The following is a 121,896-nucleotide window of genomic DNA, read 5'->3' as shown; positions in this document are numbered from 1 at the left end:
TCAAGAAGCAGTTTTATTAGTCATAGAAACCTAGCAAAAGAAATAATGCCGAAATTCAAAAATACACAAATAAAATAAAACATTATCATATTTCAGGAAAGGCAATTTTGAAACATAGTTTGTGACTAAGATTAACTTATGTCTCATGTATGCTAGCTGAATAATTCTGTGAAAATGGATTAATAGGTAGATTGCTAACTTTTCTTATTTCTAAAATTGAAATAAAAACATGTACATTATTTCAATGGAGAATATTATTAGTGCTAAATAAGATAATGTAAGTATTTAACAACATGTTTGCTACATAAAGCTTAATAGATAGCATCTATTATTATCATCACCAATTATCATCACATGCTAACCTATGGTATATGGGTAACGGATAATAATGAACTCCTATATTTGAGGTTGGGAAGAAATTTTGCTTTATTGAATATTTACATAGGAATGGGATGATGAAAGAGTACATTATTAGCACATTTCCTTTTTTTTAGCTTTTATTTTAGGTTCGGCAGTACATGTGAAAGCTTGTTACATAGATAAACTTATGTCATGGAAATTTGTTGTACAGAATATCTCATTACCCAAGAATTAAGCCCAGTACCCAATAGTTATTTTTTCTGTTATTTTCCCTTCTCCCACCCGCCACCTTCAAGTAAACCCAGGTGTCTGTTGTTTTCTTCTTTGTGTTTGTAAGTTTTCACCATCTAACTCCCACTTACAAGTGAGAACATGTGGTATTTGGTTTTCTCTTCCTGGGACAGTTTGATGAGAATAATAGCCTCCAGCTCCATCCATGTTCCTGAAAAAGACATTATCTCATTCTTTTTTATGGCTGCATAGTATTCCATGGTGTATATGTACCACATTTTCTTTATCCAGTCTGTAATTGATGGGCATTTAGCTTGATTCTATGTCTTTGCTATTGTAAATAATGCTGCATTGAACATTCATGTGGATGTCTTTTTATTGCAGAATGATTTATATTCCTCTGGGTATATACCCAGTAATGGGATTGCTGGGTGAAATGTTAGTTCTGCTTTTAGCATGGGTGAAATGTTAGTTCTGCTTTTAGCACTCTGAAGAACTGCCATACTGCTCTCCACAAGAACATCTCTTTAGGTAGGTATTAATTCGATCATGAGGAATCAGTATGTCGCCTAAAGAATAAATAACACATATGGTTTCCTATAAAAGAATAAAATAGTATTTTGCAGATACTGAAAAGTGGCAGAATTCTTCACATAGTTAGAAAAGAAAGAGTAGCCTAGAGATAAAATTGTGAGCAACAGAAAGTGATATGGTTAAGTGAATTGAGCTCAGATATCATTATGCCATTCTAAGAATGTAGAGTTCATGATTAAGCACTGAAAATGCATCAAATGCTCTTCACATTATCCTACAAATGTTGTCAACATAAAGATTTTATGAAAATGTTAACACACTTTAACAATAATTAGCTGGCTCACATTAAAATGAGTTGTAAGCCTCTGCCTATCATTACTTTTATAGAACTATTTGCTAATGGTCTGGGCATTAGTTCTCCATCACTTCTTAACAAGTTACCCCAAAACTTAGATTCTTCAAACAGCACATATTAATTACCTACTGTTCCTGTGGGTCAGGAATTTTAAAGCAGATTCGCAGCATGGTTCTAGCTCTGTTAGGTTACCATCAAGACACTGTCTAGGGTGCAGTCATTTGAAAACTGAACTGCACTCCTGCCTTCATAGCTTTGTGGATGTTGGTGGGAGGCCTTGGTTTCTTGCTATGTGTATCTCTCCATAGTATTCTTAGAGGGTCCTCATAACACTGCAGCTTGCCTCCACAGAACAAGTGTTCCAAGAGAAAGGAAGATGTATACTGCAATTTTTTTTATAATGTAGTCTTAGAAACCACACACTGCTATTTTTCTCAATACCCTATTAATTACACAAGTCATCCCTATGTGATATGGGAAGAGAATCCACAAAGGTGTCAATACTAGGAAGCAGTAATCAATGAGAGTCATTTTAGAGGCTGGTCACCACTGACTAGAATCATTTAGCAATCATAGTTATGACCAAATGCAATTAATGATCTAATTTTGAACATGTTGCGTTGTATTTTACAGTGGTAGTTCCCCTTGTCTGTGACAGGTAAGTTCCAAGGTCCCCAGTGAATGTCTGAAACTGCAGATAGTACCAAACTCTATATCTACTATGTTTTTTTCCATGCATATATATCGACGATAAAGTTTAATTTATAAAGTAGGCATAGTAAGAGATTAACAACAATGATAACAAAATAAAAACATTCTAACAATATGCCAGCATTACTACTCTTGTGCTTTGGGGCCACTGTTACGTAAAATCAACGTTACTTGAACACAAGCACTGCAATATTGCAACAGTGGATCTGATAACCAAGATGGCTACTAAGTGATTAATGGTTGAAGAGAGTAGACAGTGTGGGGACTGTGGACAAAGGGATGATTCACCTCCAGGAGGGATGGAGCGGAAAGGCCAAAGATTTCATCATGCCCCTCAGAATGACATGCAATTTCAAACTTATAAATTATTTCTGGAATTTTCCATTTAATATTTTTGGACCACGGTTGACCACAGGTAACTGAAACTGCAGAAAGTGAAACTGCAGATAAAGAGGAACTATTATACTAAAATTAACATAAAATCAGATACTGTGAATTCTTTTAAGTAAACAATAGGATAAGTAATGTTTTTATTTCTGCTCATATTTGACAGATTTTGATTTCTCAATATCCCATTCCAGTCTTCATAACTCACTCAATTATCTTCAAAGATGAAAATTAGATCTTTTCACTTCCTCTTTGTAGAAAAGAAAATACCCTTAACAGCTTGGCACTATAAAAAGGAATAATTATGTATTTTTCAACTCTCATCCATACAAATTACTGTGATAATACAGGCAGTAAAGAGGATCCATGCTTTGCATTACACATAACTATGTGTTTACATGCTGGACCATTGGAAGGTACCTGTGGAGAGTTATAGCATGTGGCCATTCTAGCTGACTCAGACCAACTTTCGATTGCAGCTTTAGAGTCAGGAAATCCCTTTGATTCATATCTTTTACTAAGGATATATTTACCTCTAATTGATTTAGAAATAAGTATCTGGCAAGTATAGGATGAGGATGATTTTGAATAAGATTTCCAGCTTTACAACTAGGATAGCTAGCCAGATTCTTGTTCTTTTATTTTTCTTGTCACTCAATATTTCAGGAAGCCAGAATTCAAATTGATTCAGTTTTTTTTTTTCCTAAGAGGCAGTCTGGATGTGACCCCAGCAAACACTTAACAAAATTATAGTTGGTCATAGAGCTTCAAAAAAATCCCACCTAAGTGATCATCACCTTGTCTATTAGGGTGTTCATCCTGATGTTGATTCGAAGTGCATATGTTGCTTGGATACAGCAGTTGCATGAATTATGGGTCTTACACATCTAGGAACAAAATGTGGCTTGCATTTATTTTTGTTGACTTTTTCAATGCAATTTTCTTCAATGACATTTCATCAATACAAAACCATTGCAGAATAATAATAGATATCTAAGAGTTAGGTCTGAGATTATCCTTTTCAAGATCTATAAATATCATAGCACATGCTTCTGGGCACCAGCATTTTTGTTAATTGGCCCAATTTCTTTGAGCTAGTGGTCCTCACTAATACTCTGATGCTACAATGTGTGCAGCATCTGTTACTTCTTATCTGTGGTTAGAAGAATGTATGGATTTTAATTAATCACCTGGAAAAGAGACTATTTATTCACTTAGATGGCAGCTCCTTCATGATTACAAGAAGCACAGCAGGAGAGGCGATGCATTTTTTAGGGAGTGAAACACAAAGCCAGATAAATGACTGACAAATAAGAAGCATGAAGGAAAACATGTAACATCACATCCTAGGGGCCCTTCCAGATGTTCACTTTTGTAATAGCGCCTTAACATAAGAAAATAGAATATTCTCAAAAGACAGTGATATAGTAACTCTGCCACTTTCATTTATAAAGAGATGCTACATATACAACTCTTTAAGGTGTTCTCAGCATTTTAAAAAGTGGCTTTTTTATATAAAAACAGAAAACACTGAAGGTTTGTCCTTGAACTTAACATCACTGCCGATTAACTTCTAGCTACTTCACTCTTATTTAACAGTGTGCTTTTTGAAAGGTTATACATGGACACACACTCACACACACAAAGTTTGTTTGGCTGCTAAAATTTAATTCATTTTAAAATCATAAAATAACCTAACAATAAAATAGGGAAATAAATACAATAGCATTTATTGCCATATTTAAAAAAAACAATTTCTCATCAACGGGACTAATTTCAGCTATGGAAAGATGGTTCTATATTAAAATATCAATTAAAGTAATCAATCACATGAACAGGCTAAAGAAAAAAGTCATAGGATTAGATCAGTAGATGCAGAAAAGTTATTTGATGAAATCCAACACTCATTCATAATGAGAATACTAGAAATAGAGATAATTTCCTCAACTTGATAAGGAACACCTAAAAGAAAACAAAAATCTTACAGTGAACATTATAATTAATTGTACAAAACTAGAAGAAGGAATAAGTAAAAGTAAAACTGTCTTTGTTCGCAGCTGTTATAATTGTCTATGTATGTGGAAAATCCCAAAGAATAAACAAACAAACAAATAAAAACCTCCTGGAACTAATTAGTGTTATAGCAAGATTGCAGACTATGAGGGTAACATACAAAAGATAGTTTCTCTGCCATACACATGCAATGAACAGTAGGAATCTGATTTTTTAAAGCCAGCACTATTCATATTAGCATTCAAAAATAAATACTGATATATAAATCTAAGAGAATATCTGCAAGTTCTATATGAGAAAAACAATGAAATGCTAATGAAAGAAATCAAGGAAAGATCTTAATAAGTGCAGAGCTGTTGCAAATTCATACATAGAAAGACTAAATAGTGTTAAAATATCATCTCTTCCCAACCTGATCTGTAGATTGAATGTAATTTTGGGCAAAATCCCAACAAGGTATTTTGTGGATCTCAGCTGATTCTAAGGTTCCTATAGAAAAGCGAAACACCCAAAATAACCACTGCAATACTGGATTTAAACAAGGAAAATAGTCAGACAGCTGGCATTACCTGATTTCAAGCCTTACTGTAAAGCTACAATAATCACAACAGTCTGGTATTCGATGGGAGAGAATGAAGAGCCCAGAAATGTAGTCAGTGAATCTTTAACAGAGTGACAGTGGCAATTTTATAAAGAAAAGTAGAGTCCTTTCAACAAATACCCTTGGAACAACTGGAAGTCTAGATGCAAAATAATGAATCTAGACAGAGACCTTACATCTTTCACAAAAATCAAATCAAACAGGATCATAGAGCTAAATATATAAATACCAAGCTATAAAACTTTAGAGTATAACATAGAAAAAAATCTAGATGATCTCGGGTTTTGCAATTACTTTTCATATTTATATGAAAGTATAATCCATTTTAAAGTTGACAGATTTGACTTTGTTTTAAAAATTCTTCCAATTTGCAGAAGTCACTGTTAAGAAAATTAATGAAAAAAAAGCCAAAGACTGGTATTAGAATCTTTGCAAAACACACATCTAATAAAGGCCTTGTATTAAAAAAAATAGAGACAACTCTTAAAACTTTACAATAAGAGAAAAGAAACAAAAATGGTTTAAAAAACACACTCCCAAAAAGATATATAGATTGCTAAGAAGCATATGGAAAAAAAATGTTACACATCATATTTCATTATGGAATTACAAATTAAAATAACAGTGAGATACAACAATAAACATGTTAGAATTGCTAAAATCCCAAATAGAGGCAACCTCAAATGCAGTCAAAGATGTGAAGCAACATGATGTCTCTTTCACTGCCTTGGGAATGCACACTAGTAGAGTTACTTTGGCAGACATTTTGGCAGCTTCTTAGAGAGCTACACATAGTCTTACTGTATGATCCAGCAATTGCACTTCTAGATGTTTACCCATATGATGTAAAACCTCATGTCCACACAAAAACCTGCACATGGATGTTTATAGCAGCTTTATTCACAATACACACATATCACTTCTGTAAAAGATGACTGTCATTTCCATCTGAAAGAACGTGACCAAAACAACAGACGTAGAACCTAAAATGCAAACAGTATTGCATTGAGTATATACTCATAGTTTTCATTGCAAGAGGTATAAAGCAGGAGGCACCAACTCTTTCCATTTCTGAATTGCCAAAATTTGGAAGCAACCAAGATGTTCTTAAATAGGTAAATGGATAAACTGTGATACATCCATGCAATAAAATATTATTCAGCAATAAAAATAAACTATCAAGCCACAAAGAGACATGGAGGAATCTTAAACGCATATCACCAAGTGAAAAAGGGCAGTCTGAAAAGACTACATACCATTTAAAGACAAATACATGCTAATCTAAAAAAAAGTTAAGAGTATAAAGACAGTAAAAATATCAGTGGTGACAGGTGGTTAAGGAGAAAAGAGATAGATAAATAGATGGAAAGTAGGGCATTTTTAAGGCAGTGAAATTTTATATTGTAGTGGTAGATGCAAGAAATAATGCATTTGTCAAAACAAAAAATCTGTACAATACAGAGTATTTGTACTGTACAAATACACTAATATAAATGATGAACTTCAGTTAAACTAATGTATTGATATTGGTTCATCAATTGTAATAAATATATTACACTGAGAAAGAATGTTAAAATAGGGCAAACGGTGTGGGGTAGGAGTTCCAGCCTATGGAAACTCTGCATTTTCTGCCATTTTTTTTGGTAAATCTAAACCTTTTCCAAGAAAGACTCTGTTAAAAACATTTATTCCTCTCTGATATTCCTAACAAATTGAGGTCCTGAATAATTGCAAAGGATACTTGACTCTATAATTTATCCTCATATTTTGTCATCAACAAAATTCCTTCAATAAGAAGAAAAGTGTTATGGCTTCTATATAGCCATAACAATATTAAAGTTCTTTAACACTTTCTAGATAACCTTGTTATAACCTTGGTTTTTAATACTCTCATTTTAAGAATATGGCCAGTTTTATGGAGTGCAAATAGGTTTATTTCTCAAAATTTGCTAATGTCAGACTTTAGTCATGTTAATTAAAGGTAAAATGTACTGGATTAAGAAAATGTTTTTAATGCCATATGAAAACTCTAGATTTTATTTTGGGAATCCATAGTATTCATAGAACATTAAAAATAAGCTGAATAAAAACATAATATCACCCAACTTCGGGTTAATAACAGTATTGGAAGGATATGTTGATAGAGAGACAGCTATTTATTTGCTCTAACTTGAATTTAGGGAAGTCATCGAATTCATGTATTTAAATTCTAGTAATCCTTAAGAGGAACATAAGTTTGCACCTGTGCAGTGCTGTAGAAAGATAAAAGAATATCTGGAAAAGGAGTCATCAAAACTTCCAAGAAAGTCATGTAAATTTAGATGATAAAGCATACAAGCTTTAAAGTAATAAACACAATTCAATCTTTAGACCATCACCTGGGAAATGACAAAGATGTAGACACAATGAGAGAAGATAAATACTATTAAAAGCAAAATAAGGAGACATGAAAAGTTTGTTTTATCTTTACAGGACCAAAAGTTACAAATACCACATCAAAAAGATGAATGACTGTCTGACAATATAAAATAGAAATCAAGAACAATTAAATTATAAAAGGGCTGTGTTGTTTATTAACTGCTCTATTTGACTACATGTCAAAAAGAATAACTACTTAATGTAAGTTAAAAATTTGTATCTACCTAACCCCAAAAGCCGTCCCTTCCCCATTCCCCAGAAACCAAATTATGCATTTAGCATAAGCAGAAAATACATTATTTTCTGCAGAGGTTCAGGTTAAGCAGTTACAGCTGTCTGGACAGATTCAGAGAAAGACACAAATCATAAAGCCATCAGATGAGCAAGGTAAATATTAGCAAATATAATGGAAATCCGTCTTACTCCATTTCCCTTTTAGGGTTTTTATCACTTGAATAAATGAAATGTTAAGAGAATACAGGTGGTATGATCTGACATTTGAGCAGTAAAACAGCTTAATAAGAGTCCATTGAGAGGTACTGAGGAATAAAGCACACAGCATAGTATTAATCACAGACATTAAAAGAGAAGACTGTTGCATTGTTTGGAGCATGAATGCAATTTTGTTTTGTTATTGTTTTTGTTTCATGAATAGAATAAGATTTGTCAAAATAAATGAAGTTTGTTAGTAGTTTCAATCTCCCTCCCTACCCAAACTCAGATATTCAGTTTCATTTTTCTAATGCTCCAAAATTGTCTTCATTCTTTCCATTCATGGTATTACTATAGTATTCAAATTTTTAAAAACACTCAATTGTTGAATCTTTTCAGTGTCAATATGTTAAAATTAGGCACAAACAAGCATTAATTAAATTTTTAAATGATGAAATTGAAACTAAGAATACTCAAGAAACTTAATTTTGGGCAACTTAAGCCAGAAACAAAAGGACAGGTGTTCAAATCCATGTCAGCCTGGGCCCGAGGTTCACACTCCTCACCATCCCTCTAAATAATCTCTTGTTCCTCTCTCAACCTGTCCATGCATCCTTCAATGTTACTTTCTTCTCTAGCCTTGATAAAAATATAAAAGTACTGATTCCTATATAATATTAATTTATAGTGCATACTATTCCTTTATATGAAAAGAATGTGAATTAAAAGTAATATTTAAAGAAAGAAGGTTATTGTGAATAAACTAAAAACAAAAAGGCATATACTATGTTGAATGTGGTAAGATTCAATATTTTGTTTCCTTACAATCACGAGATCAAAGAAGCTAAGCTCCTTGCCAGGAACTTCCCTGTATATGCTAAGGAAACTCTTGGTGACTTTTGGTATAGAATAATCTTGAAAGCCCCAGGGCTATTATTATTCTAAAGTGAGAGAAAATAAAAATATGGCATATATTGAGTGGGCCCCAAACTTGAGCCCCCTATAATCCTTGACACGAATGTCTTAAAAGCTTCTTGATACACAGCTAGGTCGTTAGTTATTATTTATTGAATTCATTGAACCAAGGTTTAGGATTACTAGCCAGGCTTCCTCCTGCTTATTTCAAGGATATGCCTGTACCAAATTGCTAAATCCTCATTCCAATCCCAAACTTATACATATCCCAGAAATCTTATTACCATCTTATACAGTATGTGCCTTTTAAAGGCTTGGTATTAGGTTAGAGCACCTTAACTCTCATTTCTCTTTTGCTTTTAAGTTTATAATGATAGAAAATTTCCTCAACTACTTCATTCTACAAATCATAATTGGTAAAATGAAGTGTTTAAGGCACTGAATCAAACTTTTTCTTTTTCATATGTTTTCCTTTTACTGCGAATTCATACCTGTAGAATGAAGACTGGGCCTTTTTCACGTTAAAGTAGCAATTTCTCTTTAGCAGCAGAGAAGGTTGGACAAAATCTGTATGGCATCTCAAATTACTAGAGATTTACCTAGTGTACTTTTCCTTTTTGTAAAGTTCCATTATTATGAGTTCTCATTGTGAGATGGATGGAGGTGATTTATAGGCTACAGAATACCAAACAAGCACAGGCATAATAAGAGAAGGATAAACCATTGACAAAATAAAGTCAAACAAGCCTCACCTGTTTTATTGTTGGTTTTATTAGTGAAGGGTACGCAAAATGTTTATTAATCTGTAACTCTGTTTTCTGTTTTAGGTTCTGAAATAAAAGCCTTTGCAGATGAGTATTTTAAAGGTCTATAATAGCTATTTTCTTATAAGGAAAATAAGTACATTATAGCACAAAATAAAATTTAATGTATTTCTCAGGCTACACTCACATCAGCAAATATCTAAATGCTAAAATGGTAAATTATCCTATAAATGTACAGCCAAATTGGTTTCATAAAATAATCACCAAATTGTGCCAATTGTCAAAAAGACTAAATACAAGCCACACTAATAAAGTTCACAGTAAACTGCAAAGTGAATAAAATCAAGTTTCTTACAATAATGAATCATTGAAGTAACAGCATTTCTTTTGCAGTAGCAGGATATATAATCAAGCCATAGAAATTTATTCTGATCAACATCTATTAATAAAGTTCAGAAATTAAAAAAACATACATTTACTCTCTAATTTTAATAATTACAAAAATGGATGTGATGGAGAGTTCCAAAATAGTGGTGATTGTGTTACCATTAAAGTTTTCAAGAAAATGGTTAAGAAATTGAAAAAGATAGTCTGTCATTATGGAAACATTTCATGCCACTGTATAGGGATATTAATTTTTCCAAAAGATATCATGTGCATAATTCTTAACAACATTAAAAAATGAAGTGTGTGGTAAGATCATACTAATGTCTAACAAGAAAATAACACAAAATTATTCCATTAACTGAAGATAAAATTCTAGAAACTCAGTTTGACTCACCATGATCCTGAAAATTGATATCACATTAATGATGGAGATTGGATCTTCACTTACACAAAGTCAATCTGCCGTATAAATTCCAACTCAATTTAACTTCTATAACTTTGAGTTATTCAATCTGTCAAATAAATTTCAACTTTTAATTTTTTCTAAAGTTCAAACTACTTAATAATGGTCAGCTTCTTCACTCTTGTGACTTCTATGCCATGTGAGAACAATTCTTCCAGATATATTTAATATAAGTGCATTCTGTAAAATAGTATTGGAATAGACATTTGATATACAGACCAATGTGTGTCAAATTTTTAACCACTCTGGGTGAAAAATTATAAACCTCTAAGAAACAGGGAACAGAGAAATGGCTTTAATGCCTCTCAAATGTAATGACCTAAACAATATTAGATACTGAATGTATGACCTCCAGGCCTTTGCAAGAAGGTACTATCCACTGATCATGTAAAAGACTCCAATCACTCAAGCTGGTATTGCTAACTAAATCAATGGGAAACAGAGGGCAAAAATAACTCCCTGCCATGTACACCACAACTCAGTGAAAAGTATTGAGCAACTATTTCAGCAAGAAAAGAAGTGTCATTTTTGGACTGTTGCTGCACCTATGTACTATTGCTTTTTGTCTCACCAGTCAAATAAGTAAATAAGAGACCTCAGTGATATATCTATGCAAATATATATTAAATGTATAAATTGCACTTATATAAATGTGTATATTTGTAATAATTTATAAATTTACATATAAATTTATAAGACATGCATATATATAAACAGAATAAGCATATAAGATTCTTAAAGAAGGTATCTTTTAAGTTGAAAAATGTAGACATTTTTCCTTCTCTCTGATGTAGTGATATCTTTCAGAAAAAAAATCATGGATATTGAGGTAATAGTTTAGGAAACATGATTATCAACTATTACACCCATCTGCTTCTATGTGAAGAAAAAATATTCATTATGTTAGATTGTAGGTATCTCAGCAACAACTTCAGGATTTTTCTGTCACTGATTGAGAAAGGACAGTGTTTTTAATATTATTGCAATATTTTGATGACAATACCTGTGATTTTTGCACAAACAAAAATCATCTAAAATATGGAGACCTTAAAAATATAAATGATGACTAACACATATTTATGAGTAAACAATATATTTGGAAAATATATATAATTGTTAAATATAGCATATATAATAAAAAATGAAGTAATTTATTTTCAATATGAATTTGTGGCTATTAACAAATCATGGAGGTTTTTTGTTTGTTTTTTTAGAGATCTCACTCTTGTTAATAGGGCTGGAGTACATATCATAGCTCACTGCAGCCTCCAACTCCCGGGCTCAAGTGATCCTCCCACTTCAGCCTCCTGAGTAGCAATGATTACAGGCACATGTGCCACCACACCTGGTTAATCTTTTAAATTTTTTGTAGAGATAGGGTCTTGCTTGTTGCCCAGGCTGGTCTGGAACTCCTGGCCTCAAGCAATCCTCCTGTCACAGCTTCCCAAAGTGCTGGGATTATAGGCATGAACCACTGTGCCAGCCAGATCATGTATTAAATCTGTAATTGATCAAACAACTAAGTAGATGTAAGAGCTCATAAAGTTTGTTGCCTAGGAAAATAATAAGCCATGCACAAACTAATTAGGGTACAACTATGGTGGAAGTAGCTGGAAGGCAAACTGCTTTAAGTACAGAATACAGCTAAATTCGTTATAACTAATGGGGAAACTAGATAGACTTCGAGAATAATTAATGCGGTTGGTGAAAACTGAAGTGTAGCAGAACATCAACTGTGGAAATTTTGTGAAAGAGCATTATGAATAAGAAAAATAGAGCAGCATAAACAAAGTAAGCAGGCTTAAGAAGGAGAAATGGAATTGTCCTAATGAAGAGTTAAAGTATTGGTAAGATACAAGGCTGCAAAAATAATTGTGTCTGAACTGTTTCCATTTGTTCATTTATTTAGCAAATAGTAATTGAACATCCTTTAATACAATCATAGGCTAAGCTAAATGCACAGTCATGAACAAAACAAATTGTCACTGTTGCAAAACAAATATTAAATAAATTATAAGAAAATTAATTCATTGCCACTGTGATTGGACTACAAGATACAGGGTGTTATGTGATGACCTAACAGGGAATCTCTAACCTTATGGCACAATGACTATCTTGTCCTAGTTTACTTTCTTCCCCACTCCTTAAGACGCGCATTGTATATCTTCCTTTCTTTTCATCCCTCCAACAACTTACAAGCTTACACTTGATGAATGACCTACATGTTTGTTTCACCGAGAAGTCTCAAAGATGTGTAAAGCCTTTGAGGCTGGAAGGAGCTTGATGCTTTCAAGGGTCTGAGAAGGCTCTAAGACTAGAGTGTGTAGAGCAAAGGGTGACTGGTGTGTGATGGAAGACCTTGCAGCGAGGGGCCAGGGGCAGATTTTGCAGGGGTTTTCACTCATTTATTATTCAACATATATTTACTGATCATCTACAATAGACCATGCACTGTTCTGATGCTGGGGACATAATGATGAGAAAGATGGGACAGATTCCTGCTGATATGGGTCTTAAATTTTACTTGCAGAGTAAGAAAGTAAATGAATAAACTTCTTAAAAATGAAATAAAATGCATGAAGATATTTTCCTAGTGCTATAATCGCTAACGGAAAAAAAAAAAAAACAGAAAATGTGTTAGCAAGTGACCAAATTAGGGTGTGGAACAGGAAATAGCTGTTAACTGATGAGGTGCGTGAAGGCTTCTCTGTGACGATATCACTTATAATTTAAGTGATGATAAAAATGATGTGGCTAATAAAAACATTTCAGAAGAGCAGTAAGAACAATTCCCTTTTCTATAGTAACACTGGCATATCTAAGAGAGAGAGAAAAGTCAAATGTGTCTGAGTTATTGTGAACCCTGAAGAGTTAGGTAAGAGACAGAGCAAGTAAGAGCCACATGATAATTATATACGGGAAAGAGTTTGAAAAAGTTCAAAGAAGAGTCACTGGATGATTGTCTGTATTAAATGATGCTTAATTACCATTTGCTAAATAAACAAACAAATGGAAACTGCTCAGACACAATTACTTTTGAAGCCTTGTATCTTACCAATACTTGATACTTCATTAGAGAGTTTTCTATTCTGATAATAGTTTTAAAAAGACCACTTGGAAAGTTTTTGTGGCACCCTTGGCAAGAAAACATATTGGATTATATTATGGAGGTAGGAATGGTGATAGAAGAAATGGTGGGTTTGGAATGTATTTTTGGATACAGCTAAATGACATTGTTTATTAAAAAAGAAAGTGGGAACTGAAAAAAAGAAAAATCAAGCATGGAGTGCTGTTTTGCAGAGAAAGATCAGCATGATCTTATTTATATGAGTTAAACTTAGGAGATGTTTTGCTTTTTATTTCATTTATTTATTTTTTGAGATAGAGTCTCACTCTGTTGCCCAGGCTGGAGTGCAATCGTGTAATCTCGCCTCACTGCAGCCTCAAGCAATCCTCCTGCCACACTGTGGCTTCAGGAGCTGGAAACATTCACCCCTAGGTGCTTCTGTAGGGTCGGAGCCCATGCTCCCAAAGACCTGTTCATCTACCTGCCCCTCCTAGGGGTTTTAAGCAGCAGGGCACTGAATAAGCGAGCCGCACCCCCATCTCACGCCCTGCCAGCCGGACAAGGGAACTTTTCCCGTTTCAGGTAGACTTAATGACACTTTTTCCCCCTCGTATAGCCCTCATAAGCAAATCATATTCTTTTTCTACAACACTTCACATATTTCAGGGCCTGAAGAAGGTGTAGGCATACTATACCTAGCCACAGTGTAGTTAACAGTGTAGGCATATTACACCTAGCCACAGTGGGCATGTTACAGTGGCCCTTTTAGTTGTATCATCTGTAGGCAGCTTTTGTTAATCAGCCAAGACCCTAGAGGGCACACACACAAGTGGCCGGGTGTCGAGAGGAACACACCGGCAGAAGAGCACACAGGCAGCTGGATGTCCAGAGGAGCGGAAGAGGAGACCCACAGGCACTGGCAGAAGCCAGCAGGCCATCAACCGGCAGAACAACATGGACGCCAAGGGGAATTTGGCTGGAGTGGTTGCAGGAGAGTCTGGCCACTGAGGGGTAGGACTCCAGTAAAAAAACACCTTCCCACTCCATACCCCTTCTGGCTCCCCATCTATCTGCTGAGGGCTACTTCCATCATTCAAGGAAACCTTGCATTCATTCTCCAAGCCCACGTGTGATCTGATTTTTCCGGTACACCAACGCAAGAACCCCAGGATACAGAAAGCCCCCTGTCCTCTCAGATGTTGCTGTCTTTTACTGGTCCACTAAAATGCATAATTAAAATATTAATTATTTTCAACTATTAAATAACGATATATCTTGAAATTACCCAATATATACATAAATCTTTATTCACAGCCAATGGCTAAAAGCCTAAAATATAAAATGTCCAATTTTATCAGATTTTGTTTTCAGCCCAGACTTACATAAGATATATTTAAGAAATAAATTAAAATACATTATAGAAGTCATTTTGTAACTATTGGCAAATCCTTCTTGATACACTGCTGAGAAATCAAGAAAGTGAACTATTCTAGTGAATAGGTAATAAGTCCTTTGCAATTTTGTTTAATGGTAGCTAACATAAGTCGGCACTTGATGAGCTGAGAGAATGAAATATTAACCCACAGATATATGGACAGACTGAAAATCAAAGTCTGCATCCACTCTGCTTTAGATACACTTCCAATGAACTGATCCCAGAAAACTATTCAAAAAACTTTAATTTTATCTTATACATACTATTTTCAGGTGTATATGGTACAGTGATCAATATAAGACTTGCAAACATTCAAATAATATTACATTAGGATAACAGTCTGCAAGAAAATTGGAATGGAAATATAATTTAAAATATAAAATGTGACTATGTAAAATTTTTACTATTTTAGATGTGTTTGTTCAGATACTTTTTAAGGAATGTAAGAGCATGTGTAGGTACCAAGTTATTTAACATTTGGATTCCAATTTAAAAATAACATTATAGATTAGTTTTACACATTTAGTAGTACATTTGTAGGTAAAATTGAGTAATTTTATTTTCTATTAAGTAAACATAAATATTTAAAATATTGAAATGCAGTTTAAAAATGTAGAAGGAAGTATTGTTAATTTTAAAAATTAGGAAACATATTACTAAAATTTTTTGAACATTATTGGTAGAAGCAACTGTAAAGATTTTAGGCTCATAATGAAAGCAATTGAAAATTTTGCAAGGGTACAAATAGAAGAGTCATGATCATTGTCATTTAATAAATGTTGTGCAAATGAACTCATTTTAATTTCATAGGCACCAACAAGATATGATAAAATATGTGCTTTAAGTAATTTAATTTTGGAAACTATGCTTTAGTCAACAACTTATAACTACAATCATGCAAACTACTTGACATGATGCAAAGAAAACAGCATACTTTTTGAATGGTTAAAGCAAGCTTTTGTGATGTGAATGTGTGTACGTGTGTGTATCCCTTTTATTTTTTATTTTAACAGACATAATTTACATGATTATAGAGATATTATAGATATAGATGTATCTCTAAATATAGAGATAATTACAGAGATAGTTAGCAGTATAAATTTGCCCAATGAGTATAAAACAAAAATATGATTTCGTCTATAACCCCACCTGTGACTCTTACTCGTTACCTATATTCCAAAAGTTCAAGGTTAACTTAAGTTTAGAATTGCCAGAAAAATCCAGAAAGAATAGAAGTCTGAACCTAGTTCCAGAAGATCAAGCATCAGTAAAAACCTCAGAGGCATAACTTGATTACACTATAGCATGGATGTTCATAATAATAACCTCGAGTCATCATATAAAGCTTAAATTATGTTCCTTGTTCTCTTTTGAAGATGGCAATTCATTAAAAAATATGCTGTGAAAAAATAATCAAAAGGATTGTTTTTAAAATCTTCCTTGCTCAAAGTCTTAAATTTTCATTTGCTGAAAAGTTGCTATTTTGTTATACAGTACTGTCCAACGATATCAAACAAAGCAGTCATTACTAGTTCCAGGCTACACGAAGCTCATTACACCTAAAAATATTTGAATGGACATTTTAATTTCAAATTCATTTGAAGAAAATTACAAGTTTCAGGAGTTTTCTAGAATTTCCTGCCAAGTATTTGACATGTATAGCATAAGATAATTTTATGCACAGAGATGTTCATTTTCTGATGTTTCCAAGATTGCACATTTTCTGAATTAACCAGTCCATTTGATGTGGAGTAAAGAATAGTGTACACATATATTAGATATTTAATGGTATACAGCTAAGATAACTTTATGCTATTAGATTGGGCTGTTACAATCAGTAATGGGTAATTTTCTCTCTGGCATTTTATAGATATCATTTATATTTTCTTTATTTCTCAGAATGCAACATCAAAGCATTCTATGTATCATAATACAACATAAAAAACCTCTTACATTTTTTATTAATCAATTGTATCTGATATATGTTGAGGCAACCTACTGAATCACAACAATTTAACCAATAAACTCTATTACAACTTGATAAATTGATAATCAACAATACAAAACTAAATGTAAAAATGATTATATTGAGCATGAAATGGAATAGACATCAGACATTTTCCAATTTGTCATTGTTACCTTACTTAATATTAAAAGTAGATTCGCTTTTAGGTAATCTCTTTGGAGATTAAAGAACAAAATTGAAGTCTTATTTTTATTATATTTAAAGAAAATTCAATCTAGAGTAAATAAAATCTTTTTTGTTTGTTTGTTTTTGTTTTTGTTTTTGAGATGGAGTCTCGCTCTGTCGCCCAGGCTGGAGTGCAGTGGCACAATCTTGGCTCACTGCAAGCTCCGCTTCCCGGGTTCAGGCCATTCTCCTGCCTCAGCCTCCCGAGTAGCTGGGACTACAGGCGCCTGCAACCACGCCCGACTAATTTTTTGTATTTTTAGTAGAGATGGGGTTTCACCGTGTTAGCCAGGACCGTCTCGATCTCCTGACCTCGTGATCCGCCCGCCTCGGCCTCCCAAAGTGCTGGGATTACAGGCGTGAGCCACAGTGCCCGGCCATAAAACCTATCTTGACCTTAATTATACAAAGTATTTTAAATGGCTTAGTGTACACTCTCTAGAAGTAGCTACACATTTTGTAAAGTGGTTTATAAGACACAAAACGAGAAACAGAAACAAAAGTTTCCATTAAATAAACATTCAGTTCCTCAAGTGACACTCTAAAAAGAGACATCAGAAAAATCTGACCCATCAATCACTATAAAATCTTACAGAAATGTGTCTTTACCAACATATTTAATATAACCATAGTAACAATTTTTGTATGGTTGTTGCCCATAATGTCTTTGATTGAAAGCCAATGGCATAACCAATTTTGTCAAAGCAATTCTTAAAACAGTCCAAACAGCATTGTTAACACTACTGTCAGAGTGCCTGATCATCATAGGGCATTATGTAAGTAATCTAGAGTAATGGTTTACACTGTATACCCTTCAAAAATCCCTTCAAAATGACTGTTTCTTGCAGTAAAACTTTAGATAAGAATTAGGCAGCACAGACTTAAGGGTTATGTTATCTGATAACAATCTGAACTACAAATGTGATGCAGACTGATGTTAAGTTCATATGCTTTCCCAATTAATGAAGCAGAGTGTATAAAAATATCAGTGCATAAACTGAGCACAAGGTGGGCCAAACAAAGATTTGTGGATGAGGCTAAGACATTCTTGAAGAATGGAGTCCTTCAAGTTCTATGCCATAAATCAAGACAACAATAAACACGACATATCAAAGAGGTGTTCACATTTACAAAGAAAATGTCATAAATTGTTTGCCATGGCAGTAGCCAATCTCGTTGAAGCTCTTATAACAAATTCATGTGAAGTACATTTGATTTTTTAAGTTTTTAATAATTGGTGAATATACAGCTAAAGAAATAGATGAGTTATTTTCTTATGAAAAATGTTAGCTGTAAGAACGTTAATTGTTGGAGAACATCTGCCAAAAATGTAAATGATTTTTATTTGAGAATAATAATCCCAAATGCATTCTTTCAGTAATTTCCTGGTAGGATTACTTGATTTTTCAAATCACTCCCAAATCGAAACAATAAAGTGATGTGGTTAGAATGTTGCCTATTGTCTCTTCCTGCAGAGAATAAGCCAGGTTATTCTAGATGTTATGAAATAATGTACAAAAAAAGGAGACTCAGATTTATTTCAATTTTATACCTAAAGAATTTTTTCAGAATGTGTATTCTGCCAAAATCATAGGTGTTTGTATGAGTTTGGTTTAATTTTTTTAGGACCACTAACCAGGGTCCAAATACGAGGAAAAATACAAGCTGATTCATTTCCAGTTCTTAATTGCAATAGTGAAGTTCAAGAAAATATCAATTAAAACCTAAAGTGTAAAATTATATATAGATCTCCAGTATTATCTATACATGGTGTACCAGCAGAATATTAATGGTAATTACAACCTAGAATTCACCTGTCCTTATGTAGAACATTTACCTTACAAACAGAATTACAGTTTTACAAATAAAATGTGTTTTATATAGTGACTATTAACATATGGCTTATAGTAATTTGTCATTTAAAAAATAAGGTGAAATTCATTATGTGTCAAATTGAACATATCATCAACCTTGTATTCATAAAAACTTCTAGAAGTGCTTTTTTTGCTCACATTTAGACAAAAGAGCCAAAATCGTTTTAAAAGTTTATTTTGAGCTTTGTCATCAACAATAATATATGAGAAATATTTTCTAGATCCTAGATAAATTAAATCTTGGATTAAAACATTTAGATCATTTGACTTTCACACATAAAGCAGAGAGTAATAAGTCCTCCAGGAACCAATCTGCATTTTGGCTTCTATGAGCTCAACAAACATAAGTCACAGAAAAGATCCCTATATTTTCTCATAAATTATTACTGCCAGCCAATATCATAAAGACTCATCCTTAACTTGACCTGGAAATGAGAATTTTCTAATAAAATTAAATTTGGTTTTGAAAATCCAAGTAGTTATTTATTCTTTAGCTAAATTTTATTTTTGTATCTTGGATATTTTTTCTCTAATATAAAGTGGTGTGTGTGTGTGTGTGTACAAGTTTTTCTGAAACTACCACAAAATTCCTGTCGACACGGGTACAAGAAAAATGAGCCCAAGGTTTTCACAGACACAGATGTGATGAAATTAGCCACTTTACCAACAATGTGTTGATAAGAGTAGCAAAGCAGATATCATCCCTAAGGCATTCAAAATATTGTTTTAACCCTACCCCATTATGCATTCATTACATTTTTGTAGAAAGATATTTATGCCATTAAAAAAATGATATAATAGAAACTGAAAAAGTCATCTCACAAACCAGTTTATCCATGATGGCTATCATTTCAAAATGGTTATATCTAAACAGTATCTGGAACGTGATAAACTAAAATTAGAAAAGTGATTATTTCTGGTTGGTTAAATAACAAGTGTTTTTTCTCTTTTATTTCATATTTTGTATTTTCTAAACTATACCTAATAAAAATTTATTAATGATAATAAAAGAGGCAATAAATCAACGTGAAGATTTTAAACATCATCAGTAGTTAGAATTTATTTTACTTTATATATCCTGCATCTCATGTGTATTGATAAGTATAAATGACCACTAAGATATCTCTCAGGAGGCCAGGTGCGGTGGCTCACGCCTATAATTCCAGCACTTTGGGAGGCCTAGGCAGGCAGATCATTTGAGGTCAGAAGTTCGAGACCAGCCTGGCCAACATGGTGAAACCAGTCTCTACCAAAAATACAAAAATCAGCAGGGTGTGGTGGTGGGCACCTGTAATCCCAGCTGCTTAAGAGGCTGAGGCAGGAGAATAGCTTGAACCCTGGAGGCAGAGGTTGCAGTGAGCCAAGATCACACCACTACACTCCAGCCAAGGCAACAAAGCAAGACTGTCTCAAAAACTAATAATAAAAAAGATATCTCTCAGGGCTGGCTGGGTGCAGTGGCTCATGCCTATAATTCCAGCACTTTGGGAGGCCAAGACAGGAGGATCACTTGAACCCAGGAGTTTGAGGCTGCAGTGAGCCAGGATTGTGCCACTGCACTCCAGCCTGAGCAACAGAGTGAGACCTTGTAATGGAAAATGGGTAATTGTAATTTAGGCTATGAGTCTACAAGATAGATATAAGAATATTATGTATTCCAGTTTTGTACCATATGGTGCAACTCTTCATTATAAGATTTTGTGTATAAATAAATATGGTGAAATTCAATCTGATTTAGATTAAGACTAAAGAATGTGGAGTCTCCTGACTCATCTTGAATCAAAATTCTGCCTTTTACTAGTTTTGTGATCCTAGTAAATCATTTAACATCTCATTCTCACACCTCAATTTCTCATTTATAAAATGGGAAGAATGACAAGGTTGTTACAAGGATTATGTGAGTGAATACAAGGAAATCCTTCAGGACAGTGACCGGCAGATTGTGAGTACACAATTTACATTAGCTACTATGTTTTATTTTTTGTTGTTGCTGTTGCTTTTTTATTCATTCCTAGTGGAATTAACCAAGGAAATATACTCTTTTCTTTTCTTGAGTATTTGAGTATTCAGGGTGAAGATTCTTTCCAATTAGGATGTTCAAATTCCCAAATTAATAAATTATGGTGTGAGGGTAACAAGAAGAATGAAATCAAGTAATGCTATTGTAAGATTAATTATTCACCCAATAAGACAGTATTGCTCTAAATTCAAAGGGAATAATAAATACAGGTATATTTTGGATCAGTTTATGTTTAATTCATTTATGTGAGAATTAGATCAATATCTGAAAAAAATCCTTTTATTACAATTGGAGACCTAAGCAAATTGTATCCTAGGTTTTTAAAGCTTGTCATCAGAAATCACATATATCTGAAAAACATTGTATAATAAAAATCCAAAATATATTTTCTTCCTAAAGAGCAGATATGCTACCAGTAAAATAAAGTTGGTATAAAATATAGAAGAGAACTTTAATGATCTGTCCCTTAAAAATAGGATTTCATTACAAGGTAATTATATCAGTCATTAGAATGCTAGTTTTCCTGCTATGAGGTGGGATGAGGTAAGATAGTTACAAGACACAACACATTGATTCATTTGTCTTTCATTAGGTTCCCAACATCTTCCTAAAAGTAGAAGACTTGTATGGGGTCACAGTATTACGGAAACACCAAAGATTTGGTCTGCTGCTTGCTCCACAGAAAGCCAATCACTGAGACAATGATTATTGCCAAGAAAGAAGGCTTTAATCAGGGGCTGCAGCCAAGGAGATGGAAGACCAGTCTCAAATCCATCTCCCTGATAGGCTAAAATTAGGGGTTTATATAGCAGGGAAAAAAATGTAACAATGTATAGGATAACAGGAGCTCCCAATGCCTAAGGAAGCAATCATAATGAATGAGGGGACTGGTGTCTCACTGTCTGTAGGTGGTGATCTGGTGAGTTTCTTTGATACTTTTTGAGAGGCCTGGGGGTCCTTTACTGAGGAAGGAACTCAGATAAGACAAATGTAAGCTTCAAGCTTTAAGACCAGAAGGGTCAATTTCTGTGTGTATGCAAGACTGTACACAGACACACACACACACTCACATCCCAAGCAAACAAAACACAAAAATCAGCTATGCTGATTGGAGTCAACTTAAGTATTCTTCACAAGAGGAATAAAATAAATCACTGGACATACATTCTATGCAGTTACTCTGAAATAACTAAAGAATAAAGTCTGTATATATGACATAAATATATGTGATATATCATTGATTAAAATACTGTATTACTGTGTGAAATAAATTTAACTTGACTGGGCGCCATGGCTCACGCCTGTAATCCCACCACCTTGGGAGGCCAAGGCAGGCAGATCATGAGGTCAGGAGTTCGAGACCAGCCTGAACAACATGGTGAAATCCCGTCTCTACTAAAAATACAAAAATTAGCTGGGCTTGGTGGCGCGCCTCTGTAATCCCAGCTACTCAGGAGGCTGAGGCAGGAGAATCACTTGAACCTGGGAGGTGGAATCTGCAGTAAGCCGAGATCACATCACTGCATTCCAGCCTGGGTGACAGAGCGAGACTCCGTCCCCCCTCCCCCCAAAAAAACAAATTAACTTAAAAAACACATGTATACACCAAAAGTATCTAGAAGAATACAAGTTGTTAAGCTTGGTAATGACTTTAGGGTGTATTTTATATAGGAAAGGGCAAGAGAAAGGGTGGTAAAGATTGGACTTTCTTTTTATACTTACAAAGAACATGCATTATGAAGAACTTAAAAGGATGTCATTTTATTTATCACATTATATTATTATATTTACTTATATTGTTAAAGCATACACTTCTATATGGCTTTGCTCATAGAATCAACAGAGGATCAAAATTGAAAAGAACCATCTGTAATTCAACTCTATTAATACTTTCAAGTTGCCAGGTAACCTCATCAAAGTGAACAAGAAGTAGTATAAGCTATGTCAGACTAGTTATAAAAGTGCAAAGTACTCATCACTCCTTTATAGTAATAGCCATGTCTGAGAGTAAAACCAAGATTGTATTTTAGATTAGCAATAGTCAAATGATGGGATAAAGGTACAACAACGTTTAGATGTGTGTTTATGGAATAAAAAACTCTTGAAGGACTTAACTGTGTTTATATGTATGTATTAGTATTCTTCTGTTGACATTTGTTGGGAGCTAAGGTAACAATGTGATATTACTAACTTACTTGTAAGAAAGCCCTTTATCCTCATATTTATTTATTTATTTATTTATTTATTTATTTATTTATTTATTTAGACGGAGTTTCGCTCTTGTTGCCCAGGCTGGAGTGCAGTGGCGCGATCTCGGATCACTGTAACCTCCGCCTCCTGGGTTCAAGCAATTCTCCTTTCTCAGCCTCCTGAGTAGCTGGGATTACAGGCACCCACCACTATGCCTAGCTAATTTTTGGTATTTTTAGTAGAGAATGGGTTTCACCATGTTGGCCAGGCTGGTCTCAAATTCCTGCCCTCAGGTGATCCACCCGCCTTGGCCTCCAAAGTGCTGGGATTACAGGCGTGAGCCACCGCGCCTGGCCCTTTCCATATTTTTTATAATAGCTTCAAATTCATGAGATGTTGGGCAATCTCATGACCTGTAATCCTGTTTTTTTCAGTAATTTAGATTTTTATTATGCAGGTAATAAATTCATTAGTATTAAAATAAAGAGAAGAGGTTTAAAGTTGCTGTTGTTTCCCAGATGCTGTATAAAGTGACTGTAAAGCATTTTTCAGCATAATAAGGTTGAATAACTATTTTCATCATAGCCATTTTCCTCAGGTCACCTGACACATCATGGAACAAATCAATATTCCCATTCAACTTCATTTTCATTTTCACACAAGCCAAATGCATACATAAATGCATATATTTCAATTTACTCAAAACCAAATCATACTGGTTACCTAATATTTTGTACCCTCATTCAGAAAAGTAATCATACTATTTATTTGCCACTATGTTTCCTTGGCAAGGAACTGCCATGAATGTTTTACCAGTTTCGTTTTATGACATAATTTTCGGTGAAATAGTAAATAATTCTTAGGTGTATTCAACCTGATCTAATTGTTTCTAATGTAAGTGTTGTTTTTGTTCATTGGCTTCTCTGTTTTGAACCTCAAAATTTGAGTTAATACTTAAAAAAATATTTATCAATCAAATGACTTATTAAATGTGATTTTATGCAAAGGGATACTCATACAGGTTTTATCATGACACAGGTTGTATCATGTGTATCAGAATACATATGATACAAAACCTACATTAATTTTTAAAGGCATACATACCCAAAATGTTTGTGATATACTTTCAATCTCTATTTTTAATTTCGATTGTCTATTCAGTGTTGTTAATGTCAGAGAGTTTTTTTCAAATAGCAAAATGTTGCTAAAATTGCTTGGTTTATAAATATTTGTTTTAATTACATTTGAAATTTATAAACCTTTCTTATTACCTCAATTTTAACTTAAATATGCTTATAGAAAAGCTTATTTTTTTGTAATCACCAAATAATGCTGTTTATTATCCAATTGTAATTTTCAGACTAATAGTATTAAAAAGAAATTCAAATTGCTTGTTCCTCCAAAGTTGCTAAACTCAAGATTAACATTATATTCCCTTAAGCAATAAATAAGGAGTATAAATTATATGTAACATTTATAAGCATAGAATAGAACAGTAATTTTTAAATCAATTCTGCATGGAATATTGACACACGATTTAGCTTTTTTTTAACGAAAATCTGAAGTAACTAAACGTTTTGACATTGAAATCACTAAGCTAAGCTTGCTCATCATAATATCCAAAATGCAAGATCTTCAAATAATTACAGGCAATTTACATAATAAACATATTATCCAAATGATTATTAAGCTTTGCCTAAAGTTCGCCACAAATCAATATGATAAACAAACACGTGAATTTGGGAGAGTATTTCAAGATTTAGATCTCCCACTGGGGCCTGAATGCTGGTACCAACTGCATTACCTGTATGCTCTGACATGAAAATAGAGCACAGGAAATGAGGTGATCATTTACTATGTTAATTAATTAAACATGAAGATTAAATACTTGTAATGGATAATATTGAAAGTCAACTTGATTGGAATGAAGGATGCAAAGTATCCTTCCTGGTCTGTGAGGGTGTTGCCAAAGGAGATCAACATTTGAGTCAGTGGACTGGGAGGGGCAGATCCATCCTCAATGTGGGTGGGTGCCATCTAATCATCTGCCAGCACAGCTAGAATAAAGCAGGCAAGAGAGGATGGAAGACCAGACTTGCGGAGTCTTCTGGCCTTCATCTTTCTCCTGTGTTGGATGCTTCCTACCATCCAACATCGGACTCCAAGTTCTTCAGCTTTTGGACTCTTGGACTTAAACTAGTGATTTGCCAGGGGTTCTTGGGCCTTTGGCCACAGACTGAAGGCTGCACTATCAGCTTCCCTACTTTTAAGGTTTTTGGACTTGACTGGCTTCCTTGCTCCTCAGCTTGCAGATGACCTATCGTAGGATTTCACCTTGTCATCATGTGAGTCCATTCTCCTAATAAACTCCCTTTCATATATACATAAATCCTATTGGTTCTGCCCTTCTAGAGAACATTGACTAATACAATACTTAATCAAATACTTATTGTATAGGTTAATTTTATGCATCAACTTGGATAGGTAATGGTGCCCAGTTGTTTGGTCAAACACCAGTCTGATGTTTCTGTGATGATATTTTTTAATGTGATTACAATTTAAATCAATAGACTAAGTAAAGCAGCCTACTCTTCATCATGTGTGTGGGCCTTATTTCATCAGTTGAAGGCCTCCAGAGCCAAGGCTATGTATGGTTTACCATAGAAGAAGCAATTATGCCTCAAGACTACAACACAGTAACCCTACCTGAGTTTCCAGCCCTCAGATTTCAGACTCAAGATTGCATCATTATTTCTTCCTTCAGTTTCCAGCCTGCTAGCCTTCTCTGGAGATCATAAACTTGTCATCTGCCATAATTGTGTGAACCAATTCATTACAGTCTTTTTTATCTCTTTCTTTCATGATATATATATTTAAATGCCTTTCCTTCTTAGAATAAAAGCTGACGTATTTACTGTGGCTTACCAAGACACAGGATCTCCATTCAAACTCAATTGTATATATACAAAAAGGATGAAGTGAATATATATATATACACACACACACACATATATCTATATGTGTGTATACATATATACGTGTGTATATATGTTTTTTACATAATTAGTTCTGTTTCTTTGAAGAATCCTCATTGACTGACTTACATGTGCCAGGCACTGAGCGTGGAGTAGTGAATATGATAAAAGTACCTTTGCTCGTGAATCTAGTAGGGGCAAATGACAATAAGCATTGCATATCATGATAAGTCCTGTAACTTTTAAGAAAGTAAGGGGTAACAGAATAAAAGTAAATTGGAGGTGATGGTTAGAGAAATCTTCTCTTAAGTGATAACAGAAATACGGATAAAGTGAAAAATACAAATAATACGTAGATTTGGAAGAAGAGTTTTGTGCACAGACGTAAGAGAAAACAGCAGTAGAAAACTTGGAGCATTCTTTCTGAGGAACTATAAGAAGGATAATGTGGCTGAAGAAATGAGTTAAGAGAAAAACTCTGAGATACAGTTTCAGAGAGACATTCAGAGGCCAAACAGGCCTATAGCCATATGTTATGGTCGAAATGTTTGTGTCCCCTCAAACTTACATGTTGAAACCTAATCACCTTTGTGGTTGTGTTAGGAGGTAGGGTGTCATTAGGTCATGAAGGTACAGCCCTCATGAATGAGGTTAGTGTCCTTATTTTAAAGGCCCCAAACAACTGCCTTCCTCTTTTCATCCTTTGAGAACGCAGCAAGGCGGCACAATCTATGAACCAGAAGAGTAGAGCCCTCACCAAACATAAAATCTGCTGGCACCTTGATCTTGGATTTTTCAGCTTCCCAAACAGTGAGAAATCAAGTTCTGTTGTTTATAAGCTATTCAACTTGTAGTATTTTGTTCTAGCAATTCAATACACTAACTCACCATATTATTACTACACCATTGTTAGAAGTTTGTTGTTGTCATTGTTTTTAGTCTTGTCTTTTGGATTCTGTTGAATACAGAAATTATTTGATCTTAAAAACATCAATTAATTGTCTCAGTATAGAAAAATCCCAGTGTGCCAGCTAAGTACAAATTCAAATAGCAACTAATTAGCCCACTACATGATAAAACTGATAGTGTGGTGAGTGGTGGTAAATAGAGAGGAGGATGAAATAATATCTATGAAAAACAATGACTCCATCATAAAGAGAGGACATTCCACTGCCTTTACCTTATCTCAGAACTTCAAGCTAGTGAATACTGCCAAACCTGGTAAATTTATTTAGCAGAAACCCAAACTCAAAATATTGATTACCTATCAATATTCAGATGTTACTTTATGAGACTGCTCATGTCTTTTTAATAAACACACACACAAAAAGGTATACTCGAAGTTTGATTTTACTTATGAATAAATGGTACAATGGGGCCATTTTTGCAGATAAAAAAATCTATGTCACTCCAATCTGTTCCAACGGATATGTCAGAATGCACACATTTCCTTTACTGCTTCATTTAGGCCAATGAGCACAAGAATTTTATTTAGTTTACTGCTTTGACTGTTGCTTCTGCTACTAAGATTCTGCCTCCTCTCTATTCCATCTTCTAAGCTCCATATCATTGATGGAAAATCTATTTTCACCTTTTTCTAAGACTGATCTGAGTAATAACTCTGTAGTAATGGCATGGATTACAATAGAGAGAGATAAATTGGAAAAAAAGAAAATTAAATTTCCTTTACTATGCTATCTCCTGTCAACACGTTCTCTCGCCCATGGCTTTCTTCTTTCTAACCTGCACTTTCTGCTCTTTTCCAACCCCTCTGAATAATCCGTTTTGTCGCCCAACTCAGAATTTTAATGCAATATCCATGGTACATGCCCAAGAGCCATCGTTTTTAAAGGAAAATGAGGGGGAAAAAAATGGAAGGCTTGAATCGTTTTATGAAATACAGATTATTCTGCGATCTAAGAGACCAAAATAGACACCACTGTATAACTAAGATGGACCCTAAGGCTAAGGAAACAAAGTTTTCTACAGGTCCAGGGTTCAGGGCTGCGCTGGCAAATCTAAATTCTTATTGCTCTAAATTCCTTAACTATAGGAGCTATTAGAGCTCTCCTAAATCTGTTTTACAACCCAGACCGCTTCAACTCTGACTGGACAGAGGAGCAGCCTTACAAACTTTCTTACCTGATAAGCTACTGCAGACCGTAAGTCAGTTTCATCCAGCTTATAGAGACTGTGCACAAACTGTCTGTTCTGTAGTTCACTTTTTGATGTAAAGAGCCAAATTCCACTTCATTTTAATGCTAAAACCTCACCCCAAAGGGAACACAGGATGGATAGATGTTATATGTAGGTTTACCCATTGTGTATGTGCTCAGCTTCCTTCATACATATGTATAGCTTTTCCCCCAAATCTGATGAATATATATGACTCTGTTGTGTAATATGGACCGCTGTAAGATGTAAACATGATCTGTCCCTCCCCTCCACAAATGGCAGACTTTCTTTTCCTGACTTGCAAAGTGCTATCACCAATACAGCTCTCTTTTCTACCTTATTCACCCTAAATTAGCCATCCTTGTGGTCTTTTGGACAATAATTCTTAATTTAGTTCTTCACATATAAAAATGCCAGTTATGTTTATCTGCACAATATTTTAGAGGTATTGGGTCTACATGGCTGTCTCAGGTTGGGTTCTACTGGCAGCTGACTCAGAGACACGATTATTAGGAAGTGCTTCTGCAGAAGTTTAATTAGGAAGGACCCTGGGTATCAACACCTATGGCAGGGAAGGAATAGAAGCAGGCTTGGATAGAGGGAGAAGTTCAGATGTGATGCAATCTCAGCCATGACCTTGGCTGACCTCTTAGGGGTCTCTGGAAAGGAATGACACTTCAGAGTTATGATTTTCATCTAGATGGCCTGGCCTTTATATGCACATTGGTCAATCATTGGTTGTGGGCTACTCTGGGAAGGGGGACTTGGGAGACAGCTCTTTTTAGCTGAGACATTTCAGAAGAGAACTGGAAACTGAAGATAACTTAGTGACAACATTTTGGGCAGTTGAGACAACAAGATCTTCCTTCCTGAAAAGAAATCTGAGCATTCCCTCATGGCATCCAACACAGAGAGGGGAAAAGACACCAATAATAAGGTGTAGGGTTACCTATCCAGGGAAATAATGACCCAGAATCCTAGGAAGAAAAATAGTTTAAGGGGCACTGAATGAATAATGATGTGAAAGAAACTGTATTCATTGAATTCAAATGAAATCAAAGGCAGTTTTTATTATGAGACTTTAAAAAATTTATTCTTTTTTGTTTTTGTTCTCACTTCCTGGCCTTTTCCAAAATAATTGGCTCTAACAGACAACATACAAAAACCACAGAAGGGCTGCATGCTTGCCTTAGGGACAGGTGAGAAAAGAGGAAAGTATGGAATGTTAATTTTTGTGTGTGTGCTTGGACCTGGAGAGAAGAAAGACTGATGGCAACAGAGGAGATGAAAGGGAATTAATTCCCCAGGTTCAGAAGTAAAGTCAGTGAATTACTGTGAAGCCTCTCTGAACACATATAATATCCCCAGGAGGTTTGCATTGTCAGAATATGAAGTTTTATACATTCCCATTACCAGAGTTTCTGTTTCTTCTCCAATCTGCTGATCAACTGAAAATGTGCAGGAATGATATATAACGATATATATAGATATAGATATATATACACATATCATTCCTGCACATTTATATATATATATATATCTGAAGCCTAACCTGCCTAATTAATGATTTGGGGACAGCATCCACTATCCTGCCAGATATTTTTCACATCCTAAATTAAAACTATGGGGGAAAAAAAGCAACTTTTACAGTAGAAACTATTAGTGTTTCAGAATTACAGAGTACAAAGAAAGGAATCAGAGATCCTGAATAGTCAATACAGAAAAGACATAAGCTGTTAAAAGGTGTTAAAACATAATTAACAAAACTGTTTACACTGTTGGTGGGACTGTAAACTAGTTCAACCCTTGTGGAAGTCAGTGTGGTGATTCCTCAGGGATCTAGAACTAGAAATACCATTTGACCCAGCAATCCCATTACTGGGTATATACCCAAAGGATTACAAATCATGCTGCTATAAAGACACATGCACACTTATGTTTATTGTGGCACTATTCACAATAGCAAAGACTTGGAACCAACCCAAATGTCCAACAATAATAGACTGGATTAAGAAAATGTGGCACATATACACCATGGAATACTATGCAGCCATAAAAAATGATGAGTTCATGTCCTTTGTAGGGACATGGATGAAGCTGCAAACCATCATTCTCAGCAAACTATCACAAGGACAAAAAACCAAACACCACATGTTCTCACTCATAGGTGGAAATTGAACAATGAGAACACATGGACACAGGAAGGGGAACATCACACACCAGGGACTGGTGTGGGGTGAGGAGAGGGGGGAGGGATAGCATTAGGGGATATACCTAATGCTAAATGACGAGTTAATGGGTACAGCACACCAACATGGCACATGTATACATATGTAACAAGCCTGCATGTTGTGCACATGTACCCTAAAACTTAAAGTATAAAAATAATAAAATTTAAAAAAAGAAGGTCAAATTATAAAGCTCACATTAATTGGATGTATATTGCATATTTTAACACATTAACTGAGAACACAGCATAATGTTTTTGCTGGTTCAAACAGCATTTGAGAAGCTAAAATACTTGTAACAAGAAAAAATTGCTGGGTTTTCTAAAAAGCAACTGCCTAATGTCTATGGAACTATAAACTACTATCTCCAGAGTTATTTGCTCAACTAGGTGCAAATTATTTGCATCTCTACTAGACACAAATCTACATGTTAGCCTGTGACTTCTCTGAGTCATTTAATCCATAGTGAATAGGAAACTGGAAGAAAGAATAACTTGAATATTAACTCGTATTTTACTTCCTTTTCACACATTCAATTCTATCCCTTTATTCAGATATCCCCTCATATTATTTCTCCAGCAAAAATCCTTTACAGGACGTGTCATCTGTCAGGCCTCTGAGCCCAAGCTAAGCCATTGTATCCCCTGAGACCTGCACACATATACGTCCAGATGGCCCAAAGCAAGTGAAGAATCACAAAAGAAGTGAAAATAGCCAGTCCCTGCCTTAACTGATGACATTATCTTGTGAAATTCCTTCTCCTGGCTCATCCTGGCTCAAAAGCTCCCCCACTGAGCAACGTGTGACCCCCCCACCCCTGCCCGCCAGAGAACAACCCCCTTTGACTGTAATTTTCCTTTACCTACCCAAATCTTATAAAACGGCCCCACCCCTATCTCCCTTTGCTGACTCCCTTTTCGGACTCAGCCTGCCTGCACCCAGGTGAAATAAACAGCTTTGTTGCTCACACAAAGCCTGTTTGGTGGTCTCTTCACACGGACGCGAGTGAAATCATCGGACGCGAGTGAAATCATCCAAGAATAACTTTTATATTTCATAAAGTAATAGATGAAGTGGTTTTGCCTTTCATCATTCATTCATAAACTTTGATATGTTTAATTGTTGTTTTAAGCTCATTCCTACCATCCTAAAATATATTTCAAGCCCTTTGAGTTAAGGAATTGTATAGTTTTCTATGTATTTTGAGACATGAACAAAATTTAGAAGAACAATTGTTGTTTAAATATTTTTTTATGTTGCTAATGTAGTTGCAATGAGAGAGAGAGTGCCTGAGTGTAAGTTGTAGAGAAGAATTGGAATAGAACAGGGAAATAAGGCCAGAATCTTCATGTAGGAACAAAAGAATTCCAAACTAAAAATATCTCCAAAGAAAATCAGCAATACTGACTCCTAAATTGCATCACTCATTTTTACTTATGCTTTATTCTGAATCTGACTCTATTTTTTCCAAAAAAAAATATAACATACTTTTAAAATCAGCAAATAGTCACTTACACAAATGTTGCTCTTTTCATCTTAAGAGACAAAATATTCAGTACTGTATCAAGGATTATTTCACGTGACCTGGCAAGATGAATAAAAAAGATTCAGAATTTCCCAACATTTATACTATGAAAAAGAAAAAAAAAAACTGATCTAAATAATCTAATTTTAAAATGACAAGACACATTACAAACTGGAGACAGTAGCAAATTAAAACATTCAATTTTCAGTGTACTCTGTATTTTCTGACCACATAGCATTCCTTTTTCACAAATTTTTACTGACTTGTCTGAAAATAAATTTCATTAAAGGAAGATTCTAAACCAACTTTTCCTAGTGTCCAGCTTTTTTGTCTTTAGACAAAGCTTATTCATGTAGATTTAGATTTTTACCACTTTATCTCTACTAATAGATTTTACTTTTGAGTGCATTTGATGTAATAAAAGATAATAGCTTTTCGTGTTTTTTTACATTTGCCTTGCAATAATCGTATGAAAAATGTTTAATAAATTCTGTTTTACAGATATCTTCATAGAACCAAGAACACAAGTACCTTCATAGACCCACCATTCACCTAGTTACTTAGGACAAAAATCATTTTTGAATCCTCCCTTTTATTTAGACCTCATCTGCTCTTAAACCTCATTTGTTGCTTTAATGGCCAAACAGTACCCCAAATTTATCCCATTAATTTTTACTTTTCCCCGGAACCTCTTCCCTCTTTACGTGGGAGTCCAGGTCAGCATTATTATTTACTCTTGATCATAGAAATGGACTCAAGTCTGTTTATTTAAACTCTGACTTCTCTGTACACACTACTGTGGCAACCAGATTGGGCTCTTTGTAAAATAAATTGTATCAGACATTCCATTGAGCAGAATACAACAACAGCTTTCTTTACAAGTAGACTAATGCCAGCTCCTTCCCATGGACTACAAAGACCTACATGATCTGCTCTCTGATTAATTCTTCATATATATATTATTTATACTTCGTATATATTATATATGTGTGTGTATCTAATTTCATGCCAAATCAGTTTCTTGTATATGCTAAGCTAATTTTTACCTCAGAGATTTTGAATATAGTTTAATTTGACTAGAATATTCTTCCGCCAACTTTCTCATAGTATTTTTTCACGAGCATTTTCATGATTCTGGTTAAAGGTCTCATTCTGAAAGAGTATATCCTGAATACTTGTCTAAAGCAGTCCTCCAAAAGTCCACCACAAAATTCTTCTTCCCTTGTCATAATCTGATGCTACTTAATTTTTCCCTGAAAATGTATTATTTCCAGAAATAGACACATATATATACCCCTCAAAACAGACTAACCAAAAATCTCGAATCCAGAGGTTTTCCATTGAAGCTATCACTCGGTGGGCTTCTGCAAATTCCAGGACCATAAAATCAAAAGAATTTTGCATATTTACGTGGTCGGGGGCAGGAAAGGGACACAGGATCAAAAGACTTTTTACGCAGCTGAGAATAATAAAGGAAAGCTTGTTAACTTTTGTAATACCTACAATGATTCTTCCAGCCTGGCCTAATGGTACTGGGCTGTAAAAATTTTACGGTTTATGACTAAGCATATTATCAGCCCATGAAGGGTTCTATAAGCCACTAATAATATCTGAGATCCTTAAATTTATCTATAACAAATCCTGATTTGCCTTATGTTGATTTCTCAGTGTCTCTACATATTTTTCTTTAATTACAGGCACTAAATAAATTCTTGAATTTGGCAAGCAAATTAGGAAATCACTAACAATCACTTAACATATTTAAAATAAGCCTATGTAGATTAAAGTGCTTGAGAGCCTGCCTACATTTAAAAGTATCATTTGCAACCTAAATTGTCTATCAGTCTGTATAATCAATGGTAAAATAAAACTCTGGTACAGTGTTGCTTTAAAAAACTTTTGAGGATTCTGCATTATTTAAAATTTTTCTCACAAAATATCCATTCATTGATTTAAATAACATTTAACATAAAACAAACTGTTCTTTTCTCTCCTGAATTATGCACATCCATATCTATACCTATATCTCATTTTTCCTTAGATTTTAGTTTAAAACAAACATAAAGTGAGAAGATTTTTAAATTATAGCCACAAAAAATTGATAAAGTTTAGAAAAAAAATTAAGATCTTTTTTTAAAATTATTTTTCCTCTCAGGCTACATTTTTGGGAGAAGAAAGGGCTAATTGATTTCTATTATCCCCCTCATTTGGAAAAGAAATTTTATTTTAGTAAAGAAAAATAGTACCAGAATATTAGTAAATGTATATCAAATTATTGTAAGAGTAAGATTTGTCAATAACGCCTATTACCTTCTCTCTCTCTCTTTCTTAATCTTTCCCTATCTCACTTTATCAAAATAGATGTAGCGTGATTACAAAAGTCAGTGGCTGATTGTATTAATTGTTGTTGTTGTTGATGATTTTTTATTTTTTTCTAGGTGAAACAAGACACCTTGTTTCCTCATGAATTTATTGCATGATTTTGAAAAGCCTTCTCTTCTATGCATTTTGTACATACTAAAAGTAGAATAGCAATTCAGGATTTTTAATGTACCTAATATTATTTACATAAAAGGTTAAATCTTAAAAGCTTAACTGAGTTTGAAAGAGAGAGGAATACATAATAATTTACAATCACTTTTAATTATTCTAGTTAGCCAAATTGACCTATTTAGCATTAAATATCAGACTGATAATGCTAACAATACATAATTATTTCATATTTTATAATGGTTAAATGAACAAAAGAGACAAATTGAAGAAAACTTTTGGCTAAAATCAAAAGTTGTTATACTATTATAAAATTCACAAATAATATATGTAACATTTTGTTATTACTACCAACTTTTAATGTTGCAGAAAATAAATGATAATGTGTGTAATTGGAAAGAAACTTTATTCTAGTTTAAACATGTTCAGTGATCTTTAAAAATACATTAGGAAAGGTGACTCTTGACCCAAAGCACTCATTAACTATTAGTGATTGTCAAAGAAGCATCGATGTATTCCCAGATATCAGAATACTGAATCATTGTTACATAGCATAATATATGAGAAATCAAGTAAAATAAATAATTTAAAAGAACGGACAAAATGACTAAATGTAATTAAATAGCCAAGATAATTCTAAATATGGAAGTTTTTACAAAGGAACCAGCAATCTGAAACCCAGATGTTAAGAGAGGTAATTCAAGTTTATTGAACGTCTGAGAGAATGTGCTAAAGACTTTTTCTTTTATCATTTAATCGGTCTACCATTATCAGAGGTCATTACTCTCACTTACAGAGTAGTTAACCAAATACTTAACCATGACTTCCATGGAAAATGGAAGTCAACCTTCTCTGACCTGTGGGAAGAGCCAGGCTCAAACCCGGCTCTCTCTAAAGATTTGAGGCCTGTATTAAGCGCTAAATTCTTGCCCTGAGAGCTCATCTGTCCACACTCGATGGTTCACACACCCATGGACATGCCTTATACACAGTTACATAGTTTTAACATTTGCTGAGGTAGTCATGCGTTACTTAATGGGGGTGGAGGATGTGTCGGGGTTGTGGGGGGACACTTCTGGGAAATGCGTCATTAGGCAATTTCTTTGCTGTTGGAACATCATAGAATGTACTTTCACAAACTTCCATGGTATTGCCTCCTACACACCTAGGCTATATGGTATCGCCTACAGCTTCTAGGCTACAAACCTGTACAGCAAGTTACTGTACTGAATACTGTAGGCAATTATAACATGGTATTTGTGTATATAAACATATCTAAACATAGAAAAGATACAGTAAAAATACGGTATAAAAGATTAAAAAAATACAACTATGTAGGGTACATACCATAAATGAAGCTTGCAGGGCTGGAAGTTGCTCTGGGTGAGTCAGTAAGTGGTGAGTGAATGTGAATGCCTAGGGCATAATAAATTAACCTTAGCTTATTGTAACTTTTTTCTTTATGAATTTTTTTAAACTTTTGACTCTACGATGGTAAGAACATATTAATACTTTAAAACACAAACATCGTACAGCTGTAGAAAAATATTTTCTTTCTTTATATTCTTACTCTGTATGCTTTTTTCTATTTTTAAGGTTTTTTTCTTTATTTTAATCTTTTTTTTTCTATTTTTTTTTTTCTTTTCTTTTCAGGGGATACATGTGTAAGTTTGTTACGTGGATATATTGTGTGATGCTGAGGCTTGGAGTACCAAACTGATCCTGTCACCCAGGAAGTGAGCATAGTACCCAATAGGTCGTTTTTCAGCCCTTACTCCCTCCCACCCTCTCCCCTCCAGTAGTACTCAGGGTCTATTGCTCCCATCTTTATGTTCATACATACCTAGTGTTTTTCTCCCACTATTAAGTGAGAACATGTGGTATTTGCATTGAAGGAATTTTCCTTAGTTCAGCTAAAGACAGGGTCTTTGTCCATCACACAGCCATGAAAATTTAGGCTTGCAGATGGTTGGGGAGGGTGAGTAAAGCAGGGTTTTACTGGGTGAAAAAGAAGTGAGAAACAGAAACTGTCTGCAAGTCCAGGGTTGCCCACTAGAGTGTTTCCTGCCCATGGTTTAAATCCCAGGTTCCACATAGGAAGAGGAGGGGCTAGGTTTCTCCCCTCTGCAAAAGGCTTGAACTTCTGTGTCTCCACCCCAGTAAGGTCAGTTTGAGTATTTCTGGGGATCCCCTCCCACCTGGCTGTCTCATTTGGTTTTCTCTTTCTGCATTAATTTGCTTAGAGTAATGGCCTCCAGATACATTCATGTTGCTGAAAAGGAAATGATTTTTCTGATGGCTGCATAGTATTTCATGCTGTACATGTACCACATTTTCTTTATCCAGTCCAGTGTTGGGGAGCATCTCGATTGATTCCATGTCTTTGCTATTGTGTACAGTGCTGTGATGAACACACGAGTATATGTGTCTTTTTGGTAGAATGATTTATTTTATCTGGGATATTTTATTAGTCCATTCTCACACTGCTAATACATACATACCCTGGACTAGGTAATTTTTAAAGGAAAGAGGTTTAATTGACTCACAGTTCAGCATGGCGGGGGAGGGCTAAGAAGACTTACAATCACAATCGGGGCAGAAGGGGAAGCAAACACATCATTCACGGGGCAGCAGGAAGGAGAAGTGCCAAGCAAAAGGGGGAAAAGCCCCTTATAAAACCATCAGCTCTCATGAGAACTCACTCACTATTCTTAGAAAAGAAAAGCATGATGGTACCCACCCCTATGATTAAATTACCTCCCACTGGGTCCCTCCCATGACACATGGGGATTGTGGGAACTATAATTCAAGATGAGATTTGGGTGGGGACACAACTAAACCGTATCAGTTATATACCCAGGAATTGGATTGCTTCGTTGAATGATAGTCCTAAATTCTTTGAGGAACCTCCAAACTGCTTTCTTTAGTGGCTGAACTAATTTACATTTCTGTCAACAATGTATAAACATTTCCTTTTCTCCACAACCTCGTTAAGATCTGGTATTGTTTGACATTTTAATAATAGCCATTCTGACTGGTGGTGAGATGGTTTCTCGTTGCAGTTTTGGTTAGCATTTCTCTGATGATTAGTGATGTTGAGCATTTTTTCATGTTTGCTGGCTACCGGTATGTCTTCCAAGTGTCTGTTTATGTCCTTTGCCCACTTTTTAATATGGTTATTTGTTTTTTGCTTGTTGAGTTGCCTAAGTTCTTCATAAATTCTGGATATTAGACCTTTGTCAGATGCAAAGTGGGCAAATATTTTCTTCCATTCTATAGGTTATCTCTTTATACTGCTGGTAGGTATTTTGTTTTGGTTTTTTGTTTTTGGCTGTGCAGAAACTCTTTAGTTTAATTGGGTCACATTTGTTAATTTTTGTTTTTTTTGCAATTGCTTTTGAGGACTTAGTCAAATTATTTCCCAAGGCCAGTGTCCAGAATGATATTTCCTAGGCTTTCCTCTAGGATTTTTATAGTTTTAGGTATTACATTTTGTCTTTAATCCATCTTAATTTTTGTATATGGTGAGTTTTGTTCTTCTGCATATGACTAGCCAATTATCCCAGCACTGTTTTTTGAATACAGAGTCCTTTCCCCATGGTTTGTTTTTGTTGACTTTGTCAAAGATCAGATGGTTGTAGGTATAAGGCTTTATTTCTGGGTTCTCTATGCTGTTCCATTGTTCTATGTGTCTGTTTTTATACTAGCACCATGCTGTTTTGGTTACTATAGCCCTGTACTATAAAGTCAGCTAATGTGATGCCTCCAGCTTTCTTTTGCTTAGGACTGCTTTGGATATTCCGGCACTTTTAAAATTCTACATGAATTTTAAAATAGCTTTTTTTTCTATTTCTGTGAAAAATTACATTGGTAGTTTGATAGGGATAATAGTGAATCTGTATATTACTTTGCACAACATGGTCATTTTAAGGATATTGATTCTTCCAATCCATGAGTATGCAATGCTTTCCCATCATTTCTTTCCTGTGATTTCTTTCAGCAGTACTTTTAAAAATTTTCTCAAAAACTAGGACACAAATTAGGCCTGCACAGAGTCAAGAGCATCAATGTCACCGTCTTCTACCTGTACATTTTGTCCCACAGGAAGGCATTCTGGGGCAGTAACATGCATAGAGTTATCTTCTTCTAGAATAACAATGCCTTCTCCTGGAATATCTCCGTAAAGGTCTTGTCTGAAACTGCTTTACAGTTAACTTTTATGTAAGTAGGAGAAGGACACTAAAATAATGATAAAAATATATAATAGAGTAAATATATAAACCAGTAACATAGTGCCTTATTATTATCAAGCATTATGTACTGTATGTAATTATTTGTGCTATACTTTTATACAATTGGCAGCCACAGTAAGTTGGTTTATACCAGCATACCACAAACATGAGTTATGCATTGTGCTAGTGCTTTACAATGGTTATAAAGTCATTAGGCCAATAGCAATTTTTCAGCTCCACCATAATCTTACAGGCCCACCATCTTATATGCAAACCATAGTTGACCAAAACATCATTATGTGGTACATGACTTTATTCCAAAAAACCTCATAGTGAAAGTAGGTCAGTTTCTATGGTATCTGTGGTGGAAAGATAAACAAGTTAAAACAACAGCAATAAAACAATTTGTGGAGAAGGACCCTGCTTCTCCACAAATGTCTTTTGCTTTATTACATGAAATCATTAATTTTTGTATCCTGACTTCATTGGAAACAGATTAATTAGGATTCCTAATGTTTTCAAAAAGTAAAAGTAAAAATAACAAAATAATCTCAAGTCTTTATAAATTTTTAACTCTGAATCAGGAAGAAACTGAAAGCCGATGTGCCTCAGCACACTGTCAATTAACAATCAAAAAGATAAAAAGATCTTAAAAAGTAACAGCATGATGATTAGGTACTGAGCAATTAGTTGTGTCTAAAAAAATTATGGACAGCAAAATAAAATATTATTCAAAACAAACCACCCAGGAATCCTGGCTAAAATGATTGCATGAATTTGTTATGGATAGTTTTATAACTGATATGAGTATCCACATAAGGCAATGATCAGTAATAACAATCTGTTTGTGTAAAATAATAGGGGCTAGAGATTGATATTCTACAACTAAATTAAATATTTGAAACTTGAAATTTAAGTTCTCCCTGTGATTTTGTTAATATGTTAAACATTTACCATATTACAACTAGAAGTTTTCACAATGAATCCAAAATGCTTTTTCCAGAGTACCTATAATTAATTTTCACCTTAAATTAATTACTTTGCATTAAATGTGACTGTGGAAATACATTTGGCATATTTTTCTTATCTCTGGACAAGTCATGAATTAATTTGCAAAGGAAAAAAATCCATTCTATTCTGGTTTTTTTAGCTATCAACTGTCAACAATATATTATCTAAAATATCAAGATGCCAATGAAAAAATTAATACGGGGTGATTTCGGGCAGATTTTGATGGGTATTGTTTAATTTCACACGTTTTATCTGATTTATGTTTTCTAAAATAACTATAAATATATCCAAGTTATATTTTATATTTATTCAATAATAAAACTATATCTAAGTTACTTATTACAGTGTGCCAAGAAAAGACAACTTCTGTGTAGCACACACCCCTACATAGAAATTACACTATTTTCTCAAGTATTGTAGCCTTCTCTAATGGCTTAGTTCATTCAGGCTGCTATAACACAATATCATAGACTGAGTGACTTACAAAAAAACAGCAATGTATTTCTCACAGTTCTGGAGGATAGGAAGTCTAAGATCAAGGATTCTGCAGACAAAGTGTCTGATGAAGACCTGCTTCCAGGTTCATGGACAACTGTCTTCTTCCTGTGTCCTCACATGGTGGAGGGATAAAGCAATTCTCTGGGCCTCTTTTATAAGAGCAATAATTACACTCATGAGGACTGCACCCTTGTGACCTAATCACCCCACTAAAGCCCCATCTCCTAATGTCAGCACATTTGGATTTAGGATTTCAACATATAAATTTTTGGGAACTACTTTGAGTATATAGCATCTAATTAGACAGAAATTGCAATAATGGGAGGTTGGCTGTCATAAATCTTTGGAAGAAATTATTTTCAATATTTACCATCATTCAGCCTGATAAAACAAACAAACAAACAAAAAACATGGCATGTATTCATGTTTTTCAACATATGTAGAGTTTGAAGAAATAATCTTGGAGACAAAAAATTGAAAGAATAAAAATTTGATTTGCTATTTGAATGCTGCTACAGAAACAAATAACATTTTTAGAGACACGTAATTGTGTCTCTAAAAATGTCTCAAATGTAACTTTTTTATTAACTGTCTTTCAGTATTTGGAATATAAAAACTAAACATAGATAGAGTGTGGGCCATTCTACTCCAATAGTATTCTATTTTTATCTCTAGGACCAGTAAGCCCACGGGCAGTTTTTATGAGAAATAAAAATCTGAAATCTCAAAACTAAAGGCCCAGGAAAAGACTTCTCTAAGTCTTGGAAAGATGGTGCTTTCCCAAATCCATTCTAGCCTAGAAGAAGCAGCGAAGAAAATTGGTTTGGAGATTGCAGTACCTGCTTCTAAATCTCAGCAGCACTTCCTGACTTGCAAGCCAAAGCCCTACAAGCATTTTAGAATAGAAGGCATTTATTTGTCAACAAGTCAGCAGCTCCTAACAAACATCCACCTATGCACGCAGCCTTTAGGCTACATCTAAAGTATTCATGAGTTTCCTAACTTGCTGATAGCAAAGCTTCTCTGTTCCCAGGTTTCCAGTATGCACACATTCAACTGCTCCTTGAGAGTGAGTCTTTTTAATTGCCTCCAATACTTCATCAATAGACAATGTTTTTCAAAAGCCAGGAAAAAAGAAGAAAGAAAATAACTTCACACAATCTTTGTGAGATGTATAACAAAGCCTGATAGATTAATTTTTCTAAACAAGATACAGAGCTGGTTACAAATTTCATTTCTGGCTATAAAATTTTAGAAATAATCATTTGAAAATAATAAAATTACATACTTTAAAGTGATACAATGCAAATTTTACACAGACTGGGCAACAGATCTCATTTTGGGGAATCATAATAATTAATATTTTCTTAAATATATTGTCTTAATAAAGGAAATTATATGTTATTCTAGTGTTCTAGATGCAGTATTGGTATTATTTTGTCATGCAGCCAGTTAGCTATAGGCATATGACCAATTACCTACAAACCCAGTGACTTTTGACAGGTTTTTAAATACATAATATGCCCAAAAAAAGGGTTAGATGATAGACTGTCCCAAATTATCACATTATTTTGCATGAGTCCAGGAGTGGAGGAAACGGAAAAAAAAAATCGTTTCCTAGATATTTGTTGCATTTTCTCTGCTGCAAGGTTTCCCAAGTTTTGCATTATAGACCATTTCAGTCTCATCATTATTTGCTGTGTTGAACTATCCTATGTTTCACTGGATGTTTCCCATAAATCCGTGGCCTCAATTCATCGGAGGCCAGTATCACTCTTCCTAAGATGATGACAACCAAAAACATCTCAAATATTTCCAGAGGGTGCCAGATGTCACCAGGTAAGAGTGGAGAGTCAAAATCATCCCAAATTGAGAAACACTGTTCTAGTGAGTAGACACCTAAGGGCCAAAGTAGATCAAAGTAGAAAAAAAAACCCATAGTTCTGTGTACTTAAATTGCAGAGCATATTGATTCTGCAATCTACTGAATAACAAACTAGTACTTGAAATTATTTAATTATTTTTATAGTCAAGGTATATAATGTACATCATGAAATTAAAACCAATTACAAGACTTTGTGCCAACTCTTAAATAAGCAGGAATCATATATGGAGATGAACTACAAAAATTATCTCTTAATTTTATTTCTGTAATTTTAGATCAATTACTGCCAAATCATTATAATTGGATCTCCGTTATATTTCCTAGTTCACTTTCTTACTGAGGTGCTTATGAATGTCACAGTCCCAAGAAAAGACTAAATAGGAAAAGCCAGGGCAAATCTTAGAGTCAGTCCTTAGTCAATGAATAGCAGGAAGCTGCTTGTGCTTTGGTAAATTTCCATGAATTACATACACATATATTTGAGCAAATGTAGATCAAAAATCCAGTTAACTGGTTGCCTAACAAGTTGAATTTATATACTGATTGATAATTCAGAAGATAATTTTTCTCTAACCTACTTATTTTTAGAAGATAAAACCTCTCTAACAATATCTAAAGACAGTATTCTTAAAATATATTCCATGATCCCAAAGGCAACTATAGTAGGGTATAAAGAAATCTGAATTTACATATGAGTCAGTATATTACATAAATGTTTTGTGGGTTTATGCAGAAGTCACTTATATGTGATGAGGATAAAGAATGGGAAAAGTTCTTTTTGTTACATTCTCTAAGAAATATGTCATTCCCAAATTCATAAACCCCTACCGCTGTGCTAATTATGTTTTTAATATAAGATCAAAACAAATATGGTAATATAGCAGAGCAGTGCAGAAACATTTCAATCTGTCATTTTGCTTTTATGTGATTAAAAACAACAAAAGTACAAAAAGAAAAAATTAAAGTTAATAATTTGGATGTTTTCAACTAGTTTCAAATACCTGATCATTTAGATTAAGTAGATTCTGCCTGTTATATTTGAGTATTTTAAACATAACTTCATACAAAATCTATTTCTAAAACGTAATAAATTAACAAATATATTAAAATATGGTATACTCTTTTTAGCATTTCTGCACAATATGGATTTAACTTAATCTAGTTTTATTTGGACTTAAGATATTTAAGAGTCTTGTTCCCTAAGTCCTACTCTTTTTACTACTATAAAACAAAACAAAAAAAATCCTTTGCAAACAACCTCCTTCTAACTTTTTAAATGACATACTATTCTACAGCTAGTAGCCTAGAATATTTACTTGAAATATGCAATTGCTTGTATGTTGCTCATTTTTCACTCTTTCCTTTTAGCAGAATGACAATTTCTTATACCCATCATTTAAATCTAATGTGTTGATCTCTTTGTTCACATTCTTCTTTTGTACCTATATGTTATATAATAAAATTGTCAAAAGTACCTGCCATCATATTCATCTCTAACCAATTTTTATAATCTTATTTCCTGCCATTTACTATCACACTGTCCTTGAATAGCTGTAAGTTTTAATTTTCTGAGTCTTTGCACATATTATTTCTTCTGGAAAACATCCATTTCTCAAGGATAATATTAAGTGCCATCTTCTTACTGTGCAGAGAGAGAGTTGGTCCTTGCTGATATCCCCACGGCCTCATCAAGCTGCTTCCATTACATCTATCAGTGAATGGATTTTCTCATTAACCTCTTTAGATACCTTATCCAAACGATTTTTCTATGCTTAGTAGGTAAAACACAACCTGGCATATACATTGTGATCACTAAATCTTAATAACAGAATGAATAAATAACCATGGAAGTGGCTAATAAAATCACATACAGCCTTGATAATTACTGGGTCTTTAACTTACTTCCAAGAGTAATATGAAATCATTACAAATTATTAACAATATAAGTTAAAACATTTACCTGTGTAATTTGGAAGGCAATTACCAGGAAATTGAAGTCTGACTGAGAGAGAAAAGTTAAATTGGAGGGTTTGGCAAAAATCTAGGCAAAATGTAATAAAAGATAGGATTAGGTCAATGTTAGTAGCCGTGAGAACAACAGAATAGAGAAACAGTGTGTTTTTGTCCTATAATAATCTGGGAAGTGCAGTGTACACTTAGTACATATTAGTATATATAAATAGTATACATATTACATACTATTATATACACTATATACTATATATTAATATGGTATACTATATGCTATATATTAGTATAGTACACTATATACTATATATTACTATGGTATACTATATATTAGTATATACTATACTATATATTAGCATGGTATACTATATACTAATATATAGTATACTATATATTATATACTAATGTAATTATATATTACATTATATATACTAATATAATATAATTATATATTATATTTTATATACTAATACGATTATATATTATATACTAATATATAGTATACTATACTAATATATAGTAAACTAATATACTAATATACACTATACTATATACTAATACACACTATATAGTATACTATACTATTACAAAGTATATAGTATATTATATTAATATATAGTATACTAATATATACTAATTATATATACTAATATACTATATACTAATATATACCATATATTACTATGTATTTATATAGTACCATATATAATATATATTATATACATATAATATATATAATATACATATAATATATAATATACTTATAATAAATGATATACATATAATATATATGATATACAGATAATATATATAATATAAAACATATTACTATATATCATGTATATATTACTATGTGTTTACATATACTAATATACACTATATACTAATATATAGTATATTAATATATACTAATAGTTATAGTACACTTACATATAGTATACTATATATAATTATACTATATATAGTATACTATACTAGTATATAGTATACTATACTAATATATAGTATGCTAATATATTAATATATACTATACTATATACTATATATAGTATATTAATATATATTAGTACACTATATACTATATATAGTATACTACATATATTGGTATATAGTATATAGTATCTATAGTATATGTATACTATATATATAAGTGTACTATATATAGTATATCTAATATATATAGTATACATATACTATATCTAATATATATAGCATATATACTATATCTAATATATAGTATATATAGTATACTAATATATTAGTATACTATATATTAGCATACTATACTAATATATAGTATACTATACTAATATATAGTAAATATACACTTATATATTGTACTATATATAGCATAGTATATAGTATATTATATATAGTATATATTATATATAATATATACTATATATTATATGCAATATATACTATATATTATATATAATATATATATTATATATTATATAATATAACATATATTATATATAATTACATATACTATATTTATATATATTTATATATATAATTATATATACTATTATATATAATAGTATATATATATACTATATATATACTATATATATAGTATATATAGTATATAATATATACAATATATATAATATATACTATATATATTATATATAATATATAGTATATATACAATATATACTATATATTATATATAATATATACTATATATTATATGTAATATATACTATATATTATATGTAATATATACTATATATTATATGTAATATATACTATTATATATATACTATTATATATAATATATACTATATATTATATGTAATATGTACTATTATATATAATAGTATATATAATTATATATATAAATATATATATAAATATAGTATATGTAATTATATATAATATATGTAATATTATATATAATATATGTTATATATATTATATAGCATATATTATATATGTTATATATAATATAGCATATATATAAGTATATATACTATATATTACATAGTATATATATTATATATATTATATATCATATAGTATATATATTATATGTCATATATATTATATATATCATATATAATATCATATATTATATATCTAATATATAGTATATATACTATATATTATATATCTAATATATAGTATATATTAAATTATATATAACATATAGTATATATAATATATTATATATTATATATCATATACCATATATTATATATAATATATACTATATGTTATATATAATTTAAATATACTATATTATATATAATTTAATATATACTATATATTATATATAATTTAATATAGTATATATAGTAAAATACTATATATAGTATAAAAATAGTATAGTACTATATATGCTATATATACTATATAATATAGTATATATTACATACCATATAATGTAGTATATAATATATACTATATTATGTAGTATATATTATATACTATATTATGTAGTATATATTATATACTATATTATGTAGTATATATTATATACTACATAATATAGTATATATTATATACTACATAATATAGTATATATTATATACTATATAATATAGTATATAATATATACTATATTATATAATATGTATTATATATACTATATAGTACATATGTACTATATAGTACATATATCATATATATACTATATAGTAGTATGGTATACTTACATATACACTTATATATAGTATATATGATATACTAATATATAGTATACTAATATATATTATTATACTATACATTAGTATACTATACTAATATATAGTATACTACACTAATACATACTATACTATACTAATATATAGTATACGAATATACTAATATATCCTATACTGTATACTATGTATATTATACTATATATTAGTATACTATACTAATATATAGTATACTAATACACTATATATACTATACTATATATAGTATAATATATAGTATATATAGTATATATAATATGTAGTACATATAATATATATATTATATTATATATAAGATAATATAATATATATAATACAATATATAATTTATATATATTATATATAATATATAAATTTTATGTATTATATATAATAGATAGTATATATAATATATACTATATAGTACAGTATATATTAGTATATACAATACTATATATTTGTATATTAGTGTATATTATATACTAATGTATAGTATAGTATACTAATATATAGTATAGCATACTATGTACCATATATTAGTATAGTATGCTATGTACCATATATTAGTATAGTATACTATGTACCATATATTAGTATAATATAGTATGTACCATGTATTAGTATAGTATACTATGTACCATATATTAATATAGTATACTATATACCAGATATTAGTATAGTATACGATATTAATTAGTATAATTATTAATATATAATGAATATAGTATATGTTAATAGTATATAGTATATATTAATAGCCATTTAATATCTATAATTATTGATAGTGGTGATTAAGAATTATAATTATGTATATAACATAATGTTTAACAGGAGCCAGATACTAAATTAAATGGCCTGCATACTTTAATTTTAAGCAGTTTTGTGCAGTAAGCATCAATAATCTTATTTTATAAATTAAACCAATTATTATAGGTCAGTAGTTAATGTTAGAACTAAAATCAATTGCAAGTCTATCTCTTGATCTGAAATATCTGTTGTGAGACACTTACTAAGTTTAATGAAAGCAAATTAGATTTTGATTAGGTATGGATAATATATAGAAGACAGATAATTTCCTAAATTTTAATCCAGTATTATAGAATGTCTACTTTAAGCTATTCTCTCAGCCACATCATATATTTTTAAGCTCCAGTGTTTCTGATAATTTTTTAACTTGCTGTTTTCACTCTATTGGGAAATCCTAGCTCATTTACAGTAAAATATTTACAGTAACTAAGCATAGTGAATAAGCAAAGTAATATTCCTTAAATGATAAGTCAGTGAGTCATAGATGTTGGGAATTTGGAAAGAACAAGAAATATACTGTATGACAATTAGAAACCTTAAAGATCAGGATGCTAAATTGCTGCACTTCATCCCACAAGATGAAATATATGAAGGACTTTGCATATATAAAAGATAATGATAGGAATTAAAGGTATTGCAAGTGAGAAATCATTAACTGAACATATGTTAAATATTAAGTAAACAGTCGGAGGCAACTATCAAATGTAAGGCTGAGAATATTGTAAACCTATATCTCAGTGTGTGGAGGACAGTTCCTTTTATGCCTGTTGTACTAGTGCTTTATTCAGATCAAACTTTGTTGAAGATTTTTTAGTTTCTAAGGAAATGCTATTATTAGTAGTTTTATTGATATAAGCCAGATGTGTTTAAGAACTTCCACTTTGACTTCCAGTTTCTGCTATGATCTCATTTTGTGAGGAGCATGTGTTTATTTTTGTATGTTCTTAAATTTAAAATGTATCACAAAATAACTCATTTTTTTTTCCCTGCTGCCTTCCAGATATGATGTACTTAACACTTCCCATTTGAGGACAGTCTTCAGGGTGCTTGCTACTAAGAGAAATGTTCTTAGATAGGAGCAGTAAGGAAAACTAACTCATTCTGGTTAAAATGTTAGTGGGAGCAGGTTTAAATATTGCTGCCAGTTATGCCATGGTCCAAGTTGCAGAATGTGAGTTGCATGAAGCAATCAGTCCACAGTAAACAGGTTAGCTGGGAAACAGGGTAAAGTATAGGTTTAGTGTGTATAAAATTTTTATGGGAAATAGAAGCTTCTATGCAGAGACAAATCCGAATGCTTTTTTAAAATTTATTTATTTGTTATATGTTGTTAATCTATACTTATTTTTATAGTAATGCAATTATTTTTATTTTATAATAAAATATTTTGACAGCATATCAATAAACTAAAAAATGAAAGTGCATGTCTCATGAAAAATTACTATCCAAATTTCTATTTCTCAAAGTTGATGACATGTATCTTACACATTTTGGGGATCTACAAATATCACGGATTACATGAAAAACAGACATCTGAAGTTGTTTCAGCATCTACTTCAAAATGTGTTACTTATATTAAAAATAATATATAAATGGCAATAATTTAACATGCACACTTGAAAAATGTGCATTTATATATAGCCCTGTGAAGCATGACTTTTCATTTAGATCAAACAATTTATTTTTCAATTTTCACTTAGTTTTACTTTAGGATATGTGAGTGAGTATGAGTGCTTATAAAAGTTTAAAAGAAAATAGTAGATGTTGATGTTAATGTGCTTGCTGCTTTAAAAGAAAAACAATGGCTGGGCGTGGTGGCTCACGCCTGTAACCCCAGCACTTTGGGAGGCTGAGGCGGGCAGAACGCAAGGTCAGGAGATCGAGACCATCCTGGCTAACATGGTGAAACCCCGTCTCTACTAAAAATACAAAAATTTAGCCTAGTGTGGTGGCATGCACCTGTAGTCTCAGCTCCTTGGGAGGCTGAAGCACGAGAATCGCTTGAACCCGGGAGGCGGAGGTTGCAGTGAGCTGAGGTTGTGCCACTGCACTCCAGCCTGGGTGACTGAGCAAGACTCTATCTCAAAAAAACAAAACAAAACAAAAAAAAACAAAACATTTTGAAGTTAAATTATACCATATCCACATCAATGTATATATATTCATGCATCATAAAACAACTTTATGCATACCTAAATGGGACATATTTAGAACATACATCTAGAATAGCATAAAGCAGGTCAGTATATATTACCCTTAAATCTACCATTTTATTTGTAGGAAGAGTATATGATTCCCACAGGGAACATAATGACAGTTATTCTTTAAATATAGCTGGCACATATTCAGTGTTCTGCATTCAAACTCAGGTAAAATTACATTTAAAAAACATTGGTGATATTAAAAAATATATTTTTAAGCCACTGGCTAATTGTGTCTGGGTCTCAATTCTTCAATTGCATTGGGTAAATAAATCACAAATAATCAGGTATATCACAACAAATGATTTTGGTAAATAACCCATAGGATGAAATATAAAATTTTAGAGTTGATTTTTAAAAATTATGAACTGTAATTGACTATATACACTTAATATATTTTTGAATATAATCAACTATAGATATCTTTAGATGAATTGAATAATTGATATGCTGTCATATATGATTTTTTTGGAATAACAAAAAAGTTCCTATGCAAAATTATATATTTATTATATTTGTTTACAAATCTTTAAGTTTAATATTTAATAGTCAAGTTCTTAAATCAAGTGCAATTTAAATATTAAAGTTTTAAATCAAAGGATAAAGTTAATTTCTAAGAAAATATATAGTTATGAATTTCAGCTTTCACTAATTAAATATATATAAATATAAAATGAGTTGCATTTATTCGAAGTATTGAAGGTTTAACAAAAGCAAAGATATGTTTAATGTCTTTCAAAACAGTTAGGATTGCTTAAGTCATTTTCCATGATAATAAAGCCCTGATTTTCTAAAAATAATTGTTTCTATTGTCTCAGAATGACAAGCCAATTAGACAGAAGGTGATATATCCACTGTCTCACATGAGTGTTTCCATCACCAATACCTATTCATAATACCACTCAATGAATTAACCTTTCAAATATGCAAATATATTTTCTGCAAAATGTTCCCAAATAATGAAAAAATGTAAAACTTCACTGGCCTTTGTTACTGGCTTTCATAAGGATAAAACTTTTCTTAGCTTCTATTAGTTTTGAGTATAGCACAGAATCACCAAGGAAAAAAATTTATTGAAATCCAATTATAATCATTTCACAGTTTCAATCCAAATTCATAACTAAAACAACAAGAAAAATATTGACTCATCTTCAAGATGTTCTTCTATCCAAATAAAAGATTATAATGGCCTGGAAATGTGAATTGTGTGTTTCAAGCTTCATGTAGTCTACCTAGGTCCTATACTGAGCGTGATGGGTTTTGTACTTGGAGATCAGTAAGAAAAGAAGGCATTGTTGATTTGAGTACACTTAATCGAAGAGAGTCATTTTTACCAGGAGTGTTTAAAAACCATTTCTGTGGAGAAGTAACTATTCTTGCTCAGTGTGAAGAAAACATATAACATCGGATTTTTGACAGAATTTAATTCTTGCCATAAACATTGGCTTCCAATCCATATTAACATACATAATATTAATTCATAGCCCTCTAGCTAAATTCATATTGTAAACTATTTTGCGTTGGTATGTTTTTAAAGAAAATCTTTTATTTACTGTATATCGTAGATTTGGATGGAATTGTTTTATTCAAAATATATTAAAATTTTTGACAAATGCAAGTTTTCTTTTCACAAGCCAATGTTATACCTGAGGAGATAAGGATTATAAGTATTTAGCTATTTTCTATTAACTTGTGTTGACGTTTCTCAGAAACACAATTAGACAATTTATAATTGGCCTCATTTTCCCGTAGGCTTTGATATTATACTTGGTAATTTATTAAGAACTAGAGAGATCATGCTCAATATAAATTTTACCTGTCTACACAAAAATTTCCTAGTTCTGATATAAAATTATTGAGGATCATAAGTTGATTTAAACAGGAGAATGCATGAAAATCTTTGTGCCTTTCAAATACATGATTTATTAGGTCATTTGGTTAGAGGGGGAAAGGTAAAAATGATAACCTAATTCTGAAATTAGAAACTCAATGCTACTTCCTATTGTCTGTCTGTTTTGGGAGCCAGGTCACTCACATGTGTCATCCACCAAGGTCCCGTATCTTCCTTCAGTGAATTCTGTTGCTGGGTAGGATTAAATTTCATTAGTATTATGCAGAGCTGCAAGGTGTCACCAGCTGGTACAAATGACCAGTTTCAACTTTTGAATCACATTTACAATAAATATTTAACAATGCAGAAAGTACATTTTCACAAATTAGTTATAAATTACCTATTTGGAATTTTTTAAAATTTTTTTTCCTGAAACTCAACCACTACTCACCAAACCCCATATACAGTGGAATAATGATATGTTCTCCAGCAAGAACAGGTCGTAATATTATTTTTAGTGTCGGAAACTCTTCATAATATCCAGTAGAAATAAACAGAGGTATACTGTTCTATACTTTTCAAATTATTCACTTTTGTGTGATCAGAGTACATGACTTAATTTATAAAGAGTAAACTAGAGTGTTTGCTTATGTGACCAATTTGAAGTAAAGTGTATTATGTAATTGGGTACAGGCAATTGGAGTCATGAAATTTGACAACCGTTTTGTTATAAAAATTTTGTGTAAATACAGATCATTCTAAAACAAGATTCCTAACGTTTGAAAAATAAAAAGTACAGGATGTTTATATTACTTGCACTTACTAAAGGCATATACCACTTCTGGCAAATGTGACCATAAGCAGATGGTCTTGATGTTCTTTCACTTAGCCTAATGTCAAAAGAAACTAAAGTGTAAACTATGTGAACCATTAGCTTTTGAAGACCTGATTTTCAAAAAGAGAACAAATCTTAGAACAAATCTAAATAGGTAATTAGATTAAGAAAAAATAAACATAATAATTGGATTCGTAATAATTTTATGTCTAGTTTGTCTTTCAGGTAAAACCGCAGAGATGGCGGCCACCCATTCCCCTGGGAACTCAGTTCATCTCAAGCAGTCTCCAGCCTGCTGCCACCGGCTGGCTGGAATTCCAAGCCAGTGGGTCTTAACTTGTGACGTACCATGGGAGTGGGGCCCACAGAATGAGGCTGCTTGGCTCCCTGGATTCAGCCCCATTCCTAGGCGAATGCATAGATAAATCTCCTGCCTCACTAGAATTCCCAGGGCCGAGTGGTCACTTCCCCAAGTGTCTGCGCAGCTATCTGCTTCGGACCCAAGGCCCTGGTGGTGTGGACTCACGAAGGTATCTTGTGATCTGCAGGTTGCAAATATCCAGGGGAAAAGTGTGGTTTCCTCGGTGGGGCCGCACACTCACTCACCGCTTCCGCTGGCTGGGAGTGAGGGGTCCCCATGGGTCAAGCCATCTGCTTAGTAAGTCCCAATGCGGAACCTGGATATTTCAGTTGAAGGTGCAGATTTCACTTGCCATTTTCATTCATCTCCATGAGAGCCAGGGACCACAGCTGCTTCTAATCGGCCATCTTGGCCCCCTCCCTCCAATAGTTTTAATGAATTTAGGATTCCTCACGGTATTCATTAGTTATAGCTCACAAATCATGTAGCAATGGGAGTGAAAAAGATGAACAATCATGAGGACACGAAAAAGAGGGGCAAATCATGCTATTTAACTTATATAAAATAATTTTTGGCATATAATAAAAATGTAAAAGATTTTAAATAAAATCTAATGTCAGCCACCGGTATCAATTGTGGAGAAAGGAGATGGGGCTTCTGCTTTAAAAGCAGAAAACGAAAACTTTCACTTTTGACATAACATTTACATGCCGTATTAAATTCAGTGAGTTAATCAATCTATGGGGCCTCTGTTCATTTACTGTAAAAAGTGCATTTTGATGCAAACCTTTTCAGGGCTATTAAATAAAAGAAGATACACAAAATACCTGGTTCACAGTTATTACTGAATAAACAATACATGTGAAAGGACTGGTAAATGATTATTTTGTTTGTTTGCTTGATTTTTATGATTGTACAAGACAGAATAGATGAAAGTACCTGGGAGGTCTGGTACTTGACATGAGAGATATTTGAGTAGATATTTTTAAAATATTAATTTCCAGTTCATTTGCAGATGAAAGGAATTTATTCTTGGTCTACAGATACTCAGCATCTTTATTTGCAATAAAGTTATATGTTTCAATCAGATTCCTAACAACACAGCATCAAGTTGATCAATGTGGAAATTAGTAGCCCTGACCTATAGTGTCCTGTGCAACTGTATTTTTTTTTAAATTTGTTTGGTAAATGGTTTTCCCTAGACTACAATTGGAACTTGTAAAGTGGACTCATCCAACTGATGGTGTGAGAATTATTTGCCACATTTTTTTCTTTAACAGAATCTAGTTAAGTTTTTAGCCTATCTCAGAGACCCAGATTTATTATTTGCTTCAAAGTAAGTGTTTAAACAGAGGAGAAGGACAAAAGCATGTGCTTTTTGCACAGTGGTGGTTTTTTGTGGGTGATGTGCCTTTTTACTTGGTTTCATCTCTATTATAAAAGTAGAAACTAGGGAAATAACTTCCTCTCAGTCATGAGATGCAGTACATTTGTAAATCTTTATCTCAGATCAGCTATGAAAACAAGTACATCTTTTAGGGGAATGCAATTAAATCTTACCCTTAAAAATATGTATCTCAAAGCCATAGGGGAAAAGTTTTGCTATGCAACTTATTTTGGAATTTTTTTTACTTTTAAAAACTGACCAAGTATAAATATAAATTTTAAAGGAGCATACCAAAATATAATAAATCTGGAAACTGTGAGTAACATAGCTATCAATTTTGTCTATTTTTACCTAGAATTTCCCTTTTTGGTTCTACTGTTAATGGGCTGTCTTCTGTTACTTAATAAATGACATTAGCTGTACCTAAGTCCACCCATAATACTGAATCTTTTCTTATGAATATAGTTCCAGTATATGCATACTACTTTTAAATTTCCCCTTATTTCTATGACAAAATGTTTATTTGGAGTAAGTCTCAGCACTGTAATTAATTTTTAATCATTTAATTTTGGTAAAAAATAAGTTTCATAAGCAGCCATCACATTTATGTCAGTGATAACAAATAACATTCTTATGGCATTTGCATAGTCATTAATGGACTAATATTTGGTTGAAAATAGAGCATGTTTAAGAAAAAATGGTTATTTTCTCAAAGATATTTGAAGTAGAAAGGCAAGCATCACAAAAGGACAAAACAAATGAATGAACTGCCTGTTCAATCTTGTCTTTGGAAAAATGTAATTTTCAAAGGGCTTCCTGAAACACTGAATATCTGAATATTTTAATGTTGTGTTTGGAAACTGATGCTAAAACCAAAGATTCAAGTGGTATTTTAGAAAAAAATAATTTGATGCCAGAGGACAAGAAAGATTGTTTGTTGATAAAGAAACTAGTTAGGAGGCCTTAACATCCTTGAAGGGTAAAGGCACAGGTTAGCAAAAGCTTGAGCGAAGGTGATTCTGTATAAATGGAAATTAAAAGATGGATATCAAAAATAAGCCTCATCAGGCTTGTGGAATAAAGAGATACTGTTTCAAAGCTGTTAGAAATCTTAAAGCTTAAATTGGGTATTTTAATCTTGCTGAGTAGAACAGTTGTGGTAATATTAACAGAAGTAGAGCAGTCAGAGAGATAGCTAGTTTTCAAACTGGTGAATGGGTTTTAAGATTCATAAATTAGGAACCAAACAATATTGGTTGTAAAGTGATTAAATTACTACTGTAATTTACTAATACAAGTATTGTAAATTACTAATAACAGATTGATCAAGCTGATTTAGGAGCAAAGGTATACAGGATTTATTCATATTACATACTCAATGCCATGATGTTCTAGGATTATAGATTCATTTTGTTTTTCACTTCAGACCTTTACCAGTTTTGCTAAAAGGAGTTGTGAATTCTTCTCTGGGTGCCTCACTACACAGAACCAGGATACTGATTGCAGCCAAGAGAACATGATTTACAGATAGAGTGGATTTACACAAAGAGCTATCAAGTCAGAAAAAAAAAAAAAAAGTAAGCCATTTTAACTGTGTTTTAAAAGTAAGGCAGCCAGCCAAAATTTTGTAAAGTGTATTGGAGGGAAACAAAGAATCTCATAGAGGACAACTGATAAAGAATCAATGAACTTTGTGCAGGTGCAAAGGAAATTATGATTTTTTCTTATTAGAAATAAAAGCTTTGAAGCAAGGAGTGGACATCCCAGCATGGTTGAGTTAGACAAAAGAAGAATAGGACCTGAATAAAGAGATTCACACTGATTCACATTAGGGTGGACACATACAGAATTTTGAACCAGATCGTTTAGTATCTTGGCTTCCAGTTTCTAACAGAAATAACAAAAAATTTGACTTGATGTTGCAACTTGCTTACAAATATTCTCCTTAGGATGTTATGCCCTGTGCTAAGAGCTATTGTATTCAGTCACTGATAATATATAAAAAATGTAATCATGCCTGGTACATGAAAGCAGGCGTCCAAGCGCAGTGAGTCTTTTAGAAACATTCTGCCTAGAAAGTGGTTATTAGAGACATTAGTGGCCATGTTAAGTCATATCCATTGGGAAGACAGCACTCCATATGACACTCAAAGTAAAGAGTGAAGCAAACGGCTGGGTGTGGTGGCTCACACCTGTAATCCCAGCACTTTGAGAGGCTGAGGTGGGTGGACCATGAGGTCAAGAGATCAAGACCATCCTGGCCAACAGGGTGAAACCCCATCTCTACTAAAAATACAAAAGTTAGCCGGGCATGGTGGTACACGCCTGTAGTCCCAGCTACTTGGGAGGCTGGGGCAGGAGACTCGCTTGAACCTGGGAAGCATAGGTTGCAGTGAGCTCAGATCGCACCACAGCACTCACTCCAGCCTGGCGTCAAAGCGAGACTCCGTCTCAAAAACAAAATAAAAAAAAATTAAAATAAATACATGTGAAGCAAACCTGGGGACTTGAGGAAATAATATTTAAAACATCTAATAATTATTAATCACTTTATGAATACAACAAACGTTCAAATCACCTATTTATAATATTGAATTTAAACCTAACAGCAAATAGATGTGGATCTTGTTATAACGTTTGCTTTACAGATAAAAAAAGAGACGTGAAAATGCGTGATATGTTCAAGTTCCCAAAGAAAAAATAAGGTGAAGCAGGATTGAACTCACTTGTATCAAATCTAAAATCTTACAGAATAAATTAATAAATTTTCTCACAAGGTGAGGTTTTCTCTAGGTTATTACAAGTTCTTTGCATATGTCTTCACAGATATATCTGTATTAAATGTTATTATTTATTGAGTTGCTAAGAGTTCATCAGGATTCACAATAACAACTCTATTACATAATAATATAATTCAATTATATTATATATAAATCCTAGATTCCATAAAATTAAAAACAATCAATGCTCTAATGAAAATAAATATTTGGGCATAATTGATTTCAGAATCTCTTTTTTCCTTTTCTTTTGATAAAGTTAGCCCTGAGATTGATGATAAAGAAGTTTTGAGGTTGAGAGATGGAAATCATAGCATAATTTTAATAGAGAAAACATGGTATGAAATTCATACTAGCCACTACTATTTACATCTATTGTTGAAATACTCTATAACTCATATTATAAATGCTCTTATTCATGGCCCTTAATTTGAATGCATACCCTTTTAAAATTTTACTGTAAATTTTACTATAAAGAGCAATTTCTTCTAACTAATGGAAGATGCATAAAGGGACATACGGTTTATGGAATCTTTTTCTCCAACATTACAATTCACCCAAATTCACATTATTAACAAGAATTGTTCAACACTATTTCTCTGAAGTATTCTGCACACTAAGCAGTTATTGTCACAGTTTAAAACTTGTGATTGCTGCAAAAGAGATGGGGAAAAAAATCCCTTGGCTTTACTTGACAGATAAAAGTAAATAAGGGCAAAATTCTAAAATAACCAGCTATCAAATCATCTGGGTCTGGGAATTTCAATGAACTGGACACAGAACAAGTCACCTCAGTGATAATGGTGAGAAAATACCTGGGGGAATTCACAAAAAGGGGTTTCAATTACAGATTCGTTCTGCATAATAATAGTGAATGATTCTTAGCCTTTGTCATAGAAAATAGGTTGGTTTCCAGATTACCTAAGGATGTAACAGAGAACTCCAGAGGACAGATGGGGATCCTGAAGAAAAATAGAAAGGAAAAGAAACAAAAAAAGAAACTGTACAGTCTCATGGACATTTCGGTGATACCTTTCATAATATGAATAGAGGCTTAGTGAGACAATGAATAGGCTAACAGAAATTCTAACCATTTCCAGTTGTCCAGAAGTGGCAAATTTCCAAGAGGTCTCTTAAGATAAACACTAAAGTGCATGAAGAGTAGACAAACCTAGGCTACCTTAACACTGCAGCTTGGGGCATTCTTTATTTTACACATATTGCACAACATTCCAGGCTGTTCGATATCAATAGTAGTAATTTAGTACCTATAAATGTATTTATCATTTATTATATGATTTTCTTGTTTGCATTTTCAACAAGGAAGGCCGCACAGCTAAATTCTTTACTTGCAATACAGTCTAACAATTTAAATTTGTATGTAATAAAAATTTATTATGTTATGTTGTCTTGAGTGTGTATATGCTGTTACTGGTAATAGATGAAAAACTTCTATGAATCTACGTTTTTATAAATCATTGATTTAGCAAATATTTATTATGTACCCATTATATTTGAGGCACATACCAGGAAAATATGAGATTTTAAATATGACATGATTGCTCACTTCTTTCTAATCCTTATGATTTCTATGGTAATATCTTTAATATTTTAATATTTAATAACTTGCAAATCCACCTTCTTCTACCAAAACACATATATGTTCCATGTGTTTTATGTGGGTATAAGCCTACTATATTAAGCTCTATAAGTATTTTAAAAATGAAAATTATGTGTTGTAATTTTACATTAATAATTTGTATCTAAAACAATATTTTATCCTTGGAATGCATCTAACACTCTGATAATGTCTGTAAATTATCTGATAATTAGTTTTAAAAGGTAATTTCTCCATATTGTCTCTTCCTTTCCTGATTCTTATCATTGTTAAACCTTTATGGAATATGTAAGGTTTTTTTTGTTTCATATACTTCCTTTTAGCCACATGGAAAATAAATGCTCCTGTATGAGTGAAGGATAAATGCTATTATCCAAGAGGATGCAGTTCCTGAGGACATACATGATGGATTAAAAAATTAACACGATTTGGTAGCAACACTCCCACTGCAGCTCACTGAAGCATCTTCTTGCTCTTGTTTGTAATTTGAATCACTTTTTGCTTAATAAAGTCTATCCAGTAATACGGGTTTGGAGGTGGCTCCCACTGGAAAAGACGGCCTCATGCTCAAATAATAGAACAAAGTGGCAACTAAAATATAGGAGGGACGGAGTGGCTGTGTTCAACATCCTTCTTTTATCTTTCAGCAAATAAAGTGATTTTTCCCCTTGGTGTGTGCGTGTGTGTGTGTGTGTGTGTCTGTGTGTGTGTGCGCGCGCAGCTTTTAGTCTATAGCCGTCTTCAACATCAGCTCAGTAGCAATCGGAAGGCTAACAGAAGAATGCAGCCTAGATTTGCACATAGGCCAAAATGACTTTTTCCCCATATTGATAGTCTAAGTTATTATACTTTAGAGGACATGTGGATTGTCTTGCTTAAAACTCTTTCAACCTCCTTTCTAGTTTGTTTTTCTCCAATGCAAAACTGACTGGAACACTAAAATAGTCATTTCCCAGAGGCCCTTGAAATAAACCTTTTTGTGATTTAGATTTTGCCAAATTACTGCTGTCACTGAAAACTTAAATTAAAACTGCGTTTTATTTGGGAAATAGATGGAGCGGAAGATAAATGTATCCAATATATGGATCAGCTAAGAAAGAAAAGGCAAAGATCTAGAGTTAGATGCTGAAGAGGCAGCTTCTAGTCACCCTGCAATTGTTTGGCCTTAGCAGGAGCAGTGGCATTTTTGGCATCATGGCAGATACTGAGACATTGGGGTTTGTTCCTGAAGTCCAGGCTAACATCTCTCTCTCCATCTCTCCAAATTATTCAGTATTTTTGTAAGTCTATATTAAATTCCTTTACAATCAAACTATCTAGAGTATACTTCATTCTCAGCAACTAGACCATGATTTGTACTTACAGCATCATGATCCCATAATTGTGTGGGATCATAGTCATACTGTGATAATATAAAAGAAATACCATATCCTTGTCTATAGATCTACACAGCATTTTTTTGGTGGGGTTTTGGGGGTGAATATGGTTCTTGTAACCAGGATTAATAGCTAAATACTGGGTCAAGTAAATAATAAGCCCAAAATAAGTATCCCTGATTTATTATTCTGTATCTTATATGCATGAGACTTTTAGGCACATATAAGAGCCCAGGACGTGGTTCTGTTTTTTGCTTTTGTAACTCACACAACTTGAAGTGTATTATTCTTAGTAAGAGTATACTGACTTTTTTTTTTAGTAGAGTGTATGCTCCTTCAATGAATTTCAAAAAAAAGCACTCCCTTTTCTACTGTACTGACAGATGTAAAAAACTTGGTAAATTTGAACCTGGTGCACTTAGTCTATTTGCTAAAATAATATTTCTAGCAACTATTTCATTTGCTAATAACACATTTACTACATTATTTGTAAGACTTGTATTATGAACTAATATTAAAGACATACAATTCTTGTAATGTTTTTAGAAATTATAAGCTAAGATTACAAACAATTTTTCTGAGCGTTTTCACATTTAGCTCTGCCAAAACTTTTTCTGGACAACAATCTATTTGGCTTGTTAACCTACTTGGACATTCCCAAAGTCGACACAATATGATACAGTTGCCCAAATTAAGAAAAGGAGCATTTGGTCATTAAGTACAAAGTCTTTTTAATTATTATTATTTTTTTTTAGAAAAGTAAGCCTTATTGCAGTATTTGTTTCTGGGCTCACTATTGCTAATTGAATATTTAAAGCATTTGTGGTATGATCCTAATATTTTGCACCTTTATCTCAGCTGCCTGCATAGCCAATTCTGTGGAAAAAGCATAATGATACTATTTAAGATCAAATTGCATTAGACCAAATATTTACAGGTGTGCTTTGCCCAAACAGTATAAACAGTAACTATGGCTTTATGTAACTTTTAGCATTATCATCAACATGCAATCAAAATTATCACCCAGTTTTGTTTGAACTGTGAGGCTCTGTATATAGTAATTATCTGGTATCAAATTTTTCCCTGGATCCTTTGGGAGAAAATAAGTAGGTTGAGTATGTACAGAGTAAACTCTGCCAGATGAAGGTATCTGAAAGAAAGGACTCATACAAATGGTACCAGTTAATCTTAGCCATTTGACATTTTTTTCTGTTTGATGGTGATCAATCCCTCTGGACACATTATAGGAACTTAAACTGTTGTGAAATAATTTACCTTGTGATTTACATTTCTCAAGTAGCTAATCCTACTGTCTGTTAATTCTATCAATAACCCTCCCCCACTATGTTTCTATGCTCAGTTTTTAAATTTTACCTTTTTTTTTTTTTGCCTGTTTGACATATTCTGCAGAACATTGTTTGTCTGTGTGTTTAAAAATTGTGTTGTTGAGATAATTTTCACCTTCCTCTGATTTGGAAGAGATGGCCTATGACATATTCTCCAACCAAATGTGTAATAAATGTCTGATTTGGATGCTCATGTTGACTAGACACAAAAATGTAAAAAGCTAACTGCCTATCTTCTCATTAAGCAGGACAGGATCTAGACTGACACAGAAACTAAGTTACTGTTTTCATACATTTTCCTTTCTGAGCCATTAATGACCTCATTTAATTCTCTACTAACAGAGATATATCCAGCAAAAGAAGGTACACCAGACCTGGTTTATTACCACAGATGACCACAGAGGACATTGATGATTCCTTTCTACCATTGGTGAAAATGTTCTTGCTGCATGCTCTTCGACTCCAGTATAGGTTAAAGACTGGGTCAAGGATATTTTTATATTACTCTTATGTAGTGCCTTTGCTGTAAGCTAGGGGAGATTAGATATTTGGTTGCCATTTTTGTAAACTTGAGCATGGTTCATACACTCAACAGTCAACATCTCTATAGAAATGGTCTGAGCCATTTTTGCTTATCAATATTTCTTGAGACTTTTAAAAAATCACTTCTAGTGAAGTTTTATAAGATACTACTTCATAGAAAACCTATAAAAAGACCATTTAGACATAGGGAAGAAGTGTCCAACTTTTCAATGTTGATAGTTCAAAGGACTTAAAGAAGCATTTAAATGACCCAGCTTTAAAAATATATATAGATAGATAGATAAATGATGGTGACAAAGTGTAAATAATTTATTTACAGGCATGCTATTAGTTGGATCCAACCAGCATTCCAGTCTATAGCTACTAGGCTTAAATTGAGCTATTTGCCACTTCTAAATTCATTTTAATCATTTTCTCTATAATATGAATATTTTACAGTATTTATAAGCCATTAAAACAGCACATTCTACAATGGGCAAAAATATAATATGTTCAATTATGTTCAACGATATCACTCTTTGTTCCTTTAAGGGTGTTACTTTAAGTCAATTTATCAAAATTCAATTTTATTAGTTCTCATAAAAATCATAGGCACATTTACATTTTATAATAAATTATCCTTCAAATTATCAACTTTATCATGTTAGAGATTGTTTCCATATATAAAAGCCTCTATTACAATTTGTAAAACTTCTAAAGGACTATTTCATGTATCATAAAATATTTTTACTGAAATAACTATAGAGTAATGCCTTCCCTGATTTTCAGAATTCTGGTAATAGATTGAAGTTCAAATGATTTACAGCAATATGTTCTAATTTATAGTTATCCATCAACAGAACCAAATAAAATATAAATTACTAAGATATTCTATCAAATATAATGCACTTATATTTAAGCACACTTATATTTAATATTCAATGAATCATCACTTGGTGTAATTTATCTGAAATGCTAAATTTGAATACAAAAATATAAACAAGTATTAATAAATTTATTGCCACTGATTTACACTGTAAAATCCATAGTTATACTCATAAAAAGTTATTTTATTATTTTCAATGCTTGAGTAATAAGAGGTTTTTATCAGATTTACTTTTTCCCCCATGAATATGTCCAGAAAGTAAAGGATACAATTAGTCAATAGGAAATATCACCTGTTTGTGCCAGGAAACACATGTATGTATTTTATTAATTACAACAATTCTGCTAACTAGTACAGTATTTTAAATCCCATTTCATAGATGGGAAAACTGAGGCTTAAAGAAATGACATTTCCAATGTCAAACTCCTACTAATTTTCAATTTGACACTAATTTTACTCTAACACATGCGTTCTTTTTCACTAGTAATTTCTGTCTTTTCACCTTTTAAATTTAAAAGAATGTAAAATAGTCATACATAAATATTACAGATATTGAAGATGATTAAGATATATAACACAAAAGAACAGTTTTTAAAATGTGGCAAATAGAAGAAATATATTATTTAGCAGCCATCAAAAATTGAGATCCCATGACACAAAGTCAAGATTTAACTTTGAAATAATCATGACAGGCAAGTAGTTAGGGATATAGAGGACACAAGATTCACCATATGCTTAATAACTACCGAAGCTGAGCAATGAGTACCTTAGGTTCATTAAATTAATCTGTTTTTATATATGTTTGTAATCCCCTATCATTAGAAAACATGAGATAATTTGGGATTACCAAGAACACTTATCGATACAGGAAAATCCTATATTACTAAAGGAAAAGTTATGATTGGTTTATCTCTTTTTGAATCTATTTTAGGAAGGAAGCATACCAAAAGATGTCTTATATCTGTGGCATGATATAATAGAACACATATTTTCTTTGTTTTTTTTCTATTGCTTGTATTACCCTGCACATACCTTATTGCTTTTTTACTCTGAAAAATAAGCATAATTAAAAGCACCAATTATTGCAATTTTTATTTCAAAGTTTTTAAATCTTGAAAAAGAAATTGAGTAAAATACAAAATTTGCCAAGATGAGCTTATTAACTGATTAAGAATAAAAACCCCAAACTATTTTATAATTATCATACATTCAAGACAATCAGTTTGTTTGAACCTTAAAGGTTATTCTTGAATAAATTGTCTCAAGTTTGGAGTGTGTATGTTTAACATATGATATTCAAGTTGTTGACTTTATCTAAGTTAATCTTATTTTCTGAGTACAAATAAAAACTTGTTGAAATGGTATTAAAAAGAAAATATTGGCCAGGTGTGGTGGCTCATGCCTGTAATCCCTGTGCTTTGGGAGGCTGAGGCAGGCAGATCGCTTGAGCCCAGGAGTTCAAGACCAGCCTGGGCAACATAGCGAAACTCTGTCTCTACCAAAAAAAAAAAAAAAAAATCTGGGCGTGGTGGCACACATCCATAGTCCTAGCTACTTGGGAGGCTAAAGTGGGAGGGTCTTTTGAGCCTTGGAGTCAGAGGTTGCAGTGAGCCGAGATCACACCACTGCACTCCAGCCCAAATGTCAGATAAGACCCTGTCTCCAAAAAAAATTAAAATTCATTTAATAATTCACGTGAGGCTCAAAAATCTACAAGAAAATTATGCATTGTTATCAAAATTATGGAGAGAAACAATACAAAGATGGTTCATCAATATTGTATGAACATTTGTTCACTGCATACCTGAACTTGTGTAAGTAAAAACAATGCTACTTTAAAGAAAGACAAATTACTTTGTCCAGGTAAAACTACTAGTTAAAAGAATGTGAACAGATTGCTTCATGATATGAAAGGAAAATACTGTTTTAAAAATAATCTCTGCATTTGCATCTGGGGAGAGTTTATAACTACTAATGTTTACTTTCAGCTAAAACATAATAAGTGATGGAACTGTCATTAATGCTCTCCAATGGTTTATTACTATTATTGGCCATTCTTCCTTCCCTTTTTAATACCTTACTCTCTTGGGTGGGTCAAATTAAGCTTCTTCAAACTCCATCTTTCCCTTTGTGTTGTGTCCAACACTAAACAACATCTTGATTTTCCCATGGTTCTCAGGGACCACTCTAGACAGTTTGCTTTAATATAAATTGGACCTTTCTTCAATGTCACATGAAAAACGTAGCTGCATAATTTCCATGGTTCAGGGCTCTAGTCTTTATACTGAGAGGTATAAAAGCATCTTATTTTAGATTTTACTCCGTGTTTTAGAAGAATCGATGCTAACTTACCATCTTATGCTGTGAAATGTATAATTTATAAATAATTGATTGTACTTATTCATGGATGTGGGGATCTTAAAGTATTGTCCTTTCCTTGAAATTGAACAGGACATTCCTTAAAATTTAGTGTTTAGGTAAAGGAGAAAAGGAATTATACTGTAGTAAAGAATTTCATGCAAATATGAACCTTGAAAGGGCACAAACATTTCTTTAACCCAAATATATGCTAGATTTTGATAGGATGGTTTTGCTTGGGAAAAAATTGTATCTGGTTGACCATCTTCCAGACTCTGCACAAATGCTGCTATGAATGATAATCATGGTTGTTGCCAAGGTCACCTAAAAAATGATTTATAGTCCCCTTTCCCCAAAAAATGTATCAGCTGCTTACTTAGAAAATTAGGTTTATATTCAGTTATAGCACTAAATCACTTCTGCATGATTCTTCTATTTTTCCTGTACACCAGAACTTGGAAAATGTATATTTCTGCAAATGTTTATCCCCTTCTAAATAGGAAGGATTCAAAATAATAAAAGTATTTTATAATAAAATAATTTATGCATACTGGCCTCAATATTTTTATTATCATTATTTGATTTGAGATTAAAAAAAAACAGAAAAGTTTTTTTCTGTTGCCCAGGCTGGAGTGCAGTATGTGATTATAGCTCACCGCAGCCTCAAACTCCTGGGTACAAGTGATCCTACTTCCTCAGCCTCCACAGTAGTTAGGACTGCAGGCATGTCACTGCAGCCAGCTCATTTTTTTTTTTTTTTTTTAAAGACGGGTCTCATTTTGTTACCCAGACTGGTCTGGAACTCCTGACATCAAGCAATCCTCCTGCCTCAGCCTCTCAAAGTTCTAGGATTACTTGTCTGAGCCACCATGAAAAGTCAATGTTTTTATTTATAGAAGGAGAAGGTTAGGCTATGAAACCTCAAATATTTCTTCCAGCAATAATTTTTTTAAATTTCAGACTGAGGAAAAGGGAACTTTTACCAATAGTCTCTGCTATTTGCTTTTTTATAGTTCAAGATATTAAAGCTACTGACTAAAGTATTCCTACTGCCTTGATATTCCCATTTGAGGCTATTCTAGCAGGAAATTAAATATTTCCTTGCAAATGCGTATTTGCTTTTTCTTTTTATTATAGCTATAAAAAAACTATAAACAGATGAAAAACCTACTCTGATACACAGAAAATTAGATGCTTAAATATAAAATCAGATCTAGATGATCATTATTAGTTAACAGATACAGTTGTACAGCATAGTTCTATTTTTGGCATTGGAGAACAATATAACCTGGTTTTGAAACAAAGATAACTTTGTACCTATACTCTAACAGGTTACTAAATTAACGTTATTCCATAATTAATTGATAAGGAGAAGAAGTTTGGTGATATTGGAAACACTGGATTGAAGCCCATCACATTTGTGGCACCTTTTTATTTCTTTTAATATGGCTGTGGTTGACATAGTGAAAGCACAAAGGCAAAGTAAAAGAAAACCCTTGTTGGGTTATTTTTAAAAAAATAGTTCTCAGCAGGTAAAAATACCATTTAAGAATCAACATTGCTTTTTATTTAAATTCAAAAGGGATGAGGGATAGCTTCTAATTTTTTTTTCCATCTGTGCACCACAAATGTAGATGTCATGTTGGTAATTTCTTTAGGGTTATATGGAAATTTAAAATTGCTGACATAACCGCATTTATTAATATTTACTGCTGTGGGTTGAATATGTCCCCTTCAAAATTCAGGTGTTAAAACTCAATGGCCAATATGATAGAATTAAGAAGTATGGTAGTTGCTGGGTGCGGTGGCTCATGCCTGTAATGCCAGCACTTTGGGAGGCCGAGGCGGGCAGATCACTTGAGGTCAGGAGTTTGAGGCCAGTCTGGCCAACATGGTAAAATCCTGTCTTTACTAAAAATAAAAAAATTAGCCAGGCATAGTAGTACTTGCCTGTAGTTCTAGCTACTCAGGGATGCTGAGGCAGGATAATCACTTGAACCTGGGAGGTGGAGGCTGCAGTGAGCCAAGATGGTGACACTGCATTCCAGCCCAGGTGACAGAGGGAGACATTGTCTCAAAAAAAAAAAAAAAGTGTGGTAGTTAAGATGTGACTAGGTCATGGGGGATTTTTCCCTTGAGAATGAGATTAAGGCCCTTCTAAAAGAAGTTTCATGCAGATCAGCTCCTTTGCCCCTCTGCCTTCTCCCAAGTGAGGACATTGAGTCCATAGCAACAACACACCATCTTGAAAGCAGAGAAAGCAGCCCTAACTGGACATCACACTTGCTGGTGACCTGATCTCCCACTTCCCAGCCTCTAGAACTGTGAGAAAATCAATTTCTGTTCTTATAAACTACCCAGTTTGTACAATTATTTTAGAGCAGCACAAAGGAACTAAGACATTTACTTTCCGATGAATTTCACCCCATCTGAATCAATTTCTTTTCAGAGTCCTATTCCTTGTCATTCTGCCTTAGGAATTACAAGCACTTAACGTAAGGTGATGTTTGAATTGAGGTTGCCACAGGTAATGTCAATAGCCTGAGGAGATATGATTTTATTGTTTGGTATAGCCATGCCAGTTTATATTCAATTTTGTCATTTTTTTTTATGTTCAGACTAACTGATTTCAAAAGGAAAACAATTAATAATATAATCCTTATTTTCATTGTTAAAATTAAATTAAGTTTGACTTCTTAGAAGCATAGCTAGACAGCAGGCAAAGTTATTTGCTTAATTGAAGGCCCAGTTAAAATTGTTTAATGGACTAATAGTTTTATTGACTGCCCAAATTTTACCTAATAAATGATATCATAGGAAATTATTCCAAATTACAAAATTAGATTAATAAGCAGTTAGAAATTTGGGGAAGAATTTAAAATGTACATATAGGAAAATGATTTCAGTGTACTAAAAATTTGAATTGTTGCCTTTGATAAAAAATTGCTGAGACCAGAGAAATACTTCAGCACTGCACTAGAATTTGACCTGAAATAGTTCTTATTTGGCTGTTACAGATCAGAATCCATACTTGAAGAAAAAAAAAAGCTCTTCTGTAATTCAATTTTCAAGCAAACTTATATTTAGCTCTGCTAGCAAATAGCTGAACAAACACAATTTCCTGAAATACAAAAATTAAACACGATGAAACAGATAGCAGGAATTTCATTTTCTACTTGTTGTAATAACAGAAAAAGCAATGTTTGGAAGATGTTGCATGATGAAATTGTAGTACCTTTGAATGAAATATTTGATGAAAGTTTATTTCGTTCTGGCAGCATGAGTGAGGAGAACCAGATTAGATGTCACTGCTTCCTATTAGCTGTTGACTCCCATGCAAGTGAAAAATAATGCTCCAGTTTTGCATTCTCAGGAAACATTTATGAACTAGGTTTCACAGTTAACCTGAGTTTACTCTTTCAATAAAATATTGTGGGCTGAAAATGTGTATAACTTTTTCTTTGAAGAATTTCATTGAAAGAAGGCCGGGCACGGTGGCTTATGCCTATAATCCCAGCACTTTGGGAGGCCGAGGCGGGTGGATCACTTGAGGTCAGGAGTTCCAGACCACGCTGGCCAACATGGCGAAACCCCGTCTCTACTAAAAATACAAAAATTAGCCAGGCATGGTGGTGGGCGCCTGTGGTCCCAGCTACTAGGGAGACTGAGACAGGAGAATTACTTGAACAGGGGAGGCGGAGGTTGCAGTGAGCCAAGATCATTCCACTGCACTCCAGCCTCGGCGAAAGAGCGAGGCTCCATCTCAATCAATCAATCAATCAATCAATCAATAAAACTTCATTGAAAGAAAAGCTCATTTTTCTCTAAAGAACAGAAAGAGACAAACCTGTATGGAACACCTATTATGTGTTAGACACTGCTGTTTTCATTGTGGCGAGGTAGAATTCTTCGGGGCTATAGGCTCTAGCAGTGCTGTCCACTAACACTTTCAAAGAAGCTAGAAATATTCTGTCCGCACCGCCCACTATAGTAGTCACTAGCTACTTGTGATATGAAGTATTTGAAAGATGGGTAGCTTGACTAAAGAATTGAACATTTAATTTTATTTAACGTTAGTTATTTCAAATCTATATAGCAATATGTGATAGTGTTAAGTGACACTACATATTGGACATCACAACTCTAAAGCCAGACTTAACTTCCCTCCGTTTTGTTGTTGTTTTTTGTTTTTGAGACGGAGTCTCACTCTGCCTCGCAGGCCAGAGTGCAGTGGCACGATCTCGGCTCACTGCAACCTCTGCCTCCTGGGTTCAAGGGATTCTCCTGCCTCAACCTCCCGTTAACTTCCCTCAGTTTTCTATGTGTCGTATAACTTCTAAAGGTCTCCATGTTCTTATCTATAAATGGGAATAAGATATATACCATCTCTCTAGTGGATGTATGGATTAAATACATTTTTGAATGATGGATCCATCTAGTAATCACTAAATGCGTTTGCTATCAATTCTCGCAAGAGACTAGCTTTCTTAGCCACCATGCTCCAAGATGTAAAACTATCACCCTTAATGAAAATAGAAGAACATTTACTTTTCCCTTGGGTAAGGAAATTAGGTAAGGCCTAATTGAGTAGGGTAAAGCCAATTATTAAACACAGATGACCTACAATTTCCCAACTCCAGCACTTAATGTCTCCTGCCCTTTGCTTCAGCAGAGCTGAGTGTCCAAACGTCGTCTATATTCTCTCTTGCCTATTGCTGAAAACAGTACTGGAATAAAACCAACATCTATTTGTTCATTTTGTCCGGTGCAATCTTTTCTTTAATATTAAAATACATGATATTTTATAAGAAAGCATTTATCTTTAAAAAACTGCAAACATGAAGAATGTATTTTAGTGGCTAGTCAAGTTACATTTTTTCTTCACCATAGTGAAGACAATTTCTTAATTTCCTTTTAGCCAACTTTCCACTTTTAACAAAAATCAGCTATGCCTCTCTGCTTTCTCTTTTGTCTTCTTTCCACAAATATTTCACTTGGAAACCACCCAGCTTTGGAACAGCTTCCTGAATTTATCTGGAATATCTGTCATTAGCATATTCTATTAATCAACACAAGAGTTACATAAATCTAGTAATTACTTACAGTACTCCCTGGCAAGTAATTCTAATTGTTAATTATTTTAATACTATAAAATACCTATGATGAAAATAATTATCTAATATAATTATCTAATATAATTATCTAATATAAATCAAATTATTTTTAAAACACAGAAATAAAATTACAAACTAAAATATATCTGCAATATTACCTATGTTTGATTCATTATGCATACTTTTTAGGTATCATTTTAAAACTACCTTTATCAAAAATAAAGTTCTTCTGGCACTATTTTAATTATATGTGTTAAATGCATATTTGAGAACACTAAAACTAACAAACAATGAAAACATCATTTGGATATAACATTTTGGTGAATTATAAATATTTTTCTAAAATATTTATATTATTCAAAGTTCTATTCTCTACCCTTTTCTCTCTTTATATCTTAGACCATTTATGTTGCTATAATAGAATATCTGTGACTGGGTAATTTACTAAGAACCGAAATTTATTTTCTCACATTTCTGGAACCTGAGGAGTCCAAGATATAAAGTGCTGGTGTCTAGTGAGGCCCTTCTTACTGTGTCCTCACATGGCAGAAGGTGGAAAGGCAAATAGGGACCAACTTCCCCTATCAAGCCCCATTATAAGAAGACCTAATCCCATTCACAAAAAAAGAAGCTCTCATGCGCCTATCACCTACCTCTTAAATACTATTAAGATTGACCTCTCAATACTATAATATTGGTAAAATCTAAATTTTGGGGGGAGTACATTCAAACCACAGCATCCTGTATCTCTGACTGGTATTATTATGCATAATGGACTCAACTACAAGTGACTTTATGCTGAAGATTTCAAATAATATATCTCTTGGAAACATTTTCTTAGCTCCAAAGAACAAGATAAAAGCACAAGAAATGTATTTGACATTCCCAACTGGGAATCCTGCAAGCGCTTGTTTTATTCTTGGTCCTCTAACACAGGTTTCATATAAAAGGATTGTGTTAGGGAAAATGCCCATGACAGAAATGTGGAGGAAACCAGAAAAGGCTAGGAAAACTTTCAAAATTTGATGCTAGTCTTACTCTGCTTCACAGAGGTAGGTCAGGAGCAAGCCACATAGGCCATCAACAACACTGAGGAAACTTAGGGAAGACCAAAGCAGAATCTAGGAGTCAGCCATCAGAGGAGTCCTGAGACTTTCAGAAATAAACTGTTGTATTATCCTTGTCATTTTCATCACTGGCTGGGAGCATCTTCTGGGTACTGTGGCCTCATAGGCTCAGAGAAAACTCAACCATTTGATTTCTGAGAACAGCACTAGTGCCCTTGATCAATTACACTCCCTGAAGTTGGAGTCTTCAAGGGAATATATTCTCATGTTTAACACATACCTCATTCACATCCACCCACTTATTCTAGCTAGTGATTTCTTTTAGAACCTTTAGCTAAAACACATCATAAAGAGCTAAGGACTATTCACTTTGCCTCCTCATACATCTTCAGGGATTAAGAAACTAATTAAGATAGTAAACATTTTCTGCTTTGAAGGCCAGACAGTCTCTGTTGCTGCTATTTTAACACAAAAGCAGCCATTGATAATGCATAAACAAATGGCATGACCATGTTCCAATACAACTTTATTTACAAAACAGGTGTCCCACAAGATTTGAGCTATGGTATGTTTGCCAACCCTTGCTCTAAACTCTCACCAAAGTTTACTAGACAATACAATAATGATAATGTTATTAGTTTCACTGCCTGCAGGTTTTCCTTATCCCACTCTTTACTCAACATAGGAAACCTATTTCACCAGTTAAAGCATCTACGTAACTGACTTTCCCCAAACAGAGCAACTTTCTTACTATGGGGTGTGTTTAGATATAGTACCTTAATTTGGCCTAGCTACTGCAACAGGAACTTAAAAATGGAGTAAGTTTTTTAAAGATTAGGCTCATTTCTAACCATTAAAAGTAAGGATACTGTGAAATTTTATGTGACATCACAGTGGGCCTGAGGAAGAAACTGAAATCACATTTTTTTTTTATAGTCCTTCAAAATGAAATGATTAAAAAAGTCTATAAGAGATTTAGTTCCAGGACTTGGGCTTAATTATATGGACAGTTTCTCAAAGATATATATGGTATTTGTTTATGCCTATAGCAAATCAAATTTGTTGAAAGAATAAACATATTTATGTGAGCGTGAACCATTAAACTAGGGCATAAAGCAATTGAAATATAGAAAATAAAAAATAGGTCAATTCGGGAGGCCAGTGCAAAAAGAAAGTTAAAGAATGTGGCTCAGGATAAAAAAATTATATCTAGCCATAAAACTACAGGATTCTCATCTTAAAAACTGTGTCAAAATAAATAAATGAATAAATAAAATGGGGCATTTAAAACAGGACATAATGGTCACACGTTTTTCTCTGCACATTCCAATAAGTAAATAAAGAAAAACATTTATTTTTTCTTATAAACCAGAAGATTTATAGGCTATTGAAATTAACATAAAATTGGAATCTAAACCTATTTTAAAGGAGAGATGCCAACAAAGTTAATAATTCCCTCTTTAGAACCCTGCCCCAAATGCTGAGTAATTGGAGACACACGATACCTGTAATGCACACACATGCAGAAGGTGTATCTAATATGGAAGAACTGATGAAAAGGACCCAGAAATGTTGTTGCCCAGGCCTTACTCTAGGCCACTAACTCTTCTCCCTTCTAGCCAAGGGTGAGAGATGCATTCTATGGGAAGTTGAAACAAAACAAATTATAGTCACCAATCCTAGCTGAGAGCAGCAATAATTGCCTTATTAAAGGACAGTCAATTGAGGATGAAAACCATTGTCAACTGCTTCCCCTAAGCTCTCAAAACAACAGGCAGGATTTTACCTTCCAGATTGAAAATTGGTATATTGTTCCTTGGAGAATCTAGCTACCCAAAATGATTATACAGATACTTATATTTGCAGATCCTTCAAAGAAGTGTGTGTGTACTTGCCCAAAAATCATGTAAGGACAGCCACTGTTTCAGTCCATTTCTGGCTGCTGTAACAAAATACCATAAACTAAGTGGATTATAAACAGAAATTTTTTTCACCATTCTGGGGGCTGGATACCCCAGGATCAAGGTACCATCAAATTCCTTGTTTGGCGAAGATTCATTTTCTGATTTGTAGATAGCATCATCTCACTGTGTTTTCACATGTACAAGAGGCCAGCTACGACTCTGAGATCTCTTTTATAAGAATCCTATAATCCTATTCACAAGATCTGTGCCCTCATATGCTAAACACCTATCAAAAGCACTGCTTCCTAATACCATCACCTTGGATTTCAATATACAAATTTGGGGGCAGTAAGGGAGACACAAACATTCAGGTCATAGCTTCCACCAGTCGGAAGCCCTGTCAAGACTTATAAGAGCTTTATTTCAACCTTTGATGTCTTATTGATTAACAGAAGCCATTAATCACCAAACATTCAAGGAAAAGTTCTAACATGAAAAATATGAGTGAGAACAAATAAACTTGAGAAAGGAAATTGTAGGGAATAGAATCAATGTAGACAGTCAAAACTGCCAAAATAAATGGAAGTTAAAGAAATAGAAGAACTGAACCAAAAGACAGAAAACAGAAAAAGATTTCTTAAAAATATCATAAAAGTATGTTTTAGGAAATATAAAACCCAAACATTCTAAATAAATATATAGTAAATCTAGAAGTATATATCGAGCTACTTATAAATGAAGAGGGCATAAAAAACATCATTTGACAAGCTACTTCCTCAAATTTTCACATCTTATGCTCCTTTTCCAAGAAAATTATCAGAAAAAAAAGTAAATAATCCAAACAAAAAACCTCAAGTAAAACAAATTTCATGTATGGAATATTTTTCTTGTGTTTGTATTAAGTCCTTTGGACATTCAGTGCCCACATATCAAATCTAAAATTTTTTTTTGCTCTAAAAATAAGCAAAATAAAGAAAAAATAGTTCTGGGAAAGCTAGAGAGCCAGTAAAATTGATAAATAAGTGCTTACCATAAGAAAGCATTAAAAATTACAATCCAATACTGGAATAATATGAAAAATCAGAGATATCAATAAAATAAGGTTTTATTTCTTTCTTGGTTCTCCTCAAGAATCTGGTTCCAAGATCAATCATTTGCCCACAAAACCTATTTCTGTTCTGACTGGCACTCAACACTCACGTGCCTGGAAATTATTATAACTAAATGAGTACATAATTGACACTGTACATACTTGGTGGCACATTTTTTGGGCTCCATAATTTAATTCTAGGGTGAGACTGAGCAAAACCTTAAACAAAAAAGCGATTTCAGATTATTGCACATATAGATATCCAATGAATATTTGCTGCAAAAAACATTTACTTTAGATATTATGACTTCTGTAGATTTCCCTGACTTACCTGTTGCCTTGTAGAAGTATTGAAAAAACTGGGACTATATAGTTTTTATAATTTTATATCTATGTGTGTGTGTCCATCAATCCTATGATATTAAAGTAAAATATCTTATTATAACTATTATACAGATGTAAAGTTGCCTTAGGAGAAGCATGATAACTGGAATACTGGAGAAGTTACCTGATGAAATTCGTAGATTCTGTACAATACTCATGTTCTAACTCCTGAGGTATCATGTAATAGTTTTTATATCCAAGAGTCAGCAAATTGTCATTATGAATTTATTTCAAGCAAAAGTTGTTCCAGTTGAAATTGTTTTTGCTTCAGCACAATGGAGAAGAAAATAAACCAGTTTTTTAAAAATGTAGAACAAAAGTAATTGGTGAAATAAATGTAGCAATTAAATACTGATGAACATATATAACTGAAACTTTTTGCTGTCTTAGTAATTCTTGAAAGGTGTCAGAAACAGTGGCTATCAGAAAAAGGGGAAAAGGCTCAAAAACTTTACAACTGCAATTTCCACTCACAGCTCCTTGGCTAGTTGCATGGCTATAACTTAATTGCAAGGGGGACTGGAAAGTTTGCCCATATTCCCAGAAATAAGAGGATAAACAGATCTGGTGATCACCAGCTATCTCAACCACAATCTCTTTCCATCTTATCCTTCCTTCCAAGCCAGGCAGGAGTCCTAAGCAGAATAGCATGTGCCAGTATCCCATACATTTCAATGTTGAGGGAAATATGCAGGAAGCTGAATTCTAGAGAGAGATTATTTTAAAGTCTGAACAACTACTAAATAAGTGGTAATTTACTAGAAAATACTTCAATGTGGACTTGCAAAAAGATGAACATGTGTAAGTTCTCATCTTCTCTGCCAGAGGTGGAGATACATCCAAAACAGCAATGCATACATTGAGAATGTCAGTCAAAAGTTTGCACTTCAGAGATATCTTGAGATATCATTTTCTCTGACTACCACTGGAGGCATAACAAATGTGAGAAATGTGCTTTCATTGGCAACATTACTGGCATCCAAATAAATAGGCTGATTAAAATATTCTAGGAAGACAGAGCTTTAACATTTTGATGAACAAGCTTTGAAAAGTTAGTAATCTCTTCTTTTGTATCTTTCCTTAAATAGTGCATGGTAACTGACATGTTTGGGGAATTTAGATTGCCCGATGCTGAATGTATAATTACAATATTTCATAGATATAATATTCAATATTATAATGAATGCTGCCACTGGAATATTGTTAGTTTTGTTTTTAGTTAGGGTCAGAGAAACAGATCCTAAAAAAAAAAAAAAAAAAAGAGAGAGAGAGAGATCTGGAAAGTCACCGAGATCACAGAAAAGCAATTTTGTGCTGCTACTAAGTGATATTTAAGAAACGATAGTATTTATGGTGGCCTCCTGTCTGAGACTTGATTTTATCACACCATGGTAGCAAAGTTGTGGTAGAAGAGACCTATTCTCACTATCTGCTACATTTATGCCAAAATCACTACCAAAAATATCTTAATAATTGTGTATGTTCAATTGCTTGGTCACTTTGTATAATAACAAAGATCATACAAAGGAATCAAAGAGTTGGCGAGCAGAGTAAGTCAGGTGGGAAGACTCTGATACAGCCTAGGTGAACTTGAGGTCGGTTGGAAAGAAAGCCTAAGTAAGAGTGAGAGAAACTATTTCTGAGTAAGGGAGACCGTGGCTGCAGTCTGTTTTATTTTTATTGCATCTTCATGGCCTTGGGCTTGAATGGATGGAAGCCATTTGTCTGGAAATTTGATTAGGCAATACCTTCAGGCTATTGTAAGATCCCCTGTATATACGGTATATACAGTAGTCACGCTTATTCATGGTTTCAATTTCCAAGGTTTCAGTTACCTGTGGTCAACCACAGCATGAAAATAAATGAGTACAGCACAATAAGATATTTGAGAGAAAAAAAGAAAGAGAGAGAGAGAACACATTCGCATAACTTTTGTTAAAGTATATTGTTATAGTTGATCTTTTATTATTATTTATTGCTGTTATTCTCTCACTGTGTCTAATTTATAAATTAACTTTATCTTAACTATGTATGCATAGGAAAAACATAGTGTTTAAGATTCAGTACTATTCATGGTTTCAGGCATCCACGGGGGTTCACGGAACATATTCCCCAAGGATAAGGAGGCACTGTTGGATATAGCAAATGCGTTTGTCAACAAATATTTCCTAGACAAGAAAAAAAGCAGAAAAATTAGAAAAAGATAAATTATGGGAATATCAAAAGGTATGAAGAAAATAAAACCATGACCTGCTAAAAAAGTTGTAATTTTGGCTGGGCACGGTAGCTCATGACTGTAATCCCAGCACTTTGAGAGACCAAGGTGGGCGGATCACAAGGTCAGGAGATTGAGACCATACTGACTAACATGGTGAAATCCCATCTCTACTAAAAATACAAAAACAAAATTAGCCAGGTGTGGTGGCAGGCACCCGTAGTCCCAGCTACTCAGGAGGCTGAGGCGTGAACCCAGGAGGCAGAGCTTGCAGTGAGCCGAGATTGTGCCACTGAATTCCAGCCTGGCAGCCTGGGTGACAGAGCAAGACTATCTTAAAAAAAAAAAAGTTATTTTAATTCTGAGAGGTGAAGCCAGCTGGGCTTCTGGGTCGGGTGGGGACTTGGAGAACTTTTCTGTCTAGCTAGAGGATTGTAAATGCACCAATCAGCGCTATGTGTCTAGCTAAAGGATTGTAAATGCACCAATCAGCAGTCTGTGTCTAGCTAAAGGATTGTAAACACACCAATCAGCACTCTGTAAAAAGACACCAATCAGCACTCTGTGTCTAGCTAAAGGATTGTAAACACACCAATCAGCACTCTGTAAAAATACATCAATCCGCACTCTGTGTCTAGCTAAAGGATTGTAAATGCACCAATCAGCACTCTGTGTCTAGCTAAAGGATTCTAAATGCACCAATCAGTGCTCTGTGTCTAGCTAAAAGATTGCAAACACACTAAGCAGCACTCTGTAAAAATGCACCAATCAATGCTCTGTGTCTAGCTAAAGGATTGTAAATGCACCAATCAGCACTCTGTAAAAATGCACCAATCAGCACTCTGTGTCTTGCTAAAGGATTGTAAACACACCAATCAGCACTCTGTAAAATGGACCAATCAGCGCTCCACAAAATGAAGCAATCAGCAGTATGCGGGCGGGGCCAAATAAGGGACTAATAGCTGGCCACCCAAGCCAGTAGCAGCAACCTGCTCAGGTGCCCTTCTATGCTGTGGAAGCTTTGTTCTTTTGCTCTTCACAATAAATCTTGCTGCTGCTCACTCTTTGGGTCCACACTACCTTTATGAGCTATAACACTCACCACGAGGATCTGTGGCTTCATTACTGAAGTCAGCGAGACCATGAACCCACTGGGAGGAACAAACAACTCCGGACGAGCCACCTTTAAGAGTTGTAACACTCACTGCAAAGGTCTGTGGCTTCACTCTTGAAGTCAGCAAGACCACGAACCCACCAGAAGGAAGAAACTCTGGACACATCTGAACATCTGAAGGAACAAACTCTGGACACATCATCTTTAAGAACTGTTACACTCATTGCGAGGGTCCACGGCTTCATTCTTGAAGTCAGCGAGACCAAGAACCCACCAGAAGGAACCAATTCTGGACAGAATTCTAAAGAAAAAATACTAAACTGTTAATGTGGATGTTTTGTGTATAGGATATATTTAATATATCATGTTTCTATTTCAACTTTCAGTAATTGCTTTCATTTTTAAACTAAGACAGCTTTACATGTGAGGAAGGTAGCAATTAAGAAGTTATATTATCATAAGCACTGTTAAAATTTAAGAACTTAAAAACCTTTAATTATAGCATGTTATAAAACTGTTTACTGCTCAGCCCATAATGTTGTATTAAATAAGACATTATTGAAACATATGTTTATTTTCTCTAGGTATAAGGGCTGCTGCTTACCAAACCAACTGGACACATTCTGATTTGAAGATATAAGTAAAGCATCACCAGCCCTGAATTGTCAAAAATCTATGTTTTAGGTGAGTTTTAAGAGTCAGTTACTCCTTAATCTCCTAGAGGTTTCAAATCAAGCAACTCTCCTCTCACCCCTGTTGTTTACATTAAGTTTGTGCTTTTAACTGCTATTTCTGCCCATGATTAATGACATTCTTAAACATTTCTCTTTTTTTGCCACAAAAAAAAAGTAAATGTTACTCTGTGTTCCAATTCCTTTTCTCATCTTTTAGCTTTCCCCAAAACTATACTAAAAGTGTTATATCTAGACCTCCCTTTCTGCCATCTCTTTCAGACTGACTACTCTTTAGGAGGGCTTGTCCAGCAAAAATACTAATTTTTTAAGAAAACCACATTGTGAATCACTTCCTCAGCTTCGTTTATAGCAGCCTGAAGAACAATAGTAATTCTCTAATTCCTCACCCCTAAGTCTCACTGTTTTAGTGCATGTGGGCTGCTGTAACAAAATACCTTAGATTGGGTCATTTATAAAAAACAGAAATGTATTCTTCTTAGTTCTGGCTGGCTGGGAAGTATAAGGTCAAGGTGCCAGCAGATGTGGTGTTTGGTGAGGGCACTCTGCTGTATATAGAACCTTCTATATGTCTTCACATGGTGGAAAAAACAAGCATGCTCCATCAGGCCTCTTTGATGAGTGTGCTAATCCCATTCATAAGGGTGGAGTTCTTATCACTCAATCACCTCCAAAAAGTTGCACTTGTTAATATCTTCACCTTGTAGGTTAGGCTTCAAAATATAAATGTTGAGGGGAAACAAACATTCAGGCCACAACATTTTGCTTTTGGCCTCTCAAAACTCATGTCCTTCTCACCTATAAAATATATTCATTCCATCCCAATACCCCCAAAGATTTAACTTGTCCCAGCATCAACTCAACTCAACAGTCTAAAACCCAGAGTCTCATCCAAACCAGATATGGGTGAGACTCAAGGTATAATATATATCCTGAGGCAAATTGCTTTCCAGCCATGAATCCATGAAATCCAACAAGTTATTTGCTTTCAACATATAATGGTGGAACAGACACAAGATAAACATTCCCATTTTAAAAGGGAAAAATAGAAAAGAAGAAAGGAGTAACTGGTCCCAAATAAGTTCAAATCCCAAAAAGCAATTAACATTAAATCTTAAGGCTTGAGAAAAATATTTTTTGACTTAGTGTTCTGCCATTTGGACACACTGGGATTAGATTTGGTCCCCAAGGCTTCAAGCTACCCACAGTGCAGCTTTTGTGGGTTAGATTACATGCCTGTGGCTCTCTGTTGTACACTGTTGACTCTACTGGTCTGGGTCTTGGAGGTGGCCTCACCCCCATAGTTCCACTGGCCATTGATCTACTTAGGGCCATGATGGCCCCACAGAGTGATCCGGTGAATATTGCCCTATAGAAGGCCTCTTCAAAAGGAAATTTGACACATAGGATCTAATTTAACTAAAGAGCTTCTGCACAGCAAAAGAAACTATCATCAGAGTGAACAGGCAACCTACAGAATGGGAGAAAATTTTTGCAATCTATACATCTGACAAAGGGCTAATATACAGAATCTACAAAGAACTTAAACAAATTTACAAGAAAAAAACCACCACTTCCAAAAGTGGGTGAAGTATATGAACAGACACTTCTCAAAAGAAGACATTTATGCAGCTAACAAACAAATTTTAAAAAGCTCATCATCACTGGTCATTAGCGAAATGCAAATCAAAATTACAATGAGATACCACCTCATACCAGTTAGAATGGCAATCATTAAAAAGTCAGGAAACAACAGATGCTGGAGAGGATGTGGAGAAATAGGAACGGTTTTACACTGTTGGTGGGAGTGTAAATTAGTTCAACCATTGTGGAAGACAGCGTGGCAATTCCTCAAGGATCTAGAACCAGAAATACCACTTGACCCAGCAATCCCAGTACTGGGTATATACCCAAAGGATTTTAAATCATTCTACTATAAAGACACGCGCACACGTATGTTTATTGCAGCACTGTTCACAATAGCAAAGACTTGGAACCAACCCAAATGTCCATCAATGATAGACTGGATAAAGAAAATGTGACACATATACATCATGGAATACTATGCAGCCATAAAAAAGGATGAGTTTATGTCCTTTGAAGGGACATGGATGTAGCTGGAAACGATCATTCTCAGCAAACTAATACAAGAACAGAAAACGAAACACCACGTGTTCTCACTCATAAGTGTGGGTTGAACAATGAGAACACATGGACAGAGGGAGGGGAACATCACACACTGAGGCCGTCAGGGGGTGGGGGTTAGAGGAGGGATAGCATTAGGAGAAATACCCAATGTAGATGACAGGTTGATGATTGCAGCAAACCACCATGGTACATGTATACCTATGTAACAAACCTGAACTTTCTGTACAAGTACCCCAGAACTTAAAGTATAATTAAAAATAAATTAAATGCAAAAATAAAAAAAAGAAGGCCTCTTTTGGTGGCCATGCTTACAGTAGGTGAGAATTGATCTTCCTTACTGTATTATTCCATTCTAATGCTGCTACAAAGAACTGTCTGAGACTGGGTAATTTATAAAGGAAAGAGGTTTAATTGACTCACAGTTCTGCAGGCTGGGGAGGCTTCAGGAAACGTACAATCCTGGCAGAAGGGGAAGCAAACACATCCTTCTTCACATGATGGCAGGAAGGAGAAGTGCTGAGCAAAGAGGAAAAATTTCTTATAAAACCATCAAATCTCATGAGAATTCACTCACTATCATGAGAACAGCAACATAGGGGTAACCGCCCCTATGATTTAATTACTTCCCATCAGGTCCCTCCCACAACCTGTGGGGATTGTGGGAACTATAATTTAAGATGAGATTTGGGTGGGGACACAGCCAAACCACATCACTTAAGTCAGCCCATGATTCAAATGCCAATCTCTTCTAGAAACACCTTCACGGACATACCCAGAAATAATTATTTGCCAACAATCTGAGTATCCCTTAACCCAGTTAAGCTGATACCTAAAATTAACCATCACGCTCACCCCATACCCAGTACATCAAACTTCATAAAGACTCATTGGAAATCAGATATTAGCACCCGAATTGGGTAGTAAGAGGGTTGGAAACTTACAGCTAAAATAAGAAAAAGAGATATTTTCTAATTACAACAGTTTCTTAGACTTTGACACCACTTATGGCTGCACTAAAAACCAAAGAATTATCATTACCTGTCCTTAAAGAGACTTTTTATAATTTAAATGGAAATCTTTAAGTGACAATTTTGGAGATATGCGTTAGACTTTTAGTAAAGAAATTGGTAAATGCATTAGACTTTTACTAAAGAAATCAGTAATGCATAATTTGTATCATCTGTCAGAATGTTTGCATTGTCCTTAATATCTTAGTTGATTTATTTTTGTATCATCCTTTTAGTTGTGCTATTTTATTTTTGATATATTGGACATCTTAAATTGCACAGTTTGAAGTATTGTTTCTTTTTGACAATGACTTTCTGAGGGAGCTAGATCTGTATATTAAAACGTGGGAAATGAAATGTCTGAGAGAAAATATGCTGGCATAGGCAACTCACATTTAGGCAGAGGAACAAAAGTATGAGTCAGGAGATTAGGCAAATTTTATTAAGTAACTTAAAACTAGGAAATGAAGGTATAGCAATATAAAGCATAGCCTTGTTCAACATTTAAATACGGAAAAAAATATGTGTTCCAAAATACCTTTTAAAGACAATAGGATGGGCGGCCAAAATAAAGGGAAAATTGAAAACAGACAATGTGGTTTTCATACAATTTCCTTGTCTTTTATCATGGATGATCACAGGAAAAGATCGTTTTAGAGAACTTCTGGATTTACTATAAACTTTCTGTTAAAGACATCACTTATACCTTTGATTTACTGCTGCTTGTATAAGATCATATGCACCTGAAAAGTTACTATAAGCAAAAATGGTGCCTTTTTTGAATCAAAAATACTGTTTTTTATGAGATAATAAGAATTCTATAGACTTTCTTACTTCATCAGACGTCTGTTGTTTGCTCTGCTTGCCAGACGTTTAGAGTTTACAGTGTTAGAAATGAGATTAGCCCTTAAGTTGGTAAAAATATGTTCCTTCCTAACTTGAATTTTGCAATCTCTATTTTAACATCTTTAGTGTTTACAGTTTTTTAGTTAAAATTTTTCTTGTGTCATATGAGGAAAGGTGTGGATCACAAATAATTAAATATTGATGTATTACTTTTTTAGGCTGCAAGAATCAGACTCACATAAAAGTTGTTTCGGTTGACAAGGATTTATTATCAGAGCATAACAAAAAAGAGAACATGGCTTTGACTGTCTCACGTTGAAATTTGAAGGAAGTCAGGATTATCATCTGGATACAAAGCAGCTCTCAAGTTGCAGCAGTAACTTCTGGGGCCACTGGATGATCTGGCCATCCTCTTGTTTCCTCAGCAGGCAGAGCACATTGCTTCCTGCTCCAGCAACCTTACTTCTGCTGTTATGGTGACTCAGAAGTCCTGTCTGCTTGTCACCGTAACTGCTCCTTCTGATACAGTAAATCTCTCTCCTTCTCTGTCTCTGGTTCTGTGCAGCTTTCTCTTTGGCATGGCTGCTGCTCAACATCTCTTGCTTGCGTATCTGCCAGTTTTGGGCTCCTTCGTTCACTTGTGTCCCATTCTCTGTGATCACCTCACATAGGCAAGAAGGATCTGACTGTGTTCCGGTCAGGAGCCAAGATGGTACAGTGCTATCAAGCAGAACTCTTCTGTGGCAGTGCCTAGGCCATTGCTATGCCTGTAAACAATGGCCCTACAATTTTCTCTGATTTGCTCTTTTGTGGCCAGGGTGGTGGTGGTGTGTACTAAAAGATTATTGACATCTAACAGCCCTTCGGTCTTCACTATTCTTAGAATATCAGAAAATTTAGAATTGTAAATCATCTTCAATTCCCAATAACTATATTGACACCTGATGTAAGGAGAAAAATAAATGATGTTTTCATAGTTTATTTTAAAAGTGCTAGATATATTCTTTTGTATTACAATTGTTACACTGTAGTATATTAATTTATTTTATATATTTTATTCTGTATCAAGTTGCATTTTCATTTTTTAATGTTTTAAGATAAATATGAATGGTCCTATGTGCAAATTTCCCAGAGTAGTACAGTTTTATAATAGGATATTTAAAGTAACTAATAAAATATGAATATAATAAAAATTGTTTCCAAAACACGTAAAAATTTTTAATTTTGCTTAAGTAACAATGTTTAAGAGTGAAAATTTACTTTATGAATATATTTAATTGTTCAAATTATTCATTAGGTAAATATGTAAATATATATTAACTTATATATAATATACATACTATATACTTAATATATAAAATATATATCAATAAATATATAATTATTAAGTAAATATATTTATAATTTACTTAATTATTCAAATTGTTATTTGTCTGAAGGAGAGCACAAATCTTGCAATTACATCATACTCTTATGGGGTGGAACTCATGTGCTATGAATGTATTATGTAATTGGTGTTTGTCAAAAGTCTATTCAAGCATCTTTTAGGAAAATCTCTTGTAAAATATATAGTACACTAATACACTTTACAATATTGTAAAAAATGAAGTTTCTCCAAAATCGGTTTATAAACGCTACTATCCAAAGAACCCAAATGTACATTTAAAGAGAAATTACACTTGGAAGAAACAAATGTGTGTATGTTTATGTGTGTGTATGTCATAAGCCTTTCTATCACCATCATTTTTTCAGTGTTTCCAAATAAGTTATCCAGAATTAAACCAATAAGCCTTTTTTTCTTTCTTTCTTTATTATTATTATACTTTAAAGTTTTAGGGTACATGTGCACAATGTGCAGGTTAGTTACATATGTATACATGTGCCATGCTGGTGCACTGCACCCACTAACTCGTCATCTAGCATTAGGTATATCTCCCAATGCTATCCCTCCCCCCTCCCCCCACCCCACAACAGGCCCCAGAGTGTGATGTTCCCCTTCCTGTGTCCATGTGTTCTCATTGTTCAGTTCCCACCTATGAGTGAGAATATGCGGTGGTTTTTTGTTCTTGCGATAGTTTACTGAGAATGATGATTTCCAATTTCATCCATGTCCCTACAAAGGACATGAACTCATCATTTTTTATGGCTGCATAGTATTCCATGGTGTATATGTGCCACATTTTCTTAATCCAGTCTATCATTGTTGGACATTTGGGTTGGTTCCAAGTCTTTGCTATTGTGAATAGTGCCACAATAAACATACGTGTGCATGTGTCTTTATATTTAAGGCTGAAAATTTTCTGAGCTTTTCTTCTCTAACCTATACCTATCATTTTCTCTCACCATTTCAGGCACTATCTTCTGGACTATCAAGGATTTTCTTCTTTTCAAGTCATTTTTTCTCATAATTATGGTCATATAACCCCAAGTTTCAGATTCATTTATAATCCATATTTTTCAATCTGTTGTGTCCCTTATTAGAGATCACTTAAAGATCTCAATTTGCTCAGTGTCATATCCATATTGCTTATTCCTTAACTTTTGTCTTTACTATAAATCAGTAAGATTACTAGCCTTTTCATTACCAGCAGTCAAACATTTAAGTTTCTTCCTTGCTCTCCTTTGCCTGTTTCCAGATTTTAAATAGCAACTTCAAGATCCCTTATTTAACTGGAACTGTGTGCTAATGTATGCTGACTCGTTCCCTATTTAAATCAGAGGAGTTGTGAAAACTGTCCTAAGATCCATCCTTTTCTGATCTTATCTACTGAGCAGTACTTCTGAATATGCATTACCTGCTTACAGAATAGAACTGCCTGTCAAATAGTATTCTGTTTCATCATCCATCCTTCCCTGAAATGCTAAATACTTGTTTAGATTATTTTCTGGTCTCTTTTACATTCTCTTTAGATTTCTTCCTTTTTGTTAGCTGAGATTATTCCATATAGAACCTGCATCACTTCAACATTACTTGAGCTTTGGTTTAATTAAATCAATTAAGAATTTCAAGAATAGGTTGCTAAGGTAGGTGCCCTCTATTTTAATAGGTATTGTTGGCGGTCTACACGCAAAATATTCCATCACTTTTATTGATAACAACCAGCATAGTTCCTTAGATCCATAGGTCAACAAGTGTTCATATCTCCATCACAATAATAAATTTAAATTAGTCTAAATCAAATCATTCTCATTGCTCTGAAAAATGATAAATTTCGAATAATCTGTTGACACATTTTCTGCCAAATAAATGTGTGGAGATGTTTGTGGAGATAGAGGGTTGGGGTGCAACGTGTGGTTACCTAATACTTATAAAATAGACAAAAATAAGTTACATTGTATTTTTTTCTGGATGTGGTCATAGTTGATTATAATATCTAAAATTACAATCTTTGTCTACTGACCGTTAGAAGGATAATCAAAGATGGATACCAACCAACTGAGAAAGAAGATGGGAAAGGAAGGTATAACCTGGGGAGAAAGAAGCTGAAACTAAATGTAAATAAAAAATAGATATGTGATTTTAAAGACATACTCTAGCAATCAAAAACCCTAGACAAATTATTTATGAAAAGAAATGTTATGGAATATCTCAGGGTTTCTATTTATTTTATCTGCTATTTAGAAACAGTAAACAAAATTCAGCATTAATACATGCATTAAAAGTGAGGTCGGTTGACCTTAGTTCTTTTACATTTTAGCATCTAAAAATGTACTGCTACTCCCTGATTCTAAAATTATATTATACTGTTGTATAGAAAAAAAACTCTAAAATTATTTATGTAATAACCAGCTGTGGAATTTTCCTGCACATTTTAGATTTAACAGAAACCCCTTTATATAAAATAATTGGGAATGATTCTTGCTTGGTTAATCAATACCATTTATCAAGGTGAGAATTATAAAATGTCACATAAGTATGTAATATTTTAATTGAACATAAATATAAAAAGCAATTTGACAATCATTTAATACAGGGCTCTAATATTTTCTTTTTCTCTGATTATGATAATCTGCACCATTAAATATATTGTCTACAAATTTCAGTTTCAATTTCCTTCATTAGCAATAAGAATGTAATGTTATCCTCTTAAATATTATTCTCACCTATCCCAATTTTGACTTTGTTCATAGCTAATAAACTGATTTGTTGATATTATTCTTAAAACTACTTGCCTTATCAACCTATCTCCAATTGGACTCTTGTTTAGTTTAGTTTTGTTTTTATAGTGAGTTGTGATAGTGATAGTGATAAAGTTTTATAGTGATAGTGATAAAAGTGAGTTGTCAGTATGTCAAGGGCTTTAGTCTGTATGTTTTCAGGGGAAACTGTGGTATGGCAATTATTCTGGTGAGTTTATTAAATGGATGCTAGTTCAGAAGATTTACTGTAGTTGTTTTTATTTTATGTACACTTTATATGAGCAAAATGCAAATGAATGGATTATCTAGAATTGTTAAAGTAACTTGCCATTAAAGATATTTAAATACCATTTTTCTAATGGTTAAATATTACCTATGTTTTCTTCCAAATTTATATAGAAATAATTTGGGGTTTCTTGGCTAAAAAGAGCACACTTTTTATTTACACAGAATATAATAAAGATACAATTTTGATTTACAAACATTACATGAATATTATAAAATTAAGATGTGAGAGTTCAATATAAAAACTGAAAACATTCCAATGCTACCATTATTAGATGGGATTAAAGTTGTTGTTACTGTGAGTTACTTTTTGTCGTAGTATTTATACATTTGCAGATTTCTTACGTTTTTCCTTCTCTTTCCTTTTTCTCTTTCTTTTAATGCCAATTTATAGAATGCAATGTTCAGTTCATTATTTTGATTTTGCCTGCTGTTATAAGATTAATTTCAAAAAACTATAAATGTATATATTGTAGGGACAAGAATATGGGTAATGAAAAATAAAATTAAATAAAACTGTTGAATGCTTTATTCTTTCTTTAGGCTGCTATGTTCCAGAACTTTCCAAGTATTGAGTTGACACACATAATTATTTCATTTAATTTTTAACTTCATATTTTTTCAAAAAGTAGCCTATGGCTATGAAGTATTTTACTATGTGCTAGATACAGTTTCAAGGAGCTTGAATATATTAAAAATTTAATAGTTTCAACATTGACAGGTCATTTGGGTATTATTTTTATCTTTATTTTACAGATATGCAAACTTAGGCAAAGAGGGGTTGACCTACTTGGTCAAGCAGCAAAAAAAAAAAAAAAAAAAAAATGGTGGAGTCATGGCTCATTCTCAGCTAGCCTGTCTTTAGAATCTGTACTGAGTCACTACACTAAGTATTAAAAATATATACGAAAATAAAAGGAATCAATATAATTTTGATATATTATAAATTAAAATAGTTTTGAAGTTTAATTCCATTTTTATATTTGCATGCATAGGTGAAGAAAATATCAATACTTCCAAGTTTATCTTCCTCCCTCTTCCATTGTCTCCCTCAAACTGCTATGCAAAAAGAATTCATGGGACGAGAAAAAGAATTATAAAAAATAATGGTAAGTTACTGTTACAATCTTTAAATTTCAGGAAATGTAAGATAGAAAAAGAAAGCCTTAAAAACCCATGTCGTTTTACTTAGAAATTGTACTGAATGAACAGAATTTATCAGAGCAGGAATTCAAAGAATACTCCTAAAAGTAGAAAAACAAACAAAAATATTCTAATAGTCTCAAAGTAGGCCTACATTTTTGACAACTATAAAATCGTCAAACTCTGGTTGAGTACATACAGTGCACTCTCAGATATGACCTGCTGAGTACAATATTTAGATGTTTATGGCTAACTTCACAAAAAAATTTAGTTATGTCTTTGTCTCCTCAGCAGAAGAACTATTTGGAAAATTGCACTTAAACATCAGCAATATATTATTGAACACTATTAATCAGGTAAATTTCAGTTATCCTAAATTTTAGTAATAAAAATCTTCCATTGATTAGAAATTTGCCATACCTCTTAAGAGAAACAAAAATAAAGCAAGACAATAACCTCATAGTAGTACAGTTTTAGCTTAAAACTGAAATTCAACAAGATTATGTTGATAGTGAACAAAGGCATACAAATCATAAGCCCTCTGTGATTGTCCTGGTATTATTATTTGGGAGTGGCTTTTTTACATTTGAGCTTACAGATTCCTCATCCATAATGTGTGGATATTCATACAGAGATAAATTATTTCCCAACATTTTTAAATGTGTAAAAAATATTAAACATATTCATAGAGCCTTATTATTAAAAAACAATTACATTTGTTTCTAAAATGTTCTAATTAAATGAAAAATACAGAAATGTGAATTCCATAGTAAAATTTTAACTGACTGTCCTATTGTCAATAAACACATATTTGTATAAAACTTTGTAAATATTGGTCAAATATTTTCAACGAATGAAGTATTAAATCAAATAATTTAAACATACAAATCAATTATGAAAACATCAACTTCCACTACTCCTGTTAATCAGTATTTTGCTTAATCCTTAACATTAAATAATTTCTCATTATAAGAAATATTTCAATTTAATTCATGTAATTAATTATATTGACAAGGCATAAGGCAAATCAGCACTTTGATCATCACTCTACTTAATTAACAATTATATGTTCAATTTATTGATTGTGTCAGAAGGAAATTAGAAGCATAGGAGAGATTTGGTAACTTCTCAATAGAGGAAGAAATGGCATCAAATATTTTCCGAATATATTGGACATTCTTCTAAGTACCAGGATATGGCGAAAACAGAATTATAGAACTAGTGAAAATCTTAATATTCATAAAAATCTGAATATTCATTACGGGAGTCAGTCACTTCAAATTCAATCTGATTTCATCAATCACATAAATGAATGTTTAACCTTGCAATATTAACAGGATTTTGTGGCTCAGAACAATGGAGATAATAGCACTTTTCTGTTTTGTGTGGGTTAGACTATACTTGTGTTGTCTTTTGTTGTCATTGTCTTACTTTAAGATGAGTAATGATAAACTAAAGCATGCTTAGAGAGAGCAACTATGTTAGTGTGGGACACGAATTTACACCACCATATATGATGGACACACTCATATGGGAAAAAGATCATATTTACTTTCTATGTGGCGCCAGATAAATGTCAGACAAAGGAGCAGAAGTTTAAGAAAGAATATTCTCTGATCAGTTCCATCTTGAGCTCAGCTTTGTCCATCAAAGAAGTGCAGTAATTCTGTGAGCAAATAGACTTTATGTGCCCCTATATTTGCTCACAGAATGATGGGAGAAGGAGTGTCTTCTCTCTCGCAGTAGAAAAGAGGGAGCATACTCAGTGGAATATAAGGAAAATAGAGAAGTACTAGGTCAAGTATGTATTTCTTGACATGTTTTCATGTATAAAGCACACAGTAACATGCCCAAGCAGCATCAGGGAGCAGCAGACACTATTGTATATAATGGAAGAGTGGCACAGGTACCAAATAGATTCAGCTGAAATTGATATAGTCAGAGTTGGGAGAACTGAAAACAGGAACCTTTTCTGTAGGTACCAGTGGAGTACCCCTTGGGAAATTCCAGAGTCTTTGAGTTGGTATGTATTAGTTTCTCATTGCTGCTATACCAAATTGCCACAAATGTGGTGGCTTAAAACATTTATTATCTTACAGTTTTAGAGGTCAGACATCTAAACTGGATTGCTATGGCTTTACTCCTGGAGGTTCTAGGGAAGTGTTCATTTCCATGCATTTTCTTCTTCTAGAACCTGCAGACATTATTTGTTTTGTGGCCTTTCCACACTCAGATCTCTGCTTCCATTGTCATATCTCTCATGTGACACTCCAGCCTTCCTCTTTCATTTATATGACCCTTGTGATACACTGAGACCTTGGATAACCCAGGATAATCTCACAATCTTTCTCTCTCTCTCTTTCCCTCTCTCCCTCTGAAGATCCTTAACTACATTTGTAAATTCTCTTTACTATGTAAGGTAGGATATTCACAGGTATCCAGGATCAGGACATGGACATCATTGGGCTACCATGTTTTTTCCTACCATAAGGGATACACATTTTAGAGATATTCAGATGCATTTCCTTATTAGTAGAAGCAGGAAAATCATATGATTTTGAATTCTTAAGTAAAAGATCATTTCAACAGCAAAACAAAAAAGTACAGAAATATTCTGTAAAAAATCCAACAATATAAAACTTGCACAATGGCCAGGCACAGTGGCTGTAGCCTGTAATCCAGCACTTTGGGAGGCCAAGGAGAGGGGATTACTTGATGTCAGGAGTTCGAGCCCAGCCTGGCCAACATGGTGAAACCCTGTCTCTACTAAAAATACAAAAATTAGCCCAGCGTGGTGGCACATGCCTGTAATCCCAGCTACTTGGGAGGCTGAGATGGGAGATTGCTTGAACCCGGGAGGTGGAGGTTATAGTGAGCTGAGATCCCACCATTGCATTCTAACCTGGGCAATGGAGTGAGACTCCATCTCAAAACAAAACAACAAAACCAATGAAAAAACCTTGCACAAACATATTTGCAAAATGAATACATTAATTTAGTTGATTTCTTTGAGTTAATTGTATTTCTCTTCTGAAAATAATTACAATATAATTTGCTAATTTTTGCTTGAGCTATTTTTTAAACCTACCATAACATATATATCTTGGTGAAATTAAGTTGCTGACACTTTAAATAGGATCTTAGGTTCTACTTTTAGTCAATCCATTCTCTATGTATGCAGGTCAGAGCTGGACTATGTAAAGGAAAGTTAAGTATAAAGAAGAAAAAAAGATAAAGATAAAACCACGTTTCCATACTTGAGAGAAATCCACAGCAATGAGGGAAAAAATGAATTGTTTACAAGGTAACTTGTGAGAATGACTTTCACAAGGGACATCTTATACTTTTTAAAGAAAAAACCAGTTACTTATCTGTTGTCGTTGAACTGAGTTTATGTAGTGGAAACAACCATATAAAATCCAACACTGATGTCAGCTACTAAACTCCATCACGGGCTTCCAGATGATGTTATAGGACCTACCTATTCATCTCTTGGCTCACAAAAACTCATTTTGGAAAGAAATAAACTAGGGGCATATGGATTTGAACAACAGATTCTTAATAAAAAAGCACATGAGCTTGAGGAAATAGTTTGCTTGAGCCAGCTGTTTTGTGAAAGGAAGCCGAAATTCTGAGCCAAAGCATTTAATGACTACATAAATGATAGAGCTGAAAATGTCTGTTAAGCCAAAACTTCAACCAAGAAACAGGGTGTAGAAAAATGTATGATGCTTTCCACTACTGTTAAGCAAAGCCCTGTTCAGTCAACCTTTCCATTTGCCCCCTCATTAAAAAACCACTGTGTTAGGTCAGTTTCAATCCAATTATACTGAAGTGTTTGAGTTTAGGTTGATGCTAATTGGTAAGAATGGAGAGGGGATGCAGCACTTGTCTATATGCCAGTGGTTTCATTTTTTAAATTTCAAATCATGTGAAACAAATTCATTAAATACATAATAAACTGCTTCATAGACTTTAAGAGACATGTTTTAAGAATGAAATAGGTACTTGTGTCATTTTTATGCACCACTTCAAAATCCTCTGTCCTCACCTTTTGCTTCAGCCACTGATAAAACCATTAGTTTCACACAGCCTTTGCAGACAAAAGTAAATAGCACCTCTGTTAAGGCCAACACTGCCTTAAGACTTTTGTGATCTTGACATGTTCTTGAGAACTTTTCTACACTTGATCTGATGCAACCTAGAAATGACCCAGCAATTAATTCTGCAGGGTTATCCTTGAGAAGGTGAAAATGAGCCAATGATAAATGTGTTTCCCCTCCATTCTAGACAGCCTACTCTAAGACACATTTTATACAATTCCCCAGAAATTCGCCAAGGATCCAGCATCAGTCATTCATTTTAGGGGTCAACTAAAATGGTGTATCCTTGCATTGACTTTCTTCTTCCCTAGACCCTTTCTCCCCCAAATTTTGTCCAATATTATTTACTTATATGAAAGTCTTTGTCTCATGCTCTGTTTCAGGGAACTAAGGCTAAATAAGACAATATCTTTTTACTGAGATGGTTTAGCTAGAATGGATTAAAGCAAATAGCATAAATTACTGCCAAACTTGAGTATCAGGTTAAGTTCTGACAGTTTATGACTTTGGTTTTACTATGTTCATATGTGGAATAGACTCAATCATATGTGCCTTATAGGTAACACATGTAAGAGAGCTGAAAAGAAGCCAGACAGATAACATATGGTAAGCAGTGTATAAAAAAGACATGGATAACAATAAAAGACACCTATAATTCTGAATTTCTGAGGTATTTATGCTTAAAGAAAAAAATAATTTGCCATTGAAACTACAGATACCTCATTCAGGGTTTTATGCAAACTACTTTATACTCTTAGAAATTAATATCACAACATTGATATCCCCACTTTCAATGGTAGATCCAGCTCCAGACCGTTTGCCTGAGTATCACCAGTGGAGGCTCAGTTGGAAATGCAGAAATCCCCCACCTTCTGCACTGATTTCGCTGGGAGCTGCATACTGGAACTGTTCCTATTCGGCCATCTTGCCAGCCACCAATCATCTATATTATTATTTTTTTGTTGTTGAGACAGGGTCTCACTATGTCGCTCAGGCTGGAATGCAACAGCACAACCTTGGCTCACTGCAACCTCAGCTTCCCACCCTCAGGAAATCCTCCCATCTCAACCTCTCAAGTAACTGGGAAGATAGGCACATGCCATGGTGCCTAGCTAATTTTTGTATTTTTTGTAGCGACGGAGATTTGCCATGTTGCCCAGGCTGGTCTCAAACTCCTGGGCTCAAGCAATCTACCCATTTCAGCCTCCCAAAGTAGTAGGATTACAGGTTATAGTCTTACTCTGTGCAAAACTTTTGAGACAGCTTAAAGCAAAAGTAGATTCAATTAATATAAATAGAAGTGGCAAATCAGAAAAATAGAAGTTACCATGTCTGATTTTCACACTTGTCTTTGATCTTCTTAGAAGAAAAAATAAAAAGGAATCCTATCATTTATAGGTTTCATTTGATCATAAAAGAGGGAGAAGTCTAGTGTTAAGAAGTACAATGCTTTTTTAAGAACTTCAAAATACTGTAAAATAAAAATGTCACCGACATTTTACATAGTAATCATTGAATGAAATAATGAATATCTTCTAAAACAGCTTTACAATAATTGAAGTGATACACATTGAATTCCCATCTATTATAATATCCCTTAACTGAGAGAATTAAACACATCTCAATCCAGGTGAAATTGTGATGAATTAAATGAATGCAGCCAAATGTTCCATGCACATATTGTAATTAAACACATACGTACAAATGAGATATATGTCACAGATTTTTGTTGTTGTTGTTTGAGACGGAGTGTTGCTCTTTTGCCCAGGCCAGACTGCAGTGGCACTCTCTCGGCTCACTGCAAGCTCTGCCTCTCGGGTTCATGCCATTCTCCTGCCTCAGCCTCCCAAGAAGCTGGGACTACAGGCGCCTGCCACCACGCCCGGCTAATTTTTTGTATTTTTAGTAGAGACAGGGTTTCACTGTGTTAGCCAAGATGGTATCGATCTCTTGACCTCATGATCCGCCCGCCTCGGTCGCCCAAAGTGCTGGGATTATAGGCGTGAGCCACCGCGCCCGGCCTATGTCACAGATTTTAGCTGCTTTGTTCAAGAGCATGTTGGAAATAATTTAGGTACATACTTTGTATTCTCGTTCTTTATAATATTTTAAATATTGTGAGTCTCTTAGGTAATCGTATTCATTCTCATTCAGATTTGGTCAGGAATAGGGTATCTGGCAATTCCAGGTAATGCCTGGAGTGTTATTTTGTGTTTTTGATAGGGGTATACACATGCTTTGGAAACCAGATGGGCAAATGACAATGTTGGCATTAGAAGCCCACGCAGGACTCTCAACCAAATGAGAAACTACTGCACTTTGTCCAGAACAGTAGCTCCAGAGTGAAACAAACAAACAAACAAAAAAAACAAAAAACAAAACTTTTTTTTTTTTCAAGGGACTCCTTTGGATCTACTCAAACAGGAAAACTTGCATTCTCCTCATAATTCTTCTATCATGAAAAAAATAATTTCATCTCAGAAAATGTCAAAGGGGAGCATCCAATTCAGCAAATATATGTCTTACTTTCTACAGCACACTGTACTCAGTGCTTAGAAAGCTCAGGGTTTGGAGGCAACATGCAGACAGCCATAGCAACAGTACAGACTGTAATGTTAGAAAATGCAGAAGGCTGTGATGGCACAAATGAAAGAAGACAAATTTAATGTCTCCATGAATGTCTTAAATATTTATATGCTTTATAAGAGTGTAAGAAATTAACATAAACAAGAAAAACAAGTATAAACAACTAAAATAACATTCTATAATACTGTCTAACAGTCTTTTTCAGGATATAACACACACGGACTTTATAATATAACCATTAGAATCATTTATTCCCTTACTACCAATAAAAGGAAGACAAAGTGAGATCATTTCTTCACCTCCTGCATAACTAATTCACTTCTCTGAGGTATTTGCTCAAAATGTGTTTTCTGAGGAGTCTTTCCTGACTACAACACACCCTTGCACTCCTTGTCCAGCCTCATCCCATTCATCTTTCGTGATTACTTATAGCAATAATCACCCATCAGACATTATATTACACACCTGTTTATTCTCTATTATACCATCTACAAGATAAGCTCAAAAAGCAGAGAGTTTGTTTCCAATGCTCAAAGAGTGTCTGGCATTTATTAGTTGCTCAATAAGAATTTAGTCAATGAATAAATTAATACACTATCTGACCTCCTAATTTTGTCTTAGATTGCTTTTGGAAAATAAAACTAATACTCATTATATAACAAAATTTTATAAGTAAACATATATTCCACTATGTAAAGAAATAATATATAGAAATAATCATAAATTCACCAGAATTTAACATCGTGAATTAAGTCTATATGTTGAAATAAAGTCACAAATTAAGATAGAATAAACACATTTTTACTAGAGTTAACTATACTATTTTTATGAAGGCATGACTTGATAAAAGATATTACAACTTGAAGGACTTGAGTCTTGATAGGACAATGAGAATTTAAGAGATGACCAGATTTGTCAAAGAGTTGCTTAGGCAGATAAATTTAGATAAGAACATCCAACAGATCCTTCAGTCAGTGAGGGCTTAGATGAGGCATAGCTTTGTTAGTTGCTGAGAACTATATCAGGTAAATCAGAAAATCTCCTTGTCCTTAAAGTAGAGCATTATATTAGAGTTAATATAATTTTAATGTTCATTCCTCAAGCATAAACAGTATAAAGTTAAATCTAATATATGAGACAAGCTGTAATTAAAGCCTTTTCAGAGTACCCAGACTGGTAGTCAATTAATATTTGAAAGTTATTATGACAAATGTTGTAAGACATGATGATATCCGAAGTGAAGACAGTAGCGGTAGAAATGGAGCCTAACCAGACATAAGTGAAAGACAATTCTGAGCAATTGGCATAGGTGACCAACTTGTTGCTAACAAGAGAAAAAGCAGCTCTTTTGACTTCAAGAGCTCTTTGACAACTAAATGGGTAGTGTGATGCTACTAATATAAATATGAACTCAAAATAGAATATACAGTGGAAGTAGGTAGTTTCATCTTCCTTTTACTGAGGTTAAGGCACTGTTTTCAATTGGGGATATGTATTGGATTGACTTTAAAAATTCGTGTTCAAATTTAGTACAGAAGGAGTTCATAGAAATATATACTCCCTTGGGATTTTTATTTTTTATGATGAAATACAATCATTCAAAATCATACAAGTGAAGCTGAAATGGAGAGGACAAAAATTGCATTCCAAACGATGGCCCAACTTTTGGTGCCTCATTCCTGGTATCCAACTTTATTTCAATGCTACTAAATGAAACAAATAGACAATACTGATAAAACTTAAGAGGCCAGATGGAATTTCTGTTAGTTACTGTATCAAATTCCACTTATAAAAAACATTTTAAAAAATTAGTTCAATTTTTCACACATAAGATATCTGCTACACCTCAATAGTACCTAATTTTCACTACTGATTCCTATCAATGTCATGAAAAAAGTATAGTGAATAATTGAGAATTGGTGAAGATGTACCTCAAGCAGATTTGGTAAACAGATATTGGTTAGAGGTCGAAACAGTAACAGTTGAAGAGGAGACACAAACTCAAATGTAAATATTTTTGTAGCAAATTTATGTAAGTTTTTTTGTGGGAGAGGGGAGCAAGTCTATTTTTCTGTTGAGGTCATTGTGACTGGACTTAGGTAATTGTTTTATTTAAACTTGACATTGATTTACACGAATTCATGTATTTAATTGTATTGCAGATGTTATAACTTCTTTTGTTAGGAACCATGATTGAAAGATATAACAAGGAATTTAAAATAATCCATGTAATTTTAATTCCCTAAAGTTTAAATATTAAAATAAAAATAAAATAAATTTGCTTTAAATTTTATATTTATTTTTGAGATGGAGTTTTGCTCTTGTTGCACAGGCTGGAGTGCAATGGCGCAATCTTGGCTCACTGCAACCTCTGCCTCCCAGGTTTAAGTGATTCTCCTAATTCAGCCTCCCAAGTAGCTGGGATTATACAGGCACCTGCCACCATGCCTGGTTAATACATAAGTTTGCAACATTAGAGATACATGTCATTAATCTACATTGTACATTTTAACCAAACAGAATAGTAAGATGTTCACTGCAATTGATCTCTTGGCAAAAAGAATTGTTTATATTTTTATAGACATCAAATAAATGGCCAACATGATATATTTTGTGTTCAAGTGAGACTGTCTCATTCTCTGCTTATGAATACTGCTGGTGTTCTTCCCATGTTTGCTTCAGCCAGATGCCAACATGAAGCTCTCACACTTTGTAGTTCTCCTAAGTATGTCATTTTTTAGCAAATTTGTTCTTTAAAAAAAAAACAGTAAGTTACCATTTTAAGGTCTACTTTTTACATGTAAAGGATGGAAAATTCTGATAAATGGAGGTCTTTATTGAGAACGATAAACAATGAACAGGAAAATTCTATCCTTCCACACAACTATATCCATAGGTGTCCCTAAACAAGTTGGCTGTAGGTTGCTTCAAAGTACTGATGATTAAAAGAGAGCTTTCACATCATGTGAAATTGTTTTGATCAACTTTCTTGGTCATAAATATAATTTATATTACACCATAAAATATCTAGATAGTATATCTGTTTAATAGTATAAATCAGCTATGAAGAATGATATAAGATTTTTAGCTGGGCATGGTGATGGGCTTATGTAATCCCAGCTACTCGGGAGGCTGGGGAAGGAGAACCCTCCACTTGAACCCGGGGGGCGGAAGTTGCTGTGAGCAAAGATCACACTGCTGCACTCCAGCCTGGGGGACAAAGTGAGCCTCCATCTCCAAAACAAAACAAAACAAAACAAACAAACAAAAAAGTAAGATTTTATTAGAGAACACCTCTTTCCTTGGATTGATACAGATTAATTATCTCATACTTTGGTGAATTTTTTCTATAATTTGAAACTATAAAACTAAACCACAAATCTTTCTATGACACCACGACACCTATAAAAATAGTTTTCAAAATTAAGATTTTTTTGAAAAAGTTTGAGAAATATCAGTATTTGAGAGAATACTGAAAGACACTATCTTCTTATTCCTCAATTATGACAAATGTTTTAAAACCTGGAAGATTATAATATAAACACAAATATGAGATTATATTGGAAGAAATTGGCTCTGAAAAATTTTTTTTTGCCTTGATTCTTCCATAGTTTTAGAAATCAAGTTACTAACGGAAAAAAAATCAATATTTTAAGATGATTCTTTTTATTAAATAGCCATGAATAAAAGAAAAAATATATAAATATTGGTTTTCAATAAGGAGTAAAAATATTTAATCTAAAACATATGTGAATAACAAATTCACAGAATTAAACATTAGTAGAAATAGCCAATTATACATATTCCCTTTAAATTATAGGGATCTGAGGTCCAGAATGATTTATTTTTTTTTTGGAAATGTATCACAAAGTTTATTAGAACAGGATTGGGGATTATATTGTCTCACTCAAATTATGATGAAATATCTACCATTAAATTTATCATATGTAATAATGCTGAAAACTGTAGGGATCGATAATCTTGGAAACTGTAACCTTCTATCATTTTCTTCTGGAAAATAACAGTGGGAACTCATCTTCTATGGCTTCTGCCAGTGAAACATACTTTCAGAATTGTTTTGTGAGGACTGTTGATGGTTACTCCCATTAGCAAAAAAAAAAAATCATTCCTTCAACATTCCCATGAGCTTTTTTGTTGTTATTGTTCTTGCATATTTGAATGCGTTTTGGTTTTGGAGTGTGTCTACATTATCATGGAATTGGGAAATTTACTTGGACAAGATGAAGAATAATGCTAATCAATTTAGTAATTACAGGAGGAAATAAAAACAAGAAGAGATGAGTCAATATATAGTTACAGATTTGTGTTTATAAGAAATAAATCACTAAAAGGTACAAATAAACTTCATTAATATTTTAAATAGAGTCTATCTTCATGTTTGGGATAAGTTTGGGTTTTGCAGATCTTTAGGTCAATTTTCTATCTTAAGCGCAAGTTTAACAAATTATACATTCAGAGTAAAAAGACATTCTTCTTCCTCCCCTTCACTGGAATAGCCAGGTTTCAACATTCAGGTGGATCATGGCTAGACGCCGTGGCTCACACCTGTAATCCCAGCACTTTGGGAGGCCGAGGCAGGCAGATCACGAGGTCAGGAGATAGCGACCATCCTGGCTAACACAGTGAAACCCTGTCTCTACTAAAAAATACAAAAAATTAGCCGGGAGTGGTGGCGGGAACCTGTAGTCCCAGCTACTCGGGAGGCTGAGGCAGGAGAATGGCATGAACCCAAGAGGCGGAGCTTGCAGTGAGCCGAGATAGTGCCACTGCACTCCAGCCTGGGCGACACAGAGAGACTCTGTCTCAAAAAAGAAAAGAATTCAGGTGGATGACTCTCTGTAGCTGGGCATGCTGCTCTGTGGGGTTTGGAGCCTTCACAAATGCTTTGTGGGAGAAAAGGACATGAAAATAGTTTGCTTTCATTTGCTCATCTCTATACATTTCTCTTAGACTATAATATCTCCTCAAATATTTATCTACTATGTTCTTGACTGATATGTCTACATATTTCTCTATTTCTGAAACCACCTTTGCAGAATTGTAACTGAGAAAATTATGACAGTGAAAGAGATCTGCCCTAACCAACTCCATCTTGCTTTTAGCTTCCAAGCTGTCCTTGCCCAATCAAAGGCCAAACTAACTAACTTTGGGTGAAACTTATAGTTTAACTTTGAAACAAAGACAATGACAGCCGTTTCTCAAAAAACAAAAACAAATGAACAAACAAAAAACTTCTTGCCTGAGGACTAAACTGCCTTCGTAGGGCTAAGAAATTAGACACAATATTAGAAATTATGGTTTAGGAGTCATACAGCTGGAGGCTACATGATTCTGACCCTCCCCAAATTATTACTGAGGATAAGGTCAATATTGTAAAACCTAAGGTCAGCAGTTGAGATTTGTTGCAGGCCCTGCACTTGATGGGTTAGCTGGCACCACCCAGATCAATAAACTGGCTTGCCTTGTGGCCCCCACCCAGGAGTTGACTCGGTGGAAGAGGACAGTTTCAACTTGCTATGATTTCATTTCCAAGCCAACCAACAAGCACTCCTGACTCACTGGCCCCCCCACCCATCAAATAATGCTTAAAAACCCTAATCCTTGAGTTTTCAGGGAGACTGACTGAGTAATAACAAGTCTTGAGTAATAAGTCTCCCATTCAGTCTCTAGTCTCTGCGTGGTGTGAATTAACCTCTTTATAGCAATTCCCCTGTCTTGATAAATCAGCTCTGTCTAGGCAATGCTCAAGTTGAACCTGTTGGGTCGTTACATTTCCTCAAATATTTATCTACTGTGTTCTTGACTAAAATGTCTATATATATTTTTTAAAATATATGTGTGTAAAATTACGAAAAACATACTTTAGGAAAGATGATTTTTGAAGAGCAATACTTACCTTTATCATGTTCTTGCCTATGCCCTGCCTTCTGAAGGATGATGTCATAGAAAAGCAGGAAGTAAGACTTCTGCATCTGGATACCTATGTCACCGGAGGAAAAAAAAATGCTCATGTGTGAAGATAATCTTTCATTGGAATTAAATCAATACAAGGATGTTTACATTGCATGATTGTTGTCACCATTGTATAAAATATGGCTTGTTATGCAGCAATTATACCACAGTGCCTGGTACCTTGTCTATTACAAGGCATTCCAGTTTTTACTCTGCTCTCTTTCACTTCATCTCATTCCTATAAGCAGAAGAGTAAAATGAACAATAAGAGTGTGGCAGCTTACAAAAGGAAGCTTCATGTTTTGGGACACTTCCAGGGTAGGAAGAAACTGGCCAGTGTCACATCAGCTTAATCTATGTGTGACAGTATCTCAGTGATCAATCCTATTAGAGTATAAGTACACATATTGTTTCAAATAGAGGTAGGGTATGCATGGCTTGATGTAATACTGTTTAAGGAATAATAAAGTTCCCTTTTAAAATCAGGAACTTAACAGAAAAAGGAGCTTGAATTTGAAAATCAGGAGGAAGCAAGGACATTCTGGCAGACACAAAAGACAGACTACAAAAATTCACCACGGAATTGCTATGAAATAAAAATAGAAAGATTTTATTGTCCTTATTTTACAGAGATTTTTGGGCTATAGTTTGATGAAGCAAATCAATAGAGTTGGTCCCACCATGATGCATGCCATGTGACTTTTGGGGTCACTCAAACTGTTTTACTTTTTCATTGTGGAAGACAAATGTAAGTAGTTTTGTTATAGGAAAAACAGGTTCATTTTCCTGCTGTGCGGCAACAGACTGATTATACTGAGACAGCAGGGTTTGCAGCTGAGAAAGAGTTCAATGATCACAACACTGTGAGTGAGGAGATGAAAAGAGACTCTCGCTGCAGTCTTTAAAGGGATTAGAGAGGGCAAAAAGCTGGAAGATTGAGACAGTTGATTGGTCAGGGTCAAGGGGATAAAATCATCAGGAGTGTGGAAACTATTTTTTGGCGAGTCAGCCTCTTGCGGAGTGTTCAGATCTGCTGATGTCAGTGGGGTCTGTCAGGCCAGCTGACCTCAGTGGGGTTCCACAGACCCGCTGAGTCAGTAATTTTATCAGTATGCAAGACCTAAAGAAATAGCTCAAAGGGAAAACAATGTTTTATCAGGTTGGTGCAAAAGTAGTTGTGGTTTTTGCTAAGGGTGATTGGAAAAACCACAGTTTTGCACCAACCTAATGTTTACACTATCTGTCAAAGAATTAAGGGGAACTATGATCTTGTAACAGGGTCTACATGATTCTAAGACAATAGATACCAAACAGCTGAGAGAAAGCAGGTGAGAGAGTAAGCTGATTTAATCATTAATACTGAATGTACTGTAGCTTTATTTTTTCTCTCCCTGTCTCTTCCCTGATTAATTCTATAAAATTTGTAGGAGTGGTTTCAGTTTTCTTCTTGTAAATACAAGAAGTTGGGTTTGGAATATTGGGAATATGCCTGATATGGCCAGGATAACATGTCGAATTTTACACAATATATACCAACAGGAAATCAGTTTATGTGCTAGATGGAAAAATAAGATACAGTCTGAATAATAGCTATCAAAATACTATTATTTAAGAATATTAACACAATTTCTGATAATTATTCTCAAATACATTATTTTCTTTTCTTGTGAAAGCATATTTTTGTGGTGATTGTTATTCTGGCCAACTTGGTAAAATATTTTATTTCTAATAGTTTGCATATTGGTTTTTAACAGTTGTTCCAATATTTTTAGGTACATACATAAAGATTTATGTCTTCACTTTTCAATCTTTGGACATTTTTTATCTTGTTTACCTTAGTTTGATGAGTACTTAGAGAAAGTATTTCTTAAACATGATTATTCTATTTATATTTTGAATAAAAATGCATATATTTCCATCTTTATACTATTATCTCTAGAGTATGCATAATAGATATTTCTTTGTGACTCATTTGGTCAGTTTTAAAACTTATTTGGTTGCTTTAAAATCTCTTATTTTCACCGAATTATATTACAAAAAAAAACTATGATATGGTTGACTTTGATTATGTAATAAAATTGGAATTTCAAATGCACAATTGTATCTCACTGAATGACAAATATACAGGGGTATGTTTTAAACATTCTAAAACACATTCTTACTATCCTTATAATTGGGATTTTCTTCTTAATTGGAAGATACTAATTTACACCACCGTCTCGTAAGTTAAAGGTTGTGTTTTTTATATTTTTATGTAATTGTCTTTATTGACAAATAATGATAAATAAATAACATTTATGGAGTACATTTTGATGTATTAATTTATGTGTACATTGTAGAAAGACTCAATCAAGCCATCAACATGTCTACCACCTCAACTTATCACTTTTTTGTGGTAAGAATGAAAACAATTCATTGTTTTAGCAATTTTGAAATACACATTATTGTTAACTGTGATGACAATGCAGTCAATGGATTGCTAAAAATTGTTCCTGCAGTCTAACCGAAACTATATTATTTGATCAACATTTCCCCTTGCTCCATCCCTCTCTCCCTTCTCCACCAGCCTCTGGTAACCACCATTCCATTCTCTGCTCCTATGAGGTTGACTATTTTATATTCCACATATAAGTGAAATAGTGTGGTATTTGTTTTTCTGTGCCTGGCATATTTCACTTGTCATAACGTCCCCCAGTTCCATGTTGTCTTGAATGACAGAATTTCCTTCTTTTAAGGCTGTATAGTATTCCATTGTGTATAGCTAATATTCTTTATCAATTTTTTCATTGAGAGACACTTAGGTTGGTTCCATATCTTGGTTACTGTGAATAATGCTGAAGTGAACATAAGACTTTAATGTACTGATTTCAATTTCCTTTGGCTACATATCCAGAAGTAAGATTGCTGAATCATATAGTAATTACATATTTAGTTTTGAGGAAACTCCACACTCTTTTCCAAAATGGCTGTACTAATCTAAATTCCCGTCAACAATGTATGAAGTTTCTGTTTTCTCCATACCCTTACCAACACTGGTTATCTTTCATCTTTTTGATAACAGCCATTCTAACAGGTAGGAGGTGGTATTTCATTGTGGCTTTAACTTGCATTTTCTCAATGATGAAGCCCAACTTTAACAATATACTTTTTGAAAAAATAATTTTAAAGTGAAAGTGTAAATGATTTTAAGTAAACATTATTCTTTTTCAATTAGTAAGTATATTAACCATGAAAATGTTTATTATTATATATAATTAGAATAATACTGTTTTGTTTCTAATACATTTGTGTGAATTAGACCTTTTAAGAAATTTTCACTTCCCTAAAAGAATTACATTGCTAACACAACAAAAACTTATGTAAAACCTCTGAATAAACTCACGTGCTTGCCAGTGATTCAATATAAAAACTATATTAATGCCATATATAGTCAGATAGCCAAAAACAAAATCTTTCATGTCCTTTAAATCTATTTTGGTTGTATAAATTCAAGTGGAATCATGGTTGTTGTTTGATTCCCCTCCAGTTTCAAAACAACTCACACTATCCACTGTTTTCCTTATGTAAAAGAGAAATGAGGATTCCAGAAGTATGGCAATGAAAATCTCATTCACATGTTCCATATGAAAAGGCAAATAATTTCCAGAAGTTATGACAACCATGTTTTCATTTTAATATCAAAATGATCTAAAAATGCTTCTTTCAATTGTGAAAGTTTATATTAAATCCATGTATTACTACTAGATATAAAGTTCTAGATCATTTGATATCTCACTGTTAAAAGAATAACCATGTAGTAATTCTTTGACATAATACAAATGTGCAAATATATATTTTCACAAGAGGCATATAAGATGACATATGCCATGTCATATAACCCATGTCATCTTATATGCCATTTATGCAAATATATAAATGTCACACAGCAACAAATGCAATATTTTCTTTATGGTTCTCTTTTGGGGACAGTGTCTCACTCTGTCACCCAGGATAGAGTACAGTGGTGCAATCATAGCTCACTGCAGCTTTGAACTCCTGGTCTCAAACTATCCTGCCTCAGCCTCCTGAGTAGTTGGAACTACAGGCAGGTGCACACCACCACACCCAGCTAATTTTTAAAAACATTTTTTGTAGAGAGGAAGTCTTGCTATGTAGCTCAGGCTGGTCTCGAATCCCTGGCCTCGAGAAATCCTCCTGCTTTGGCCTCCCTACATGGTAGGATTACAGACATGAGCTGCTGCACCCAGCCCTCTCTGGTTCTTGAAAATAAACATCTGTGTGTTAATGTAGGAATTTTCTTTATTTCAATATATTTGGGTTTTTCTCCTATAGTTATGAATTGTCAGCATGAAACAACTGATTTTCAGTCATGTGAACAAAGATCTTACGAATGATCAAGTGGAATCTGTGTAAAATGCATGCACACACAAATATACTCTTCATGAACATAGGCACCAATACAGAGTTAATTGATAATATTTGGAATACACATATGTGTGATTCGCTTTGGCTTTTATTTTTGCATATACACTTTCATGTAGGTATACATATGTATGTGTGACAAGTAAATATACTCCTTGGGTTAATAATGGAGTTATATCTCAACAAAACCATCCTAAATTAAAAATATCTTAAATCAAAATAGCATTAATATACCTAGTCTATTGTACATTATAGCTCAGCTTAACTCAGAACACCTGTATTACTACAGTTGGGCAAAATCACCTAAACAAGGCCTATTTAATATCAAAGTGTTGAATATCCCATGTAATTAATTGAACACTACACTGAAGTTAAAAACAGAATGGTTATATAGGTTCTCAAAGTATGGTTTCTACTGAATGTACATTGCTTTTACATCATTGTAAAATTAAAAAAATCTTTAAGTCTAATCATGGCAAACTGGGGACCTTTTTAAAATAAACGGATTATCTTCAATTGCATACACTTTCTCACTTCTCCACAAACAGCAAACATATCTTATCACTACTCCAGGCTGACTTTGCTTCTCATTTCTCTGAGAAAAGGAAGCAAGCTGTCACCACATTGTGACTTTTCTTCAGTTACTAAGAAACCCCTGTCCTGGTTTCTTCGAAATGCCAAAATGTCCACATGTGGACTGGATCAATACCATTTTTCCTAATTCATTTTTATCTTCCATTTCCCACTTTCTTCTATTTTCTCAAATGGATTACACATATGCTAGTGTTCCTATTAAACACAAAACCATCAGCCAGGTGATAAAGGTTCGCGATCAGGTGATCAGCATTCACATCAACATTGATAGGTGAGATGGATAGTATGCATTCTTGATCTGATAGGATGACAATATTGCTTTATATCTGTGGTCCTCCTCTGAAAACTCATAACTTAAAACTGATCATGAGGAAAGACAACAGACAAATACCAGTTGAGGTACATTCTACAAAACACTTAATCATGACTTGAAACTACCCAGGTTACCAAAAACAAGGCACTTTAAAAAGCTCAACCAAGAGGACCCCAAGGAGATGTAAAAACTAAATGTAATATAATCTGCTGCAACAGAAAAATGTCCTTAGGTCAAAATCTAACAACATCTGAATAAAGTATAGATTTTAGTTAATAATTTATTAATATCTGTTCATTAATGGTGACAAACATACCATAGTGATGTAAGATATTAACTTGGGAAACTGGATGTGGAGTATATGGGAATTGCTCTACTGTCTTTCCAATTTTTATGTAAATCAAAAATTGTTCTAAAATTTTTAAATATCAACGATAAATTCAATGTTACAAAATAAAAAACAAAACAAATTACATCTCTTGCTATGGAGAAGACCACTGTGAACTACACCAAATCTCTTAATCCACTCCATCCTCCTCCCAGGGACACAGACTGCATTTCCCAGTGTCTGTAGTTGTATAAGGGACCACGTGCTTAGTTGTCACCAATGTGAACAGAAATGTGCCCATTTTTTTCATAAAAGTTTAAAGGCCGGGTGCAGTGGCTCACACCTGTAATCCCAGCACTTCAGGAGGCTGAGGTAGGAGGACTGCTTGAGCCCAGGAGTTTGAGACCAACCTGGGCAAAATAGCAAGATCCCCATCTCTACAAAAAATAAAATATAAATTAGCTGGGCATGGTGGCACATGCCCATAATCCACGCTACTTGGGAGGCTGAGGCAGGAGGATCAATTGAGCCTGGGAGGTCGAGGCCGAGGCTGCAGTAAGCCATGATTATGCCATTGCACTCCAGCCTGTGCAACAAAGTGAGACATGGTCTCCCGGGGAAAAAAAAAATTAAGAAGCAGGATGCCTCCTGCATACTATCTTTCCCCATCTGTCATCTGGGATCAGAGTTTCCAAATGAGGACACAGCCACTCAGTGAAAGTGAGTAGATCTCTATGTGACTATGAGGAGGGCTACAACCAGGTATTATCCTTTGGGTTTTAGAAAAATGAGAAATAAACCTGTACTAAGATATGTATATATTAGGGTTACAACAGCAGGGATACCTACGTGCAATAAGGCTGGATCCTACGTTCTACTTCAGATGCTGATTCATTTATGTTCATTCAGTTCATATTCCTGTTTCTATTCTATTTTTTCTAATTCTCTCTTGACCTTAGGCCATGTTATCTTTTGGCCTCACCTCTAACACAATACTTCTTTATAAAACACATCAATGGAGTCCATTTTTAACCATACTAACTTCATATTAAACTAATAATTTCTCAGTCCTCACCTTACAGCCTGGGTGCCAGCATTTGGTATGATTCACTACTCCTTTTTCCTCTAAATTCTTTCTTTACTTAATTCTTATTCTCCACTTACCTCACTTATTCCTCCTGCCTGCTATTTTTGTTTCTCCTCAGCTCTCCTAAATTCAGTTTCTCTTTCTACATTCACTCCCTTAATTTACCTCCTCCAGGTTCATGTCATTAAATACGATTGCTTTGTGAATTGATCTTAAATTCAGTTTAAGACCATTTCACCCTTGAAATTCAGATTTTTATATCCACCTTGTTAGTAAAACATTCCACCTGTGTGTTTAACTTAACAGTAAGATGTCTAAACAGAAACTTCTGACTTCTGACCCACATTGGCTTCCTTAAAGGTTTTGTTCAAAAGCTGTTATTCCAATTGTTTAGACTTAAAAAAAATTGGAATTACCCTTAATTATTTTATTTCTCTGACAACCCACATGTAGTACTCCATCAGAAAATCCTGCTTTTTACTTAAAATATATTAAGGTTTTGACGTCTGCCAAGGTCATCACCAGGACCACGACCAGAATTCAAGGCAAAATGTTTCACCTGAGCCACCATGTGACTAGTATCCCTAATTTTGCCTTTTTTTTTAAACGATTTCACTCTTCACACAGAATTAACCTTCCAATATGTCATTAAGATCATGCCACATCTCTAATCAAATCCGTCAGTGGTCAACTTCTTATCTCACTCAAAGTAAAAGATCTCACAGTGGGCTACCTGGCCCTCCAGAAGCTCCTTTCACCCCATTGTCAAACTCTTCTTGTCTCTCAGTTATTTCTTTAAATACTTCTCCAACTACTTTTCCTATTATTTACTGTGTACCTTTCTTGCACTTATCAGAGCTAATTTCACCTTCAGGCCTTCTCCTAGTTTTCTTCTGCTTATAAAGCTCCGCCCCCATATACTTATTTGGCTCACTCCCTTGCCTTCATGTCTTTATGCAACTGTTGCTTTTTCAGTGAGTCCCCACCATATTTAGAAATTTCGTTTCCCAATACTCTCCTAGCCCCCTTCCTTGCTTCTTTTCTGAACCCATGTTAACTTCCATGATGCTATAATCATTAGATTTATTTTGTCTGTTACAGTTTGCTTACTGTTACATCCCCAGAACTAGAACATATGAGAATAAAACATAAAGAGCATAAAATTTGTTATATGGATTATATTTGAATACAATATAGACCCTTTTCAAGTTAAAAGAAAAAACAACATGTTGGAAGCTCATTAGAATAATTTTCTACAAGCTGATTAGCTCCTGCTGTCACTTCTCCTTAGGTGTCTTGAAGATTTTAGAGTAAATGTTCTTACTTTCTACAGGTGATCTTAAGTATCTGTTCAGGTGGAATGTTTAATGAACAACAGACTGGGATATTAATAGTCAAAGACACGATCTATCAGGCCTAAAATGTTCCCTGATGGTAAATGGGCTCCAGCAGATATCAATTTAATTTTGTCAGAAAGTTACACTTATTTTTCTAAAGTTGTGACTGATTTCTATATCCATTTCTATTTTTTTATAATCTTTTTAATCTATCTGAAATCATATGAAGACATCATTTTAAAGCATACCTTATTTTAGGCAACATGATATAATTGAAACGAAGTAAAACTATATATGTATAATATATATTTGTTATATATGTGACAGTATTTTCATAAATGTAGAATTACACATACACACATATAATGCATATATACATATATAAATATACACACATATATAACATCCTGAACATAAAATGAGTTATACAGAAATATATAAATGAGTTATATATAAAGCAGTGAGTTACATATAAAGTAGTGAAATATATATCTATATAAAGTGGTTCATATAAATTACAAAGTAACAACACTTTAATCAACTTTGATATCTAGAAACTCTCAACTTGGTAAATAATTTGCGAAAGGTGTTCCCGATAGTAGGAACAGCATCTAAAAAGGTCGAAGACAAATTATGTGAGATGAAGGACTTTCTCTTCTGGAATATATGATTTGATTACAAAAGACCAACATATTTGTCTAAAAACAACAAGAAAAGCTGTTTGACTACAAAGACGGTGAGGATTCGAGGGGCTCAGTGAAGACTTTGAGGTAAGCTTTATCTTGTATTCTGCTTTCTTTCTGAAGTCATCTGTCTACTAGTAAGCCACACAGTGCAATAACTTAATGTGATTAGAGGGGTGTGTAAAAAGTACTAGGTAAGGTGAGCTTTCAACAGTCTCATGGGCTCAGAGGATACAAGTATTGGAATAAATGGTCAGAAAGGCATTTAGAACTTCATATGCTAAAATTCTGAGGAAAAGGGACATATAAAGGTCAACCCAATATTCTATATTCCTTCTTGCCTTGAGGCATATACTGATTTCAAATCAACACTAGGTTAGAGGTAAAAGGTTTTTTAGAGAGTGTTGTCTAAGAGGCTGAGAAGAGAAATGCAAAGTTTGTTAGGATCAAAGTGAAAAGAAAAGAATAATTGCAATTCAAGGAGCATTAAGGATGAGAAGCACTGGAAAATACCTAGGATCTGAGTTGGATCCACTGAATTGCTATACCCTAGGAATAAGGGTAAATTGGAAATAAATGAACTAGAATTTAATACAGCAACTAATTTTAAAAACTGAAAAGATAAGCTTAACAAATTTAGATGCATAGAGTTGAAAGCTGTACTGGAAGATAAATTAGTAGAAATTATACAGATGGAAGCACAACAGGGAAAAGATATTTTCAATAAATGTAAAAAGTTCAGCATTTACACACAAGAACATATGGAAACAACAAAAATAACCCTGGGGCAGACCAGAGTGGCTACTTTTGGAAACAAAAGATGGAAAGGGAAATTGAGATTAAACAAAAAATATAATAAGAGGATTAAATTTCAACCCTCAAATGCATAAAATTTGCTGAAACTCAAAATCAAAATACTTCTAAGATAATAATTAATAAATTCTACTGAACGCAGTGGAGAAAACAATGAATTGTATCTGGAAATGTAAGTAAAATCTTACCAGTTGAGCGTTCCTAAAGAAAGGTCATATACTAGTTAAATTCCACCATCTTGTCTCTTAGAGTGCTGAGATCTTATCTGGAAGCTGCTGATCACCAGCTTCCCATGTTTTCTAAAGCTGCTGATCACCAGCTTCAGGTGTTTTCTATCTGTTGGGAGACTGCCTTTCACCGGTACCAGCTGGAATCAATTATTATGTTAGAGAGGCAGTTTAACAGCTGCCTGACCATCACCTGATGCTCTCTTGACATTCCTGGTATGTGTGGGTGGGCTTCTCCTGCCCTGCTCATGTCTGCCTACCTACTCTAACAGAAAGAATGGTTTTACAATCAACTGTATATGAGGCTATACCATCAATATTGAAATATGCTACATAAATAATATATAAATGTCCAGCTTTGAGGGAATTATTTCGTCTTGCAAGTCTAGACTGATTCATTGTTTTTCAATGAGCAGGCACAGGACTTCATAGAAAAGGAAGTTCTGGAACTCTTGTTATCCATAGCCTTTTCAGTTCATCAAAATTGAGTCAATCATTATTCTAGTTTTTTATGGCTTTAATCTTGCTGCTTATTCTCACTTTTTCTTCAAAGGAGCCACATGATCTTCTTTGTTATAACTCTGACTCTCCTAACTCCTGATGCAATACCTAAGGCCTCTTCTGTTTCCTGGATTAACTGGAATGTCAATTTTAATATTATCCTCAGTTCAGACCTGCTAATTTGAAGTCAGATGGCAAAATGTTTTATATACAAATTTTTTAGTGTATATGTTATTGAAGCTAAGGTTGGTTAAAAATGTATTTTTTGGCATATAATTAAAATGTTTAAAAATAATAATGCATGAAAAGTTACCTGTTTTTTAAAGGATTTCTGAGAAATATACATATATTTATACTTACTATGTTTTTATAACCATACGTAGTATTTTAACAAAACAAATATAATAAAAGTTCGATAACATTATTAGCATTACTACTATAAAGATATAGTTATAAAAATAATTAAAATATTCTAACATTGTAACTGTTTTAATATTTTCAGTGTATGTTAGCATATAGTTTAATGTGATACATACTTTACACTTTGATACATACAGAAGCATTCTATAGCACAGAGTAAAACCTTTACTTTTTTTTACACATCCACAACAGTTCTTGAGTCATCTAAGTAGAATAAAAAGCCACCTGCCAACATTCTTTGTGTATAAACACGCTTTAACTTTGTAACTCATCTGTCTACCTACAGTCACGTCTACATCTAAGCAGCCATGCAGTGGAGAACTTGAGAGTGAAAGGCCATTCGACTTCAAACCCCAGTGGAACATGACTCAGCACAAAATGTAATATAGGCCACAAAAAATAATTGAGTTGACTGTGACATACGCTTTTCTTTTTGCAAGGAACCACATTAGACTGCCTGCTCATACTACTTTTCTATTTTATTTTCACAGTTTTGGTTTTAGTACCAATCTGCATATAATCATCACATAATTGTGATGCTTAATTTTTTTCTTCCAACATAACTCTCCACCCTATCCTGCATCTTTCCTCACTTTGCATATAATTATGTTTCTTCCTGACTAATTTACAGATATGTTGAATTCTAATTCTATTCAGGAGTAACTATGCATGGCATGATATATTATTTTTCAAGTCTGCTCACTCTGTAAACTTATTATACAAAAAGAGTAAAATGATGACTACCTTTTAGAAATATTTCATATTGCCATGGATGAATTTACCAAGACTATGAACATTATCCACTCCTCTTATTCATTCTTAATAAGATTATACTCCCTTATTAGCTAAGCAAAATTCATTTCCTATAGCTAATATACATCAGTTGATCACTTGCTATTTCAACCTTAGATGATCATTTCCTATAGCTGATATTCATTGGTTGACCACTCGCTGCATCATTTCCTTGAACTATTAACTATTATCAGAATTAATTTACAAATAATCATATAGTTGAATAATACGTATTAGACTTTCCTTTTCTGTTTGTAAATAACAGAGATAAGATATTGTGTTGGGAAAGAGCTAGAATAAATGTGAAAATAACTGATTAAACTACTTGCTTTTATAAAACTGCTTGACCATAAGTGACTGAGTAGATTTAGCTGGTAAATTGAGAATTATATTCACATTACATATGGGTTATCCATGAGTTAGATTGTTCCAATGCAGTTAAATGGAAAGAGGTAGATACTCTGGCAGAGTTCTCAGATATTTAAATTTTATTTTCTGTCAGATGGAATCAATGCTGACAAATTCAAAGGAATTCTGTTAGAGCAGGGTAAGATATCATCTATAAAATGCATAGCACATTGTGTGGCACATGGTAGAATATACACATATTAACTTTCTCATTATAATTGTAGAATATTAAAGAGTTTTGTTATTGTTACTCTTGTGCTTTTTGTGTTCATTTTTATTATTTAATCAACCTCTTTGAAGTAATAATTCATTTTTGTAATATTATTTTTCCATAAGTTCCAAGAAAGAAACGGGAGTCCACAGGGGTATTTTGACAAGGAGATTCACTGGGGGCAGGTACTACAGGGAGAATGGGTTGAAATGAATGAGATCAATGTCACAGATGTCTAAAGGAAGGAGGTTGCAAAGTTGTTCAATATGGAATATTTTTTCAACATAAATGCTGGGTATTGTGTAATATGATATTTCCTTGTAACCTCATAAAACATTAGTGATAAGAAAGAAATTAGTAAATGCATACAGAAATGGGATTGCTTATGTATACCAATTAAAGACTAAATAGCAGGCATTTCAGTGTAAACAATACTGGTGAGGAAAATCTGACAGCTAAGAATTTTTTGTTGTCGTTAGTAGCTCATTATGCTAAAATAAATCTCTTTAATTGGATGACTTTTTATTCTGGATAACTTAAGTTTTATTTTATTGGAAAATGTATAACTGATACAGCATAATGGTTAAGTACATGGGTACTAAAGAGAGATTGCAGTGACGGGGGAAGGGAGAGTCTATTCCTGGCTCTGCCACTCATTAACTGTCATCCCTCGGCCGTGCTACTTATTATCTTTGCCTCAGAACTCTTCTGAAAAACCAGGATAATGATACTACCTGTCTCGTAGGATTGTTTTAAAGATGAAATGTGTAAATATTCATAAAGCCCTCACGATGATGACTGGGGCATATTAGGCGCTGAAAGCTCCTATTTATTGGGAAAACCAATATTAACAACATTCATATCTGCACTAAATCCTCATTGAAATATGGGCTAACTAAATGCCTACAAAAAAGACTGCTGAGTAGAAATGTGGTCATAAAGTTAATTATCAATGAGTAAACAATTTATAATGATGAAGATAATAAATGTAATGTCATCACACCGAAGAAAAAAACAGTAGTCTTTACTTAGTAACTAGTACAATTATGAGTTTCTAACCTCACCGGATTTTTTCAGACTTTTTATCAACTTTTCGATGGTAACTTGAATGAGCATGTAAAAGTATGCTACAGAATAATGGAGAGGATAGAAATTAAATGGCAGTCTTACTCTTAGAGTTCAGAAACACACTTTGAGACATGAATGTGAGTGCAGATGGTTTATGTGGTAATCATGAAGAAAAGGAGAAATGAGAGAGATAAGGGGAGATAATCAATACAGTGTGCCTCCATGAGAAATTTACTGCTGTCATAAACCTGGGCCCAGTCCCACTGGGGACCTTTAGAAATGTATTTAGAAGCCAACTTAGTGCTTGTCCACCTAAGAGTTGAAAGATCTGAGGTATCTGTCTACCAACTCCACCCCATCGCTCTCCCCACATGGTAATTTTCTAGCTCCTGCGGCTTGTCCTGTGTTTGACCAGACCTGCCCCTGCAGCCAGAGGCTGTACTCAGCAGAATCTGCCACTTGTTTTGTAAGAAGGAGCTTCTACTCCAGGCAAGATCCTTGGGTTCAGGCAAGATGGATGCCTGAATTGGCCTCATATTTTGGACAGCAGTGCATATCACAAACTCCTTAACACAAAGAATTAATTTTTCCTTTGGGGGCTCATATGAAAAGTTTTTTGAACTTTGGTAACCTTTAAGCATGAGAGGTTTGGTATGGAATTCTGTGTGAGTGGAACTGAGCCCTCCCTGTCAGGGATGTGAGATTGACAGCACAGAAGTGAATGAGCAGGAAAAAAAATCACAGCCACTCTGTGAAGCCAGAGGATGAATATGTGTGGCTTCTTTTGCTGAACAGTGCAAATAAAAATAATTCATGGGAATAACAGGAAAGATGTTACCCAGTTCCAGACAATGCCTATGAGAAGAGGAATGGAATTTGTAGGAAAGAGAAATATGTTACTGGACTTGGAAACTTGAAAATAAAAAGGAACAAGCTACTATTTGGATAAGATATCTGTTGGGAAGATTTCAGGTTTGTCTGTGATTGTGGTAAGGCATTACAGCTGAGAGGTTTTAAAGTATCATGTTGGAATTAATTTAACATCTCCAGGCAAAAAGAAATGGAGCTTTTTTTAAGGAAAAATAATAATAATATAAGAGAGAAAGCAGAAAATACAGAATTTAGTTTTTGAGGTTATGGGTCATGTGGCCCAAAGAACTACATGTTTGGAAGTCAAAGTGATATTAAGAATAGTTCCAGTAATACACATAACTTGGAAAAATTAAATCTATGAAGAGTTGAGAGAATTCAAGATTAATTTCTGAGATTTTAATGGCACTGTATATTAGGCAGTTGGGATTGGGCAGGAAAGTGTGGATGTTTGCCAAAACAGAATGTAAATTTGTAGCTAGAGGTGGGGTGCAGTGAAAATTACTGAAGGAGCTGAAGTTGGAAGGGCTAAGACGGTGGGAACAGGGCTTGGAGCCAGGAGGAAAGCAAGACACAAGCCAGAGCTGAAAGAAGAGTGGGAATGGAGCCAAGGCTATTATTAAGACAGTAGAATGGAAGTTTCAGAGAGATGGGAAGGAAAGAGAGATGAGACTCAAATACAGCATTAGGGACTACACCATGGAAAGGGGTGGGAAAACAAGCCACAGTTATACAAACCATTTGAGGTTCATTTTTCTAGTAAGTAGACTTAAAGATACATGTAACAAAAATTAAAACAAAAAGGCCTAGGACAGACTTTCCTTCAGCATATAAACTGAGCATTCAATGGCCAACTGTAGAGGAAAGGCATACAGTTCATTCATCTATCATAGCTTTGTTTGCCATGATTTCATGTCTGTTTTTTCATTGTTTTATCTTTTTTGGATAATAAACACTTTTTTTTATTTGAGATGGAGTCTCGCTCTGTTGCCCAGGCTGGAATGCAGTGGTGCAATATCCACTCACTGCAAGCTCCACCTCCTGGGTTCACACCATTCTCCTGCCTCAGCCTCCTGAGTAGCTGGGACTACAGGTGCCCGCCACAATGCCTGGCTAATTTTTTGAATTTTTAGTAGAGACAGGGTTTCACCATGTTAGCCAGGATGGTCTTGATCTCCTGACCTCATGATCCACCTGCCTCAGCCTCCCAAAGTGCTGGGATTACAGACGTGACCCACCATGCCCAGCCAAATAGTAAACATTTTTAACAACTTCTATCACATGTTCAATTTTTATACTATTGCACTTGCATAAAAAAGAAGAAATAAAAAAATGCACTAGATAAGAATGTAATGGAAAATCAGTGTTAGGAAAAAGAGAGCAAGTTTTTTATGCTACCATCCATTTTTCCTGTTAAATTAATTAAAAGGAGGCCGCCAGCCTAAAGCTGTCTCTGTACTTTGAATTACTAAATAACAAACTGAAAACTATTTTAGTGTGTAAACAAACTAAACCCTAATTTAAGAGTACATTTTGTAATAAACTGCTGAATTTTAGCCAATCACAGGCAGTCAGTTGATCAGACCATGACCAAATAAGACAAATGCCTTATCACACCATGCCCAAGTAAGGGAGATGTATAGATGTAGCCATTCAGGTGGTTTCTGTACTTTGCTTCCATGCTCACCCTATAAAAGCTTGCTGCTCATGCTGCTGGGCAGTGTTCTCTGAACCTCTTCTGGTTCTGGCTGTTGTCTAATTCATGAATTGTTCAATGCTCAAATAAAATCTGTTAAATGTAATTTGTCTAAAATTTATCTTTTAACATTTCTCACATTGGAATTCCTTGCCAAGGAAGTTAGACACACCTAGATGAAAGTGCAAAGGGGAGACCAAGTACCAATTTAAATATAGCTGAGCAAGCACTCAATCCTCCCTGTTTTGGAGAAAATTCAGTTTGAAAAGCTAGCTGTACTCCTGTTTTGGAGAAAATTCAGTTTGAAAAGCTAGCTGAGTTGAAGACACTCGCATGAGTTTTTCTTTTTCTGAACCTAAGTTTCGAATTTTATGAAAAAAAATCCATAAAACATTTCTTGGAAATCTGGAGTGAGATTTGGAGAATCTGTTGACCACATCCATTCCAGAAGCAAAGGAAGAGAGAGAGAGATCTAGGTAGCTGATTTTTAAAAAGAATAACCATGTGAACCAATTTTATCTGTTTAGATAGTGACTTGGTACTTAAACAATCAATTTGAAATGCATCTTTTCTTAGGGGAGGTGGCAAGCCTCTTAAGGCAGCAAGCAAAGCAGGGCCAGATGAAGGAAACAAAATAGGAGCTTAAAGTCCAGCAATACAATATTCATTCATGTATGTATTTATGCATTTAATAAATATTTATGAAGTGTCCATATGTGCCAAACATTTTCTTTTAGTTGCTGGGGACCAGATTCATTAGAAGCCAAGACAAGTCTCTATATAGGGAGAGTTTTCAACTCTAGTGGAAACCAACAAGCAAAAAAAGAAAATATCAGATATTGGAATATGCTATGTAGAAAGTGACTGACTTTCATGGAAGAGTGATAAGAAGACTTCCTTAGGTAGAACAGACACATAGCCTACTCCGAGGGTGTGGAAGTTTAGCTGATTCCTCAATGCTAAGCCAGCTAAAACATATACAAAGAAAGTATAGCAGGCAAAACAGTCAGCAAATTTAAATATATCATGATGAAGGAAAAGTTTTATTTGTTTTAGAAAGAGGAAGACAGCCAGAGCAAGAGGAATTCAGTAACTTGAGGGGAAAGTAATGAGACATGGTTTCATAAGAGTTGGCAAGAGCCTCAGAGGGCCCACAAGAAAAGAGTGCCAACTGTCTACTTCATTCTAAGTTCATTGGGAAGCCTTTTTGAGTTTTAACCAGGTAAACAACACGGACTTCTATTTATAATCATTTGAATATGTGGACACTATGTACAAATAGATTCATCAAGCTGAGAAATTGATTTTTTATTAAAAAATACACAATTCATTTCAGAGCATGTCTTAACTCATTTATAATAGTATTAACAAAGATTTAAATTAATGTTTGTAACAATTTTAGGAAATGAGAAAAAAAGAGTAACCATTTCAAAATGATGTTTTGCTAGTCACTGCTTGTTTGCTTGGAAACCTCACTTTCCCCCAACTCTGCTCTGAGTTTCAAGGGATGACCCTTGTAAACTGTATTTCCTGGTTCCACTGGGAACTATCTTTCAGTTAAATTTCATCACTGGGATGCTCTGGAAGGAGACTGGAGGACAAAAGGTGAAGGAAGCCAAGGCACTATCTCCCTCTTCACTTCAGGTGACACCTCTGGCAGTGACCACATGCCCTCTCTGAGAAGCAACTGCTAGCTTTAGAATCCACCAGGCAGTTCAAGTTGCTGAGTTCTGGTAACATCCACTCCTCTTTTTGAACCTTGAGCCCAGTGGGTGAAGCACCTTAATCTGTTGCTGATTTGTGTTTCACCTTCTTGGCCATTGCATCTTTTTGCAACTGTCATGATTAGATTCTTCTACTGAATTCTCTCTATTTAATTATCTGAGTTGGATTATGTTTCTTTGGTTGGACCATGAGTGACATAAATTCCTACACCTTCTTTGGCTTATTTCAATATAATATACTTCTAAGCTGATAATTAGGATAATGCTTTACATTTATAGAGCATTTTCACTATTATCTTACACAAGGAATTTGTATTTTATTTAATCTACTTTTATTTATAATGTTCCCAGTACGAAGTACTTCCAGAAATAAAGATTCTAGACATTCAGTGTATTAGAGAACTGAACTTTCAGGTATAGGACTTATTTGGTCTGGCTGATTTGGGTCAATAATTTTGTGATGGAGATGAAAATGGATAGCAAGTCAACTTCTGTACTATAATTATCAAGGTGCAGAAATACCTACTTTTCAGATAAAGCTCCTGATGTTCTGGCATCATTGTGTTATAACAAATGACTTCTTTAATATACAACCAAATTTGGAAAATCTAATACTTTAAGACACACTTAGTTATTCATAACATATTCCTTATAGATTTTATCACATGCTCTTCTAATATTTAAACCAGGGTTGTTTAATGTTTTGAAAGGTTTTATAATAATAAAGATTTTGAGTGGGCTGGTTGTGGAATGAAAGTAAAAGTTATGGAGAGGCTAGCAGAAAGCACTAAAACACAGAGAAACTAAGTGACACAGGTAGGAGAGTACATATCAGAAGAGAAAGGGAGATGGGAGGACACATTCAAGTAACATCTGTCATCATTAACTACTTACCTGCCTCTCCTCTCAGGCCTTGACTGCAAGTGTCATAAATCATTTAGCTTTTTATCACCAACTCCTAGAATAGGGACAGGCTTATGGTGATCATCAAGTATCTTTGTTGACTGAATAAAGTGAGAAAGCAGAAAATGTCTTTTCCTTCTTTCCTTCCTTCCTTCTTTCCTTCCTTCCTTCCCTCCCTCCTTCCCCCCTCCCTCCTTCCTTCCTTCTTTCATTTCTTCTTTCTCTCTCCATATATTTTTCATTTTTTCTTCCTCCATTTACATATACAAGCATGAGTTAAATTACATTCTACTGCATCACATGTATCTTTTCTGCATTTACATTAAAATAAATATATAAAATTTGATTTTATGCTTTTGTGAGATTATCATTTATACCTACAATTCTTAAAACAACAAAGTTAATTTTTCTCTCCATATTGTTTATATTGTACCTGCTTTATTAATGTAACCCTGGATGATATGAGAGTCAGTATAGAAGAATGGAAAGCATAGAACACTGAATTAGTAAACTTTTCAATCACATTCTTGTTCTGCCCTTTACTAGCTGTGTGACTTTAGATAAGTTTCTCTATCTGTCAAATGGAGACACTCATAATTGTCTCATGATTTTTGTAAGAACAAAGGAAATAAACGAAAGTTGCCAGGTAAATAATAAATGATATTTTGACTCCTTCTCCTTTAGTTCTCAGTTTAAACATCTAGTGCTTACAGAAGACTAACATGACTTTATTTCCTTAACTCCACTGTTCTACCCCTAGTAATATTTATACCTGTTAACTTCTTTTCCAACCCTCTGGGATTCTCCTTGACAGTACCCACTATTCTTATGACATCTAGCCCAAGTACTGCCTTCCTTAAAGTTCCTTATATCAGAAATGACATGCATTGTATTCAGAGTATCTGGCAAGCATGTACTAGATACTCTAGATTTGTGTCGAATGAATGAAACAGTATTTAAGGTGATGTGTTTCCTTACCTGTTGCCCATTAGGCACCACCACTCTTTTCTAAAGCTAAAGATTGTTTTTCCCAGAATCCTCCTCCCTGTATGTGGTTCCTAGTTGGAGTGTGCCAATAACAGGCGTTCACGTGTGATTTAGCACAAAGAAGTGAAACAGAAGCCATTGTTTCTGAGAAGCAGTTGCATCCTGAAGCTTATGCAGAGGAGAGATTTACAGCATGTCTCCCCGCTCTTGAGAACTATTTACTTCATCACTGCAACCTAAGTAGTTGGTAGGACCTCCTTAGAGAATCTTGGCAACTGCAGAAATTTACAAACTAGCTCTTGAGAAACAGATTTCACTGCTTCAATTTGACAACGTTGGTGTGAAATCCTCTATTGTGGAAGCTCTCTTCACTACCACTCTCCTGATCTTTCAGTGGTTTTAAACCCCTAATATCATCCTAAGCACCTTTTACTTGATTAAACAGAGTGGCTTCTGACTTTTTATATGATTTTTTCACTGGCACAGGTGCTTCATAGAGTAGTAATAAACTAGTTAATTTTAAACAGGAGCCAAAGGTGAAATTATTTTCAAAAAGAGTACAGGGAAGTCATAATGTCAAATTCCATTTCTAGAAGCAGGTACATACAGAGCTCTAAAATTTTTGCAGTAAAATAAAAATGGAAGCAAAAACGGCTACAAAAATGACAAGATTATGTCACATAAAACAGTTTTCAGGTGCCGCATAACCATTCATCAATTAAGACCACAGATATATTTTCTTCATATAGCCTTCAAAAAGAAAGACTATTAGAAATGATAATTCTTGATATTTAATGAATTCTTATTCAGATCTATGAAACCTGCCAAGTGACTTACATGTGATGTTTTGTTACATTCTTATAAAGATGAAGAAACAAAATAAGACTAATTTGCCAAACATCACTCATGTGTTAAGTAAACAAGCTGTAACTAAAACCTAGATATGATTGACTGTAAAATTTTAAAATTTAATCTCTTCACCATTATTTTATACTACATTTCTATAATAATGCCTTCAACTTACTGCCTGGTAATTTACATTTATTATTATATTGATTAATTAATATCCTTCCAATAACATTTTAAAATAAAATTGAGGGGATGAGTTTCTTATAAATATTTCTCATAATACTGCTCCAAATATTCTGTGGATGGAATTAACACAAAGGCCAATTCCTAAAACCAATTTTATAGATACGTGGTTTTTTGATTGGTTGATTTAATCCAAAAATAGATTTCAGGGTATTAGACTAATAGATGAATTAAGTAAATTCCAGACAATTATTCATAAATAACGTTTTCTCAACTGAGCTTTTGAGATTACAGTAGCTTATTTTTTTCTATAGCTCATATGGTAAGTACACATTTTTAGCAGCAAATAAATTCAGAGGAGCA

At 33.8% G+C, this 121,896-nt stretch overlaps 1 long non-coding RNA gene across 2 annotated transcripts; it reads right to left on the bottom strand.

The window, feature by feature from the left end:
• Positions 1–408: 408 nt before the first annotated feature.
• Positions 409–110,970, bottom strand: LOC103783907 (uncharacterized). 2 transcript variants are annotated; one of them, XR_008620679.2, is made up of 4 exons: positions 110,883–110,970; positions 101,062–101,145; positions 81,455–81,550; positions 409–802 (listed from the first exon to the last, which is right to left on the bottom strand). It is a non-coding gene; the product is annotated as an uncharacterized LOC103783907 (long non-coding RNA). The 2 variants fall into 2 exon arrangements; XR_609477.4 differs by lacking the exon at positions 409–802 and adding an exon at positions 35,726–36,157.
• Between the last annotated feature and the right edge of the window lie 10,926 nt (positions 110,971–121,896).

This window comes from Pan paniscus, chromosome 14, assembly GCF_029289425.2.
Source record: "Pan paniscus chromosome 14, NHGRI_mPanPan1-v2.0_pri, whole genome shotgun sequence".
Taxonomy (NCBI): Eukaryota; Metazoa; Chordata; class Mammalia; order Primates; family Hominidae; genus Pan; species Pan paniscus.
The sequence above is the reverse complement of the archived record's forward strand: the minus strand, read 5'-3'. Positions and strand labels throughout refer to the sequence as shown.